The 135,287-nt window shown below is 36.3% G+C and overlaps 12 protein-coding genes and 3 long non-coding RNA genes across 15 annotated transcripts; 12 read left to right on the top strand and 3 right to left on the bottom strand.

Moving 5' to 3' along the window:
* Positions 1-8,170: 8,170 nt before the first annotated feature.
* On the top strand, positions 8,171-9,144 carry LOC119691415. The gene is made up of 3 exons (XR_005253916.2): positions 8,171-8,396; positions 8,726-8,797; positions 9,048-9,144. It is a non-coding gene; the product is annotated as an uncharacterized LOC119691415 (long non-coding RNA).
* An 8,504-nt stretch (positions 9,145-17,648) lies between these two features.
* Positions 17,649-18,640, top strand: LOC119691417. The gene is made up of 2 exons (XR_007267061.1): positions 17,649-18,061; positions 18,157-18,640. It is a non-coding gene; the product is annotated as an uncharacterized LOC119691417 (long non-coding RNA).
* A 5,650-nt stretch (positions 18,641-24,290) lies between these two features.
* On the bottom strand, positions 24,291-27,520 carry LOC105385794. The gene is made up of 5 exons (XM_038120646.2): positions 27,363-27,520; positions 26,880-27,108; positions 25,809-25,945; positions 25,327-25,449; positions 24,291-24,473 (listed from the first exon to the last, which is right to left on the bottom strand). The coding sequence occupies exons 1-5, from the start codon at positions 27,433-27,435 to the stop codon at positions 24,337-24,339; spliced, it is 699 nt and encodes a 232-aa protein (XP_037976574.2). The 5' UTR covers positions 27,436-27,520; the 3' UTR covers positions 24,291-24,336.
* A 705-nt stretch (positions 27,521-28,225) lies between these two features.
* On the top strand, positions 28,226-30,510 carry LOC105385795 (fibrohexamerin). The gene is made up of 5 exons (XM_038120638.2): positions 28,226-28,364; positions 28,881-29,109; positions 29,480-29,619; positions 29,823-29,945; positions 30,325-30,510. The coding sequence occupies exons 1-5, from the start codon at positions 28,295-28,297 to the stop codon at positions 30,462-30,464; spliced, it is 702 nt and encodes a 233-aa protein (XP_037976566.2). The 5' UTR covers positions 28,226-28,294; the 3' UTR covers positions 30,465-30,510.
* A 1,775-nt stretch (positions 30,511-32,285) lies between these two features.
* LOC119694260 lies at positions 32,286-33,712 on the top strand. Its single transcript, XM_048625588.1, has 4 exons — positions 32,286-32,485; positions 32,632-32,768; positions 33,074-33,196; positions 33,531-33,712. Exons 1-4 carry the CDS (start codon positions 32,310-32,312, stop codon positions 33,668-33,670), a joined length of 576 nt encoding a protein of 191 aa, XP_048481545.1. The 5' UTR covers positions 32,286-32,309; the 3' UTR covers positions 33,671-33,712.
* Positions 33,713-34,798: 1,086 nt separating this feature from the next.
* On the top strand, positions 34,799-36,154 carry LOC105385816. The gene is made up of 4 exons (XM_038120600.2): positions 34,799-35,078; positions 35,261-35,397; positions 35,573-35,698; positions 36,015-36,154. Exons 1-4 carry the CDS (start codon positions 35,029-35,031, stop codon positions 36,152-36,154), a joined length of 453 nt encoding a protein of 150 aa, XP_037976528.2. The 5' UTR covers positions 34,799-35,028.
* Positions 36,155-38,688: 2,534 nt separating this feature from the next.
* Positions 38,689-41,307, top strand: LOC105385796 (fibrohexamerin). The gene is made up of 5 exons (XM_038120590.2): positions 38,689-38,796; positions 39,808-40,036; positions 40,236-40,372; positions 40,612-40,734; positions 41,158-41,307. Exons 1-5 carry the CDS (start codon positions 38,697-38,699, stop codon positions 41,289-41,291), a joined length of 723 nt encoding a protein of 240 aa, XP_037976518.2. The 5' UTR covers positions 38,689-38,696; the 3' UTR covers positions 41,292-41,307.
* Positions 41,308-45,242: 3,935 nt separating this feature from the next.
* On the bottom strand, positions 45,243-121,510 carry LOC105385797 (carbonic anhydrase-related protein 10). The gene is made up of 14 exons (XM_048625590.1): positions 121,329-121,510; positions 97,957-97,981; positions 93,977-94,001; positions 66,660-66,756; positions 66,269-66,316; positions 56,935-57,071; positions 53,854-54,045; positions 52,550-52,645; positions 52,080-52,146; positions 51,524-51,678; positions 50,966-51,100; positions 47,234-47,279; positions 46,744-46,826; positions 45,243-45,470 (listed from the first exon to the last, which is right to left on the bottom strand). The coding sequence occupies exons 4-13, from the start codon at positions 66,709-66,711 to the stop codon at positions 46,744-46,746; spliced, it is 1,011 nt and encodes a 336-aa protein (XP_048481547.1). The 5' UTR covers positions 66,712-66,756; positions 93,977-94,001; positions 97,957-97,981; positions 121,329-121,510; the 3' UTR covers positions 45,243-45,470.
* Positions 70,817-71,119, top strand: LOC125489550. Its single transcript, XR_007267062.1, has 2 exons — positions 70,817-70,877; positions 71,045-71,119. It is a non-coding gene; the product is annotated as an uncharacterized LOC125489550 (long non-coding RNA).
* LOC105385817 (uncharacterized protein DDB_G0283357-like) lies at positions 87,341-90,466 on the top strand. The gene has a single exon (XM_011556260.3). It carries the CDS (start codon positions 87,341-87,343, stop codon positions 90,464-90,466), a length of 3,126 nt encoding a protein of 1,041 aa, XP_011554562.3.
* Positions 96,564-97,888, top strand: LOC105385819. Its single transcript, XM_048625589.1, has 3 exons — positions 96,564-96,761; positions 97,318-97,443; positions 97,741-97,888. The coding sequence occupies exons 1-3, from the start codon at positions 96,596-96,598 to the stop codon at positions 97,881-97,883; spliced, it is 435 nt and encodes a 144-aa protein (XP_048481546.1). The 5' UTR covers positions 96,564-96,595; the 3' UTR covers positions 97,884-97,888.
* LOC125489516 (fibrohexamerin-like) lies at positions 103,899-106,515 on the top strand. Its single transcript, XM_048625528.1, has 5 exons — positions 103,899-104,220; positions 104,478-104,694; positions 104,920-105,062; positions 105,280-105,405; positions 106,373-106,515. Exons 1-5 carry the CDS (start codon positions 104,085-104,087, stop codon positions 106,513-106,515), a joined length of 765 nt encoding a protein of 254 aa, XP_048481485.1. The 5' UTR covers positions 103,899-104,084.
* On the bottom strand, positions 109,567-112,535 carry LOC119694258 (fibrohexamerin). Its single transcript, XM_048625527.1, has 5 exons — positions 112,520-112,535; positions 111,023-111,272; positions 110,554-110,693; positions 110,105-110,236; positions 109,567-109,715 (listed from the first exon to the last, which is right to left on the bottom strand). The coding sequence occupies exons 1-5, from the start codon at positions 112,533-112,535 to the stop codon at positions 109,567-109,569; spliced, it is 687 nt and encodes a 228-aa protein (XP_048481484.1).
* LOC105385820 (fibrohexamerin-like) lies at positions 113,052-116,377 on the top strand. The gene is made up of 6 exons (XM_048625526.1): positions 113,052-113,092; positions 113,577-113,644; positions 114,020-114,236; positions 114,656-114,795; positions 115,515-115,640; positions 116,235-116,377. The coding sequence occupies exons 1-6, from the start codon at positions 113,052-113,054 to the stop codon at positions 116,375-116,377; spliced, it is 735 nt and encodes a 244-aa protein (XP_048481483.1).
* On the top strand, positions 116,632-117,734 carry LOC125489515. Its single transcript, XM_048625525.1, has 2 exons — positions 116,632-117,103; positions 117,517-117,734. The coding sequence occupies exons 1-2, from the start codon at positions 116,965-116,967 to the stop codon at positions 117,732-117,734; spliced, it is 357 nt and encodes a 118-aa protein (XP_048481482.1). The 5' UTR covers positions 116,632-116,964.
* Positions 121,511-135,287: the final 13,777 nt, after the last annotated feature.

The raw sequence follows: 135,287 nt of genomic DNA, 5'->3' as shown, positions 1-135,287 counted from the left end.
CACCCCCACCGAGAATAGCATAGAATAGAAGTGTCTTCAGTCAACGGTGAAGTATCAGAAACTGCCATTTTTTTTGTTATTAATTTATTATACATAAGAAGTTTTTCCTAAGGTTTTGTGCAACGTAGATTTATTAAGTACTTGGTAGGTATTTATGGTTGGATGGCTGGACATTTCAAAGTCACACGCACCCATGCCATATGAGAGGTTCATGTTCAGCAGCGTACGATTACGCAATCATAATGATGTCTCGTTTATAGTCACGTAAAAATTTCATCGATTAAAAAACATTTCATCACAGCATTACCCCATCCCTAGCGCAGGTACAAAGTTGCGCCGCGGGGTAACGAAGCTAATCTGTGCTCAAGTGTCGACAATTTGCGGGATAACAACTGAAAATAAGCGAGCTTTAAACGTCCGTTCAACACAATAGACAAACAGGTTGCCAGCTCTGTAATAACGATCTACTGTTGCGAACGGTTCTTTGGCTTAAACAATTTATGGACTACGCTTATTCTGTGTTTTGCACGTTTTGCATTTTACACCCGAAACGCCTGAGATATTATACTTAATATTGGTTTTGCAAGATATAAGTACAAGCATTAATGTTTTTACGGGGTGTTGCAAAAAGGGTATACTAAGCCTAATGTTATTTTTTTCGCTAATTTTGAAATTCTGATTTCAGTTTCGGGCTTAGATATACCATGCTGCACATGTAGGTTTCGGCTTAGTATACTCTTTTTGCAACACCCTGTATACAGGGTGTCCCGTAAATAGTGAACTTACGGAAAGGAAGTCATCTGATTTCCGTTGGTCCACTATTTACGGGACACCTTTCGCCTTGCATCTAGCCTTTTTAGATTTACTCAAGTGGGAAACTGTACTTATTTTATTAAAATAATTTTATTGTAATGTTTGACTCTAAGTTATGGTTATGTATGATCACCTGCAGATAAATTACCTACTTTAAACAAATCCATCGCTCCGGAAATCCACATTGTAACCCCAAAACTAGTACGTGTTTAATCAATTCAGTGTGAAAAAATAGCGGGATTCCGTATCTGTATAGTAGTAGTTTCAATTTCGGTTACCGTGGGCACACAGACCGGCCTATGTGCATCGCCCAGTGTAATGAGGACACGTTTATAAGCGATGCGGTAAAAGAAATTGGGTGTTTTAAGTGCAATAAAGCATGTCTTATAAGGGATAGTTGGGTGTTTTAAGTGCAATTAAGCATGTTCTATAAGCGACCCCACCCGCGATAAACGATTACTTACTATATCGTGATCCGAAATAAATACGGCGCTGTGATTGGTGGATGGAACGTGCATAGATTATCTACGTCGATAACGAACCCGTGTAGCGGCCGTTGTGGTGTGTTATGATTAGGTATGATGATTTGTCGTTCATTAGGTCTGACATTAATTAATGATTTTCTTTTTAGCAAGACGAAGTAAAAATCTGGGCTTTAAGCCCTTAGCCTTAGCCTAGCCCTGTTCGCGCTAGGCTAATAATTTGGTAAAATTGAGAGTAATTAGTGACTAAATCACTTGCCTGGCTAATTTATCGCAACGTGTCTTTAGCCACTACATTACTCTTCACCCGACTAAATTATTACCCTATACTGTGTACTAAGCTTCAGGATTTTTTTTCAATATATTATGTATCTCAAAACGCTTCCACTAAGGCCACAGCCGCACTGAAAGCCGGGGCGAGACCATTCACTCGGCGTAAATCACTGTAAATATAACGTTCACTTGTTACGGAACCCAACCACACGGAGATTTACTTGGGCCCGTGATTTAACACCTAATTAGTGGTTAGACCGTGTTCACGGTACCCTATTCCCACGAGTGTCGAGGTTTTAGCTTCATTGACGACCGAATGGCGTAGTGGTTAGTGACCCTGACTACTGAGCCGAAGGTCCCGGGTTCGATTCCCGGCTGGGGCAGATATTTGTTTAAACACAGATATTTGTACTCGGGTCTTGGGTGTTGATATTTATATTTAGTATCTATCTATGCATTTGTGTAGATATATCAGCTGTCCGACACCCATAACACAGGTTCTGCCTAGCTTGGGGTCGGATGGTCGTGTGTGAGATGTCCCCACATATTTATTATTTATTTATTTAATTATTATAGAGCTGCGTACGAACGTATAAGAGGTTTTTTTCATGATGTGCATGAAACAATAGGAATAAGGAATTTATGCAGAATTATAAGACGCGGCCTTATACTTTGAAACAAAACATCGTTAGGTAACCTTCTAAGTTCCCTAAGTACATTGTACTAATTTCAAAACAGCGATACGGCTCGCGAAGTGTCACCTGACCTGAGTATAAAATGAACAGCCAAAAGCATTTAATTTTTTTTTCTGTCTGAATCTTTAATTGGCATGTTTGTTACCACTTATTTTACTATGTCTAGATCTATAATTTCATGCTGTTGGTTTTCCATGCTTCATAAATAAATAAATAAATATATGTACATTCGCCAGCAATGAAAGAATTCCAGTAACTTAGCTCCAAATTATGTACCTACTTCTCAACCAAAAATTATATTAAGTAGGTTAAAATTTTAAACTTAGTAAATATTTTAAAAAAATCTTCATGGTCTTTATTTATTTATTTCACATGTTTTTTTATCTTCAAATGTTTGTTTGCTGTAAACTTAAAAATACTACAACCTAAAGGTAAAGCACATGCTTTAAACTTAAATAAAATAGTTCCCTAATAAGCATGCAGCGAGCCTCGCCGGCAAATAACTCGGAAGTCAAGTAAAATCGAAGTTCCCGAGTAAGTTTAAAAAGTCTAATTTTCCTTCATACGCGACTCGAGTGCGGCGGAGGTGGGCGAAGCCAGGTGAAGGAGCATAGCGTGGATGCGACTTCAATGGGAGATTTTCCTTGACAGTTTAATAGTTCCAAAATCGTCCAATAGGTGCTGGCATCCGGCCTGTCGTTTTTTATGATTCTTTTAAATTTTTTAATAATTCAAAGCTGTCTTAAAGTAGTTAACACCTAATAATATGCCTAATATAATAGCTAGTTATCGCATATCACATTGTAACGTTTCGCCCTACCTCCTGCCTACTTAACTCCTACCCAATGGATTTATTAGAAGATATTTGAAACTACAACTTACTATTAACACTGGATATCTACACTGGTTATCTACACTGGATTCTACACTGGATTCTTCCCACAATGAATCAATACTTTTATCAAAGATCTTCGAAAACCGCCAGAAGGAAGCTCAAGATTCAACTGAAAGTCTAGAAGGGAAAACAACCTAACAAATAAACTGGAGACTTAAAAGTGAAACAAATACTACTTTAGTTTGGCCATGAAACATCCAGGGAACCCCTACATTGTGTAGTGTAACCCATTAAACGAAAGCTAATGAATTTAATAAAACTATGAACGTGAATTGAATACAACCTTCCTAACTACCAGCCTAAAATTATTGTCCCATATATTTACTACAACTTTTATTTGTATGATAACTACATATTTACAGGTAAGTGCTATTAGTGAATTTGAATTTACATAAAGGTAAAAGTAATGTTTTTTTTTTTTGTTGGTTTAAAAGGCAAGCCCCTCCGTACGCTTTGTAGGCCTTGATCACTACAATCGATTGAATCAATATATAAGACTCAAAATAGATAAATAAGTAATAGCAAATATTCAACCGAAGCCTTCGTGGGACACAACCATGGACTTGGACATCCCTCCGCCAACGATCACTTCCCTTGCTCCTAACCTTACATATTTACATGTTTTATTTTTATTCCATGTAAATAAATCAACATGAATACATGTTGTCAAAGCTAAAGGGGACATATTTATAATCATAAACAAACTGAATATTAGAATAATCCAATGATTTATAGTATAGTAACTATGTAAGCATGAATTTCATAATAGATAAGTAGGTACTTGACAAATACATGACTCTAATTAATAGCCAAGTGGGAAGTGATTTATTCTTTTAAATTACTTAAATTGAAAGGTTAATTATTATGAAATAGTTAATATTCTTTGATCTTATTGGAATATGTTCTGAATAGTTGTAGTAAATATATAAGATAACAAAATATCCTAGTTTTATTTATTTACATAAGAATATAAAGCTTTATCAAGGAAACAAATACTTCCACAAGTTAGAATTTACACAACTTTCTGAAATGTGCAAATTGAGACTGAAATCTGATCATACTTCAAGCTATTTGTATCTACTGAGTGATTATAGAACCAGAAATGATTTGGTTTAAGTATCTAGAACCCTTATTTGTGGTATCTTGACACTTATTAGAGTAAATGTCTCCGTTAATCAATTCTACCCCCAATCTGATACAAAAGCTTATTGTACTCAAAATCAAATAAACTCTTCTGTAATATTAATATGGATTATTGTGATACAATAAACCAAAATAAGTTAGATAGACTATAGATTCTTTAAGTAGAAGTATTTGTTTACTTAATGAAAAATCAATAATTTAGACAAAGAACTATAGGACAAATTTGAGGTTATGTGAAATTATTTTATCTGATAAAATTATTAAGTACTTTTGAAGTGATATTTATTGTAAGATATTATTTAGTTTATTATTTATGATGAAGTAACTACTTTCCCCACCCTAACCATGAAGTTACCTGCCTATTTGTGTCTAACCAGAAGGCCCTATTCTAATCTAAAATGTGTTGAATCAAAACTAGGGAATCAATCCCACATTTACATTTAATTGTGTGGTGTGTAATGTGTAGGTTTCCTCCGGGTGATTGGAGTGCACCTTGCCTAGCTAGCTAAATACTGAATGAGCGGGGTAGGTGACCCCTAGTGTACCTAAGCCCTATACCTGTGTGTTGGAAATTGCAGCCGTGGGTTAACGGTATGGCACCCGGGCGACTTGCAATCTCCGAATGTGTGTTATAAGTATATAAATATATATGATAAAGATCAAGTAATAGTCCAGATTTTTAAATCAAAGATCTATTCTTGAGGAGTGTATCCCTTCACGTTCTAGCAAAAGAGGGACCCTGGTTACTCCATAGCCAGGCCTAACTAACACTACCCGGGGGCCCTAAAACAAGACTTGGTTGAACGACACCGTTAGGTATCCGTCTTGCCACCTTACCATGAAGGATTTAGACTCTAGAGTACACGTTCCCCCAAAAAGCTAAAGATCTAGTCGAAAGCCTTGGCAATCTAAAGATCTAATTAATAAAGTTTCCAAATTACGACAGTGCTAATCACTAAGGGATGTCCTTGCCATATACATTTACATATATGGACGAAAGCGCTTTCCCAAAGCAATACCACCATCGTACGTTGAAAACTAACAATAAACAAAATAAAAACTAAACCAACGCGAAAAACTCCCAACGTGTACCCGATCGCAAGAAAATTACTAATGGCCGCCGCCGCCTCTCGCATTCCCTTTTATACCTTCCTACTAGCCCTGTAAAACAAAATGGCGGAAGCCCGGAGCAGGGCCGGAGCAGCGCCGGAGCATGGCCGGAGCAGCGCCGGAGCAGGGCCGGAGCAGCGCCGGAGCATGGCCGGAGCAGCGCCGGAGCAGGGCCGGAGCAGCGCCGGAGCATGGCCGGAGCAGCGCCGGAGCAGGGCCGGCGCAGGGCCTACGCAGGGACGGTGCAGGGTCTACGCACGGTCGGCGCAGGATCGGTTCATGAAGTTAGCCGACTCCCTAAACAATTTCATAGACTACCTTTCACAGCAAAAATCTTTTTGAGAAATAAATGTCTTAAACCGTAAAATCCCTCAGGAAAACCCTTCCTAGCGCAACAAACCCTACGGGAGCCTCCTAACATAGTTTAAATTCATTATTTGCGGAATCATTAATGTTTCGGCATTGATGGAACATTACATTCAACCCCTTATATTTTTGTAGTATCGCAAGTATATTATAATTAAGATATGGAAAAAATATACACAATAATATACACTACCCATTTTCGCAAATATCAAATTCATTGAATTTAAACGATGAAAAGTTAGTAAAAGGAAATTCCGATTATCACCTCAATATGTCTGTGTGTATGTGTGTAAAATGACTCAGATGATTAGCCAACAAGATCCCCAGAAATTATCAAAAATCATCGACCATCCCATTTATTATTTATTATTTACATAACTATTGATCGAATACTTAGTAGATTATTCATGCTCCAATAAACCGGGAACAAGGGGATACCCTGTCGATCAGAAGGATCCAATGCTAAATGAGAAACCACAGAACCTTAAATTTATTTTTAAGAATTTTGTAGCATCTTTAACACGCCCTCTTAGAGCACGAACTCTCCCACGCCCTATGTTTTCGACGATGCATCATCAATAGAAATTAATAAAGTTCAAGTCTCATTCTAACAATCCCCAGGAACAATGTCCACCAATCTCCGAGCTTGATGTAGAGTGTAGAAATATCAAGTATCATTTTACCAAAACTAGAAAGAGAATTATTATTGTGAACCATTATTGCATTCATGTTTACAACTGATTCACAACTTTTCAATCCCCCTCCAATCCAGCAAAATAACAAAATTTTGTGTTAAAAAATATTTTTTTTTTCTTTAAGTAAGTACATGTTGAGTATAGAATATTATGAAGATACTGTACATACAACAGTATAATTTGACTATGCTGTCCTAACCTAACACCAAAATCTTCATAAATATTCTCTTTTGTATAGTGTTGTGTGATTAAGGTGAAATCGGAATCTTTCCTTCAGTGCAGGAGAACAGCCATGATATTTTACTAAAGCCACTTTCAATTAACTATATGTTTGTAGGTATTATTATTTTTCAATACATAGGTTCTTAGATATTCAATTCACCATAACTCTCACCCTCTTTCTCTGATTCACGCCACTCTAATAAACATCAAGGCCTTCTTCCTCCCCACTGATTAAATCAATAAAATATCATGTATCTAATTAATAATTTTCTTTTCTATCATTTACCTACCTAAATTGAAAAGAAAATACATCTAGTTTATTTACACTTCGATCAGAATGTGTTTTTGGTGTAAAGTGTATTTGTTTTCCGTCATGATCAACTTTTGGTTTGCAGGTATTTTTCTAAAGCAAATTGTTTCAAAGTAATTGTATTTTTTTTTTTTTTTTGTGTAAAGTGTAGTGTGTCGTGTGGAGTCTGTAAAAGGTACTTTGTAAAAACATCTATAGCCTGTATAGACGTCTCATGTGTTAATGCGTGCATAGCTAACTTAAATAATAAATCGACTAAAGCGTTTGTACCACGTTTGTGCCCGAGTAGAACCGCCTTTCTTCGCCAATTTACTACAAAAGCAAGACTAAGAGTGTATGGTGTGTAAATTACTTGAACCAATTTGCACACTACTAACTAACGGTCCGATATTATACCCATATTTCAGGCTCTGCCTAGTTTAGGGTCGGATGGCCGTGTGTGAGATGTCCCCACATATTATTAAGTTAGTAGTTTTAAAATGAAGTTAACTAATCCTTATAACAATCCTTGTTTATTCTTAACATCCCTCATTTCTTATTAAAATATTTATTGAATAACAATTCTTGTACCTGCACTAGTTGATCATTTGGAAAATAATTGTGAAATAAAGGTAACTTTTGGAATAAGTTTATTAATCAGCTAGGTAAGTAAACACTTAATCAAATTTACAAATAAAACAAATACCAAAGTTTCCCTTATAAATGTGTGTGTGTGTGTGTCTGAACGAAGTATCAATAAACCCTTCATTTCCCGGTCAAATTCGTAATGACTATAAATCGCATTCAATAATAAAATAAAACTTCATCCTTCATCTACAACTCATGTGGCGCCACCAACAACGTTAACAATGCACACTTATCAAACTATAAAACTAGTTACCTTCCTTCCTTCCACATCTTTTGCCCTTTCAGTTTTTCGAAACATTATAGTCATCACATAATCCCCGGGAAATGGCTATGTAAATACCCTACCGCTTTATTTTCTCTATAAAGGAAAAATCAAATCAATCATACAAAACTAAAAGTACTCGCATGAAACCGTCAAATCTACCTGAATATTCCATCAATACCAAAACATCAAAATACTGCCATCTAGTTTTCTAAAACCTAATAACACTAATTATTTATATCCTATTTTAGACTGTTGTATAGAAAGTACCTTATCTGTCTAACCCTTTAAATTTATTAAAAAAAAAACTAAACTGTCACTGTCAATGTCAAGTTGTCAACCTGACAGCTGACAGAAGAACCTTTCTTTTCCCGGCGCAACCGCAAAACCACAAAACAAAAGATCAACAACGACTTCTAGTTCCAGTTTTATTAGCAAGAAGAAATCTAAATTTTACCCGATTAAACTTACGAAACTCTTAAATAGTGAGTGAAACCTAATAGGTAAGTGTCATTATTTTATCGAAAACCCGTGTATGCATGCTGTTAATCTAATTTCTCGACCTCAAATTATAGATATTCAAAATAAACAACACCTGTATTATTAGTTATTCATATGTACAATAGTTCTGAATTACGGATCTTGTGTTCTAACCTAACTCAACTAAATAACTCCCATACAGTATTTATTAATAATGACTAGACTAATCCAATACCAACTTATTTTAACTTATTATCAACCCCTCGCCTTTTAAATAAGTTTCCCACTCATTTGCTCTTAAATTTCACCTAAAAAATGACAACCCATTAACCATGTTTAATTTTAATTTCAGACAGAACCCTACAACTGAACATTAATACTACACTACTTTGAAATTGAAGTTACATACTACATTTTGCAACAAGTAAGTAAATTTATATTAGGTATTATTTTCCCTTCACGTCTCAGTATGATTGATAGTTCCAGTAATAGATAACCACTATGTGGATTTGATTATGAAACTTACTTTATGTTTGTTATAAAACTTTCTCCTAAATTTATTACTACTCTATTTGCCTATGTGTATTCTGAACCATGTATTCTCTTCCAACTTTTATTTCTTTAAGAATGAAACATAGAACTTATTTTATAATTAAGTCTCTCTCTCTTTACAGTCGCTGTGGTGGTATACTATGATATAATTCAAGAAACATAGTACTGAAATTAAAATAAAACAAGAATGACACCTCTAATAAAACGGAATTAAATTACTTCCTTGATTTTTTTATTTATATGTACCTTTAATGTATAAGTTTTTAGACTCTGAAATGCTATACTTCCCTTTATACATTCTGAACTTATTTAGAATCAATACTAAAATTAAAATTCCTACTTTCTAATTATTTCAACTAAAATTTCACTCAATTTGATTTCGTTGTTGATACAACAGATGGCGCTAACTTGACTTTTTAGTTATAAATGGATACTAAATAAAGTAACCAAAATATGTTGTTATTATTATATTTACATACTAAACTTAAATAAATTAAATAAAGAAAAGTTACTTTTACATAAAAAAAAACAAAATTATACCTAAAAACAATGTTCCATTGCCTTTTAAAAAAAAAAAATATTTTGAGCGGGAATTTCCAAATTTTCCCCCCATTAATTTTATTACTGCCTACCGAATTAACTCGTAAAATTATCCATTTTCCAAGAAAATGTGCCTTCCTGAAGAAACGATTATAACTTTAATTACCATCATTCAGGCTATTCCTATAATATTAGAAAAACCCAATGACATATCTTCTTCATCATGGAAGCGACTGAAATCTCAAGCATGGAAGGAAATAGGACTACAATTACAAATCCCTCGTGAGTAGATAAATTTTAATAATATTCCTTTCTTTGTTTGAACAATTCCATAACACTTCATCAGTAAATACACATCTTTCATATATTAAACTAAGTCCTGATTGACCACAACTCACAGTTCTACATTTTCCTTATTTAGAACCTAAATAATACATACAATTTACAACCTAAATTATAAAATAACATCTACTACATGTATAGATGGTCTTCTTAACTGCATTAATATGAAATTAGTACTATACTTAAATATCCATTTATGTTTTTTTTTTTCAGACAAAACTGCTTATCGAACATGGCTACAACTAAAAACAGACTTCACCCGGTACTTAAAACAGAAGAAATTCTCAGCTTCCATAACTTACAAATATGCTAATAATTTAAAATTCCTTGAACCTTACATAGAACTTAACACAACCCTTCCTGAACAGCCACATTCCTTACCCCCTTCTCCTTCCATCCCTCCTATCACTTCTCCCACAGTCGTCCCAATAACCAACAACCCTACTCTTTCCCTCACTCCACAAGATTCCCCTCAAAATTTATCATTAATAATTGATTCCATAGCAAATTTTCCTGAATACCCCATCCCTGCTCCGGCTGAAACTGGTATACCTCAACCCACTCATGAACCACAGACAAATCTGCCCTCTGCTACTCTTCAAACTACTTCTGCTACTCTTCAAACTACTTCTACTACTCTTCAAACTACTTCACAATCTAGAATCTATGATACCTCTGTTTCCGCCTTCTTTACATACCTTCAAACAATATTTGACAGCTATCCTTTACCAGTACAAAATAAATTAAAATCTGATATTTTCAAACTTATCATTTCCACTGAATCAAACGTACTCACAAAACCCTAGTATCCTTCCCCTTTCATTTCTACTTCATTAGCAATAGTTGTAATAATTAAACAGATTTACTATACTTAATACAATTTTCTTTAATGATAGTCCTACCTACTTAACAATGTATAAAACTAACTAAATAAAACTAGTTTTTAATTAAGTATTAATAATAAATTTTAATATTTTTGTTTTCTCTTTAATGGTTTAATCATTTATTTCTCTTAAAATTATGAATTTCTTCGGATTTCCTTGCCTCTCCAACTACTTGAACTTCCGAAGGTAGGTAGATACAGTGTTATCCTTCTAACAAATAACGTATTTATCTCTCCCATTTTAAGTTCTTCCAATGTCTATGTCTAGTTAAATTTTATGATTTTAGCACCAGCGAAGCCACTTCAATTCTTCATTGTGAGGAGTGAGAATCAACATTCCCAAGCCCTCCCGAATTTGAAACTTGAATCTATTTATAAATTGATAATTTCCTTATGTAGGTACTCAATTTTTTCCATTTCCAGTATTTTGAAAATAATCTAACAATAAACAAGAATTTAACTGAAAGAGGTTAGATTAGAGTATAGTTGTAATTGTAAACAAAACAATACTTTTTTTTTTTCATGATATCAACCACAGATTAGAGAGCCTATGTAATATTATTCTGAATTTTATTCTGTGATTTCGTAAAAGTAACCACAGAACACCTCCATCTATGACTTGCCTGTCTCTACCTGTATAAGAAAGTTTTTTTTTTTTTTTTTTTTCAAGAAGGACCGCCAACACACCCCTCAATCCAGACTCATCGTTTGCTAATACTTTATTAAAGTCAATGTAACACCATAATAATTTCCTATGCATTAAATGTAATGTAATTGATAGTAATATATTTGTATAATATTCAACAAATAATGAATCTGAATTGGCCCTTCCTCTGCCAACCACTTTTTTTTATTTTTTTTTTTTTATTTCTTTCTTATCACAACTAGTTACAGTATATCTATAGTACAATAAACTGCAATGGAGAGAGGAAAAAAAAATTTTTTTTTTTTTTTTTCTTGAAAGACCGCCAACACACCCCTCAATCCAGATCCACCTCTTGCCAATATTTTGTCAAAGTCAATGTAACATAATATTATTTTCCTTTGTATTTAATGTAATAGGTAATAATATTGAACAAATAATGAATCTGGATTGGCCTTTCCTCTGCCAACCACTTTTTTTTTATTTATTTTTTTATTTCTCTCTCTTTACAAATAGCTACACTACATCAATCATCAAAAATGTACTGCTGTTATAATTAAAAGAAAACGTATCTATTTTATCCAAAGTACCTTCAACATAATTATTATACCTAATAGTTATCCAAAGTACCCTCAACATAATTATAATACCAAATAGAGAAAAAAATTTTTTTTATTTTTTTGAAAAGCCGCCGACGCACCCCTCAATCTACGCTCATATTTTGCTAATCCTTTGCTTAATTTAACATGAAGAAGACTTCTTATATAAATGTATTAATTATAAGCAAACAATGAACGTAGATTGGCTTTTCCTCTACCAACCAAATTTTTTTTTTTTTTATTTCTCTTTACAATATTTACAATAAATCAATACTCTACGCTTCTTTCTACAAAATTCTATACTTATGAGATACAATCTATTTAATTTAAACTATTTACAATATTGACTATTTCAAATTTTGTTAACTAATCAATATCATTTATACAATTCATCAATACAAAAACTATTTCCTCCCCAAAACAGCCTCAATCTATACGTTCATAATATTTGGACAAATGTATAGTATTAAACTTGCCCCTAACCTTCTTTGTTTTTGGTTCTACTAATATGTACACATTCCTAAATGGATTTGCTGCCACTACATATGGCCCTTCATATAATGCCTCAAACTTCTTTGTGACCTTGTTTGTTGCATCGGACTTATTCAAACGTTTTATTTTTACTAAATCTCCAATTTGATATTGTATTATCCTATACCTATTATTAAATTTATCTATTCTGGCTCGACTTGCTTTTTCAAGATTTTGTCTAACCCTTTCTCTTACATGATTCACATCTAAATTTTCTTCCGCTCTACCAATCATTTTATCGAAACTAATTTCCGTTTTATTTCCGTACATTATTTCACAGGGTGTGTAACCTGTACTTTCATGATATGTATTGTTATATAAATTTTCTAAATTCGGCAATACTGACACCCATCCACAATGATTATTCCTACAATAAGTTCGGAAAAGTCGTCCCAATTCTTTGTTCACCCTTTCAGTAGTGTTGGGTCGCGGATTCCTGACTGTCGTATATAACACTTTTACCCCATGTTTCGCCATATTGTCTTGCCATTGCTTGCTAGCAAACTGTGAGCCATTGTCTGATAACACTGCTTTGGGTTTTATTATGTCAAAGAACTTCTTTGTTTTACACCAAACTGATAAAGCTGTTGCCTTTCTTAATTCATAAAACTTTACAAATTTACTAAATGTATCTTGGACTACTAAAATATATTTCATGCCAAACTGTCCGGAAGGTAATGGTCCATACAAATCTACCATAATCAAATCTCCTATGTTCTTAGTAACTATAGACTGACACGGCCCTACATATTTGATTGTATTACTTTTAGTAATTTGACAATCATGGCAACTTCTTACAATTTCTTTTACCATTTTCGTAATTCCCTTCCAATAAAATCTATCTTTTATATATTTTATGATTTTAGTTATTCCTTGGTGTCCCATTTCCAAATGAACCTGCAAAATTACATCTTTCCTTAAATTTCCTGGCAGACAAATCAATTTTGAATTTTGTTTTGGAGGCACAAAATATAAAATCCCATTCTCTAATAAATAATGCCCATTTCCTGAATCAGATGTTTGTGTTTGTTTACTGGTCTCTAAAGTATTACGTATCTCTTCAATTTCCTTGTCTTTTCTTTGAAAATCTATTAAATCTTTAAATTTCTTAATCAGTTCTTTATTTACTTTTATTTCTGTATATAATATCTCAGGTATATTAACCTTTTCTTCCTGCAATAATTCAACATCGGGCAGATAACGTGATAAAATATCAGCCACAATGTTATTCTTTCCACTAACATGTTCTATCTCATATTGGAATTGTTCTAAATAATTTATCCAACGTGTTACTCTAGCATTGTATAATTTCCAGTTTTTAACAAATGTAAGAGCTTTGTGATCAGTCAAAATTTTAACCTGCGATCCCCTTAAGTAAGTTTCGAACTTTTCCAAACAACTGATCACCGAGTAAAACTCTTGCTCAGTAACTGTCCAATTTAACTGAGCTCCTTTCAACACTTTGCTATGAAAACCTAGTATTTTCATTTCCCCCTCATCATCTTTTTGATATAATACTCCCGCCATTCCTATTCCCGAACTATCCGTCTGCAAATAATATGGTTTAGTAAAATCCGGATGGTGAAGCTGTATAGTTTTTATAAACAAAGATTTGATCTTTTCAAATGCTTCCTGATGTTCATTTTCCCATTTCCAACCCTTTTCTTTCTTTAATAACTGACACAGAGGCTGAGTGTGTATACTATAATCGGGAATGAACCTCCTATAAAAGTTACACAAACCGAGAAAAGCTCGTATATGTTTTAGTTTCTTTGGTACCGGAAAATCTTGTATGGCCTTTATTTTCTCTGGATCAGTTTTAAGTCCATCAGTCGAAATAATGAAACCTAGCATTTTTACTTCTTTTGAAAAGAATTCACATTTCTTTAAATTGCAAGTCATTCCGGCCTTACTTAATTTTCCTAATACAGCATCAATATGTTCTAAATGATCGTCAAAAGATCCCGTAGTAATGATTGCTAAATCATCTAAATAATTAACGCAATACTCTCTAACTTCATGTCCTAGTATTTTATCCATTGCTCGACTAAAACTACCAACTGAAGTTTTCAACCCCTGTGGTAAAACATTATATACATAGGATTTACCATTAAAAGAAAACCCTGTATACTTTTTACTTTCCTCTGAAATCGGTATTTGAAAGTACGCATTATTTAAATCCACAACACTTATGAAATTAGCCCCATGAAAAGAATTAATTACATCCAGTTGCATTGGAGGTTTTTCAGTTTCCGCTATCATGAATTGGTTTATTTCTCTTGCATCTAACAACACCCTAACATCCCCATCTTTCTTCAAAGTAAATGTTAATGGACTACAATATGGAGTTGAAGTTCTACTCAAAATTCCCTGCTCTTCCATAACCTTCAATTTAGCTTCTACTTTCCCTCGATATGCATAAGGTACAGGATAAGTTTTCTTCACTACAGGTGTATGAGGATCCATGTTTATTACATGTTCATAACAATTAGCTCTACCTAACTGCGAGGAAAACAATCGTTTATATTTATCCAATAGATTAAGGAATTTACCCTTATCTTTTTCATCTAATTGGACTCCTATCTTCATTTCTTCTAATTTGATTCTGTCATTATCATCATTCACATCAATTCTATTAATGTTCAAAGTTTTCCTTTTATGAAATTTAATTGTGCATTTTTTCCCTGAACGCAAATAAGAAAAACTTTCTTTTGATAACTCCAAATCTATCCTAGCTTGATTTTGCTTCATCCAGTCAAAGCCTATTATGAAAGGACTTGTCAACCCAGTTATTACCAATACGACTACTTCCTCAATTATATCAGTGTCAAGCTTTAACGGTAGCATAGTAAGAAACCGCACCTCAGAACTTTTTTGTCCTACAGCTGTTTTTATTTGAATTGGTTTTATCGGCATAACGGGAAGATTAGAATCTCTCAATTTTAGTTCTTTCCACAGCTCTTCTGATATACAAGTTACATCACTTCCGGTATCTAAAAGAGCTACTATTTCTAACCCTAAAACTTCGACTAGAATCTCCGATTTATAATTTTCCCTTGCAATCAATTCCTTTTCTTCTTCAAAAACAGAATTTAATTTCGGCGCCTCTACCCCTTGATTATTTGATTGTTCAGTTTTTAATTTAAGAACATCTACTATCTTTTCAGGTATTTGCAACTCTTTCTCTAACTGTTCACTAAACCCTAACCCTTCCTGCTGTTCCCTAAGTAAATTTTTTCCTTCTAGTGGTTTTAATAGGCCATTATTACATTTTCCTAATCCCTGTCCTGGTTGCCATCCCATTTTAGACATAATTTTCAATACTAAGTCCCCTATAGTTGAGGCTGTTCTGGGGACAGAAGAAACAACCCCGTCTAGTTTAAAGCATTATCGTTTACAGTAATTTGCTCAACATTAGTTGATTGAATTTCTTGAATTTTATTTGTGGCTGATTGACTTCCCGCAACTGGCCGCTGCCATTTCTTCGCCAAATTTTGATAATCCCTTTTCTTATTTTCAAACGACGACTTGCTACTTTTTTCTGTCTTGTTTTTGTACGTATGAGGTTCTTGCTTCGCTATCTCATCCATATTCCTCAAAAATTCAGCTACTTCTATAATAGTGTCCTTTTTTACTGTAGCCCATACTTGTTGAATTTGTTTGGGAAAATGTCTGATAACGTCTGCTACTAGTTGGCTCTCTGGTATTTGATAATTTAACATTTGGGCTTTTCCGGTTATTCTAAGGAAGTATGTTAACATTGATGGTGTTACAGTTCTGTCCCAACTTCCGTGAACGATATTGCGTCTTAATTCATTTTGCTCTTTCTCTCCCCAATATGTCGCAAAGAAATCTATTTTAAAATCTTGTAAAGTATTCCATCGTTTGTGATAAACCCTTGCCCAGTCACGAGCATCGCCTTTCAGACATTCAAGTATAAGATCAATTTCCTTTTGTCCTTCTTTAATCATTTTACTTATATAGGTCTCTAATTCTTCTATGAAAGTAACTGGATGACAATCAGCTGCAGACTCGAATTTAGGTCGGTCAGTATTCACGTTTCTTATATTGTAAGTGATTTGTTGAATAGTTTCGGTCGAATCTTTTTCATTGGATTTTTTATTGTTTCCTACATTTTGGATTTCTGGAATAATTTCTTCTACTACATTTTCCTCTACTTGATTATTTTTATCATCACGCTTAGATTTGACTTCTTCGCTCAGATCGTTGACTTTCTTTGTTAATGCCCCAATTGAGTTGCGCAATGAATGTAAAATTGCCCCCGCATTGGATTTTTTTACTATTCTTCTCTTTTCTTTTGTTGTGTGACCTCTTTGATTTAACGATGTAGTTGGTTGTACTTCATCTACTTGTTCTGAATTTTCATTAATCATCCTAATCATTTGGGGTTGTTCATAAGGCCTATAACGCGTTGCCTTCTCATTGCGTTTAGCTATGCGACTTCTCTGAGTCAATGACGTAGTTGATTGTACTTCTGAATCTAAATCATTTCGCTCATCTACTTGTTCCGGGATTTCTGAATCCAATCTAACCGTTTCAGGTTGTTCATAAGGACTATAACGCACCGGCGATTTCCGTTTACGCAAAGGTCTCGGCATTTTGTTTAATCTTATTATTTACAATTATTATTGATTTTTTTTCACTGGTTTCACTTATATTTACACCTAAAACAAGAATAACATAATTTAATACTCAAATTCTATTTTATCTTTTAAGAACCAATATTAATTATTAGGTATTATTATTTTTAAACAATATTAATTTTATTATCATATTTAACAACCCCTATTCCCTAATAATTCTCTAATGGTCTACATAAAAGAAAAACCGTAAATAGTACCTATTATCAGTAAGAATATCCTACAGATAAAATAGACTATACTATATTTGTATCACCTAAGTACAACTGTTCCCTCCTTGACTCTAAGTATATCGTTAATTAAAGAATCAGTTTTATTAATAATTTCGTCATCCTAACTTTGTTAATATGACCTACCTATCTTAATAAATGCTTCCCTAATATTTCATTACAATACAAAACATAGCACTTTGCGCTCCCTATTACGTGTTAAATAATTCTTTCGTTTATGAGTTCGATCACTCCACGGCAACAAATTGTGATTATATATAAGATATAATCACTTTCCTACCCCTAGTATGTTTAAAATCTATACAATACGAGACGCAAGAGACTTATTATAACGTAAAAATATTGAAATTATTAAAATAGAATTTATAACTTGCAGTGATTTTGTCATCATTGTGTTTAATACTTTAGAGTGGTCAAAAATACATAGTTCAGAATAATAACGATCTGTAATTTATTTTCTGTTACCCAATAAATTTAAGTAATCTGTGACGGATAAAAGTTACTCTGTAAAAAAAAATAACCTTTTATCTTTTATTGTTTGTGGTGCAATGCTGCATTTAAAAGTTTTCCCAACAAACAATTCAAACTTTCTTTTAGCCCTAACATTAAAAAGAAATGGCTATATGTGAAAACCGCCATATTGAGTAAATATTTACTTACTAATAGCAAAGGCAAACAACAAAACTTAATGTTTTTTCGAGACAAACGTAAGTTACCTATCTTACTATGCAAAAGTGAGTTAATATTGTGATTTATTTGTAAATAAGTACTATTTTAATCAAATTGACTTGTTAAATTCCAGATAAAAGAACAGAAATCTACCTGCCTGATATCTAACATGAAGAGATGAAGCAAATTCCCTAACAACATCTAATATCCTGGTCTTTTCGGTACCAAATTGTAACGTTTCGCCCTACCTCCTGCCTACTTAACTCCTACCCAATGGATTTATTAGAAGATATTTGAAACTACAACTTACTATTAACACTGGATATCTACACTGGTTATCTACACTGGATTCTACACTGGATTCTTCCCACAATGAATCAATACTTTTATCAAAGATCTTCGAAAACCGCCAGAAGGAAGCTCAAGATTCAACTGAAAGTCTAGAAGGGAAAACAACCTAACAAATAAACTGGAGACTTAAAAGTGAAACAAATACTACTTTAGTTTGGCCATGAAACATCCAGGGAACCCCTACATTGTGTAGTGTAACCCATTAAACGAAAGCTAATGAATTTAATAAAACTATGAACGTGAATTGAATACAACCTTCCTAACTACCAGCCTAAAATTATTGTCCCATATATTTACTACAACTTTTATTTGTATGATAACTACATATTTACAGGTAAGTGCTATTAGTGAATTTGAATTTACATAAAGGTAAAAGTAATGTTTTTTTTTTTTGTTGGTTTAAAAGGCAAGCCCCTCCGTACGCTTTGTAGGCCTTGATCACTACAATCGATTGAATCAATATATAAGACTCAAAATAGATAAATAAGTAATAGCAAATATTCAACCGAAGCCTTCGTGGGACACAACCATGGACTTGGACATCCCTCCGCCAACGATCACTTCCCTTGCTCCTAACCTTACATATTTACATGTTTTATTTTTATTCCATGTAAATAAATCAACATGAATACATGTTGTCAAAGCTAAAGGGGACATATTTATAATCATAAACAAACTGAATATTAGAATAATCCAATGATTTATAGTATAGTAACTATGTAAGCATGAATTTCATAATAGATAAGTAGGTACTTGACAAATACATGACTCTAATTAATAGCCAAGTGGGAAGTGATTTATTCTTTTAAATTACTTAAATTGAAAGGTTAATTATTATGAAATAGTTAATATTCTTTGATCTTATTGGAATATGTTCTGAATAGTTGTAGTAAATATATAAGATAACAAAATATCCTAGTTTTATTTATTTACATAAGAATATAAAGCTTTATCAAGGAAACAAATACTTCCACAAGTTAGAATTTACACAACTTTCTGAAATGTGCAAATTGAGACTGAAATCTGATCATACTTCAAGCTATTTGTATCTACTGAGTGATTATAGAACCAGAAATGATTTGGTTTAAGTATCTAGAACCCTTATTTGTGGTATCTTGACACTTATTAGAGTAAATGTCTCCGTTAATCAATTCTACCCCCAATCTGATACAAAAGCTTATTGTACTCAAAATCAAATAAACTCTTCTGTAATATTAATATGGATTATTGTGATACAATAAACCAAAATAAGTTAGATAGACTATAGATTCTTTAAGTAGAAGTATTTGTTTACTTAATGAAAAATCAATAATTTAGACAAAGAACTATAGGACAAATTTGAGGTTATGTGAAATTATTTTATCTGATAAAATTATTAAGTACTTTTGAAGTGATATTTATTGTAAGATATTATTTAGTTTATTATTTATGATGAAGTAACTACTTTCCCCACCCTAACCATGAAGTTACCTGCCTATTTGTGTCTAACCAGAAGGCCCTATTCTAATCTAAAATGTGTTGAATCAAAACTAGGGAATCAATCCCACATTTACATTTAATTGTGTGGTGTGTAATGTGTAGGTTTCCTCCGGGTGATTGGAGTGCACCTTGCCTAGCTAGCTAAATACTGAATGAGCGGGGTAGGTGACCCCTAGTGTACCTAAGCCCTATACCTGTGTGTTGGAAATTGCAGCCGTGGGTTAACGGTATGGCACCCGGGCGACTTGCAATCTCCGAATGTGTGTTATAAGTATATAAATATATATGATAAAGATCAAGTAATAGTCCAGATTTTTAAATCAAAGATCTATTCTTGAGGAGTGTATCCCTTCACGTTCTAGCAAAAGAGGGACCCTGGTTACTCCATAGCCAGGCCTAACTAACACTACCCGGGGGCCCTAAAACAAGACTTGGTTGAACGACACCGTTAGGTATCCGTCTTGCCACCTTACCATGAAGGATTTAGACTCTAGAGTACACGTTCCCCCAAAAAGCTAAAGATCTAGTCGAAAGCCTTGGCAATCTAAAGATCTAATTAATAAAGTTTCCAAATTACGACAGTGCTAATCACTAAGGGATGTCCTTGCCATATACATTTACATATATGGACGAAAGCGCTTTCCCAAAGCAATACCACCATCGTACGTTGAAAACTAACAATAAACAAAATAAAAACTAAACCAACGCGAAAAACTCCCAACGTGTACCCGATCGCAAGAAAATTACTAATGGCCGCCGCCGCCTCTCGCATTCCCTTTTATACCTTCCTACTAGCCCTGTAAAACAAAATGGCGGAAGCCCGGAGCAGGGCCGGAGCAGCGCCGGAGCATGGCCGGAGCAGCGCCGGAGCAGGGCCGGAGCAGCGCCGGAGCATGGCCGGAGCAGCGCCGGAGCAGGGCCGGAGCAGCGCCGGAGCATGGCCGGAGCAGCGCCGGAGCAGGGCCGGCGCAGGGCCTACGCAGGGACGGTGCAGGGTCTACGCACGGTCGGCGCAGGATCGGTTCATGAAGTTAGCCGACTCCCTAAACAATTTCATAGACTACCTTTCACAGCAAAAATCTTTTTGAGAAATAAATGTCTTAAACCGTAAAATCCCTCAGGAAAACCCTTCCTAGCGCAACAAACCCTACGGGAGCCTCCTAACATAGTTTAAATTCATTATTTGCGGAATCATTAATGTTTCGGCATTGATGGAACATTACAACATCCATTGGGTTTTTGTATTGGCTGAGAGGACTGGAATGCATGACGGTAAAAAAAAATAAAGTGCTGTTGAGTATGAAGTTTTACTAGTGCCATCTATAATCGGTTTTTGTCTAAGGTTGTTGTCTATGGTTGAAATTCTCCCATTTAAGTAACCGCACATTTATAAGCGTAACCTAAAAAGGGGGCGCCTCTTTTTCTTTCAACCAGTAGAACGCAGGATTATAAATTCAGGATTATAAACATATTTGTGCCTAGACAGGGTCTGGATGTGGCTTCTTGGGACAACCCTATTTTCAGCAGTGTTGTTGATGATTAGGTATTTTCAGCATTGACTGAGCTTTCCTTGTCTTATTTTTTCCGTGGGAATTCCAGGATTAAAAGTAACCTATGTGTTCATTCAAATTGTCAGCTTTCTTGAGCTTAATTTATGAGTTCACAGGTTTTATTGTTTGAACGTTGGCCTTAATATGTTAATACCTATTTAAACATTTCCATATTATCCTATCGTCTCACTCTAGGTAGTTCTACATCACGGGATGTGAAAGTCTAGTAAGACTGGTAAGATTTTATCCCAATCATAACTTTTGCCTGCTAGAATGTAGAAAAAATATACCTAACGAACAAAGTTTTCATAGAATGTACTTATGTATTCATATGAAAAGGTGTTAAGTAATACGAATTTACGTGAAATATAATAGTCTTTACAAGATTAAAACATCTTACTCTTTTATTTGTGGTATTTAAATTTTCACATGAAACAAAATGATCTTAGCCATTTTACCTCTTTGCCAGGCACGTAACTAAATCAAAGTTTTTTCGTAAGGTAAATTTACTTTAGAGGTTATGAAATAATAATAAAAAAACCTCACCAATCATAAAGAAGAGTGGTACAATGTGGTAACTATTAAAATCAAAAATAGTTTAGTAAAAATAGTCTGGTGGAGATTGCTATAAGCAATAAGGCCGGCTTTTTGTACTGTTCTTATTTTTAAGTTTTATTTTGTATTGTTTCTGTTTTTTTTTTTGTGCAAATAAAAAGGATTGTATTGTATTGTAATACAGTCCAAAACAAAGTCCACTTGCCTCCCAATTTTCATTATAAAACCTTTTTCTTTTTCGCAGATCTCTAAATCATATTAATTACTGTTAAAAGTAATTAACGCTTTCACGACATTCGTTAAAAACTAAAGTCTCGCGTGCCCGACGGAACGTGTTCAGCGAAACGGAACCATTGTATTTACTTTTCATAGTAATATGAGGATGTTAGGATATATTTGATTGTTATGCACATTAAATTTTATGTAATTAATTAAACACAATGTAATTTGTTTCTGAATAAATATACAATACAACATAAATACTCATAAGTCATTATCGAGGTACAGAGGGTCATAAATTCCGTTTGCAATGCCATCACCAAAAAAAAATACCTAGGTATTAAGCTTTAAGGCAACAATTATAATTCTTTGACATTTATGTCAAAATCGACGTAGAAATATTCATTGGTTGTCATTTGGTTGAACTTAATTTAAGTACTTATATTTAGATAGAAGATATTGATATTTAGTATCTATCTATCTATGTATTTGTGTAGATATATCAGCTGTCCGACACCCATAACACAGGTTCTGCCTAGCTTGGGGTCGGATGGCCGTGTGTGAGATGTCCCCACATATTTATTATATTATTATTACTTACTCGTTTGCTGAAAAAAATAGTTGATTATTTTTTAAAATACTCTTGCATGACGCGGTCCCGCGAGCGGCAACATCTTGTACTAATTGGTGCGCGATGCGAAGATGTTCCTACGATTTATGGATCGCCTCGGCACCTCCTGCCTACTGCAGCGGGCTGAAACACACCTTACATTTATTTTTATATACTTTAGTAGGTAGGTAATTAGTATTTTCATAATTATTATGAAAAATACTCAAGTAAGAAAGGTAAGTATTTAGAAAAACATAATATATGACATTTTAATGTCTGTGGTTATCTTTGAATAAGAGATTTTCATTGGCTTAAAACGATTTCAGAAGAACTGCCCTAGTCGATAGATATTCGCTAAAAACGGTTTTAAGTAAGTTTGTATGTACGGAAAGACAACCTATATCTATTGTCTAATGCATTTTTAAGAATTGCCTAGGTATGTCAAATAACTGTTTTTTTGAAAAAAGAGTTGTCACAAATTGTCAACATTACATTGCGTAAAACAGTTTTTTTGTCTCCTGTACAATTAAGGAAAATTGAAACTATTATGTTTGTAATGTTTGCTATAATACGTATACATACTCGTATGTTATTGTATCGCTCGATTTGGTCGAAAATTTGGAAACAAACAAAAAAAACTGCAGAAAATTTATAACGAAATTTCAGATTAGTATTACCAGTTCACCGAACAACAATTTGCTATATTTATTATGAAGGTATCAGCTCTTCATTATAATCTAGCAATATAACGGCAATCAGACGGAATATGCAGAAATGGCGGTAGCTGCTGAAAGCGTATTATGGTTAAGTTGCAACCGCACTCGTCCAATGAGCGCTCACTAATCTATTGCATATTGTTTCGATAGTGTCGGAATCGGGCTAATTTTAGCCAGTAGGTAACGGTATTTCAATCACCGTTTGAAATTTAAATCGCGATTCGAATCGATCGTTGATTGGCTCTGGAGGGGAAAGCGGGACGTTATCCTTTATTTCCAGGGCTGGTTTTAATTTAACATTTACGCGATTTTGAGATATTTATTACTAAGTATACGACTTTTTCATAACTCGTGTTAAAAGCGTTTTTCCAAAACTGCTAGGTACCTAAATCTGTTGGTCGTGTTAAGTTCCAGCAGAGGGCCCAGGACCTCGTCATCACCATCATTATCATCATGCGCTTCACGGTTTCGGTATCGCCGTTGATAACTCGTTTAATGAGCGATCCACCAATAGCAGATCCATATTTATGGCGATTCGCGAAATAGTGACTTTTATCTGCGTCGATAACTGACCCGTGCAGGGGCAGCAGGTATTTATTATTAAGTTTTTTTGTGATAAAGCGTGACCTTTGCATAACCCCTTAGGGCGCCAGTCGTGCGTTTTTTATTTATATGGATTTAGACAGCCGCGCTGTCTCCGCACGACAATTTGCGGCTAATTTAGAGGCGCCCTTAGTTTCTTCCATCAATATTTTTAATTAAGGGCGTAATAAAACGGCACATCGACTATTAGTTAAAAAATCCTTTTATTTATTAAAAAATAGTAATCACGTCTAGTTCTTCTTCAAGTTGCACAGGTTGTTGTCGATGTAGTAGCGCTGCAGCTGCTCGTTGCGGGCGAGGAACGTCTCCTGGATCACCACGTCGATGTTGGCCGTGAACTCCTCCAGCAGGGGTCCCAGGACCTCATCTGGAATTATTGATTAATTAAGTCTTCCACACATAAAATGTCATTTCGATCGCACGATGACTTGCCAAGTTCAAATTTCAATAGGACACTCTGAAGATTTCGTGTTTATGTGTGAGAAGTGGCAAAGATCCCCTATATAGTGTTGCAGTCTGAGTAAACCGTAACTGATAAGGCATCGTCGGTCTAGGGGACGTGGATCCTGGCGTGTGCTAGTTAATTTACCACGTGCACTTATAGGAAAACATTAAACCTAAACCTTTGTACTCATTCCAAAATTACTTAGACTTGGCATACTAAATTAAATTACGAAATTACGAAAAATGGGTTTCTTGCGAGAGTAGCGAGTCATCTCTGGCTATCCCATCTAATACCCCATTTACACTCGCGCCTCGGCCCTCGCCTTCTCGGTAGTCATAAGCATAATTATTACGCTCGCGAGCAATGAAAAAGTTAAAGTGACAATAGCACCATACACCCGAGTCCGCGTTGTTCTATGGCATCTGATTCTACTATACTGCTCAACTGAAAAGGCTGCTATTTTGAAGTAAATTTTAACTGCGCATCAGGATCATTACCAACGTTACTTATTTTGTCAAAATTATAAATTTAATCTTTAAAAAATGGTTCTTTGGTGTTGGTATTTTGAAAGAGGAACTTTTTCATTGCCCGTGAGTGTATTACCTATGTCTAAGGGAGTCTTGCACAACAAAGTTAAATAAAATTAAATCTAGATGACCTCTTGCTCTGACATTATACTTTCAGAGCAAGAGACAAACTATTTAATTTTATTTAACTTTGTTGTGCAAGACGCCCTTAGTGCGTGTTTAAACCATGACAGTAAAGTCATCCGTACCTTCAACGTTGAAGCACTCTCCGTCGAGGGTGTACTCGATGGTGTCGAGCGAGTGCACGTGGATGGCGGAGTCCCACTGCGGGTTGTTGATGCCCTTCACGATGGACGTGATGTTCACTACGTCTGTAAGATAATCGATTATGTGACAAAAGTACTGGTAAAGGCTGCGTTACCTGTAGGCAAACTGCTTATTTGTTTTTAGACCTACGATGCTGATGAGATGTACGGCGTTTGTTTCCGAACACCGCCTTACAGCTTTACTAGTTGTTTTTATACCTTATCTAGGTAACTAACCGTCATCATAAAGCAATACGTCCTTACTGCGGTGGCATGGGTCTCCTTCCAATGGTGGAAGGGATTTTAGATATAGTTTACCACGCGGGCCTAGTGCGGGTCGGTGGAGAGTGCGGGTTGGTGGAAACTAACCGTAAATGATATACTTAATTCATGAATGAGAGATTTGTTAGTGTACAAGCACTTACTGAATCGCTCGTCGGAGACGCCGTCGAACTCTCTGGGCTCCTTGCCGGGCTGGTGGTACGCGAACTCGTAGCGGTTGGTCATCACCAGGCCCGTGTACTTGATGGTCAGGACTATCATGTCCTTCTCGGGGTTGATACTGAAACAATGATCGTTGGATGAGTTGGAGATAATGTTAGTAATGCAGATTCTTGAAATCCATTTCATTTTATAACTTAAATCTCTAATAGGTGACATTTGTACTGTACCCGTATCACGAAAATTCGAGCTAACGAATAGAATCGAATGCGAGAGCGACTATTGTCAACTTGACAGCACTTTCGAACACTTTTTACCTTTCGAATGAGTTTCGAAAAGAATGACCACAGAGTACATAATATTATTCTGACAATGACCTATGGAATGATAGCTGTCAAACTTTCGCAAATCTATACACCGCAATGACAAAGGAATAAAGAGAGGACATGCCATATCAACGAAAAAAATGCGCTTACCTAAACTTTGGTGTCAATTAAAATGGCGGCGGTTTTCTTTAAAAATGTAAACAAACAAATTGTTTGACAGCTGAAGTACCTTGTGTTTGGATGTCAATCAACATGGCGACCGGTCGCCAGGTAAGCGCATTTTTTTCGTTGATATGGCATGTCCTCTCTTTATTCCTTTGTCATTGATACACCGCCATTTTGTTGTTGACAGGTTGACAGCCCTTTCGAATAGACTATCGAATAGAATGTGCTGCGTTTTTTCCGGATCGCTCTACTGATGAGATCTCGGATCAGCATCTTATCTATTACTCCACCACGACTCTAATTACCTATATGCTTATTTTCACAAAAGTACTTTAAGCTTATGTCGACATGAAATCTATGTCTGTCTCTTTCTGTCGGTATACTGTCAAGCAAGGCAGCAATACATTTAAGATCGACATTAGCATAAAGTCCCTTTCTGCAACTCAGCGTTACGGTTAGTCAGTTCAGTTCAGCAACAGGGACAAAAAAGTTACTTAAGGACTCAGGGCAGCTCCTTCCGTACACCCCATTAAAAACATTACAGTAGAGAGTAAAAAAACTCACGTGAACTCAACAATCTCCCCACGGCTCATGCCGCCGACAGAGTTGGAGTACTGCATGGCGGTGAGGTTGAACTGGGCGGTGGACAGCTCGACTGGCTCCATGATGAAGGAGTCGCTGGGACCGGGGGCGAAGGCCTGGCACGGGGAGCGCACCTGCACGTAGTTCCTGATGCAGGGCAGGTTTAGGGTGGGGCAGGGGCGGTACGCCGCCTGGTCGGTTGGCCCGCATACTGAAATGTTTGTTGTTGGGTTGGATCATGGATGCCCAGGGGTTGTCAATTCTACCAACTTGGTAGACTGAGGAAAAGTTTGAGTTATAAGTAAAAGTTCAAATCTCATGTAAAAATTAGATCTTTTCAAATTTGCACCAATGGTATTGAATGAGTTAGATGCAGAAAGACATATCGATAACGGACTTTAACTGGATGATGTAAAGATAAAGATAGAGGAAGAGAAAGAGAGAGATAATATGACAGCATCTCACCTTCGTCGAGATCAGCGGCGAAGCTCGCAGCCACCAAGCTGAGTACAACAGCTGAAACAAAGTTAGCCCTCATCTTGACCAATGTAATGCACTAATAGTCAGAGAAAAAGCAAATATCAGTATTTATACAGGGAATCTTATAATTATCGTTATCAATAACCTTACATTTTTTATCTTCGGTAAAAGTATTGTCTTTTAATCTTTTGTTGAAATAATTAAAAAAAGTCATAAATCATGTTGCTTGATGTTGGTGGTTTAAGTGGTGGATGGACTTTGATATTTTCAACTTTATTGCATTGACTTAAGGCATCACGTATATCTGCAAGTTCATTGCTATTTTAAAAGTACCATTCGAAAGTGACAATCATTTATTTTTAAATCCCAGACTAGGGTACCTTTGTGAAATAAAGATTTCAAATAATCACCATATCATATAGCAGCATCAGATATTATACTGATGAATCTCATGATTGTAAGGGATTCATTAAATATATGACAGTGTTAAATATCTGTTGAACGTAGGTCAACTCATTAAATAAATCATGAGATTGAAGAGCTAAATATTATAAGGCTCTAGCTATTATACTTACTTTACACTACAAATTTATAAAATTTATGCTTTAATTAAACACTCTAGGGAGTATTTAACACCATGGAAAGAATCGAATTTGGCATTACATTAATGTCCTTATATTTTAAATTACGATTATAGGTACTTAGCCTCCACGCGAAAATTGATCTGCAGGTAGCAACAGATAAAATTATAATTATAGATTAAAATGCACTCCGATTATGTCATTTATAATTATCAAAATTATATAACATTTTATCCAAGTCTGTTAGATAACGGGGATGTATAACATGCACCTATAAATTAGTTTAAATTTGTTAATAAGGTTTATTATCAAGGACTAGCTGTAGGAGTTAGCACCATGAAGTCGCATTTTTTTGTCACTTTCGCCCTATTGGCCCTCGCGGCCGTCACACGTGCTGACGACAATGGTGAGACTAAACAAATTATTTACTTCCTTTTTATAGGAGCAGCGTAGATAATGCATTATTGCAGTCTATCTCACGTCTGGTAAGTAAAGCCAAATGTTACAATTTGCAGGTAACAAATATATTATCGTGGCCGCTATCAGTTCTGTTGACCGTCAGTTGCATCAAAAATAATGCTAAACGCCTGTTCTAAGACTGAATATGAAGCAACGACTTACTACGTCATATTTGTTACTAAATTTGGGTTACTGACAAACTGGCCCATTTCTTTCATGGCAGAACGCTGCAAAGTTGGCCACCCCTCTGTTCTACTCGTATATGGGGGTGTTTTTCTAAATGTGCAGGTTTCATCACCAAAAAAGCAGGACTTGCACCCGCGTCTTTATGTCAGTAGTGGACGCATTATCTATTTATTTCACCTGTATGTATGGCGCTAACCCCTTCAAACCTCCAATAACTTTACCATTTGCTACCCTCATCCCAACATATGTGTTCAATACCAAATCTTCTGTATTCCAGTCTGTGACGCTGACGACTCCGGCGTCGAGAGGCCCTGCCTGGACCTCGACATCGACTGCATCAGGGAATACTTCTTGGAGCATGCCGACTGCAAGGCTGTGGACAAGGCTCGTGACACCGCCATCTACGACCTCGACTACGTCTCTGTGAACATGCCCCTGTTCAACGTCTCCTACGAAGCCTACGAGAACACCGTCATCTACGTCGACGCTGATATTGTTGAGTTCACGTATGTAGTTTTGTGGACTTTTTAAACGTTTTGTTGCTCGTGTATTATTAGTTTTTTATCAGTATATTAGATTAGTTGTAAGCGATGGTAAGTGGCGTCTTAGGAAGACTAGATTTTACCAAATAATTGGATTCCAATGACAATCCGTCTGATCTTCATTTACATAATAATAATGTTCCCCACCTACCTTCTCAGGTGGAAATTCTGATAACTGGGGTTACTACCACCTAACATAAGCAATTAACTTGTTAAATCTGACGTAACTTGGATCCGTTCGAACGATGTTTGCCAGGCAAGCGATGCTGCTTATGGATTTTTAAAGGTGTTACGATAACTGAACCTATCTAACATGAAAATCCTGAAATTCCAGCGTGAACGACAACAAGAAGCTGGCCGTGCTCACTGTGGAGTTCGAGAGCGTCACCATGAACTCCAACAACGCGACGTGGCGCTACTTCCAGACCGGCAAGGAGCCCCGCGACATCCTCACCGAGACCCTCGTCGTGTTCCGTAAGTACCTAACCTAACTTATAAGACTAAAATTACATTATAAAATTAATATTATTTGCCTGCACACATTAAGGGTTCCGTTTTTACCTTTTGAGGTTCAAGTGTAAATAAAATTAAAAATGACCCATCACGATAGTTATAAATATCAATTATGTATCTATTACAAAGTCTTTAAGATATTTATGAATTGTATAACTTCACAGCCTCTGTCTCCATGAACATCTACATCTCGACTGAGACCTGGGACCTCGCCGGCAAGCGTCCCTTCACCTACGTCAACGCTGACCCCCTGCTGGAGATTGAAGGAGAGTGTCTGGATTACGAAGGTATTTATTTCCAATAGTATTTTTAAACCATTAACAACTGCAAGGTGTTCCGGAAAAATACCTGGAAGACTTTTCCTTCGTTCAGGATTTTCGGATACATTTTTGTGTCAACATAATTTAGGCTGATGTCTGTTTCTGATTCCTATTTGGTATGTCTTTTATTCTAAATCAGCATGCCAAGTATAAGATATTCGATAAATTCGCTTAACAATACATCGGCTCAAAGTATTGCGACGCTTTGAAACACGGAGAGAATTATCTAGCAGTAAACGCTATTGTAATGCTGTTGAAGATACTTAGTTATAACGGATGACTCTGGGTTTACTATTTCCTACACTTAATACATAACTCCTGATGAATAAACTTACCTCTTCCCCAGACGAGGTCTTGACGCCGTTTTTCAAGGAATTCTTTGAGAACCTCGACGACGCGGCCGTGGAGGCGTGGCGCTACCTCGGCACCCCCGTCGGCCTCCAGTACGTGCAGGAGAACATCTGCGACTTCGGAGTCGAATACTGAGTGATAATGATGATAAAGAATAAACATACGTTTGTAAGATAAAAAAGCTTGTTTATCTGTTTCATTATCATCTTCGTTATCCAAAATTTGTTCAATGTTGGACATAATTCTTTCTTTATTATTTTGTCCAAGGTGATATTCGTTTTTGTTACTCTTAGGCCCTGTTTCACAATGACTGGTTAGTGGCTACCTGTGAGATAAAATACATGCTGTCATTGTCAATAAATTAATAACAGAGAGTGACAGCATGTATTCTATCTATAGAAAAATACCCCCTCAATTCATCCAAGTAGTAATTAAATTACCACAGACACTCCTATTTGTCCATAAAAATAGTTTTCGCTATTAGATTTCGCTCCTCACGCTGAAATATGCCGGTTTGAATCCCGACATGTTATTCTTCAAGGATTTCTTCTCTAACCTCGACGCCGCGGCCGTGGAGGCGTGGCGCTACCTCGGCACCCCCGTCGGCCTCCAGTACGTGCAGGAGAACATCTGCGACTTCGGAGTCGAATACTGAGTTACATTAATGACGAAATTAAATATAGCTTTATGATATAGTTATTGTTTTTTTACTCTGATGTAGTGTTAGTAGAAGAACTAGACAACCCCTACATTACTCTGATGAACAGCGAGCTTGGGTATGAATCTGAATGTCGGAATAGCTTTTCACTGTAATGTAATTGACTGAACTGATTTTGATTTAAATAAAGAGTGTTTTTAGCTTTAGGTACCTACCTAAAGCTATAAATCGATTCAGTTCATCCAATTCGTAGCTAAATTACCACATACACTCTTATTTGTGCATAAAAATAGTTTCTGCTATTTGATTTCGCTCCTGGCGCTGAAATATGCGGGTTCGAATCCCGACATGTTGTTCTTCAAGGAATTCTTCTCTAACTCGACGCCGCGGCCGTGGAGGCGTGGCGCTACCTCGGCACCCCCGTCGGCCTCCAGTACGTGCAGGAGAACATCTGCGACTTCGGAGTCGAATACTGAGTTATGATGATGATAAAAAATAAAGTTTAGTACGTTTGTAAGATAAAAATACGTTTTTATTTGTTTCATTATCATCGTCGTTAGTTGAAACTTGTTCACTGCTGGACATATAGGTCTTTCTTTATTATCTCAATAATTATAAGAAATTCTTTTTATTTACTCATAATGAAGTAAGTCATTACATGATCCCGCTCAAGCTTCAAAACTCCAGACGGTCAGATTTTATTTTTTTACAGAATAGTATAAATAAATTTCAGTATATTTAGTAATCTACTCTTCTATCATTAAATCCTATAGCAATACCATTTCTATGCAGTTACTATTGTTGATAAATAATATCCTAAAGTTTGCAAATTTATAATCTTATCCGAATGATGTTAGATCATTATTTCATCGTTATGTAATTATAGATAATCGATATTAAATGTAATCCAACATGTTAGTATGCAGATACAAGATAGTCCACTGGAACTGATAGGGATATCATTTCTTATAAATATTACTTCATTTAATAAAGTATTTGCGTTTACATAGTGTAGTCGTAGGTCAGGCAGAATGAAGCATCAAATAATATTTCACATTTTGTTATTATTAAGTTTTTCTGTAGCTGATGAAAGTAAGTTATATCAATAATTATTTGTGTTATTTATGCTGTTTAACTGTACTGAGCATCTAAAACTTGGAAACAAAAATGAAGTCATTCTCAGAAGTACTTAATATTTTACGGCCAGTTTTAAATGCTCTTTCCAATTCGATACTGCAAATCAGCTCCTAAATAAAATAATTTACATTGCAGCCTGCGAACCCCAAAACCCAGCAGCTATTGTCCACCCATGCCCCGCCCTCATGGAGTCTTGTGTCCAGGAATACTTTCAGCAACGAGTTCAATGCACTCCAGCCTTTCTGGAGTCTGGAGCTGTCAAATTTGATACCATAACCATGAAAATACCTTCAACTAAAATGATCATCGATCAACTGAATACTACCATTGATGAAGTGGATGGCAAAATTGTTGCTTTTACGTAAGTTTATTACGTCTGTTTTTAACCAGTGATATTATGGTTATATCAATTTTAACTAGTGCAGCAAATGTGTATTATGATTGTTATTTTGTGGTAACGCACCTTTCAACCAAGTTGGATACGACCTAATGTGCCTATATTTTCAGTGTAAATGAAGAGAAGAAGCTGGCTGTTTTGGCGGTTGAGTTCACAAATCTGACGATGAATTCTAACCTGCTCTTCAATTTCTATGGAACTGGCAAAGAACCGATCACATTCACCGGAGCATTGGATGAGTTCTTTCGTAAGTTACTTGTCTACTTCTTCTACTACTGTGTGGCTTTTACCTTCAAGTACTGCCAAATACCCAACAGTGGGCGATAGAAGGCTGCCATATAACTTTTTATTATCATGGTTTTTATATATTTTGCCTAGTTTCTTACTTACTATCGGTGGAATTGACTATGTGCCTTAACTTGCTGCCTATGCCTACTCAATTCCCGTATGAATTGAACATATTTTTTTCTTTTAATCGTGCTAGCTTAGATATTAGTTTTTTATCTAGTCTCTTTCTATTAATCATTAAGTATACTTAACTTTCCTTTCCAGCCTCCATTGTGATGACATCGTTCTTCTCGACTGAAACATACGACCTACACACAGCCAGGCACTTCGCCTACCTTCCCGCTGTGCCTACCGTCGCACTCACAGGAGGTTGCTTGGATACTGATGGTAGGTATTTCTATTATATTCTCTATGGGGGTGTAAGTGCACCTGGATCTCTCAAGTGGAACCTTTCCCTAAAGTCTACGCTTCCTTCCTGCATTTCCCATCACGCTGGTCCACTGCGGGTTGGTGATTTCACACATTAATTATTTCATAAATTCCAAAGTAGTCATTGTGATCTTACATCATGTCTGGATTCGAACCCGAATTTTTAGCGTGAGAAGCGGGTGCTTTCCCTACTGAGCCACCACCGGTCTTCTCTAACGGTATGTATTGGATCTTAATCCTAGGCACAAACTACTATAGAGCATGGACTGACAAAAGCCTTATTTATTTTCAGATGAGGTTCTCTCGGAGGCTCTGGCGGACTTCAATGAGAACTTCAACACGGTGCTGCTGGAGGGCTGGCGGTCCGTGGGGGTGCCCCTAGCCAACTACTACATTCAGAATCACATATGTGATTATGGAATTAAATACTAAGTGGGGTTGTTTTGCTGTAAAATAAACAGCATTGTGGAAAAATAAGGTTTTTTAATTGAACGCAATTCGGTTTGGCAAGCCACAAACTTCTAAATATTCTTCTAGAAAGGCTCTTGGCTCTTGGAAGGACTGTACAAGTGTCCACCTTTTGGCATCGTACGCAACGGACGCATCGCATTCAGTATTATTTGAATGGAAGTTCACAGAAATGCGTCCACTTCATCGGCATCTCCGACGCCGAACCTGCATACATTTATAAAAATCCGTTTGGTGCGATACTTATGGTGCCGCACCGTTCAAGCAGGTACCTATTTTGTCACTGCAACGTCAGTATCTTCATTTAAATCTATTTTAAAATGACACTGGTAGTGATCCTATCAAAACGGGACAGTACTTAAATTTTACAACCGCTCTCAAAAGTACAACTTAAGTAGCATTATCGGAATCTGAACCGGCTGAGTAGGTTTTGTCTAAGAACTTATTTCATGCTGGGTTCCTTAGTAAGTTTGTTAATTATTTTACAGTCAGTAAGAGATCTAGCAAAAATATTTGTCAGAAGTAGTTAATTACCTCTATTCCAACTAAAATTTCTTGATTTCTTGCTTAGTGCGTATTTAGTAGTTACTTATTTATTAAGCGTTCAATCAAAGAACTTTTATACATATTTAACTTTACCCAAAGAACTCTGTTAATCGTTATCAGTCATAGAAGATGTATAAATAGAACTGCATTCTCTGTTAACGTTAAAGTAATGTGGATTAGTTACTTAGTCATAATAAAATTATCTATTAGAACTTCTAGCTCAAACAGATCAAAATGAAGCTTTTGCTGAGTTTGGTCGCTTTTATATTTTTATTTTCTAACAGTTATGTGAAAGCTGGTGCAGGAAAATCAAGCGAAGCAACATCAGGTGAAGACGGTAAGAACCTAACATATTATTTACGCTGAGTCCATTATGTTTTCCACCTTTCAACAGTAACGTATCCATTTGGAGCGAGCTATCAATAGAATACAGCATACAGCCAACACCTAGATCACTACAAGAATCTCAGAAAGTTCCCCTTATAATTGTAGTCCTCAAGAATTTTGCATTGCAATTACAACAACACAAATAAGGCTAACTTACTATACACTATACCTCTTTTACAACACCATGTACCTACGTAACATTTGTTTCAGGATGTCCAATAAGCACAGAATGCCCGACCAAACCCTGCCCAAGAAATGAGGTCAGATGTGTGAAAAAGTACTTCAAGGGTCGAGCGAACTGCCTGTCATACGTTTGTCGACTGAACAGCAACAAATTGGTGCTGGAAAACTTCAAAAATTATGTGCCGGTCGTGAATACTACATTCATCATGAATGCTACTGTAACTGGCTTGAATTCCGGAGAAATTGTTGATTATATGTAAGTTTTTGTCAGAATAGAGCTTTGAGTTTTCAACTTTTCAAACAGGGTTAGAAGATTTGTGACTATATCATACTATTCATTGGTTAGCAAAACAAAATACGTTATTTGTTTAAAATGCGTGTTTTTAGTATGTGTCACACGATATTGTTCAAGATTAATTTTATGTGTTTCTTTTACAGTGTTGATACAACAAATAATATAGCTGTACTATCAATTGAGTACTCAAACATTAACTTTACGGGAATCGCTGACTTCACTTACTACCAAAGTTGTAGAGAACCGAAGACAGTAAGAGCAACTACTGCCGAATTGTATCGTAAGTATATTATTATATTTTTAAATAAAGCATTCATTTAGTAACTAGCTATTCCCGCGACCTTTGCTTCGCCTTAAAAACTTTCGTCCCCTATTTTACCCCTTTAGGGGTGGAGCTTCTGAATATTACCTAATTCTATCATTTACTTACCTAAATATTAATTTCATTTTTTCAGCAAGCTTCATAATAACCACCTACTTCTATGACTTAGAAAACCTGTCATTTGAAAATAGTTACAGTGTTGCCAACATCACTGAATTACCCACGATCGTTCTGGGACCTTGTGTAACTAACAGTAAAGGTACTTTATAATTTCATTATACATTTAGCATTTAGGCATATATCAAATAAAATACACTCTATAATATACTTAGTCTTTATGAACCAAAAGCAAAAACGACAAAGTATAAAACTTAGAAATAAAAACACTACAAAAAGGCGGGCTTTTTAGTTAGAGCATTGTCTACTAGGCAACCTTTGTATGGAAGAGTGATTATAATATGACCTAACCGGATAATGATCTTCTGAATTTGAACCCACAGCCTCTGGAATGAGAGGACGAAGTCTTATCCGCTACGCCACAACAGCTCTCATAGTATTTTTTTTGTATATTTCAGATCCAGCTATACAAACATTTTACAGTGGTTTCCTTGAGAACACGGCTGCTGGAGTATCAGAAGCGTTTCAAACTCGGTCTCCGACCATCCAAAAGTATTTCATATCCAAAAACATCTGTAACTATATTAAAAAGGACTGATAATGATGTTGATTCTGAAGGCAGAAATTCTAATTTTAACGCTGTCAAACTAAAAAAATTGCTAGCATAAAATGACATTTACGGAAACAATCATAGAGTCGAATTTTAAACAAAGAAATTAAGGTTTTGACGTCTCTAAATTTAAAATTTCCGCCTTCAGAATCGATATCAATATCTTATTATATTAAAAAGGACTGTTAACACAATCTGTGTGAAATTCGATATGATTTGTATGTTCACTTCTTGCAATTAAATATAACTTACTTAATTATCATGTTTGCTGTTTTTTAATGCAACAATTATAGATTCATGGTTAGCTCAGTAGTGATTTTAACCACTCTCAACGGTCATGGCTATTCAAATTGTTTCACTGGTTTTCGCCGTTAACTCAAGTTCTAAACAAAGTAGAATCCATATTATACAGGGTGTTGCAAAATTGGTATACTAAGCCGAAACCTACATGTGCAGCATGGTATATCTAAGCCCGAAATTTCCATAGTAAAAAGTCACGTGACCAACAAAGTTTCTATGGAAAATTAATTTTTTTTTTCGCGAATTTTCTAATTCTGATTTCAGTTTCAGGCTTAGATATACCATGCTGCACATGCAGGTTTCGGCTTAGTATACCCTTTTTGCAACACCCTGTATAGGTACTATGGTCGATGTAGGGTTAAACTAAGTATTTCAAACAAGACTGAATTACGTAACCCAACCCCTCTGTTATTAAAACTAAAGACTACAGGCTCATAATTCTCATACACAAGTTGTAATGCAGTTCGCTGAAGTGTGGGGCCAACAACCTACGAAAACCTGAAAAATTTATCAGTAACGGAAGATATATTTTTACTGTTTACGACTCTGCATTTAATTAGGCTCTGAATCCAAGTAATGTTATCCAACTGGCTAAGTGTATGTTGTAAATAATGAATTATGTGATGTGTGATAAAATATAAACATTCAATCTTGGTTCCTTTTACTCCCTTTCAATAAGGGTTTTGAATGATCGATTGAAATGTATTATTATTTAACTCAACCCTGATAACTAGCATTAACAAAAAAATTACTACTTACTGTATAACAAGTTTCCTATGTTTCCAAAAAATTTATTTGTATTACATATACGAATATAATAATATTATACTTACTTTATCAAACGTTAAACATAAAATCCACCCTAGCTTCGTCAAAAATAAAATACAAAAATAAATAAATAAAACAAACAAACAAACAAAACACAACTTACTTAGCTAAATAAACCACCCCAGGACGCACCCGACCCAAAAGTCCCCATAACGCTAGCTGCGTTGCCGCGCTGCACGGCAAGGGAGATCCTCTGTGCCAGGTACGCCCCAGAGCGGTAGTCAAAACCGCGGCTCCTCAAGCGTCGCCCAATCTCCCTGACGAACTGCCTCCCCTGTTCCCCCCAAACCCCAGTGGTCTCAATGGCAAGAGGCACAAAAATATAGCCACCCGCAATCAACTGGCCGTATTTGACGCACTTCTGTCGTGCAGCCGCCTCGGCAGCCGCACCCACCGTGACAGCAGTGTGCCCCACGTGGGACGGGGCAAATGTGCAGACGCATGTGGCGTCCCAGAGCAGGCACCGACCTTTCTCCCACGGTATCAAGGTGAGACCGTCCGGACGCCTCCCATCACTGCGACTCAACCCCGGCGGCTCAAGAACCGCCGGAATGTCAGCAGAAATGAGAGCCCTCCGAACGATATCATTTATTGCGTGATGCCGTGAGATTCTGCCTGCACTTCGGACACAATGAAGCCCATGGCGCCCCTGCACGTCAACGTTTGCACCACAAACACAGCGATGCGGCTGACATACGTCACAGCCCAGACGAAGTGCCACCGCCACACGCAAGGAATTGTCATCTAACAAAGTCCCTAAGTGCGGCGATGGCAAAGCGTGAAGCCACAGCCCGGACTCAGGGCGGGATACAGCCAGCAGACGCGCACGCTCAGCCCCCGAGCTATGCCCTAGGAGGCCATCGAGGGATACTCGGCAGATCTCCTCATCCCAAGCGCGCTGTCGCTCGGGAAAGTCGGGATCATCACAGCCAGGACAACGAGCACGCCAGAGACTCAAGGCCTCTTCAGCGAACGGAATGCTAAAGTCATCACCATTGACTTGTAAGATACGAGTGACTAACTCCAACACCCCGCTCGCCGAGGCCATAAAAGCCGGCAGCTCGATGTCCTGAAGGCGACGAATGCCCAAACCCCCATGCCTGATGGGTAGTGCCGCCTGAGACCACTGGAGGTCTGACATCCCCACGTTGAGAACACTCTCAAGCAACTCTCTGAGCATGTTGTCATACCTCAAGGACTCCTCTCCGCACAGCCAGACCGGCGCAGTACGAAGAGTATATGTCAGCCTTGGGATGGACAAACAGCTTACTTTTGTTTTTTGATTTAAGTGAAAAAGATAGTTTTTCTTCGACGACTAACTAACTCTTTTCATTGTTATCAACAGTATAAAATACGACTTTATTTGGATAAAAAACCATTTGAAGTGACGAAAGGTAACTCAATGGTAATAAAACCTTCCGGGCCTGAACCGGTTAAAATGAAACTATACAGTTTAGTTTCTTTAGTAATTTTACTTACGGGTTCAAATGCAGTCGAGAATGGTAAGTTTTTAACTTATAAATATCTACCGCTATTTTTATTTTCCTGGAGCCATAGGCTAATCAAATCTCCATAATTATTTAGATTGCATACTTAGGGCCTGTTTCACAATATCTGAATAATGCCTAATGCTTCCACTGTCTAAAACATAATAATTTTATGTCATGTACCTACTGAATATGGATCAAGTTATCTGAAATAAATGAATTTAATTAATTAATTAATTATAGAGACTGACAGCATGCATTTTATCCCACCAGTAGCCATTATCCAGACATTCTGAAACAGGCCCTTAGACTGATAAAATAACATCAAATCACAAACTACCTACGGGATTACCGTACAAGCTACCATAATAACGCGACAGAACATGTTTCATTTTAGCTCCCGATATATGGACACAGCTCATTCCACAAATTGAATATATCCACGGTTTACTGAAAAACCCATTCAATATTACAGCAGTGACTTCATTAGTGGGGACTAACAAAAACACTTTAAAACCCCCAGTTGTAAACACAAATACATCTTTAGCAACTAATACTGGGGATTCTCCTACTAGTACGTAAAATGTTGAATGAGGAACGATAAAAGATACCATCATTACCTATATGATTATAATGCTTACCTCTATATTCTAGTAGACAGCCATGATACCTACAAAAAGGTCTAGTTTCAACATAAGTACTCTGTTAGATCATTAAAACCACTTTTATATAATAACAAGGGATTCGTTGGTGCCTTTTGACACATTTGTTAAGAATTTAAGATGGACATGGCGTATAATTTTATTTTAGATGACACTTACATACAATGTAACAGGGGTGTTAATGATCTAACAAACTATGGTGAAACAAGGCCTAAGTGCCTCGAGTACTAATTGATTACCAAAAAATTTAGGTTCAAAGAGTAAGCTCGGACTGAGTGACTGTTTGGATACTATTTCTTATGTGTAAATATGTAATGCGTTCTTGTGTAAATCACGCTTTATTTTTAATCAAACTTAATTTCAGAATGCCCCATTACCCAGGAGAATCCGACAAGACCATGCCCGAAAAACACTATTAAATGTGTGAAGAAATATTTCCACACTAGAGCCGACTGCCTCTCATATATCTGTCCTGTGAATAGTAACACAATTCAGTTGGAGAACTTTAAGAACTACGAACCTTCTGTCAATGCGACGATCGTTCAGAATGCAACCTTGACTGGCGTAGGCTCAGGGACAATTTATGATTTCATGTAAGTTAAGACTGCTGGGTTATTCTGTAAACTTGGGTTTATATTTATGTTTTAGTTTCTAGATGTATTACGATCAGTCGTATCGTATCTATTGAGTGTTTGTCTTATAAAGTCTAGTGTTGATAAATAAATTTAGCCGTATAATACCTATATTCGTGATATATAAGTTCCATACTTAAATTTATTTTTTTCTTTCCAGAATTGATAAAACCATAAACATAGCGGTTCTATCCATAGAATACACGAACATAAAGGTAATAGGGACCTCAGATTTCATTCATTACAAGACTGCTAGAGAGCCCAAGACAGTGAGAATAGATACAACTGAAAATTATCGTAAGTTCATACTCATAATAATACACTCACGACCACTAATACTATGAAAATGACATAATGTAAGTACGTACCTAACTACTTAGTAGAATCTCAGATTAACTTGTACAGTAGTACCTTTCTGAATAAAACCAAAGAAGGTCGCTAAAAATGCACTTATTGAATTATCAATTAAAAATAATTTCTTGCACACATAAGCAATACAGGTATGCCGATATTAACCCTATATTATAATCTTGCAGGAAAAGTGATAATAACAACCTACTTCTATGACACTGAAGACCTGAACTTGGAAGACAGTTACAGTGTGGCGAACCTCACGCTTCCGGAGTTCACGCTGGGACCTTGTCTCACTCAGAGCACAGGTACTTAATGTTTATTTTTCTTCACGTATTCTTAGATTACTTACTTACTTACCTCTACTTACTTACTCCGCTGGCTCAGCGATCCGAAGTGGATCTTGGCCTCAGACACAAGAAGTCGCCATTGGTCCCTCTTTTTAGATTGATACAATAATAATATTTACATATTATCACCCAAGTTCCAAATACGAATATCTGATCGAACACAGAACCATCGGCATAGTAGTCCGGGTCACTGACCACTACACCATTCGGTCGTCAAAATAACACACACACACACACACACGCACAAAAAAAAAACACGCACTCACGCCTTGTATTAATGTACTCCCTTGCGGGGTAGGCACGCACAAAATTTCTTCTTTTCATATGAGTGTGAAGTGTGTTAAGTACCTAATTAACTATTATTATTTTATTATGTTTCAGACCCGGAAACTGTGGAATTTTTCGGGGCTTTTCTTGCCAACATTAATGCGGTAGCACAAGAGGCGTACCAGACTCGCGCCCCTCTCATACAGAAGTATTTCATCTCAAAACATATATGTAATTATGTAAAATAGTAAAAAGTAAGTAGTGTGTGTGTGTGTTTTTTTTTAGTAAAAAATATACTTACTGTAATATATAGGTACGAGTATATATCTATTATTAGGTAGACAGTGGTCTTTTTAATTGTTTGTTAACAAGTAAAAAAGCTTTTCATTTTTCAAAACGAAGGCGGATCCCTACTATTAATTGGTCAGAGTAGGCAAGAACCGAAGAGATTTAAAACACAGATAAGACTACCATAGAAGCCAAGCACATCAAAAAACCTAAGCAACCCAAACCCCAATATATCCACATCGCTGTTTAAGCGACGTTCACATAAACCCTCTAAAACTCTAAAACACGCTGCATAACTCAATATTTTCGCCGTCTAACTGGCTAAAAGGCGCATAATGTCATCACAGGACTATTTACTGGTAAGTTAATTGTTTGAGAGCAATCATTGAGGCGGCGGCTACATTACGCTGTCAATGAGCACTAAACGAATTTGCTCCCCGTCTTCTGTACGTTATAGTGATATGATAGAGACTGCCGCCATATTGGCAGCCATTTTGGTTTTTACCAAAGTTGAATTTTAGGTTAGGTAAGTAATGGTTTTTATGGCGACGAGGCTTTTTCACTTGTACTTTTAAGGAATTAGTGACACAAATAAAAAAAAAACTGATTGGTGTTTTGTATTGTATCGCGTGAAAACTAGTATTGTAAGAAAGGTAAGGCTTTTTTTAAAATCACGTACGCGGGATGGCCGCCATTTTCCCGAGTCTCGCGTGCATATCCTTAATTCGTATTCTGTAATACGTGTGACCGCGTGAGGGCAATCTCGCACACTGTTAAAACGGCCTTAGACATTCAGTTTTTTTTAACTAGGTAACTACTTGGGCATCTTTGGAAATACAATGATAATCATAATTATCTATGATTGTTACGAAAGTTAGTACTTAGAGCTGTTAACAGTGATCTCCATTAAAATAGTTTCAGCAAGTCATGATTCTGCTGTTCGCTTAGCCTTAACAAACATGAAAAAATTCAAATAGAAAGTATTGGTAGCATATCAGCTTTTCAGGTTAAGTAAGGTTCTTTTTACTTTTAGCAAAAATTATTAACTTTTGTCTGCTTCGAACCAAAATGCATGATTATAAAATAAATAGCACTATGAATGTATCAAACAAATAAAACACATCTCCCACCTCCACTGTCCCAAGTTACAAGCTAGGACAAGCGGCGTGGTTCCGAACCGGAAACCGGGTTGCAGACAACATGGCCGCTTGGACACTTCCGGTGTCGCTTCCCAACATACGGCCTGTGTCGGTTCCTGTGCCGCCGCATAGCAATTTATGGAGATAAGTCTAATAAGGTTTTTTTATGGAATAGCGCCGCTGCTTTGATGTCATTCGGAAATGTGAAATGGAATGGAGTTCGCAGTTAGTACACTGTTGTACTAGGGTGTACTGCAGAATTCACGCATCGCAAAAAAAAGTTATTGACACAACCTGATATACATATTAGAAAATATTATGCACACATTTGAGATAAATTCATAGTACCATCAGTCAGTAAGTATCCAAATTTTTTGCGTAGAGGGAGTGGGTTTTCAAGAAGAAGGGGCTTTAAAAACGCCCGTGACGTCACCTTGACGTACCTGCTACGTCGGTGGTAACGTAAGGGTCAATTTATACTGTTGCAGAGTCGAAGCGCAGCGAAGCGTCAAATTCTTCACAACTAAAGCAAAGCCGCACGAATGGTTGGTTGCGTTGGTCACGCGTAGACGCGCGAATCACGAAGAATGTGCGCGACTTTTTAAAATCTCAGTAGCAATGTGTGCGTTATGCTGTGGAGTTAATGTTGTATTTGTAATGTTCAGTATTGAATAGACGCTTCGATGCGCTTCGACTCTGTACTAGTATAAATTGACCCTAAGTAAAAACACGTCAGCGGTTAAGGGTTAAAGATCCTATAAGTAAGTAGTATTCGGGATCCTATATTGGCCTATTTTCTCTTCTCTAATTTTAGCTGTTATACTTAATGGAAGTTCAAGTTCAAGTTGAAGTTGGGGAGCTTATTAATCGTTCGGTGGCCCAAAAATTATAATAAGGAAGGTTTTCTAAATTACTCGATAGAAGTGATAAGGCAGACAAATATTTCTACATAGTAGGTATTTTATTTCTTAAATTAATTATACATTTAACATATACATGTTATGTCTACTTATTCATTGACTGATAAACAAAGCTTTTACTACATTAGGTATAGCAACTATCCCTTTATGTATAAATTCTAAAAATCTCAGAGATAACTATTAGTTTTACTTATGGTTAATTTTACACATACAATCTAGTCATAAGCCGTTTATCAGTTTATATTTACTGTATGTATTTATTATTATTTAAGTAATGAAATCTAGTACACATAACTATTAATAGCTTATACCAGTTTTTATAATAATATTTTGCTGTAATAGCGGTATTGAAGGGCGGCATCGACTAAAATAAGTACAATCAGCTGCATAAGTAGCTGTTCACTTTTGTACCTTGTCAAATTCACAAACTGCCTATTCAAACATTGACAGTTTGTTATGTAGTCGGTATGACAACTATCACAAGGTACAAAAGTGTGTAGCTGCTTATGCAGCTGACCGTACTTTAACAAAACCTATTACGAATCTGTACCTTTTGTTTGATAAAGAAATTGAAATTATATTATCTATAACAAATCAATACAATTTACTTTAATTATATGGCAGCAGCTACTATAAAAATCATACAAATATATGACATATTCTATGTCGCTATTTCATATTATTAGGTCTACATACCTACATAATTATAACTAAAAAAAGATTTTCAGAATTACATTAATCACTTATGGACTATAAAAATCATGTTGGTCTGAGTATTTCATTTATGGGTAATATATAATTTTGTGGCATCAACATGCCTATAGGATAATTTCATAATATTTTGTAATAACTAATATAGGTAATAACTGGTTTATAGTGTCAAAAAACATAATTTATTTTTAAAGCACATAATATGTTTTTGCTATGTACACGATTATTTACAGCTATTGATATACATATTTATAAAATACAGTTTGTGGTTATATTATATTATAGTACATGGCTAGTTCTTGAAAGCTATACAAAGATTTAACTCATAAAAAAAAACTATTTTTTGTATTAGAATTTTTGCAATCGAATATAACATTTGAGCATCAAACATAACATTGAAATTTTATAAGTCCCTATTTTTTGTTTAAATATGAGGTACGACATGCTTATTTTATTGCTAATAGTTATTTTTTGGTTGTCGCTTACAAAGTATTGTCTAAAAATTGACATTATCTACCGAAAAAAATCAATCGAAAGTTAAAGTATACAAAATCTCGAGTCTCACAAGTAAATGTGGAATTTGAAGGAAACCTCTAGCTTTCCTGAAATATCTTCGAAATAACAAGGACTCTCTTGCAACAGAAAAAAAAGTGTTAATAATACATTTTTTTAATCATTATTTTTTGTTTCTGTCTTCATTCAGTTAGGGCTGCCAGTTAATGAACATTTTTTAAATGTAGTTAAAAGCTATGTTATTCAGCATAACACTTCGACGAAAGCGAAAGATTAAATGGCGTCGGATGAAATCAAAAGGTGAAAGTTAATCAGTGAATAATTCCATGGTTTTTCCATATCGTAGAGCTAGCAAAAAAAATGTTTACTTTGCGTTTCGTCTAGGGCGGAATTTATACTGTATTCTACAGCTACCCAACACCATCGACACATTTCCATAAGCAGCGTCGCTAGCCTGTCAAACATCAGTCACAAACATAAGTTACAGTGCCACAAACTTAGCTGTTCCGGTGAGAGTTCACATAAATGTCTAATATTTCTTCATTCTATATGATTTTATGTTTGCTCGTATTGTTAATTCGCTCTTGCGGTGTTAATAAACCCATCTTATCTTTAACATTATACAATTCATTAGTAAATAATGAGATACGGATCAATTTAGTTCGCTCTCACCGGAACAGATAAGTTTGTCGCACTATACATCATATTTGACAAGCGAGCGACGACGCTGCTAAGCATTTTAATTGTTAATGTTCGGTGGTGGTAACCCCACAGATGAGGCTTTAAGCTGGTGATAACATTTCTAGATCTTCGATGCTCCGGTATCGCATGCTGTGTTCCCTCGGCCATTGAGTCGCTGGAAACAACACTAGTTTTACTTACAACAATATTGTAAAGGTACAGTCAGCAATAGAGACAAATGTACATACCTAGTGCAATCAGTATGATCCTAAAAGTTACAGGGGAGAGATAAATATGTAGTACAGTTTTAGTAGTAGTACTGTTTCGAATCAGTGATTGATCATTAATTATGAAAGTGTAAACAAGATGGTGCAGCTGTATACTTATCTTTTTTGCTGACTGTATTTTTTAGTGTGTGATACTTACCGCAAATGGATATTTTAATTGAGTTTAAGTGTAAGTAATATATGTATGCACTCGTTGGATTTTTCAGTCAAGCTTTCATCAATACGATATACACTTACGACTCTTGAACAATGAAAATGTTCCAGTGACATAGCAATGCCGCCGTCTCGTCTGCAATATTGAAGTCTTTCTTCTTCAGGTGCCATCTACTATCGTAGGTCGGCGGCTATCATTATGGCCACTTGGGCCCGGGAAGTCGCAGCTCGGAATAGCTCTATGGTGGACATATTGAACAAATTCGGCGCGGTTCTGTAGCCAGTGGGTTCTTCTACGGCCAGGTCTTCTTTTGCCGTGTATTTTCCCTTGCAATATGAGTTGCAGGAGGGCATATTTGTCATTGCGCATTATATGGCCTAAGTATTGCAGCTTCCTTTTCTTAATTATGTTTAAGAGTTCTAGCCTTTTGTGCATCCTTTGCAGTACCGTTTCATTTTTTACTCTATCCGTCCATGATATTTTCAGCATTCTTCTGTATATCCAATATTGAAGTACGTAGGTACAATAGGTACATTTAACACCGCATCAGAATACTACCAACTAAAAACGTAATTTTTATTTTATTCAAATGTTTGATACCATTATTGTGGCTGTTCAGTGTCGGCATTTTGTGAGTGAAACTTTTTCATTGCACGTGAGTGTATTACTGCCACACCATAAAGATAAATGTTGGATCTATGAATAACAGAAATGCAAGTAGCTTATTCTACTTTTTATTAAACATGCATCTACATCTATAGACGACATACAGGCTGATGCAAAAGTATGTAGTATAGTAAGCCCAAGTAGTAAACTAAACAACATTATTGTACACGACTTTTGAAAATAAAGTGACCATTCTAATGCATTTTTAACACAAAAATTGTTTACCCTTTATGACAAGTGTAGTATGATTGGATGCATATCTGCATTACTACAGCATTGCAAGCACCAAAACCTGTCCAAAAGCATTATAACAAAAACATGTAAAGCTAAACTATAACTACCTATTTCTTGTGGCATTTCTTTACAACATTCTCTTTGCGGCATGCAACACTCTTTCTGGACCGTGCCTTGCGCGAGTACCGTGCTGAAAACCAGTCAAAATTCACAAATTGTGTTGAAAAAAATACGAGGACACCGGTTCTAAAATGCCGATCAAAGTTAATACATTGGCTATTGGCTAAATAGGTGGGTTTCTAAATCTGAATTTTTAGTCCGCGTTCTAAAGATAAAATGAATATGAGGCGCGTTTTTTTAACTATATACCTAGGTATGTGACAAATAAACCGGTTAAATATAGATGAGCTGCATTAAATAAAAAAATATCAAATTACATAATTTTTAAATAAACAAGATTTAAAATTGTTCAGCATTTTAGAAACAACGAGTAAAAGATTTTCTACAAAAGTTCCATTCCATTCGATGCATATTAATTTAGAAAATAAAAGTGTAGATAAATCAATCAGGGTTGTAACAAACTATTATACAACATACCTGTGTAATGCATGTTTCGGTACATATCTGGACAGTTGCTTGTGCCCTGGAAAATAATAATGATATCATTAAATCAAAAAAATTAAAAAACCGACTTCAAAAAACCACTAAAATGTAAGAAATAATTTAAGGTTTACATAAATTCTACTCGTATGAGACAGTACAAATATACCTAAGCAGGAACTGTTCTTTTTTGATGTTGGTGCGGTGACAAAGTAATCTGAAGAAATATGGCACCAACTTCAAAAAAGAACAGTTCCTGCTTAGGTATATTTGTACTGTCTCATACGAGTAGAATTTGTGTAAACCTTAAATTATTTCTTACATTTTAGTGGTTTTTTGAAGTCGGTTTTTTAATTTTTTTAATTATTATTTTATTTAATAGTTTTTAGTTTATTTGTAATTATTTTCAATCAAAATTAAGGTGCAAATGATACCAAAATGTCCTACTAATCAATACGAATCATTCAAGCCTAAACACGAAGTAGTTGCTATATACCGTTGAGGAGTTCCCCTGACTGCCTTCCGTTTCCATCATCAGATCAGCTCAAGGTCACCATCATATTTTTTTGTTATAAGAACTATATTTACGGTTCGGTTAATATGTGCCCAAAATTGAAATTCATACCCTGTTTTTACCCCTTTACCCACCCTTGGGGGTGAGATAAAATTCTGAAAAAAAAATGGGACCACCTGGAAGCTCAATCCAATACAACAAAAAAAGAATTTTCAAAATCGGTTCATAAACGGCGGAGTAATCGGTGAACATACATAAAAAAAAATATAAAAAAAAAAAAAAAGATCCCGACGAATTGAGAACCTCCTCCTTTTTTTGAAGTCGGTTAAAAAGGGAAAGGATGAGGTGGGTGTATGTGATTTCGGTTTGTTATACCTCTATTAGTTGAAATGTAGAGCATACTGTGAGTATCTTTTCTACTTTCAGATCAAAAGCATGATCTGAGCATTTTCAAATTTTATAAAGATTTACCTACATATATGCCTATATTATTGGTATTATGGTCCGAACCGGTAATCAAACTGTATCCGTGTTGCACGAATTTTATTAAAACAAATGAAATTTCATTTTTATTGTTATGTATTTATTCAACTACTTGACATCAAATAATCCTTACTATATATCCTAACTAATATTATAAATGCGAAAGTAACTGTGTCTGTCTGTCTGTCTGTCTGTCTGTTACTCTTTCACGTCAAAACTACTGAACGGATTTGAATGAAATTTGGTATACATACGGTCTAGACCCTGGGAAAGAACATAGGGTACTTTTTATCCCGGAATTCCCACGGGAAAACTTTTTAAGGCGAAGCGAAGCGCGCGGGATCAGCTAGTACTTTATATTTTAATTTACTGGCACCATCCCTACACATTATTGTTACAAAATTATCGATAGACAAAGGGAGACTAGAAAATACTAGAATTAATAACAATATCAAAGCAAAGGAAAGCCACTGCGGTTATAGTCGTCACGACTGGCACAGAATTAATAGAATTCTCGGATTCTCAGTTTGCAGTCCACCCCGGCTTTGACTCTGTACCGCTGGGATCTAAAATAGATTTAGTAACTTAATTTATTAATGGACCCTTTAGGACTACTAAATGAGTTGATAAATTGCTGAGAGGTTTTTGTAACCAATTTTATAGGTTTCATTGTAAGAAAGCTGTGAACTATTGTCCCCTTATTATGAAACAAAGACTAAAGATAGTTCTCCCTTAAACCTGGACTTGTATGACATCTGTGAACTATAACCGGTTATAACGCAGAACTATCTTTAGTCTTCGTATTATAATAAGAGGGTTGCAGTTGTGGCGGCTGATGCCTCGATTTCGTCTGATTCGAAAGGCCGTGTTCAATTCCTGGCATGTACCGATGACTTTTACAGCTCTATTCTAGATGTGTAGGTAGGTACCTAAAGTGAATTGTAATAATTAAATAATGGGGATGTTATTATCTGAGTATAAAAGTACAATTAATAGTCAGTGACCACCTGCGAGCTACCTCTGACTACCCCTTGGGAATTACAGTCGTCAGCATAATTTTATTGTAGTGTGATTGTAAGAAAACTTTTTTTCTCCAAAAGGCGATAAGGATACAAAGTAAGCTAAACATAATACTTTTTAAAATGTCTTTTCAAAACTATGCAGACTTCACGGCGACGCGAGAGGCAGACAGAACAACTTTTAAAGATGCTTTAAGTTTCGTCAAGATAAGATGGTGGATTTTTTGGCGCGCGCTTTTGAATAAATGATACTTAATGTATCTTTTTAGGTACGTACTCGTATATGGCGGTATTGTTTTGTTCAAATAAACATAGGAAAGGCGGTGTGTCATGGTGCTCCTTTATGGACTACTGCATGATAAAGTAGCGGGCTTCGCCTTAAAAGGTATTCCCGTGGGAGTTCCAGAATTTTCACGGGGCGGAAATACCTAGTCTGTGTGTTAATGCAGGGTATTAGCTAACTATACCGTTAATTTTTTTCATAAATTCGTCCAGCGGTTTATATGTGAAAGACTCAACGAACATCCATCCTTACTTACAAACATTAACGTTTAGTAGTGCGTCCTCTTATGTTGGTTTGTTTCACTTAGTACCTACGTAGCAGAGTACAATTACGAGTATTACTTATAATACAGATAATAATTATGCATGTTGGTACACATCAGCCTTATATCTCAACTTAGCTCGCAAAAACAAAAAGGGATAAACAGCGCTGACTGATCTTTTGCTCTCTGAAGTCGCCTTACGTCATTAGGGACCTATTATTCTCATGACCCCTCGCCTTGGCTTCTAAAGCGTTTACCGCGGTTTGAGTGTCGAGTTAAGATTTTTCAAGAAAGCGCAAGATAGGTCTATGTTTGTCATTAAGAGATTCACTAAAAAATAAATTTGAACTTTAAATAGTAAACCATTTTTAATCACTTCATGCGATAAATGTAGTTTGGCATTCCTGAAAGTTGCTGGTTTGTTCCTCGGAACGACTCAGCGACAACAGCGAGCATCCAGTGCAGTCAGTACGGTAGTGTTACGGGGAAACCAGCGAGAAACGAGCCGCCCCATTGCTTGCTTTGAATGCTCCACCCGGCTGTCGCATGCTCGTGATTGGTCCGGACAATGTCTCAATTTTTTTCCCAAATCATGCATCAAGCATTTATGAAGTAATTTTAAACGTGTCGTCTGATGGAACTTCAATTGTCTGCCACCAGTATGCCTTTAATCCTATTATTTCCAGCTCATCAGTCCATGAGGAGATACTACCTGATGATTGGTGGAACAAACCTGCGACAGCTTGTTGAAGTTGTTGGTTGGTTAACGGTGCATCGCATCTAGTGGCGTGCTTTGCCTACGTCCAGCAATGGACTGCTATATAGGCTATAATGACAATAATACTACCTGATGATTAACGGAACAAACCTGCGAGACCTTGTTGAATTTGATGCTCCTATCCATCCTATTTCCAGCTCATCAGTCCATGAGGAGATACTATCTGATGATTGGTTGAACAAATCTGCTAATGGCCACACTATATCTCATGATTGGTGGAACATTAGTCTATGGTGGAACAAACCTGCGAGATCTTGTTGAAGTTGATGTTGGTGCGCACGGTGCGGTAGAAGCAGAGGCAGCCATGATCATGCTACCTGATGATTGGTGGAACAAACCTCTGCTATAGGCTGATGATGACAATACTACCTCATGATTGGTGGAACAAACCTGCGAGATCTTGTTGAAGTTGATGTTGGTGCGCACGGTGCGGTAGTGCAGCGGCTGCACGGGGCGCGCGTTGTTCCCGAGCGGAGCCTTCGGCGTCAGCTGCGAGCCCTGCATGAGTCTCCGGAGCGCGTACATCTGGAGGTAAGGAAGTAAATATGAATAATCTTCTTATTATGAGGGTGGTGATCGGTGGTTGTTCATTTGGGTAGGCACCCGCTTCTCACGCCAGAGATGTGGGTGAGAAGTGGGCGCTGATATGTAACCAATGAGTTCTCTTATTATGTGGGTGGTAGAGCGGTGATAGCTCAATCGGGTAAGCAACAGCTTATCACGCCAGAGATATGGGTGAGAAGCGGGCGCTTACATACCAATGAGTTCTTTAGAATGTATAAATCATCTAGTACAATAACAAAGTTAGCTCTATCTGGCAAACAAAAGAAGTTGCGGCTAAGAACCATATAGCGTCGCAATGTTATGCACGAGGCTTTGGACAAAACCATGGCAAAGGACAATCTACTGGCAGGACCTGATGATGATGATAATCATACTTATACCAACCTCCTGTTTAGAGATATAGATGGGTTTGTTGAAGATAACCCAGACGGCGGTCTCCCAGCAGCCGGGGTGCGTGGTGGAGCCCTCGTACGTGAGGTACTGCTGCGTGCTCGGCAGCAGAGAGCTGAGCGGCAGATGCTTGATGGGGAATGACGACCCTGGGTGGAAGGTAACAGAGATATTTTAGAATAAGAAAGAAAAATTGGGGACGAGGTTATAAGAGCGTTTGGAAGATACTTTGGAAGATGTATTATGCTGCGGAAGTGGATGATGTTCGTTCACGTATATATTCATAGCATCGATGTTTCGGAATGGGGTGTCACCAAATTAGGATGAGGCACCATTGATGCGTTGCGTCGCGTCGTATGTGTCAAGGAACGCTCATAAACGACGATGCAACACAGAAATGAAGCATCGGTCTTAGTGAAATCTAAATATTTGGTTCACCATTGATGGGTAAAAAACAATGATGTTTTCTATTGTAGCCTTTTGAAGTTACAATACAAGGTGAACCTTGTCAGAAATATTTACGCTTGAAATCCATGATTAAGTTGACTACCTCTGTAAATGACTTTATTGAATGCACTTGTGATAAGCCTCAGCTCTTTGTTGGTTGGTTCACCAATCTGCAAAGAAAAACATATTTTTAGCAATCATAATAGAGTTCAATGGTCCACACTTCTATTCTATTCTATTCTATTCTCATAACTCTCTCTGGTAACAGTACCTGCACCTGGCTCTCTCGAATGGAACCTTTGTGCATATCCCCAAGGTCTAAACTGCCTTCCTAAGCTTGGACTTACCACTCCAACTAACCGTCTACGCTTTGTTCATTTCCAACTAGCAAAAAGGTATGATCATTGTCAAATAATATAGTTTTTTTTTCCTGTTTGCCGGTTAACATTCGGAGTGTCGAAATTTATAGAGTGCTGTTAATTCTACCTCAACAAGAGAGTTGAGGTGCTACGTGTCTAATATAAAATGTTTATGTGCTGTGTTTACTCCGAAAGTTGTCCGAAGATAACTTACTTGGACCATTAAAGATATTCCGACGACGCCCTGTGACTTGTGCTGAGCTTCCGACATGTTGTGGTACAGCTCCTTGTTGAAGCCATACAGCTGGATCTGATGACAAGGCAATAAATTATCATGAAATTAATATTTAATAGATGATATTGTAATGTGATGCGCGACCTCTTCAATTTGGTCGGTTGCACACGGTAAAAATATTGTGAATACAGTGAGTCAAAAAAAATTGTGTTGGTGCATAAAATAAGATTTTTAATTCCATTATTACGTATGGTTTGCGGATCTACCATGGGCCACTGGAAGTCGTATCACAAATCAGTCTTATTCTTACTCCATCTTGTTCGTAACTTCGTATACTTATTGTTAATCTAAGCGTGCCGGTGACAAAAACTACAGCTGATCTACCGAGGTGAGAGGATCAGTCCAGTTACATCTTACAAAATACCCGATATACTTTTCGTGCTCGAGGGTGCAAAATTAAAACAATTACTTAGTATCCGCATCAAAACGTTGTGAAAATCGAAGATCAATACAATTAGCCCAATTAACGATAGTATTGTTTACGTATTTAATTTGTTAAAGTGGTTTTTGTGGAGCCATTGTCGTACTAATTAATTAAAAGTTGGCTGCGCTGTGTATCAATACTTAGTGGGTACTGAGAGGGGCGACGGTTTGTTTATAGAGCGGTTTATTTTGACAAAAATAAAGGCCACTAAGGTGTGGATTCACTAACTGCTGGGCATAGTATAGTCTACACTACAAGTCTTTCCCATGTCATCCTCATTACAATAATATGCTGAGTTAAAGATTGGAATATTCGGCTTTACGCCTAGTATTGCCTATAAATAACCCCTAAAGCATAATTTTGGCGGTTCTTTGCCACCATATTTAGTCAATGGAATGGCAAAATAGTTAAACCAATTATTTAAAATCTCAGATTAAGGTATTGCATTATGGAATATGCTACGACCTATGACATACATACGTACGTAGTTTTCTACGATCGTAAGCCACTTTAAACGGCACCTATATGGTATGGTACCGGAAACTTTAGACCTGTCACGGGAATCACCCTCGCTGAAACGAGGTTTAGTGTCTGTAAGTAACCAGAAAACGTGTGCTGATTGACCTGGTGCTCAGCGCCCCTGTTGCCTTATCACCGCGCTATGACGCTAAGATGTCTTGTACTAGTAAATCACCGTTAAACAGAGCGCCAGCATTGCGTGCTCCTAGCGTTACCAGCGCTCTGACGCGCGCTAGTAACGCGTCCTGTTTGATAAAGCCAGTCTTTCCAAGAAACTTACTTCACCAGGAAACGTATGTTTATCGATCTGGTGCTCAGCTCCCCTGTTGTCTTCCAGCCCGTAGTGGAAGTAGATCTCCTCGAACTGGTAGCGGTACGAGAGCGGGCCCCCGCTGATGTTCACTTGGTGCTTCGAGTCCTTCTCCACTCGGAACACGAGGGACTGGCCCGTGTTGTGGAGGACCCCGCTGACCTGGAGAAATTTAGAAATATTAATTCACATCTATGTGAACCCAACCCGTAGTGGTCCAAGCTTAGGAAGGCAGTTTAGACCTTGGGGTATATTGCATATGCACAAAGGTTCCATTCGAGAGAGGCAGGTGCAGATTAAGACTAGAATAGAATAGGTATATTTGGTTCGGAATAGATACCAGGACTTCATGGCTCATCCAGCTGCTAAAAATACACCCATTCAAGTTTAAAAGTCAAGGCATCGTCAAATAAATGCTCGCTATTAGGCCGTTTAGGCATGTCCACAATAATTATTGTAGAAAAAAACATAAACATTAAGCTCAGGTATCATGAAAACGTTATTTGTCACCCAAAAATGATAAACGACCGCCTTTGCGTGACGAAAGCGACAAAACACCGAATACTCGAAACACCGAAATCAATCACGCCGACAAAATTATAATAACTTTCGCAGTAGGAGTGATCCTATCAATCAATGGCACACCTTGATTAGGTAGCGTTATCTGTAGTTTGATATTTATGGTTGAAAGCGCGGGGAAAACGCGTTGTTCAGAGTTGACTTATGGGAGATAGTCACGCGATGCCAAATGCTTGCACTTGGAAGGTTAGTGATACTTGAATAACGAACTTTAAAGTCAAACATGAAAGATAAGTCTGTATTATTCGTTTTGCATGGTAGAAGATCCAAATTAAATAAGTATCTGAAACTTACGGATTAATACCTATTTAATGGTGAAAACTGAACCGTGATATTACGTTTATAAGTATATCCAGAGTTGTCTATTTATTTATTTATTTATTTATTTATTTATTTATTAGCACAACAGAAGAAATCTTAAATATATTACACATTTTGACACGAAACCTAAAAGGTTTATTTGTGTCCGTCTGGCGTTTAACATAATGTAGGTAGGTTATAACAATTTATAATTAGAAAGAGACGGGAACCAACCCATGCGCTTTGAAGCGTCCTTAGTGAGAGCGAGAAAGATGTATGTCGCTTCACTACTGTTGAACGCCCCGCGCGCATGTAGTTGCTACCAGCCTTACAAAAAATATTGTTGGGTTATTCTACTGCTAACGTTGATAAGGTAATGTAAAGAAGTTTTTTAATTTTTTCTTTAAATTTTTTGTTTCAAATTGTGTTCGTATGTCGTATGGCAGTTCATTTAATTTCTTTGGAATGAGGTAAGAAGCTGTTCTTTTCCCATTGCTATTATTAAAGTTAGGTATGTGGTATTTATCTTGGGTTGTTTTCCGTGTAGTTATTTTATGAGATATTCTAGCCATAGGTAAACTATGATAATACTCGTAACATGAATCAAATAATAAGGATGGTATAAGAGGAATAACCACTGAAAATAATACATTTCATGTAATCATCAATTTATTGGGTACCTTTGACAAAATTTTAAGCAGTATTTTTAATTATGTCGGATCGTAGCCGAGGTTATCCAGCCGTGGTTTCGCGCAGATCTCTAAGCTTTTATTTCATTGAACTTACACTGACACTACGTTACACCTGAAAATGCAAATTAGTCTCTAGAATCTCCTGTAATACGGTCCGATGTCGTGTGCGGTGTGTCCAACTAAAACCTGGATTATTCAGGGCCAGCATGTGGCAAAAACAAGGCCTGATAAGCTATCGGACTCGCACGAATTAGCATAGCATTATGGAACATGTAATTTAGGTAAAATCTACCTATTTCAGTACACTGGCGTGCATTTGAAGGGTGCCTAACATACATGACAAGTACTAACTAGATATAGTTAAAATTTTGAAATTACATCTAAGGTATAATAAAGCAGTAACACATATAGTAACACTGTTTTTGTAAAATTATGTTTCTTTGAATACGTAATAAAATAAAAAACTACATTCAATTCAATGTTTTTTACCGTAAAAAGTACTTAAGTACTATAGAGATACTCAGAAGAAACCTTTAGACAGTCTGTGAAACGAGAAGGAGCAACAGAAAGCTCATGGAATTAGGAAGTACTGAAAGCAACATTCAATTAAATTGTGCATTAATGGAGCCTCTCCGAGAACCTCCAGTGTTTCACGAACAAGCTAAGAATCAAATGTAAAATCCAAGAAAACCCCTCACATAAAATATTAACTTTTAATAAACTAACCAACGTTAATAACCCCGAAATTCGCATTACTTATAAAAAACTAAAATCAGTTCATCTGTTTGGGAGCTAACGCTACCACAGACCAATACACAGGCACGTTAAAACTATAACACCCCTATTTTTTCGTTGGGAGTTTTACTCTATAGAAACCTCTGCCCAGTCGTGAATGTGTTAGTCTAAAATGGCTGTAATGTTAACACTCACTGTAAGAAATGCAGATAATGAATGTATATATTTGCAAGAAAAACAGATAAGTGGATGCCAAGAACATTTCCAAGCAAAGTCGGAAGCCAAAGTGTGTCATAAAAAAAACATAATGGCGGCATACTATCGCGTAATGTTTAGCATGTTTTAACATGGATTTAGGTACATGCCGCCGTTTATTTTGCATTTACATACGTTACACAGTGTTACAATATTGGTTATAGTGTGGATACATTATTACTACACTCACGAGTACTGAAAAAGTGTCCAGTGGCAATAGATTAGAAGTTCTGATGCTCTGTTAAATGTACTCCAATATTGCGGCCGGCGTTATTAAGCTAGCCTTTTTAGTTTAGGGGCCACTTGCACCAACATATTAAATCTAGATTTAGTGTCAAGTTTTATATGGACTGACGTTTCTTATATCGACATTTGACACTAAATCTAGATTTGATTTGTTGGTGCAAGGGGCCCTAGGAATAATTTGGTTTATAGTCACTGAAACCTTTTCATTGCTCGTCACTGTATATTAAGTAATTGAATCACCCACCTTATGTTTATCAAACTGTATATCTCTGAGCCAAGGGTCGAACAGCAGTTTGTCAGGTTCCACATTGATGGGGCTCTGCCGCCGCCCCTTGTTGCACATGCTCCATTGCGGGTTGATCAGGCCCCAGAACCCCGGACCTACGGGTTAGAGAAGCAGTGTATAACGTGTTGTTCGCTTTGTATAATATTAAAATGAAAATATTGGTATTGTAAGTTATGTATTTTTAGTTCAGAGGTCTGATTAGCGAAAAAGTAAATATTGTTAGATGTATCTAGGGCGTGGGTGGTGGAAGTCAAGGTATGAACTTCATTGCCTAGGTAACATTTTATTTGGAAATTCAGCTCTAAGTTAATGTATGATTATAATCATAACTAGCTACTTATAACATTGTTTCAAAATATATTTTAATACATCGGTACAATACACAAAACATCGATTGCTAGAAATTCATCGAATACTAATCCACCTTCTAATGATTTTATACCTCACATTCGGTATTTTGAAAAGGAGTAAGTAACCTAACTTTGTTGTTCACGTGACTTTCACATTTTGAAATTCTGATTTCAGTATCGGGCTTAGATATACCATGCTGCACACACATGTAGCTTTCGGCTTAGTATACCCTTTTTGCAACATCCTGTAGACATTAGTGTCAAGACAAACCCTTCAGGTTTAATGGCACGTAAACTTCCATAAAATAACTATGTTACACAAAGTTTGGTATAAATAAAATAAATAAAACATAACAATAAACTTCCTAATCTCAGTCAAAAACCTGCATAAACTGAAATATTCACTTTAGTTCACCCCGAAGCAGAGGGTCAATCGTTAAACAATTTATTCCACCTTCATCGGTACATAAAAGCCTTATCTATGACCCATAGGTCGAAAATGTATTCGAAAGCACTGAACGTTAGCAAGGGACTTTAACCCTTAATGCATTTGAATAAGGGCGGTGAAGTGAATTAGCTAAAGGGCGTAAGTGTAGATAAGATAATATAACGGGTGAGTAAGTTTGCTTCGGTCCGCAATGAATATTACAATTACTTCATAGAAATGTGAACTTTGTATTTCTTATACGTATACGTATCAATAGCCTAAAATCGGTCTTAAACTAGAACTATTATAATATATGTTTCGTCTATGTTTTATAATAAGGGGATCTTATATCGAAAATTAGACACAACACTCTCAATTAGAAGTGCTTGCTGTACCCACTGTTTCTCAGTATATTATATTGTGTTGAACGAACTCATCATTCTTTGACACTTACTTACTCAATGTAATACTAGACAGCTGCTATATGGCCATTTATCGTTTTCAAAAGCATCATTAAAAATATAGGTATCATCATAAGCCAACAAACTATCCAGTCCACTGCTAGATATAATAAAATAAGTCCCTCTAAAGAAGCACATAGTAAAATATGTCCGAGGTATTTCTACAGTGGAATCGCTTCGAAGTTCTCGTTAAAACGTTAGCTCGTTAAGATAGTATCTGCATACGTTATTATACGTTGTGACTTGTCATTGCGCTATCTGTGCAGTAATTAGTGGATATATACGTTATTATATTATATACGTTACGTTAGATATATACGTTATGTTGACATCGCATGGCTTTGACGTAGACAGGGTAGTTATTATTTTATTCAATTATTCAAACTCACCTGTAAACTTACATACACGTACATTAAGGGGATTACGAAACCTAAAATGCTAAAGTCGGTTTGATATACTTGATTAGATTGGAAAAACGGTAGCTTCTATCACTTTGAGAAAAATATATATTGTAGCAGAGGGTATACTCAACATGTTAGTTGCTTAGAAATTGGTGCAGGATTATAATAAGTATGTTAAAAAAAATTGCAAACAGACCATGTCTTTTGCCATTTTTCGACTTATTATGAAAAAACCCTCGAAATCAGAGGGCCCATTTTCATGGAATCTTATATGTATGTGTAGGTAATTAAATTCTTAACAAAGTTACCTTAAAGAGTTGGATTTAATGGACCAGAAGTCAACTTTTTTTTGCAAAAAACTAATAAATTCCGGTTTAAAAATGATGACGCCGTGACAGATTTCAGATTTCTTCAGTCGTCGCCCTGGTGGCGGCCTGTTAGGAGCGATACCCACGCCATTTTATTTTTAATCAAATATTTCACAAAAACTGATTAAATCAACAAATGATGACTGCAAATATTATAATACATATGCATTTGCTATGAAAAGTTAATTTTCTAAACATTTTAGATGGAGAAAAGCCGAAAATTCTTAGAAAACATTTCGCCTTTTCGATTTGTTTACATTTTTTACTATAGAGTTACAGATGCATAGATAAAGGTAAACATTATACATAATAACACTTATTAGATTCTCCGAATAAGAACTATACGGTCAATACAGTATGCCAAAGCGCGAGCCTGTTTATATTCTGAGGGGTAATAATTTAACTTTATTTTATTTTAACGGTTGTGTATTAGGGTGACCCGTTTGAACTTTTTTTCGAATTTGGAAAAGTTAGGGGTCTGAAAAGTTGCGTATGCAAACATTGTTTTCGTATAAAATAATAATAAAAATATTGAATACTACTTTTAGCCCTCTACCGAAGGTCAAAGTTTCAGTTTTTTGTTAATATTGCCCTAGGTTCCATTTGATTGAGTACTCATTTTATCGGTCGAAAAGTGTCAAAGTAACACACGAATCATTGACAGTAGGTATTATTGTTAGTCATTACTTGAAATTTTTGGAGTAATTGATACGTAGCTAGACTTAAAAAAATCATTCTCTAAGTGACAAACTTCAGTACTATTGCAGCGCTCGGCTCAAAAGTTATTTGATTGAAAATAAAAACAATGAGTTCGAATTATGTTACTAGGTGCATTGCAGTGTATTGTTTCATTATTGGAGCACCATCAGAACTCAAAAATAGTGTGTTAACAACGTATTTACAATTGCTAAGATACATAGAGCATGTAAGATATACCTTACTAAGTGCAGGCGCTGCAAAGCAGCCGGCGATTTCCGATTGTGAGCAAAGACGTGAAGAAGATGTCTGAATCTGCTTCCATACCGACAGTGAGTACCTTCGAGTTATTCAGTTACTAATAAAATTGAGTACAATGAGTACCTAAGCTGAAACGATGGCCAGGAAAAAATAAAATACAATTTTACATGTTATAGTGCAAACATTCCAAAACAGGATTACATCTGGTTTGTTCGACGTCGCCAATTGCAAGTGTAAATTGTTAACTTCATGCTGCTGATCACAAACTAATAAAGTACCCCGTAAAGGGCAAGATTTCTTGAATGATCAGCAAACGGACCGAAAAATTACCATTAGTACGGTCGACTTAGTTGAAACGAGAAAACTTCAAAAAAGAGCAACCGAATAGTTAACGCCAACAAACACTGCAGACTGAAATATCAATTGCAGTGCAACCGGAACCCCCAACGAGAAGCCAGCTGATTAAAACGATACCACCACCAGTATCCGAGGACACTCCTATGAGGAATGAGCCTTCAACATCTGGACTTTCGATATGTAAGAATAACATAATTCCGATTCCGGTTCTGCAACAATTTATATGATTGACATGGCATCTCTGACCGATCAGCAGCCGCTGTCGCCACGGCCGTCCTCCAGGACTTTGGGCTCGTCACGAGTGAAGCGGAGCAAGAGAAACAGTCCGGCATGACATGCAAAAAAAAAAAATTGTCATGCAGAGAAATTCATTTTTAGCGATGTTTATCAAAGATAGACGCCCTATCAGAGAACTAGGTCTAAGAAGAATCATTGAGGCTCGCAAGGTCAAAAGTAACTCTGTTCGAGTTTTCAAGTTACCAAAACTGAACTTTCAAGCTGCTGACTACATTGACATAATTTTGGATAATGTAGTTATCTTACGAAGGTTTGAAGGGAATGGTCGAAAAGGAAAGGTTCAATGATATCGCTATTCCAGCATTCCCCTGTCACACCCAGGCTGTGGAAAGATGTGTGAAGTTAGTGACTGAGTTGCTGGTCGGCTGGCCGGTGTCAGTTGCTGGACCAAAGGCCGCAGATGGATTGATTCGGACCAAATTAATGTCTCGAAGTAAAATGCCTACTTTTAATTTTAAGGGTTGTTACAAGGCTTGGATATTTTTATTTAGAGTTTATTTAATATAGTTTTTTATATATTTTTTGCTTTATTTGTCTTTAATACCCCTAATATTAGATAAATAATAACGAATAAGGTACTAAATAAAATAAATATAAAATATTTAAGACGTACGATAATTCGAAAAATATTCAAAATTCCAGACCTGGTAGAGGGCTATAAGTACCTATAAATCCAAAAACTAAAAATGCAGTTTTAAACTACGCACTAATACGCAACTTTTGAGACCCCTATGTTTTTGATATCTTGAAAAAAAAATACCTCCATACATCAACGGGGCACCCTATTGTGTATGCTAGGTTAGCTACACAATATACAGGGTGTTGAAAATTAAGTTCTCAATTTGTATTATTTGAAACCAAAAACCGTAATTTTTTATAATATATATTTTAAGATGTGGTAGTCTGTACACTAAAGGGTGTTCAAAAGTATAAGTACTTTTAAAAATTGAAGAACTAAAATGTACATATTTTTTTTAAATCTATGAAGGTATTTAACAAGCTTTGCAAAAAAAGCGGTTAAGTGCGACTTTATCTACATATATACACACATACATACACTCTCACGCCTTGTACTAATGTACTCCCTTGCGGGGTAGGCAGAGGTGCATTGCTGCACCCACTTTTCGCCAGTGTTGTTTAAATCCCAATGTAATAGGGGGCGGGCCTATTGCCATTTTACGGGCACATCCAAGACCCGAGAACAAATATCTGTGTTTAAACAAATATCTGCCCCAGCCGGGAATCGAATCCGGGAACTTCGGCTCAGTAGTCAGGGTCAATAACTACTACGCCATACGGTCGTCTAGTATTAAAAAAAACTCATAAAAAATATGTATTTAACACAGCTTTTGAACTCCTGAAGGAAATAGAGGGGTGTTATAAGTTTAAAGGAAGGGCTGAACCAGTTTTTTTTTATTAGGGTTATAGGTAATGTACCTATATTTTTTATTATTTTTTCAAATATGTTAATGTCATACCATTATTGAATTGCCATAAAATTACATATAGTTATAGTTATAGAAATGGGCAGGGAAACCAGTGCCCATTCGCCACTGCAACCTAAAAGATCTATTGTGACTCCCCTTGCCAGATCAAATCTCACTCTACAGGTCCAGGTAAACCTGATATTACCTATATAGGATGTTGCAAAAAGATTATACTATGCCAACAGGCGGTGACTCAGGGAGTTATTCTGAACAACTTTTGTTCTACTAGTTTTGGAAATTCTCGAAAAATAAATTCGGTCTTTATAGTAAAAAGTCACGTAATCGAATAAGTTTCTTTGTAAAAGGTTTTATTTTGTGAATTTTCAAAATTGTTTAAGAAAAGTGGATCAGAATGACCCCTAAATCCACTTTTGGCTTAGCTTTATACCCATTTTGCAACACCTTGTATATCGTCAGCGTCACCTCAAATCGTAATCATCGTAACTCCTCGTGACCAACTTTAAGAGGAGACACATATTTATACTGTTTTATTTGTAGTTCTAGTTAACATACTACCTACCTAAAGTTTTTTTTTAACTAGCCTAAAAAGGATTTGTTTAGACAGTCTATCTTCCTGTTCAACCGCAGCCTGAGTGCCAGTGAGTTTCTCAATGACTGAAAGGAGGCCACATTAGTGCTCCTAAATAAATAAAGCAGGCCTGTAGATTATCTTTCCGTTGACCGACACATCTAACTGCTGTAAGAGCCTGACAAGCTCTTCGAACGAGTCATACCTCTGTAGTACGTGGTGGTACGGTCTCGACCTTTCGGACAGTCAGTTTGGCATCCGAAATGCGTGATCGATAGTGGGTACAATACTTTGCGTTCGTTCACTGTCGGAGCAGGATGAGAACTAGCTCTTAGCTTAAAAATAGTAACCGCGTTCCTAGAGGGCTGACATCCCAAGGATTCATTACGAAAAGCTGGAGCTGTGCTCGCCATGCAGTGCATGGGCTACTTAGGAATCTGGGAGGCTGTTGCAAAGGAGTCCGTTGCCTCTATACGGTACGGGTGCCGTGCGATTTATGGCCCTTCCAGGAGCACCTGTTTTGTCAAGTCGAAGAGAATGGCTCGTATTCGACGCAACCTGCAGTACTGGTGGGATTGGTTGGAGGTCTGGACAGCACGTAGCTGCAGCAGCCGTCATGCCGTCAAAAAAAAGTTGAAATTCATGTTAATAATTAGATTTTAATTTTACAATATTGCAAAAAAAAAATATTAACATTGTTGAGTATGTTATTTTATTTTAGTAAAGTAGTAATAAAAACAAAGGCTTATTGCATAGTTTTCGTTCACGCTCGCCTACATCGCACGTTGTATATGAGAATAAAGGGAATTACTAAATTTTCTTGTTTAAAAATCACGGTTTCTGGTTTGGAGGAAAACAAATTGTAAAATGCGGAATACAGTTTTTTTTTCGAATAAAGAGTAAAACAAAACATGTAAATTAAAAAAAACGTTTCTATTGACACTAGGGCATACAATACCGCAATACCGGGAACCCGGAAAAAAAATAAGTATTTTTCAATACCAGTATTGAAAGTTAATACCGGTATTGAAGTAATACCGGAATCGGACTTTTTAGGCTATAAATAAAGCGATTAAGGTATAGTTAGCCTTGTGTTCTTATATACTATGAAAGCGCACTTTTTTCCAATAGTTTAATGTAGTTTTTGGCCGTTGGAAATCTACTGTTGCCCGTTGCGTAAACCGACACCAAATTTTTTTTTTCAAATCTATCATTTTAACTCTAATACTCAATTGTCGTAGAAATCTATATCTATAATTACAGAATTTGATTGCCTTTTCTTGTTTAATTTTGGCCTATAGTCCTTTAAACACAATATTTGCCATTTATAACAACAAGAAAGTCTAATACCGGTATTAGTACCGGAATCCCGAAGTAGTAATACCGAAACTCAATACCGGTATTGAAAATTATTCCGGTATTGCATGCCCTAATTGACACCAACTGACACTAATTGACTTTTCGCCGAGAAAAGTGGAGTTACAATGTTTGCGATCTAAAGCGATTATAGAATAATTAGAACTATCTATTTTTTTTCAGTTCACCTGGTGTTGACTGAAATTGTAATTAGGTACTGACTCCTTGACTTGAAAATAACTTTTTTTATAATCGTTATTACAAAACCGCATTTTTTTTAATACAGCAATATTTGTAGGTACTTACAGTGAGCAAAAGAGCGCAACAAGGTTTTATTTTTTTTTGGTTTTAAGAAACAAAAATATTATTTCTATCATATCCAAAATACACATACTTAAGTACATATTATACCTCACCCAGACCACCCCATATCACCACCTTTGCCAGCTACGTAACCTTTTGGGACACCCTGTATATGCAGAGTTCTGCAAACTACTGTTCTGCTTTTAAAACACCAAAATAAAACAGGTCGTCTAACTAAAAGGTCACGTGACCAAAAAAAAATATATGGAGAAGCGTTTTTTTTTCACGAATATAAAAAAATACGTAGGATAAAAGTTATTCAGAGTAACGCCCTTTCGGCTAACTATACTTTTTTTAATACAACACCCTGTAGTCCCTCTTATATTAAAATCTGCCCCCAAGTGAGGCTATACTTAATTCGCGAAAAAAAAAAACGCGAATTTTTACATTCTGATTTCATTTCCAGGGTTTTAGACATAACATCAATAACATGCTGCACACGTAGGTTTCGGCTTAGTTTAGTATACCCTTTTTGCAACAACCTGTATAAATATCGGCACGGGCACGACTTTTTATAATTAATGATTAAATATTAAAAATACTTTCAAATAAAAATAAATATTTTCGTATCACTTACAAAACAATATTACTTACTTAGTATATGTTTAACAAAGTGGCATGTCTTCACTTTAATGTTTTCGAGTTCTATGTTAAAATTTCATGTCATTGTCCGGAGAACGCCCCGCATACCTCAACTAGTGTTGCCCAAATGCAAGAACAAGACGAGACTTAGCCAGTCTTGGTCTTGGTCTTGCGCCAATACACCTGGTCTTGGTCTTGGTCTTGGTCTTGCGCCAATACACCTGGTCTTGGTCTTGGTCTTGGTCTTGCGCTCCCAGTCTTGGTCTTGGTCTTGGTCTTGCAGCAAGAGTCTTGCAAGTCTTGCAATTACCTATTAGTCTATTACTATTTATTAAAGTTTACTTTTTGATTTTAATAGATATTTTTTTATTCGCTATGTTTATGGTATTAGTCGTAATGCGCATAGGTCCAGTTTTTCATTTTCTTTGATACAGTTTTTTGCATCTCATAGAATTCCTAAGCGTACTTACCTATACACCGAACTGTTACACCTAACTACTCAGTGAAATAGCGCTCTGCAAGACGCAAGAGTCTTGCAGGCTATGTCTTGTTCTTGCTCAAGTCTTGCACGGTCAGTCTTGGTCTTGGTCTTGCTAAAAATACGCGGTCTTGTTCTTGGTCTTGGTCTTGCAAAAACGCAAGAACAAGACCAAGACTGCAAGACCAAGACTGAATTTGGGCAACACTAACCTCAACCCCCCTCACTAGATTTGACAGATTCTGATTTTCTTCTAGCTTTAGTGACAGCCTTAAGCTTTATATAATTAAGATATCTAAACTCACGATTTTTTTAATTTTTTATTCATAAACGAAAAAGAGTCATGTTAACTATTAATAAGTTTGAGTTTGTAAAAAGGACGATAGTTTTTTTAAACTTTCTATTAACACTACAATTAACAAAAAATACTTTCAGTTTAAAGGCTTGCAAGCATCATCGTGATACCTACTCGAAGTTAGACTATTTGTAAAACAGGAAGTCAAGTCGAGAATAACCATTTGTATATTTCAAGGGTATGTTGAAATTTAATCTCTCAAAAAGTTTTTATTGGATGACCAATTTATTCATTCAATAGTCACCCGAACCCTCGAGTTCATTTCAGTTTTCATCCACGAGTAGGTAAAAGTTATGAAATACTTTACAGCTAATATTACAGGGTGGCAAAAAGTTCGGTAGTCATTGTTTAGTATATGGAAATAACACTTCCCAGAATGAAATCAATCCTGTTATATAGGTAGATTTGTTTGTATCTATGAATATACTATGTTTTAGAATACAACACAATGAAATCTAATCTACTTCGTTTATAACATAAGTACACTTTTATGAAAATAGAGCAAAAAAAAAAACTTTTTTTACCTGAAATACCATCGTACGTCCACCATTCTTCCCAGCTACCTGCGATGTCTGAAAAAGAAGAAAAATATTTAGCATTCTAATAATCAGCTAGGTTGCCGACAACCTGAAAAATAGGACAAAGGACGCCTACAGCCAATAGAGGGCTATAGAGGGCTAATGATTATGATGACGATGTTTATTATAATTTCCTCTACATAGTTAGCAACAATGGCTAAAGAATATGGCTTCTATAGAATGGTTCTTGAGTGTTAATATGTATCTATCTATGTATCTGTGTAGATAGGTATATCAGAGCCAGAACGGGCTCTGCCTAGTTTGGGCTCGTATAACCGTGTGTGAGAAGTCCCTAAATGTTATTAGGCTTATATTGAAACTAAAAACAATGGCTTACCCTTCACAGATACGCATATAAGTGTGAGTATGAGCAGAGCCCATCGCCGCATCGTGTGTGTTGTCTCACTCTAACCTCCACATCGGGGAGGGAGATTCTGAAACAAAACATACAATACATAAATTATTGATACATAGTTACGTAATTATAATTATTTACATAAGAAATGGTAACTTAGCTTGTCACCGCAGAGTACTGGTATAGTCTTTGATAAACAATATAGGTAAGTATACAGGGTGTTGCAAAAAGGGTATACTAAGCCGAAACCTACATGTGCACATTTTCCATAGAAACTTTGTTGGTCACGTGACTTTTTTACTATGGAAAATGTTATTTTTTTTCGAGAATTTCCAAATTCTGATTTCAGTTTCGGGCTTAGATATACCATGCTGCACATGTAGGTTTCGGCTTAGTATACCAATTTTGCAACACCCTGTATAGCATTCAAACACAATACAAACAAATATGTCTAACCAGGGAATGACCACTGTACTACGAAAGAAGTTTTTGAATCAATAACAAAGTATTATCTCCATACAAAACCAGTTAATTTGGAACTTCTAACAACAGAAAAGTATTGCGAAAACGCATTTGCAAAGCCATAAATCTAAACTTTTAGCCGTTAGAGCATGTAAAAATAGGCGTTATTTCTTGAAGGTTACGTTTTATTATTGTTTTAAATGTAAGAAAAGTCGTTAAAAGCTGCCGCGGGGAAACCGGAAGTCGGCCAGCGGTTGGCAGACAAAGCTCGTTCGTAACCGGATGTCGAAAGAAGGTACAGTTGCAAAAAAAGCTCTAGCATACAGTACCTATATAACTATAGTAATGCATCTGTATATTAGTTTTTCCATAATAATAAATACTACTATGCAACAAAAAATATTCGTCACTGAAAAAAAAATTACATGAATTGGAGGTACTTAAGTATTTATTTGTTGCAAAAAGATAAAGATAATTCTAAATTATAAGTTTTTATCGGCTGGTCCCTAAGAAGGGTAATGGATTTTTACAATGTAGGTACTAGCCTACTTCTTTCAACAGTTAGTAGCAAACGTTTTAACCTATAGCTGTTTAAAATAAACTTTTAAGAACTTCAACGATGGTGTAATTAACCCTTTGTTACTCCATTTGAATAAAGAAACACTATCACTCTATCTTCTCTATGGCGGAACCGGAAGTAGGTGTATCTGTTGAAACTGGCTGCTTTTCCAGTTAACGACTGAGTGTGGTCGGTTAAATACGAAAACAATAGTTAAACCACCTCAGGTAACCCCTGAAAACAGCTATGCAAATAGTTCAGGCGTTCTTCGCATATTCGTGAAAGAATCTCTGCCCCAACTTGTTGAATTTACGGTTAGAACAACCACTAAACTAAAAGTTTCCTTTATATTATAATGCTATTGGTAAATACAGATTTTAAAATATACCTAATTCTAAACTAGAGTCTAGTGTTTGTCGCCTAGACGCCAAAAATAGTCTAATCTAGTGTGACTTGAGGGTCTTGGGTTTGTCGTCGTTGTATATTTATAGGATTATCCATTACATTGTGATCAACCTGTGCACTATAACTTTGTGAAATTAGCTTAAATATTTTTATAAACTTTTAGAACAAAACTTGTTTACAATGACTTATACAGTAACCTTTTACGTTCACTATACCACTTCAGTAACACCCTGTAGATGCAGTTTCTTTCTTTATATCTGTCTCTCCCCCCTGCTACAGTGTGTCGGCAGACAGGGTGTCGCGACGTCCTGGCGCCGAAAGTACGTCGAACTTACCCGAGATATACCGGCGATGGATGCCTGGGTGATGCCATGTTGTTTGTTTAAACTTCCCCGGATTTTAGTGCTATGTGTTTGTTTTGTGGGGACTTTTAAATATAATCTATGAATGGGGAATTTCAAAATTATGTTTTTTGTAATAGGATTATAATGCGTACCAATATGGGTCAGGACTAGAAACCCCTTAGGTAAGTGGTCAACTGTAAGATGTTTTCAAGCTGCCCGATGGCCTCTGAATAGGCTTCACGACTGCTGCCTAAACAGCAACCGGGACCCACGGCTTAACGTGCCATCCAAAGCATAGAATAAGAAAACAATTACTTGAAATCAAGTGCCATGTGTTACTATGAATCCGTAAGCTAATATACGTTTTCAAAGCCCTACGCTTAGTTGCCGATAACAACCTTCTCCTTCAAACCTATACAGCTCTCTGCCAGTGTGTAATAAGCTACGGAATAAATGCCTGGGGTGGAGCATGTAAAACTCACCTCATACAAATTGAACGCGCTCAACGTGCGATACTTAAAGTTCTTCTTTTCCTGCCTTTTCAACATTCCACTACTACTTTGTATGAAAAAGCTAATGTACTAAGTGTTCGAAAACTTTTTGTGTATCAATGTCTGCGAAGATATCACAGATTAGACGTCCCATTCTTGCCCCCCAATAGACGAAGAGTTGATAGATGTCCAGTACCCGGGGCAAAAAGTGCTTTTGCCAAGCGACACTACTCTTACCTAGCCCCCACTATTTACAATATATTTAACTCTATATACAAGGTGAAGACAGCTAGTAACAATGCAATAAAAAACATACTAATCGAGTGGCTGCGGACGTTTGACTATGAGGGTCTCGAGAATCTAATAAGCAAGAAGTTGTAGTGTCGTGCTTGTTTAACTTCTTTGCATACTTATATTGTATACGTGGACTAGGCCTAAACCCTTCCTTCATTGGAAGGAGACCCGTGCCCCAGTAGTGGGGACGTAATGGGTCGTGCGTGATTGTATACATATTTAAGTAATTTCTTGTACTCACTTAGAAAAGCTCAGAACTGTTAGTTTGTTTTGTTATGTATAATTTTATAGAGAGTGCTGTTGTTCTTACCTATAATTAAAGTAAAGATAATTACATATACCTACATTACATACAATCGCAAATTATTGTTATACCTACCACAAAATATTGTCAAAATGAGTTTACATTACTTTTTATTTAATTTTGCATGTATGCATGTTATTATTATTATTAAATTCTTTATTGCACATAAATTTATTTGTACATAGGCGAACTTAATGCTAAAAGCATTCTCTTCCAGTTAACCTTGGGCGTTGTGGAGAAAATGATAGGTAGTGCGAAAGACAATGAGAAAAGTTTAATTCTGTTTAATATCTATTGTTTAACACTAGAATATATACTTACTTATACATAATATCATAAAATAAACGTAAAAAAAATATACTTATAAATACATAATATATATATACCTACATACATAAATAAAATATATAGTTACTATAACAAAAAAATAATAATATCATCGTCACACTTACAAACTACAACAAAACAGATAAAGTATATAAATTAGATCTGCTGCTGATTGTTCTGTTTCTGGAGGTAGTGCAGACGAACCTTAGACTTAAAGGTTTCTATGGACTGCGATTGCCTTATATGCAATGGTAACTCGTTCCACAGGCGAACCGCTGACACGGTGAAAGAATCCGAATACCCTGCCGCATTATGCTCTGGGGTACGAAAGAGCAAATTTCGACTTGACCGTTGAGGACGATCAGTAAAGTCAAAGAATGAGAAGCGATCGGTTAAGTAAGAGGGGGCACAAGGATTATAGACTATACCATATACTAGGGAAACAATATGAGCATTCCTTCGATGACGGATGTTGAGCCACTTGAGTTTATTACGAAAATCGGTGACATGGTCATACTTACGCAGGCCAAAAATATAGCGAATGCATAAGTTGAGCAGACGGTCGAGTTTATCAAGTAGCTCTTCGGTGATATCAGGGTAGCACACATCTGCGTAGTCAATGATAGGGAGCAACAAGGAGTTGACTAGCGTAACTTTGGTCGAGTATGGCAGGAAATTCTGCAACCGTTTTAGTCCATGCATCGAGGCATAGATCTTGCGACTAATTTCTGAGACATGCAATTCCCATGACAGGTTATTCTGGATATGAAGACCAAGGTTTTTAACACTGTCACAGTAAGGCAAAGTAACCCCATCGAAGATTACTGGTGGTAGTGGGCCGTTTCGCAGTCTAGCCAAGTGATACCTGCTGCCAACAAACATAACCTGGGTTTAATTATAATTAAACTAACAATATACTTTGTTAAATTGTTTAGTTAACATATAATTTAATTATTCATAGAGCGTCAAAACTTCTGTACAATTTCTGGGAAGGCACTGACTCCTGACATACAGGTGCTCCTAGTTTAGGAGTCAGGGCGTCACCATTTAAGTTAAGTTTTTATTGCACAATAAAATTATGTTTATGTTTATGTTTATGTTTACTATACTACGAATCTAGCTCCAAAGTAACTGCTTCTAAATTCACTCAGACTGGGAAGGCACTGACTCCTGACATACAGGTGCTCCTAGTTTAGGAGTCAGGGCGTCACCATTTAAGTTAAGTTTTTATTGCACAATAAAATTATGTTTATGTTTATGTTTATGTTTACTATACTACGAATCTAGCTCCAAAGTAACTGCTTCTAAATTCACTCAGACGCCCCAATACAAACTAGCTACCCTATCAGTGTCTGCTATCAAAACACAAACCCCATAATACCCCGTTCTCAGCTAAAGAACACGATGGTATCTCTTGAAACATCCTGCAAAGGATAAACTGTATAAAAAAGGAAATTAAGGTGCTTATCTTGTGCGCTTACATCGCCATCTTGCGGCTGATAACCGTTAACGCTGCTAAATTATAAGCTTTCGTATACTTGGTGTTGCCTGCTGAGGTATTTTTCCCGAATTAACAGTTAATATTAGCTTTTTATTTCTTATAAACTACCCTTATTGATAGATGCATCGCATCTATCATACCGTCTGAAATTATAACAAAAAATGGAATTCTATAATTATGATGAAAACTACATAAGGGATCAAATATTATCTATCACTTGTTCACAAATAGATATATATAAGTTTTTTTTATATAGCATTTGATATAAAAACCATACACTGGCCACACTGCTGCACTAGAAAAAGGGTAAACCGATTTTCTACACGGCTGAACTTTTGTACAGCTTACGGTTATTATAATAGAGGTTTTTTGTAAGTGAAATACCACTCCTTATCGTGTCTTAAAGTGCTGAAAATTGTATTGAGTGAGAATTTTATGACGTGGTGCTTAGATAATCCCGTTACTCTATTAAACAGAAGACTTTATGGTGCAGTAGAATTTTATTGTCTTCATCTTCTTAGCATTAGTTAGTTTAATAATAATTATAAACATCACATAGCTCTTAATTCTTATGCCGTAAGGGTATAATTTTAGTGCATGTGCAAAGATTCAGTTTTCGTAGTGAGCTGAAACTGTAATTAACTAGAGTCCTAACTAAAGCTTTCAACTAAAGACAAATAGAGGCTAATAATGCTAATCGTGGTTAAACATGCAACCAGAGGTACCTGTGGTACTCAGTAGAGAGGTCCGCTTCATAATAGAGAAATATTGTAGTAAACTTTGCAACCTACGCCATAACATTATGTTTTTGTCTGATTGATAGTATCCCATACATACCCATTTAGTTTTTAGGGCTGATTTTTCAATTCACTAGTCAGAATCTGACTAGTGCTGTAGTCCCGGCTTTGAATCCCAGAACCTGATACATTATAACATTATAATGTTCCTGTACTGTCTGATTTAAGAGTGCAGGGTTTTTCCATAATGATAGCATAAATCATTTAAGTATTGAACTTATAAGAACCAAAAACTCTTTATTATCAGAAAAGTGCTCTTGATACACCTCGCAACTAATTTAAAAAGTATCGTTACGATAATGGACAGGATCGCGAACTTCGAACATTGTGCGAAAACTTCGACCCATTCAACATAATTATTGGTTGAATTCGACCCTGTACATGGGAAGACCAGGCGCCTTATTCAGTTTAACCCAGCATTTACAAAACGATATTCCTACTCGAATTTCAAAAAATCAGTAACCGTTTAGAATAGAACATAACTTTATTTTGCTAATGATGATGCGGTTTGACCGATTTCGGTCACGGTGACCGCTTGCTGGATCAGGGGGGCCACAACATATATGACGTAAAACGAAGTATCGGAGCCTCACGACTCTATCTTGTTGAATTAAACGTGCGATTGCACGACAGCTCTCGTTCGTTCGTGTTTCGTCAGTATAGAGTGACCCTCCAGACTTGTCACTCGGACGCTCGCAAGTGGCTTATCTTTTTCTCAAAAATCACAGAATGTTGTGTCGTTTCTTGCAGAGAAGAGAAAAAACATCCCCTCGCTTGAATATCGAGCGTATTCAAATGTTTCGATACGATTCAACCTCCTAATCTATTCAGAGCAATCTGAATCTGAATCGTAGAGTGGTCTCGAATAAGGCACCTGAGCTGGAGTCGTTAAACAACCTTCGGTGATTATTTGAGCGTTACTGGAGCTTCATTTAGACTCGATAGTGTTAGGGAATGAGTTTGAAATCGTATTTCAATATCGTAAGTGTTTATGTGATCGGGATCAGCAATGCCTGTCTATGTCTGTTAAGGTCTGCTTTTGTATGAGTGCGTAGGTATAAGCGCTCTCATAAAACAGGCATGTTACACCAAAAATTTAGATTCTAGATTTGTACCATTCTTTCATAGGATCAGCAGTGATGTTCTGTTGCTGTACTAATCTAACTAATCCTTCAACTACCGACACTCTTCAAGCCGTCTTTTCAAGTTCTTACGATGAACCCTTTTAACATAACAATAGTCCAGAATGCAGAAGACACATTAACTAACATTGATTCAGACGTAAACTTACAAGAGGGTCACTCCATATGAGGAAAAACTAAGTTTCAGAGTCTCTATCTCTTGTATTAAACTTGCCGATTGCGCAGGCTCTCGTTCGTTTGTTTTTCGTCAGTATACAGGGTGTTGCAAAAAGCGTATACTAAGCCGAAACCTACGTGGGCAGCATGTTATATCTAAGCCGGAAAATGAAATCAGAATATCAAAAATAGTATGTATGTATATAAGTATCTATTATATTTGTATGTATCTAAAAGTATTTATTATTAAAACATAAAAATATCACTAGTATTTAAATGCAATACACCACAATGTGTACACCTTCCTCTTCTACTCAATAAGTCTCTCATTCACCCAAAGGTTGCCTGGAAGAGATCGCTTTTAGCGATAAATCCGTCTATTGTGCTTACTCCTTTTGTTATTTAATGTATGTTGTGTGTTTTGTTCAATAAAGTTATATTGTATTGTATTGTATCACCCTGTAGAGTGACCCCCCAGTTCCGCGCCCTCTCCCCGCATGGCGCCGGGCAGTCTGGTGCCAGATACCCGCTGCAGGGGAGACTGACAACACAGTTTCATTCATTGCGTTTATAATACAGGGTGTTCAGTAAAATAATATAAATAGTTCATGAGAAATAAATAATATGGTTTATAATAATTAATAATTAAGTATACTAGGGGAAGCTGCATTTTCATCTTTAAAAGTTTTCCAATGGGATGGAGTGAAAAGTAGCCTAGATTTTCATGTTCCTTCATAACAATAACCAAACTAACAGTAACACACTAAGGGCCTGTTTCATAATGTCTGGATAATGGCTACATGTGAGATAAAACGCATGATGTCACTCTCTGTAATTATTTATTTATTTAATACTTTATTGCACAAATATAACATAAATTATGTTAGAGACAGTGACAGCATGTCTTTTAACTGGTCTTTTCAAGTGTTAGCACTTAGAAACAATGTGAAGGATTTTATTAGCACATAAGTCTGCATATAGATGGGATTCCAATCACTCCTTCCTTACTTCAATAGCAGCTGCTTTCGCTCACCATTGTTAGGGTAACCCTCTAAATAAACAGATATGCTCTGTTATACCGTGATTCACGAAAAATTACCAAATTGCAGGCAAAAAATTGACAGTGCTGCCACTGTCAATTTTTTCTCGTCTCGTGAGCAAAAACATTTAATGATTTCGTCTAGGTTGGTATCAGCTGAAAGAAACAAACTGATAGCTGATAAAAAGTGACAGAACCTTTGTTAAATGGTGGTAGCCCAAGTAACATTTCATTCGAGCTTAGGTTGTAAGAAATGCCTTTAGGTTTTATAAGGGTTGTGAAAAGGTTAATGCTTTGCTATCTGGTCATATTGAGTACTTGAGAATGATTACTAAGTCCTAAAACTAATTGTTTATTAATACAACCTTGTAGCTGCTGATAAGAGTTTATATTAACGTTATTTTAACATGTATTTCAGGAGCATATAGTTCTAGGATCTTATAGTTGTCGTAGACTCCTGATTTACTTCTAGAAAAGCTAGCATTAATGCTAAAGTGAGAGCTTAAGGTTAAATTTTTAACCTTGATACAACCATAAAGTTATGGAATATTTAAATCACTTATAAGTATTTTTTAAAACCTATCTTAAACCTTTAGGTTGATAAGAGTTGTTTAGGCAAACAAATTAGGACTACTTGGTGAAAACCAAAAGCATTAAGCACTGGCTATGAGCTAAAGGCATGATTTAAGTCCTACAAGAATATTTTAAAGCTTTAGAGGCATCCTCAAAATATGTTTAATGCTTTTTAGTAATTTCCTAACGGCCGCCATATTTTTTCACTGAAATAAAAAAAAAAACTTACCAAAAAGATACATTTTAATTAATAAGGGAAAATTCAGTAGCGTTTCCTATACTATTCCAAATATATGTTTCTGTATATAGACAGTACTTTTATTTCTAATATAAATTTACACCAAACATAAAATTTTATCTATTTTTTTAAATTAAAATATCTTCAAATTTATCATTTACAAAAGGCCCGTCACTTATACAGAACTATTATCCGAAAGTATCACAATAAAGTGCTAGTCGCACAAGGTTTTCATATTTCCTGACTTCAGCCTAACTACTTACTATATTTTGTATTAATACAACACTTACAAGTTAGCCATTTTGAGTCTTGGAAAGTGTCAGGTAATGGCGCCATTTATTATAATTATTATAAAATCTTACACAGAAACATTTTAAGACCCGAGAGTCCTGGGAAGGCATTACAAATATCCATCAAATGTGTTTCAAGTTATAGTAGAGTTACATCCAGGACTAATTTAGAACTTAAAAGCTGTCTTCCAAGGTTATGTTAACGTTAAATTAAGGTTGTGAAGGTTTTATTTAGGTTCTGTGTAAGTTGTTCAAAAGGTTCTGGGTTTGAGCAATAGGTTTTGCTGTAGCTCTCAGAAAGGTTCTAAAACGTGGGCCCTTTTTGCACTCAGGAGGTTAATATAAGGTTAATATAAGGTTATCGAGCCTTCTAAGTCTCACGAGTTGATTTCCATACAAAGGTTCTAGAACCTTTTCAAAACCTTTTTAAAACCAAAAATGTTACTTGGGAGACTAATGCACAGGGTGTTGCAAAAAGGGTATGCTAAGCCGAAATAGGGTGACTCAGGGGGTCATCCTGAACAACTTTTGTTCTACGAGTTTTGGAAATTCACGATAAAAATATTTCCTTTTTGCAACACCCTGTATAATTAACACTGAGTTGCCGAAAGGATCTTTAAGTTAATGTCGGCATTAAATGTATTGTTGCCTTGCTTTGACAGTATACGGACAGAAAGAGACAGACATAGATTTAATGTCCACATTAGCTTAAAGTCCCTTTCTGCAACTCGGCATAATTATGACTATCGGCAAATCATCAAAAATTTAAGTCGAATAAACAACATTTCAATGTCAGGGTTTTCGCGGGACGGGGTTTTTTTTTTGCTGGTAGATAGTACACATCCACAGGATAGTAGATATACACAGGAACGTTGGTCAAATTGCGTGGATCGGACTGTACCCAGTAGCATACGAATGAACGTACGTATTAACAATCTTCCGAGCAATCCAATACCATTTCTTGAGTCGCAAGAGGGAGTATCGGAGTCTCGAAACGAAATACAAATAACGGTAGCGGTACACCGGGGCAGGATATTGAGGGTTTTAATTTAAAACTAGATTTGCACGCGAGCTTCGCTTTTCAATAATGAGAAAACATTTTAGAGAAATATACTGGATGACAAAATTACTTAAAGAGAAAAAAATATAAATAGGTAGGTAAGTACTTTCGTCATCCAGTGTATTTCTACATACCTTTCATAGTAAGTATTTTTCTTTTCAGATGGTGAATTTTGAAAACTCCTTTTACTGCCAGTTTCTATAACTCTATCTATAAACTGGTAGTTACTTTCATACGATTTTGACAGATAGTTTTACTTTAGATTATGTCAAAATCGTATGAAAGTAACTACCAGTTATGGATAGATAGAGATATATATATATACATAGAAACTGGCAGTTAGTAATTTCAGGATAACCTGTTCTATACTAACCGTCACATTTATAGAGATCATTTTATTATTAAGATTTAAGTATTGATTTAATTTACTCATGTAGTGTTGGTAACATACAAACATTATCATTAAAATCATACAAAAAAAAAACCTTATGGGCCTTACCACAAAAACTTAAGACATTATTTAACAAATGTTTTGCGCTGTCAAACGCCTACAAAATCTGTCAAATTTCGTTTTAAACACTTATTAAATAGTGTTTAAAGTTTTTTGTGGTAGCACAGTTTTTGTTTTTTTTTGGTTATCGTATTATTTATTTTTCTTTCTTCTTTTTTCATTTTTTTTAAACCAGTCGTATACCCACGGAGCAGTGTACCCCAACCACGCTCGAATACGTGGGTTAATCTCAGTGAGTGGGCGGCGCATTGTCGTCACTTGTTTATCGTGCGGGCGACTCGACTAATGGTATTAGGACTGTGAAACTCGCGGTCGAGGATTTGCTCTGTGTGGACAGTGCATTTTTTTAGGTACTTACCTAAAGTCTGTTTTAAAAAAAAAAAAAAAAAAAATTAAATCGTTTATTCATTTTCAAACAAGACATATACATTTATGCATAACACCCCAAACAATACAATTATTTCTCGGGGTAGTACACTCTAATTAGATAGATTTAATCACAGATACTTAGGTTGGTACTTCTATTCTATTCTATTCTGGTAGGGGGTGACGTTGCTGTACGTGGCTCTCCCGAGTGGAACCTTTGTACACTTATCCCCTTGATTTCAGCTCAGCCAGCCTAGCTCCCAAGTAAACTGGTAGGTAGGTACTTACCTAAAGACAAAGACAAAGACAAAGACAAAGACAAAGACAAATACATTTATTTGCGTCAAATGTGGTTCATACATATGATGTTACATTTTATAATCAGTTCAGCACATTTCACCTTACAGGCATGCAAATATTTAGGCCAATAAAAATGGATTAATGAAATTTAGCAAAATACAATAAATTGAAACTAATAAAATTCTAGACCCAATAAAATTACAATAAATTAAATTATCTGTATACTGATAATGATTATTACTTATATTGATGATTAAAAAATAAAATAATTCAAATTACAAATTTAGTGCATTGCAAAATTTCCTATTGTATTAAGTAATCATTTAAATTCAAAATATTCTTTGGTACTATAAATTATTGGTATTTGGTATTATAATTTGGTACGGATACTAAATTGACAGATTCTGAACGGTTCAGCAACAGTAGATTGTCACGCGATTAAGTGACGTATCGTTCTATTGGCGAGACAATCGACTGTTGATGAACCGTACAGTCTGTCAATTTAGTATCTGAGATTAAAAAACATACTTTAGGTAAGTACCTAAAAAAGAGATTAAATATCAGACTTTAGTATGCAAATATGGAGTTTGAGGTTGTAGCTCGAAATCAGATTAGCTCATTTTTGAAAGCGGTTCAAAACTAATGTAAGTTCGTAGAAATAGCTTCCAGAAAACTGGTTTCTCTTTTGAATTATATCGTTTTTTAAAGGAATTTGAATGAAAATTAAAATAAACAAGGTAAAGTCAACACTTTGAAATTGACCCAAAAATATAATCATTATTTTCACTGAATACACAAAGGTTATTTCCGTCTAAGCCGTTTAATTTCCTTACCTTTTTCACAATACGGTTACGAAACCCATATTCGTAATGACAAAATGACATTGTTTAATCGACCCTTCTTTTTAACACGACATCATTTCCCGTACACATTATCGTAACACGAGGTCGAAAGCATTCGTATTAACATAATATAAATTTGTATAATAACTTATAATTCTTAATAATAAAATAATATGAGACTTCACATCTGATCTGAATTTTCTTCAGATCTGAATAACTATAATTGAAATCGAAAAATGCCTAATCTATAAATTACAGATCATAGCAAATAATCATAACACCTAACTAAAGTACACACCGAGTATAGGCCAGTTAACTAAAGCTGGCACGATCACAGTACTCTCACATATGCATTTTCTCTATACAGTATGTTTAACAATGCGGCGTGTCGATCACACGTGAATGTCACTAACGGATGATTACCAAAAATATCATGCTGCATTTATCAACAGTAGCAAAAGTACAACGTCACATGCGCTGATTCACAAACACCACACATAAGCGCATCGTGTCAAAATATGGAGCGGGTCAACTTTACATAACTGACCTATACTTATTAACATACATTGCCAGCAGCTCAGACCGACAATGCCACACAGTAGCTCTAAGGTTATCTGTGAACGTTTGAATTATGAATAGTTCTGTGCAGTTTTCCGTTGCTCTGTGTTGCGACCGTTTGTGAAAGCGGCCTTGTGGCTCTGTCCGGTTTGATCTTCAGCTGTTTTGTAGGCCAACGATGGATGTTATTATAGTAACGTTTATTTATCTACGTGTTTAATCACTGGTTGCGTTAAAATCTGTATTAGGGTAGAACCTAAGTATGGTATTATTTACGGAGACTAATTTATCGTTTAAACGCGATAACTTTAACTTTGGAGTAAAAAAGAGAGACAAAGTTATTGAAGTACCTAATTTAAGACTTGCATAATAAATGAATAACTTTAAAAGTGTCTGAAAACTTTGTTTTAAACAAAACAGACACGGTAATTTAATCTATTCATGAACAAGTCAAATCACACGATCTTACAGACTCGGTGAGTCCCAACTTGTAGATTATTCACGCGACCAACATTAGACGAACAACTGTTGTGAAGTTTCATAGCTAAACTTTCACAAGTGTTGGTGCATAAAATAACCCCGGCCCCCTATTCGTTACAGCTCAGCGTTTTCAAAGCGATACTGAATTCGTGAAGTGAACAGAGGGCCTATCACTATCATATTTTCGATAATACACAAGCATTTATACATGGAAAAAGGACAGCGCCAACGTAGTCACTTTCGGAACTGGAAATTTGCCCAGATTGCCTGGAAATCCCATTTTAACAGTGACAGTTGACGATACTCATCACAGTTTACGAGCGCACTTGCATTTGAAAGGCAATGTACTTATTGCGTCTGTTTTGCGTTCTCAAATTTCATATTGGCAGTTATGAAATATAGCAGAGTTTGGGCGCAGGTATAATGTCACAGACTTTTTTTGAGGTCGCTTTATAATCGCTAAGTGGCCAAGAATAAGAGCACCAGTTAACTACTGTGCAGTGACTGTACTGTGATAATGGCTTAAATCACCGCTTTAGGCGCTCCGCTCACTGCACGAGAGTCGAGGCGGCGTCGCAGCGGCGGCGACAAAGAGCCTTCTCTATATTTTCTATATGCGAGCCCAGGTCGACGCTTACTGAAGAAGTCGAGGCGGAGTCGCGGCGCGGGCGAGGTGCACGCGAGGCGAGAAATTGATATTGTAAATGAGAGATAATTATCTGCGTCTTAAAGCCTATGCGACGCCACCGCAACGCCGCCGCCTCGACTCTAGCAGTGTAAAATTTAGTCGGTATCCCAGATAAAAAATAGATTTTAATGGTATTTGTAACTGTGCTTTTGATGTATAATAGAAACGAAAAGAATCCATACTTTTGCAGGTGACTGTACTGGCTCTGTATTTATTTACACAGTATATTTTCAAGATGATCGCACTAATGTATAAGATTTAACTGAAATATGTATTGTAATATTCTAATTAACGTAATAACTAATAACTCTGTTTTTATTCTGTTTATTTCCTAATGAACGTCCGTGACTAATACATATCCGATACGTGTTAAAAGTATTTACTTACCTATATTTTTTGCGACTAAATAACTAATTAAACAGGGTAGAGTTTTGTAAGTTACTTTCCGTTGCCAGGCACCTGACATACTTAGAAACTGAGCATACTCAATGTATATTTTTATCCTTAGTTAGTATCAGGATTTTGCCATGTTGTCTGGCTTTGTACCCTAATATAAGTTGCTATATTTCGAAGGTAGTAGTAGGTAAACGACCGAATGGCGTAGTGGTTAGTGACCCTGACTACTGAGCGGAAGGTCCATGGTTCGATTCCCGGCTGGGGCAGATATTTGTCACACACACAACACAAATATTTGCTCTCGGGTCTTGGATGTGCCCGTAAAATGGCAATAGGCCCGCCCCCTATTACATTGGGACTAACATAACACTGGCGAAAAGTGGCTGCAGCAATGCACCTCTGCCTACCCCTACTACCTACATAAGTACAATGTGTGAGTATTATTTTTTTATGTTTCGAAGGTCACTGATAAAATCGGTCCCTGTATGAGAACGAATGATAAATCGATAGATAATTATTGGTTTTGTTTAAACGATCGTAAAGACGAGGCGTGAGCGTGAACCAAGCTTCATTGAACACGGGCTATTTAGACATGCGATGATTTCAATTAACGTTCATAAATAGGTAGGTAGGTATAGGTATTAATTTTTGTTCATGATCATACATCATCTCATCACCTTATAAACGTTTACTGCTAAATAAATTATACATGTAGGTCTCTCTTTATCTTTAAGGTTTTTGATATATACTTCTCTTAAGAATTGTGGAGTGTAGTGAATGAGGATATGGCAGAGGATCGAGTAAAATGGCGTGACATGACACATAAAGCCGACCCTTAATAAGGAAATTACTAGGACGAAGAAGAAGACTTCTCTTAAGAATTATTTTTAATCTGTCCTATAATAAGTTTCTTAGTCCTTTCTTGCCACCGTATAGCGCAGTGGTTAATAGCTCTTACTCCTGAGCCGAAGGTCCCGAGGTCAAAATCCAGCCGGACAACAATTTATTTAAAAACCAAAAAAACTAGATTAGCCAATGTCCTGAACTACCTACATTACTTTTTTGTGTGTGAGATGTAATGAGATACACACAATATAATTCGTTTGTTAATATTTGACTAGAAAACTAAATAGTTTGACTGTACACCTGGCGTCATATTCTCTACAGCGCTTCTAGAACAATCTAATTCTCTGCAAGGAGCCGAGTATTGAATAATATAAGGGCGGATCGCGCAGGCAACTAAATATTGCACGCTTTAATTATACGAGATTAGAGCTATCTCGGTGAGAAGGTGCCATTACACGGGTCCGTCTTCAAAAATTTAGACTTCTTGGATCCAATCTGGGAGTCCATTTTCATGCACACACATACACATGTATGTATACACGCGTTGTGTGCCTTGGGGTAGGCAAAGGTGCATTGCTACATACACATTGTCCAATTTTGTGTTAAGGCCGCAATGCAGATATTCTGTTAATCAAGGAAATTAAACCATATTATTGTGTATTCATACAAAATGACTCTTTTTTAATAAATACAGTGTTGAATGAACAGCCTTTTTCTACCAAATCGGATGTTCTAGCCATGAATACCGAATTGCAGACGAACAAAATTATAACCTACAATAGGGTGTGTTTTCACAATTTTGTTTGTCACAATTACTAGAAAGACACCTAATATTATAGAAAACAGTAGATATAATTTCCTGTTCCATCCTGTAACTCTTTTTTATTGTGACAGAATATCATCATGAACCCGTAATCATCTACAGTTCGACATAGGCCTCACCCAAGACACACCTCACCACAACATAAAACAACAACACATCCATAAAATAGAATATGTATATTATATTTTTTATTTATTTCCTTTTAAATAAAAAAATATATAAAGCGAATGAAACAAAAGCCTACTCTTTGTTTTATCTGAAACAGAAAATCTGCACGTTCGTACGTTACTTCCATTAATAATTGGGCAGTTCTTCTTTTTAACCTACATAACTTAGTCTCCATCAGTTGTGAAGAAAAAATCATGAGTTTTTCAAATATTTATTTATTTATTTATATTTCAGCGTGCATTGTACTAAAAACACAACGGCTGTGCACGTTTACAAAAATATAAATTTATATTTTTGTATTTAAAATTACGTTACAGAGTGGTAAATCCGCGTGACAGAGGTGTATTTCATACGAATCTTGGCTGTCTCCCGCCACTTCATCCTGCGCATATTTGATAATGTTACAAAAAATATATATGACGACATAAAATATAAAAATTTATTTAAACTCCAGAAGATATTACCTATTTAGTAAAACAAAATATATATTTTTAAATGATTTCAGAAATATTTTAAAAAAATGTTAAAAATTTGTCTCTTACTACCTAATGTTTTAGTAGTTACATTCTGTCACGTAGGTTGCCATTTAAAATATTTGTTTGAGCCACTCGTCCTTATTGCCATCAATCAGAGTTTAAGGTCTTCTTTTCCCCTTGGTAAGATTTCCCCTTTGAGATCCAGACACCGCGTATCGGCCACCCGCAAAGTGTGACAGGAGGGGCGTGTGTTTATTCGGCGACAGCTTCGTCACGTAGGTAATTGTTAAAATAAAATACAATTAAATTATTATTTTGTTATTTACTCATTGGTAATAACAATTACTTTGCAATCAACATGTGAATATTACACTTTATGTTACTGTTTAAATGCTAATCGACTTTTCAACACATTTTACCCCTCTGTCACACGACAAATCTGTCACATTCTTACGAAACACTCCAACCTGAGGAAATTCATCAAAGAAAAATTGAAGAGAAACTGTACGTTTTGGTTAAAGTAAGAAGCGAAAGGAACATCCAATACACTTGCGCTGCATTAATAAATAGTTTTGTTTGTGAAAAAGGTGATTTCGTGCTATTGTTCTCAAGAACAGACGATGAATGTGGTAGACTGTTTAATATGGTGGAGAATGATTTATCGGATGTTTGATGATAACATTAAAGTCCTTCCAGCTTCTTAGGCAATTAAAAAAGGAAAGAGTATTTTTTTCAAGTTCTAAGAGCCACTGCTGTATTTTCGAAATATGGCTGGTTAAAACTTTAACAAATTACGTAATTTTCCATTATGTTACTTAAATTTTAGGTTGCCGAAAATATTATTTGTGCAGATAAACACTATTTTATGTAGTTGGAACAAATTTGTCCTTTAAGTTCCTGAAATACGGATATTTCACTCTCCAGAGGTTCTCAAGTGTGATTTCATTAGTTATACTAATAATAAAGATATCTCCAGTAATTTTTTTGACTAACTTGAAACCTTACTGATTTATAAGTAAGTTACTAAATTATTATTTTTAAATAAAACTGTTTTATTCCAAAACACTGCCGCATATTTAATAGAATAACAACTATGTCACATCGTTTACCACTCTGTAACGATTGGTGTCTCCTGGTAGTCAACTTATTTTTGGTCGTTTATATGTTCTGTTATAAATAGTGCAACTTTGGAAAAATCATATTAAATTTAGTCATTGATGTTAACGTCTATGCTGTTAATTTTTGACTGTAATTAGTAGCGAAAAAATATTTATAGCAAAAACAAGCTTCATTTTAGCTGAAATTGTGACAGAGTGGTAATAACTACTTAATAAATATTTTGTTATTACTAAAAATCCATTCCTTCATATGTTTTCTAAAATGGTATTTTGTTTATTAACGTATCAAAAAAGTTTCATTTTAATCGACGAAGACTATTTCGTTAAAATAAAATAAAAGTTTCTGTGACGAAGGTGTAATTTTCTTTGCCTTATCCACGTATTATGTTCTGAAAATCTTGAAAAAATACTTAAACTTCGCGGCCAACCACCTTTTTGGCTAGAATAGAAATGTAGCTATCATAAAAATTATTAGAGTTCACCAAAAAGCTAAAGTTGTTTTTTTCAAATTCGGGATAATTTTTTATCCATTATGTAGGTTAAAAAGAAGAACTGCCCAATTGTAAAGTTGAACAATTTATCCTAATTATCTTAAACTGGGCGAAGCAGAATGAGATAGCATGACTGGTCTTTTTCCCGGTTAATTAAACAGGGTAATACTAACTGTGACGCAACATTTTGTAGTTAATAAAACGGGTATATTTAGCCAAAGCATATCGTACCCTTTTCAAATTGCTTATTAACTGGGTAGAGTTAGTTTTCTGAAAGTTTAGTGTAATGTAAAAGCTAATACGTTCTTTAAATACAATGAACAATACAGTACACTTAATTGGCACCAAGAACGAAAATGATAAAACAAAAACTTATAAATAAAAGAGTAGGTACAAAGAGGCAGCCTTATTGCTCATAGCAATCGCTACCAGACAACCTTTGTAATTAAGAGGTACCAACTTCAACCAATGTAACTCATATAAATACAGTGTGGATTTTCATCGATGAACGACCTGAAAGCATATCAATAGCTATAGCTATAAAACCAAAGAACCTAAAACTGTAACCTAAAACTATCAATGCATCCAAATTGCTATGGGGTGGTATTTCAAAAAAGACTTTTATAAAGTTATCTAAGCCCCATGATATATTCTGAAGTCTGGGGGTGTTTAATCCATAAGCTATAACTTTTTGAAAGAACACTCTTTTATAAAGCAAGCGCCACCCTTTCCCGTGACTCAGACAAAAAGTTCCAGCTTCGTGACTTGGTCTCAGAGGAAGAAGATAAAATACTACTTTAGATATGGCTTTTCAATGTATAAAAAAAAAACAAAAAGATTCGCTAAAAAAACATAACTGAACTGAACATAGTGTTACTGATGTAACAACTAAGTACCTAATCGAAATTAAAATTTGATCTAGAAATATTGCTCATTCAATTTCTCCACAGCAACTTAGTGTGTCATCTGACCTTTTTGTACTTATGGAGAGTAGATTTTATTAACGAATTTTATCTTTTTGTTCCTCCTCAAGTATTTTGGCTAACTATTATCTTTTTTAACACTGTTTATACATAGTTACTAGAACAGATACATAAATATATACTTTTACCGACTAGAAACTGACTTTTTTCGTACACAATCGAGGGTGATGATCTGCCAATCAACAGCATTTACGTTTTAAGATAAACTTATAACAACCAACTGTAATGTGTTTCGTTAAGTTTTATATGCTCATGCAATAGTTATGCAAAAAAATATATGTGTAAATGCAAATTGTAAGCGAAACAAAGAATTAATGATCTTTTAATATTGATTTTAACCTTATTGATGTAGGTCATGAGCAGTCACGAGTGTTTTTATGAATTATTATAGAAAACATTCAAACAAATGAATCGTTTATGGACTGTTAATTTCCTTAATATATTTTTTCAGGTAATGCTGTCGATACCTGCTTCCTATCAATCAAAAACAGTTGTAACAATCAAAATGTAGTAGGTAGGTTAACATTAGCACTTTCAATATGTATACTACTTCTGGTAATAAGTACCTACTTATTACCAGAAGAATATACCTATATTATTATGATTATGATAAAAATATTTATACATCCATGTCCCAAGGCATTATAAAGTTTTTTCATGAAATCGAGTGTTCTGCGTAGCGGTTTAATAAAACGAATCATCAATTTCACCTTCCAAACAATGTGCCAAACTCTCGCCAACTTTTATACACGCTTCCACAAAAATAAGTGTGAAGAATAAGTGTGAAATACACTCGGGAGCAATGAAAAAGTTCCACGTACAAAATGCCAAAACGTAAAAACCCATTTAAAAAAAAATCATCATCATCATCGTCACGACTCTTTACGTCCCTACTGCTGGGGCACGGGTCTCCTTCCAATAAAATAAGGTTTTTAGGCCTAGTCCACCACCCTGGCCTAGTGCGGGTTGGTGGACCCCAACACAAGCAACTTTGTGCTGAGAGAGTTGTCGGGTAAGTGGGCAACCCGACTGTCAGATGTTTTCAAGCCGCCCGAAGGCCTCTGACTAGGCTTAACGACTGCTAAAAAAATAACACTATATTTACGTTTTAGTTGGTTCTTTATGTATATACTGAGATTACTGAGCCGCTGTTAAATGTACTTTATAATTGCAGACGGCTTCATTTTCCGATTATGAGTTATTTGGTGCTATTTCACAGGACCGTTATGTATGTTCGAGGGATTTATGTACACTCGTAGGTATTGAAATTTGCAATGGAATTCATGGATACAATAAATTAAAATAGTCTCAAAAGTTCGAGGGATTATTTGATCTAAGATAGCCATAGCCAATCATACTTTTTGGATTAATGTGATGACCCAATATCACATTCATAAAGTACATAGCATTTTATCTAGGTCACAATGTTTAATGTATGTATTAAGATTTAGCGCACAAAATTATGATAATTGTTCCTTATCGAAGATCACGCACACTTATATTTGAATTTTACATACTATATACATACTTGATCACGACACATCTTCACGTGAATGAAACAAATCTATAAATAGCGTTAACTCAAGCATTTAACTTTATTAGCGGGTAAACATTATGGTTTACTAAACCACTAACATGGCCAAATTAATTTACCTCCTTGTATTAGTAATATCTATTAACGTAAACGCTCAACAAAGCCAAGGTATTGGAACGTTGAACAACAACGGCAATCAAAATGACAACAGTGATGGAAATGCCAATGTGAACAACAATGTTATAACAAGTGTTAACGCAGCAGTGAACAACATACGAAATTCTGGAGGTCTTGGCGGTCAAGGAGGAAATTCTGGCGGTCTAGTCGGCGGTGGTGGTGGCAGCCGCAGTGGAGGCGGCAGAGGAGGCAGCCAGGGGTCTGGAGGCTCTGGTGCCGGACAAGCTATAGGCTTACAAAACGACAACGCTAACGAAAACGAAAACAGCGATGGAAATATAAATCTCAACAATAACCTCTTGGGTGGTCAAAATACTGACGTGAGTAATGTTCGAAACTCCGGAAGGGGAGGCAGTCGTGGAGGCTCTAGCGGTGGATCTGGAGGCTCTGGCTCAAATGGTGGATCTGGAAGTTCAGGTTCCGGTGGTCGAGGACAAAGCATAGACACTGACAACCAGAACGCGAATCAAAACGAAAACAGTGATAAGAATATAAACGTAAATAACAATGTGATCGATGGCGCTAACTTAGGTATCTTAAACAGCCGTAACTCGGGTGGTAGAGGAGGCAGCCGTGGAGGATCAGGAGGTTCTTCAGGAGGCTCTAGTGGATCGGGTTCAGGAGGCAGCGGTTCCAATGGTGGACAAAGCATTGGTGTCGATAATAATAATCAAAATAACAATGATAACAGTGACGGAAACCTCAATATCAACAACAACGTCCTCGGAAATGGTAACTTAGATCTGAGTCAAATTCGCAACTCAGGAGGTAACCGAGGCAACGGTAGAGGTGGATCGGGGGGATCAGGTGGTAGCTCCGGATCTGGTAGCTCTGGCAGCGGTGGTTCAGGCAACGGAGGACAGAGTATCAACACTGACAACCAAAATGGCAATCAAAATGAAAATAGCGATGGAAATATCAACGTCAACAACAACGTACTTGGTGGCGGAAACCTTGACTTGAGTAACATCCGGAACTCTGGCCGAGGAAACAACCGAGGAGGCTCAGGTAACAGAGGCTCTGGCAATGGCGGTTCTGGTAACGGAGGGTCTGGTAATGGCGGTTCTGGTAACGGGGGTCAGAGTATCAACACTGACAACCAAAACAGCAACCAAAATGACAACAGTGATGGCAATATTAACCTGAACAACAATGTGCTTGGAGGTCAAAACATAGATCTGAGTAACATCCGTAACTCGGGCCGTGGAAATAACGGAGGAAGATCAGGCAATGGTGGTTCTAGAAATGGAGGTTCTGGCAACGGCGGCTCTGGTAATGGTGGAAACGGAGGACAGAGCATCTTAACTGATAACCAGAACCAAAACCAAAATGACAATAGTGACGGAAATATCAACGTCAATAACAACGTCCTTGCAGGTCAAAACATTGACCTGAGCAACATCCGTAACTCTGGGCGTGGAGGAAACAGAGGAGGTTCAGGCTCAAACAACCGTGGTAATGGACAAGGTAGTGGAAAAGGGCAGTCTATCAACACAATTAACGATAACAGTAACAACAATGATAACAGCGATGGCAACATTAATGTGAACAACAATGCCATAAGCAATATGAATACAGACATCAATAATCAGCGTAACGTAGGTCCTAATGGTTGCAATGGTCCCAACTGTTTTGGCCCATGGAATGGTCCTTGGAACGGCCCTTGGAATGGTCCTTGGAATCCTAACTGGTATGGACCTTCCAACTATGGATGGAACGGCAACAACTGGAATGGCTGGAATGGTAATGGTTGGAACGGCAATTGGAATGGCAATGGTTGGAATGGTAATTGGAATGGTAACTGGAATGGTAACTGGAATGGTAACTGGAATGGAAATGGCTGGAATGGTAATTGGAATGGCAATGGATGGAACGGAAATGGCTGGAATGGAAATGGTTGGAATGGCAATGGTTTCAACAATGGTAACGGCTTTAACAACGGCAACAATGGAAACAACGGCAATTTCGGAGGCCAACAAATTAATACCATCAATGATAACCAAAACAATAATGAAAACAGTGACGGAAACATTAACGTTAATAACAACGTCATTGCTGGTTTGAATGCGGCTGTAAACAATATCCGTAACTCCGGCGGCAATGGTGGTCAAGGTGGTTCCAACGGTGGTCGTGGTGGTAACTCAAGAAACAACGGTGGTCGCGGTGGTAACTCTGGAGGCAACGGTGGACAACTTATCAACACCAACAATAACAACCAAAACAACAACGACAATAGTGACGGAAATGTCAACGTAAATAACAACGCCATTGCTAGTGTAAATGCGCTACTTAATAACGTTAGAAACTCAAACGGCCGTGGGGGTAACAACGGAGGTCGTGGCGGTCTCATCGGAGGTGGTGGAAACAATGGAGGTTCAGGTGGAAACGGAGGTGGTGGTCTCCTTGGTGGCCAAGTGATTGATACTCAGAACAACAACCAAAACAACAATGAGAACAGTGATGGAAACATCAACGTTAACAACAATGTTATTGACAGCCAAAACATTGGCGTAAACAACATTCGTAACTCAGGGCGAAACAATGGAAACAACCGCGGAAACGGAAGATCTGGTGGTAACCGAGGCAATGGAGGAAACGGAGGTCAAATCATCAACACAGATAACAACAACTTCAACAACAATGACAACAGCGATGGAAACATTAACGTTAATAACAATGCCATTTATAACCAAAACTTAGGTGTCAACAATGTGCGTAACAGTAATGGCGGTAGAAACAATGGACGTGGAAACAACAACAACGGAAATGGTATGAATGGAAATGGATGGAATGGAAATGGATGGAACGGAAACGGATGGAATGGAAACGGATGGAATGGAAACAGATGGTACGGAAACGGGTGGTACGGAAACGGATGGTACGGTAACTGGGGCGGCAAGAACTGGGACACTGGATACGGCTATGACAGCTACAAAAATAATTATGGCAAAGGCTACGGAGACGGCTACTCTACTTATTACATAGATTATGACAATTATGGCAGCAAAGGAATCTACGATTACATTTATTCTAAGTCCAAGTACATTTAAAGATCAGATACGCTGTTTTTTTCTATCAAATCTATTAAATTGTTTCCTAGTCAGCAATACATACGTTGATTTTGTATTATTACGTAAAATGGATCTCATATCATTTGACCTACACAATACCATCGTACTATTTTTCATTTAACTGATATTTATTTATGTGCCTTTTGACTGCATTATTCATTTTTAAGTGTATGTATGTACCTAATTAACTTTTATTATAATTACAAGCCATTGTATTAATTTACGTTAGTTCATATCATAAACATTGATCAGCCATTTATTATTGAAAAATAAAGATTTCAAATGCATTCTTTTAAATCGTGACTTTTATTGTTTCGTTTTACACCGACAACCAAAGTTTATAAAAAAATCTAAATTATTATATCATTTCATATTTTAGTTGCCGTACCTATAAAAACTAACATATATGATTTTGGGATTGAGTTAAATTAGTTAGGGCGGATTCGACCAACGTCGAGTAACTTTTTACTCACGAGTAAAGTACCAGTTACTCGCGAGTAAGCAGATTTTGCATTCTACCAAACCTGAAACCAAGATAAGTAGCTTATCCCAAGAATAAAATGTTATACCTGCCGCCAAAATTGACCGTGTAACGAGGTTATCCGAGAGTAATTTTGTAATGGCGGCAGCACATCAGCTGATTAGAAAACCGTCATAATGACATATAAACACATCTGTCAAAACATAAACAAAAGTACGTTAAAAGGCAAAGTCTCAGAATAACAACAGCGAATAAAATATTAAAACATAAACAATTTCATACTTTTATAATCCATTCAAACTAAGTTGGTAAAGTTGGCATGTCATTTCTATTGCATGCTTTGAAACGCAGCTATTTTTATTTTAGTTGCATTACAGTTTCGTTCCTCGTTCATTCAATTTAATCATGGTATAACTTGGTAGAATGCAAATGTACTTATCCTAGATATTTACTCGCGTATAAATTTTATTCCGGTATAGTTATTCTCGTGTAACGTGATGTTTGGACGAATTCACCCTTAATAACAATAAATTATTATAATAATAGCTGAAGAGTAAAATTATGTGTCGTAATTTTGAGTTAATAATTGAAATACAAATCACATTGTCACCATACCATTAAAAGCTCAGAAAATACCTATCAAACTTCCAAGTCACACATTCCTGCCAAACTTGAGGGTTCATCCAAGTTCACTACGCATTCCGTAGGCCAGAGGTTCCCAATGTTTACACCTGTGGCCCAGATACAAGGTTCTGAAAAACGTGATATCACCGACTAATTTGCTATGAAAATGAAAACTAATTTAAATACCTAGGTGCTGTTATTATTATGTGCCGAATACTTAACACTAACATACATAATAATATGAAGATTTCTTACTCAGGTAAACGTACCTAAACAGGAGCTCAAGTTTTACTAAACGAATAATTTGACAAATAACCATAGCATTGTATTCCATGATAACGTTTTGCGTAACTTGACGTTCTCAGATGTGAAGCTGAGAGTGAGTGTCACAAAGTCTAGATTATAGTTACCTGTACGATCAAAATAATTTTGTTACTCTCTAAAACGTAATAGCACTTGAACCTAGAGTGACAGCGTTATTTTTATCCCTTGGATAACCTCTACATAATATATGTATATTGTGAAAATATAATATAGGTAATTGTAGCATTATTTAATAATTTATTAACATTTGCTACGCGGGGTTCCGAGGTTTAGAGTTTGGGAACCTCTGTCCTAGGCTAATACCATAAATTAACACCTCAGAATCAACTTAAGATGCCACGAACTGTAACAATTTGGAAACTTCCAAGCTTGTGGAAACCCGGGCTCGTTCCTGTGCGATCCCCTATTAATTATAGCATAGAGATAAAGTTGAAGGGGCCGGTTTCCCTTTGGTTTCCAAGCAATGTTCGGTTTGGAACACTGGGGCAGTTATATTATTTTAAAGCTTGGTATTTGGTGTTGCATGATTTTAATCTACAAAAAATATATTTGACATATTTAAAAAGTGTTGTTACGCCTCTTAGCAACATTTAACATGATTGTGTATAAGTTTTGTAGTAGATTAGGTCTTTTATTGTACCTATTTTGTGTTAAAATTGTCAAAAATACTTTTATCATCGAACTTGGTGCTTTAGAGATAGAAATGTAGTAAGCCTTTAGTTTTTAGCCTTATGACATATCAACTTCAATTAAAAAAGGAACAGCGATGGTAGTCAATGTGTAGCATGCCGGCAACAGGGCAGTACCCGTATCATGAAAATTCGAGCTAACGAATAGAATCGAATGCGAGTGCGACTATTGTCAACTTGACAGCACTTTCGAACACTTTTTACCTTTCGAATGAGTTTCGAAAAGAATGACCACAGAGTAGGTACATAATATTATTCTGACAATGACCTATGGAATGATAGCTGTCAAACTTTCGCAAATCTGTACACCGCAATACACCGCCATTTTGTTGTTGACAGGTTGACAGCACTTTCGAATAGACTATCGAATAGAATGTGCTGCGTTTTTTCCGGATAGCTCTACAGGTGTGCTGAAGTTTTAAAATATGTAAATCCGAGCCGGCTACCACGAAATATAATCTGTCTTAAAAAAGATATCGCCCTGAATGCTTATAAAGATGTTTTGTAAAGCGCCTACAAAAATACTGAGGAATTAATTCATTTGGATTCTAGGCATTATGTTATAATTATTGTATTAATATGTATGTATTAGGGTTGCTTATTTCCATTCCATAGTCAAGAGACAGGATGTGATTTTCTTTATAATCATTTGTAATCATATTGACACAAATAATAGTCTTGAATTAGAAAATATTTTTAGCGCCTCATTAAAATGATGCATCAAGTTACATGTTTGTGGATAGATAAATTGTTTAGACTAAACAATTTATCCACAAACATGTATATGAAATAGGTACCTACTCCCATTTTAACCAAATGCTCTACTCTCTACTTGTAAAACTTTTTTACAACTAAAACGAAAACAAATACAGTCGGGTATAATTTTTTAAGTATTTAAGATAAAATTTGAAAAAGTGGTTCATTTTTAGGGGCATCATTTTTACATGATGTATATAGAAAACTAGCTGTGCCCGTGAGCTTTGCTTCGCCTTAAAAAGTTTTCCCGTGGGAATTCCGGGATAAAAAGTAGTCTATGTTCTTTCTCAGGGTCTAGACCATATGTATACCAAATTTCATTCAAATCCGTTCTGTAGTTTTGGCGTGAAAGAGTAACAGACAGACAGATAGACAGAAAGACAGACAGACACAGTTACTTTCACATTTATAATATTATATATATAGTTAGGATAACTTTTCAACCAGTTCGTCCTACTGGGAATGATGTCACTTATTCATATCATATACTAAATGTGACCTAATATCATGTACCTATAATAAATATGATGAAAGATACTGATTTTGAGAGCTATGTTGGTTTGCACTTACTTATGTTTTTTGAACAAATATTGAGATAATTCTCCTCTTCCTTACCTTTTCTAAAGAGCTGGATACACTTCTGAAACAAATGAAAGTTATTGTTAAATATTTTATATTATAAAAGGAACATTCTTTTAAACAGAAGTTATTTTAGTTTTTTGTGAAAATATAAATTATTATATTTAGTAATAAGTAGGTATATATAAGTTTTCGTCAAATTTTATTGTTACAACTACTCACAACTCATTAAAAAGAATAAAGCTCGGACTATCAATTATTTATATCTTGAATAAAGGTTTGCGTGTGAGTGTGGTTATAGTAAGTACCATTATTAAAAGAGATTTATACTCGTGTTTAACCGAGCCAGATATCCAATTTAACTATTAATTATTATACCTAGTTAAAAGTAATTCTATTTACTGAATAAAATAAAATTAATTATTTCAATATTATCTCTTAGCATGCCATAATTGATGAATTAAACATATAATATAAACCCAAAACGTCTTGGCTAACAAGTTCAATGTTTCACTAACAGCGAGCAAAATGTTTGAGCTTAGCTCTTTATTCTTTTGTTTTTTACTAACGGTGAGCAATGGACAAGATATAGCTCAGGAAATACAACGAGTTCAAAATATCATGAACAACCCTAATAGTAACAGCAATCCAAATTCTAACAACGGGAATACGGGAAATACAAATATGCCGAGCGATGCGGCTTCAATTTTTGCAATGGACCGAAGTCAAGATACTGATAAAAATTATTACCAAAAGCAAGGTTATGGTGACCGCGAGTACGAATATAAGAGTGGAAACGGAAATGGATACAACAATTATGGCTTCCAAAACTACAACCAGAACTTTGACGGATGTGAGTTTATATTTATTTATATAAAACTAGCTGTTTCCGCGAGCTTCGCCTCGCCTTAAAAAGTTTTCCCGTGGGAATTCCGGGATAAAAAGTAGCATATGTTCTTTCTCAGGGTCTAAACCATATGTATACCTCATTTCATTCAAATCCGTTCAGTAGTTTTGGAGTGAAAGAGTAACAGACAGACAGACAGACATACACAGTTACTTTCGCATTTATAATATTAGTTAGGATATGTAAAAAAACTAAGGTAGCCTTAGGCATCTGGCCACTGCTAGAGTTGAGGCGGTGTCATGGTGCCGAATCAGTCACAGAGGTAAATGTCACATGTTCTCGCCTCGCCTGCACCTCGCCCGCGCCGCGACTCCACCTCGACTCCCTCAGTAAGCGTTGCGCACGCATATAGAAAACATAGGTAAGGCGCGCCTCTTTATCTCCGCCTTTCATGCAGTTAGCGTAGTGCCTTAGATATAATTTGCATTTAGTGTAAACCGAGGCATATGTTTAACATACAAATGCAGGTATAAGAACTATCAGAAGGGCTAGTACGGCGCGCATTTAAGACGTGACAAGAGTTTTGCATCACGCTCACTCACATCGCGCAGCCTCAAGAGCGAGCGCGACGGAGAACTCTTGTCACGTCTTAATAGCGCCCTGTGCTACATGGCCAGAACTGATAATAATCCAAGCACAAATATGCCCTTATTAGTTAACGCTATATCTTCCAGACAACCTTCAAAACCGCAATTTAAACCCACAACATAACCATTTCCAGGTAACAACCAATCAATCATCCGTCCTTGCTACGATCTGTCTTGCGTCAGAAAATACTTCGCAGATCATTCTAAATGCAAGCCGGTGTATGGCCAGGTCCCTGAGCCGTACTACCGGCCTCAAAAAAATTACTTTCTCTCCTTCTTCAATCTGACCGTCTCCTCGACTGACATTTACTATCGTGGACTAAAAGGAGGAGTTATTCAAGACTTTTAGTAAGTATCAACGGGTTCGTTATCAACGTAGATAAATAGCCCTTTATCGCGATTCACCATAAATACCGCGCTGCGATTGGTGGAACGGGGAATGAATGAGTTTATGATAACGAATCCATGTAGCGGGCACTGCTCGATATTCCACTATCGATTGCTTATAGATATCCTATTGATGAAGTAATCAGATAGTATCGGTAGTCTTTTGATAGGATAGATCGTTTAAGTATGTAAACAGCAATACTATCTATAGCATCGTGGCTGGCGATAGCATCGTGGCTGGCGATTAACAAAAATATTAATACTATTGATACTGCTAGTGCTATATCTACAGTAATATTGGACAATTTAATGCTATCAATAATATCGATACTGACCTATAAGCATTAGCAGCAATTGTGCTATGGATACCATTGATGATTGGGTAATGCAGATTCAGCATTATTTTCTTCTTGTCATGTCAGAAATATTGTATCCAATATTTCATTTCACGGGAAAAGTAATCTGATACAAACAAAAACTACCCTTCTTCTTCTTCTTAAAGGTTCTATCAGATGTCTTTCCCCGTGAAACAAGGTATAGTTTAGCCACAAAAGGGCACACCAACTAAGCCTGAGTATGGGAAACCATCAGCAGTTGCCGTAGCCGCATCTGCATGGGTGACAGCATCACCATCATCATTGTAACTTACTATGTACGGTCAGCTGCATAAGTCGTTATACACTTTTGCACCTTGTCAAACTGACGAACCATCAATATTTCAATGGATGAATAGGCGGTTTCAGATTGACAAGGTACAAAAGTGTATAGCTACTTATGCAGCTGACTGTATGTCCTTACAGCTTGGACCGGCAGACGGACAGGGCAGTACTGACGTTGCTGTTCAGGAACTACCGTCTGAACACCACAGTGGACTACTACCGCTACCACAGGGTCGGCAAGGAGCCAGCTATCACCAAGACCGTTGGAGGCACTTATTTCCGTAAGCACCTCTTTGATTCTCCACACAAACGTTGTTTAATTGTTGAAATAATATACTAGTCAAACTGGAAAACTTTCCCGAATAAATTGTACATTTCCCATATAAAGTTATATACGATACCTTCTGTAGAAATAGGCTCTGCTCGAATTGGAAAATGAACGAATTGGGAAAGTGGACGCGGTAGGACAAATAAGTGAACGAAATGGGAGACAAGGTGCCCGTGAAGGGATTTTGGAAATTTGATCAATTTGACGTTGTTGAATTTGATTTTGCGAGACTCAGTGCCAATTTCTCCATTCTCGGTTAGAGCATAACCAGGCAGTAGTGGTTAACTTTTGACACATCTGTCATGAATTTTATATGGAGATGACGTTTAATTTATAAATCAAACCCTGTCGGTTAGATAACCGACAATGGAGAAATTGGCACTCAGTTTCGCAGTATTGACGATTTGTGAGTTCACAACGTCAAAAAGTGTACCTAAGTATAGAGCTACTTATCATGAAGCTGATTGTAATCACGGCACAAACTGAAGGATAATATCTAAACCTCGCAGCGTCTCTGACGACCACCACCATATTCCGAGGCATCGATAGTCTGGACCTGCAGACGGCAGACACCACGGGCTACGTGGACGGGCTGCCGGTAGAAGTCATCACCCCCAGCGCCGGGGTCCATCCAGGTATTCTTTAATATCTGTTTATCTTAAGTAAGTATTGGGTGGTAGGTTCTAATTTTTTTTTAGTATGAATGGGGCGTGAAACATGGCAGTTTTGGTAAAAGCGCTTTTAAATAGAAGATTTGTTTTTTATTCAGTTGAGTCCACTTTAATCCCTTTACCTGTTTTTATAGGTACTTACTTAGAACTAGTCTCCTAAAATATCAATCACGACATTTTTAATGAAAATGAAATCTTTCTATCTTTAGTATCGCTCTTATAGATTTTTTTGTGTTAATTAAACATTTCTATATTTTCCAGATCCCGTCGTCCAGAGAACATTCGCAGTTTTCCTCGCAGGTTTGCTGATAGCGGTTGAAGAGACTTTGCTCACCGAGTCTCCTTGGGCCGCCGCTACTTTCATAGAACACACTATTTGTGACTTTGGTATCAGACCTTTATAAACTCTAGAAGCAAATAATTAAACAATTGATTCAGAATTACAACGTAATTTGATTATTTCTTAGTAGTCCTTTCCTTTTCTAAAGAACAGGATACACTTCTGAAACAAATGAAAGTTAATCTTTAATATTCGAATTAAAAGTTAAAACTCGTATTTTAGAATTTAAAAGAGGAAGTAGCGATACGGAAACTACTACAACTATCCACTTGTATTCATATTTGGCAAGTTTTGCGTCCTCAATAATACTACTGCTGCAGGCAAAAGCTCGGGCTATCATCATCAATTATTTATAACATAAACCGATATAGAATAACAGTTTGCGTGTATGTATGTTTGCTCAAGGTATATAATAATCAATCAAATTGTCTGAAATAAAAAATACATAATTGTTCGAATATGATCTCTTGGCATGCGATAGTAATTAATTAACATCGAATAACTCAAATCTATAATATAAATCCAAAACACCTTGCTAAGCAAGTTTAGTGCTTCACTATCAGCGAACAAAATGTTTGAGCTTAGCTCGTTGTTCTTGTGTTTTCTACTAACGGTGAGCAATGGACAAGACATCACTCAGCAGATACAACAAGTTCAAAATATCATGAACAATTCCAATGGTACCAACAATAATAACTTAAATAACAATGCTAATCAAAACGCCAACAACGGATTAAATATGATGATGAACATGGGAACTACAAGCATGCCCAACGACGCGGCTTCAATTTGGGAAATGGATCGTAGACAAGAGAATGATGAATATTATTACAAAAAGAAAGGTTACGGGGATCGTGAGTACGAATATAAAGACAAAGATCATGATCACAAAAAAAGCGATGAGCACAAACACCATGATCACTACGGTTACAATGGAAATGGGTACAACTACAATGGATACAACAATTATGGCTTCAACAACTACAACCAGGGAAATGGCAACTTTGACCGGAGTAAGTAACTACAGAATAAATACAAAACGTATTGTTTAGGTATCCTGCGGTTAGTCTCTACTAATTGAAGACCCATAAAATTCAGGATCTTGTTTTAGTACCTCAATTGTAACTAAAATACTAAATATAATACATGTGTTAATCTTAACCTCCTGAAACCCAGAGACCTAAAATTTCACAACTTTCAACGGCTACAAACTTAACTTTGTCTGAACTCTGTCGTGGGTCTCCACTCCACATTATGTCATCGTATGCGGTCTCTGGGTCTCTAGAGGTTAAATTGTATTTCTTCCAACCATCATAACCTATATTTTTATTTCAGATAACAACCAAACGATCATTCGTCCCTGCTACGACATTTCTTGCGTCAGGAAATACTTCGCAGATCATTCTAAATGCAAGCCGGTGTATGGGCATGTGCCCGAGCCGTACTACCGGCCACAAGCCAATTACCTTCTCTCCTTCTTCAATCTGACCGTCACCTCGACTGGCATTCACTATCGTGGACTACAAGGAGTTATTCAGGACTTTTAGTAAGTAATTGAATTATTGGTTTAAGTAAAGTGGTAGATAGTACAGATGTACTCCCCAAAGGTGCAGTTAATGAAGTAAGACCCCTTTTGGAACAGGCTATCCGTATCTAAACAGACAGACATACAATAAAGTAATCCTATAAGGGTTCCTTTTTCCCCTAAAACACTTTCCCAAAAACCCATTTTAACATAACAGTTTTGCCTGTATGTCAGGGTAACACTGCTTATATTATATAGAACATAACCTTACATTTTCTTCCAGCTTAGACCGGCAGACTGACAGGGCAGTCTTGACGTTGCTGTTCAGGAACTACCGTTTGAACTCCACCGTTGACTACTACCGCTACCACAGGGCTGGCAAGGAGCCAGCGATCACCAAGTCCTTTGGAGCCACTTATTTCCGTACGTAACTACCCATACCTATAAACTCCTTTGTCATGGTTGTCTGTATGATCAACGCAATAGCAAAAACAGCTGGGTCTGGATACTCAAAATTTGGGACATAGGTTCCTTGTGAAGTTTTAGATTATACAAAATTTGGTGGATCACTTGACCTACTTAATAAGGTGATACGAGTAATTATTTTAACGAATAGTCGAAAAAAATTGTATCACTAGTCGTAGATTTTCAGAAGATACTATGACAATTTTCATCTCACAATCAACACTACTTATAAGACAGAGCAAATAAACTAAACTATGCTCTCCAATTCTTCCAGCCTCTCTGACGACGACCACCATATTCCGAGGTATCCACAAGCTGGACTTGCAGACCAGCGACACCACCGGCTACGTGGACGGAGTTCCGGTCGCAGTCGTCGACCCCAGCGCTGGCAATCATCCAGGTATTTTATATTCCGAACCTCAAAAATAATAAACAACGTCTACCCAGTCGCATAATAACACTCGGGGCTCGGGGTAACATTACCTATGACCCAGACTCAGCCGTTAGGGAGCTACGCTACCACAGACAATACCTATTTACGTACGAAATACATAGCTTCATTATAGTATAATCAGTAAGTACCAATAACTATTATGTACTAATGCATGTGGTGTCTACTTTTAATTAGCCTGTGTAATTAGTTTTAATCTGTAGACGTAAGTTATAAACAAGGCATGTTATGTTACACTCGCTGTAAGAAGACCTAAATAAATAAAAAAAAAAAAAAAAAAAAGACAAATACACACATGCTTAGATGCATATCACATACATACACGTTAAACTTATAATAATGAATAAAGAAGGGCTTTTTCATCTAGGGTTAAAGCGGAACCCTTATAAGATAACTTCGTTGCCCGTCTGTGCTTCCGTCTGTCTGCCGAGGCAGTTTATCTCGGAAATTCATGATGCCTATGCGAAAAATCAATTAACAAATAAAGATTTAACGCGTTTTTGTTTTAAAAAAACGCTTACTTTCACGCGTTCTTGTGAATATATTCGATAGAGTATTTCCTGTTTTGACCTTATAAAGAAGCAGTATTCAGAAGCTACACAAAGAGAATAAGAAGCTATCGCATCACACCCAGTGACGTGCTTTAGGGAGGCCAACGTGCAGCAGTGGACTGCTATACGCTGATGATAACACAAAGAGTAAAACCAAAAATTCAAGTTAAGATGAAATTAATACTATTTCTATATTTTCCAGATCCCGTCGTTCAAAGAACTTTTGCAGCTTTCCTCGCAGGTTTGCTGATAGCGGTTCAAGAGGCTTTGCTCACCGAGTCCCCGTGGGCCGCCGCTACCTTCATAGAACACACAATTTGCGACTTCGGACTCAGAGTTTTGTAAACTGAAGGCATGAATAAAAACTGTTGATAATTATAACGTCGTTTGATTACTTTTTTTTTGTTGCCATTATTATCAATGGCTAATAGGTGCTATACTACTGATGATGATGATGATGTCCTCTTCGTCGTATCCGACAGCGACTCTTGCTACACTCTGTTATGTGCTCTTATGTGGCTGGCATACTACTAATATAGGACTCTCTGTCTATCTATCATGGCGATCTGATTTTCAGTAAGTATTTAGCCTCTAAGATGGGTAATTATGCGTGAAATAAATAAAAGGCGACTAGCTATTGAGCCACAAATTACTATTTGGCCACCCACGCTCACGCCAGAAATCCAATAGACGACCTGGGTCGAATATAGGACTCTCATAACATTCTATCATAATTAGCCTTTATAATCATGTTTCACAACTTCATTAGGTACTAGGTACCAATTTTTAGGTATTATTTTTTATGAATTTAATACAGTTGTTATTTTATTTTATTTTTATTTTTATTTTATCGTATTCGGAAAACTTACAGCTATCTTAAACTAGTTTACATTTATATGATGCATCTAAGAGCCATTTAATAGTTTTCGCATATGGTAGTAAATTATTACAAAAAGACAAACAGTTATGGTAAGTCAAATTTACACATTTCGTAAAACTACGCAATTAGCAATTACAAGAATTAAATTACGCTAACAGTGAGAACAAGAACTTATATTGTTATTTTAATAAAGAATACTAAAGCTAATCGTTTGTCTGGGAACCAAAGTACTCCGATGCCAAATTTCTTTTTAACGATAATAAACTACAGTTAAAAAAGTCAATCTCATTTGCCATAGCATTGAACTGTCTACTCACCCGTACAAAGAAACTATTTTGCCTATAGTTAGTGTTAGCTTTAGGTACGTGTAGTTGAAAACCAGTTCGACTTGATCTTGTAGGTACCTTCATCTTAACACACTCAAGCAACTCAGGAGAATCGATACTACCATTGATGATCTTATGTAGGTAAGACAGGTCAGCTATCCGCCGCCGTAGTTGTAAAGGTAGCAAATGATGTCTTTTACAGCGAAGGTCATAACTTATGTCATAAATACCCGTTTTAAACTGTATGTATCTATCCAGCGTAAAAAATTTACGCTGGATAGATTCAATTCGATTTATGTAATAGTCATAACGTGGGTTCCATACTTCAGAAGCATATTCTAGGATACTTCGTACAAGAGAACAATACAATATCTTAATTGGTTTAATATTTTTGAATTTAGCACACGATCGTATTATAAATCCTAGGCTTCTTGATGCTTTTTTAATGATATTATCTATATGCCTATCATAAAGAAGTTTGGAATCCTGAACTAGGATTCCAAAGGAACAAGGACTAACTTATACTGATAATAATAATGAAATAAAATTATCTCTACTTGTGTGTTGTGGTCCACCAACCCGCACTAGGCCAGGGTGGTGGACGAGACTAAAACCCTTCCTTCATTGGAAGGAGAACTTGCCCTAGTAGTGTGGACGTGATGGGTCGTGATGATGATAATGAATTCTACTTATAAATTCCTAATTTTTTTTTTTTTTTTTTTTATTCAGAAATATATATTTATTTAATAAGATTATGAATATATAACTAATACAATTTTACACAAATTGTATTAGTATAACACAATTCCTAATTATATTGAAATATATTTTAAAGCTGTGGAAATGTACCCCAATATAGCAGACGGCGTCATTAATGTAGCCTTTTTGGTTGCAATTGTCACAGGAACTTTTTCATCGCTCGTAAGTGTATTTTGTAACGAATACAATTTATAAGGTAATAATAATATATAATATAATAAATAAATATGTGGGGACATCTCACACACGGCCACCCGACCCCAAGCTAGGCAGAACCTGTGTTATGGGTGTCGGACAGCTGATATATCTACACAAATACATAGATAGATAGATACTAAATATAAATATCAACACCCAAGACCCGAGCACAAATATCTGTCTTTAAACAAATATCTGCCCCAGCCGGGAATCGAACCCGGGACCTTCGGCTCAGTAGTCAGGGTCACTAACCACTACGCCATTCGGTCGTCAGGGGTGCTTAAGAATCGAGGCTTTTATAAATGTTGTGTAAATTATGCCTGTCGATACGATCTTGACTATCGAAAGTATTACAACAATAGGTCGAGATATATCAATGATAAACTACACCTATGGGAACAATAAACATGTATTATGGAACAAAACACCATTGATAGTTACATAAAAGCCTATGAAAGAAATAATGAATACATTTTAAATCACAATATGGGTAATTATTACTGGTATAAAAATGGTTTAATGACAACAAAAACATTGCCAGAAAATATAATGATTTCATTTATTATGTGAAAAGAACTATTCGAGGAAAAAATATATTGGACTATCGGTAAAACCTGAAATTGTGTAAAAGATAGACATAGCTTGTGGAATTCAAAATTAATCATCATACAATAGACACAACACGGCTATAAATAAACCAATGTACCTATAAATACAGGACGTCCAAGAAAATGTAACATGCACCAAAAAATATGAATAGTGTTTATTAAATAGCTGTAATTAAAGTACCTACATTTGTTAATTTAATTGGGCGCACCCTTTTCTTAACCTTACTCCGTTAACCTTAATCTTAATAAATAATCACAATGATTTAATTAGGCATTAGTTAATGCTATCAATCACTGACTCTAGGCTAACAGGTCAAATAGGTGCTAAAGTTAATAAGCATGCAATAATTATTACCTACTTGAGAATGTTTTAATCTATGTATAGAATAGATATTGATTAATATCTCGTGATTACAGATCATAATGTTTGATAATCTGCGCTGATCATAGTGAATTAAATTTATTACGAATATTAACAAATTCATTGGATGTTCAATTGTTCATGGGCAAAATGGAGAAAGTAATTTCATATTTTTCCTTTGTATTTTTTGTCATTGTGTCGGTGGATATGAAGGAACAACACCAGTATATTATTATACCTGGTTTTGATTTAAAAGACACAGAACGTGAGTTTGCAGGTGAGATTGTAATGACCAGGAGGGCTAGCACGGGGTGGACAAAACAAAAGGACGTGACAAAAGTTCTCTGTCGCTCTCGTTCTTGTGGCTGTGATGTGAGCGAGCGCGATGCAAAAAAATTGTCACGTCTTCATTATGCCCGTGCTAGCCTTACACATAAGAGGACGTAGTGAGAACCTCTTCCTTTTTTGAAACGGGTGAACGGTTTGTCTATGGTTTGCTTACTATATTTTAGTAATTCTGTCTTGCATTCACAGAGCAAGACGCAGACATCTACCGTCCTTGTCCGTCGTACGATCTGCTCTGCATACGTCGGTACTTGTCGGAACACTCAAAATGCAAAATTGCCAATGGACCAGTCCCGGACCCATTTTTCCGCATCCAGAGTGATAACTTTTATCCCACTTTTAATATGTCTGCCACTCAATCTGAAGTTCTTTACGGGGGTCTCAATGGAGTCGTAAAGGAGTTTTAGTAAGTAAATTAGAAACTGTACTTACCTATACATTACTGCTCAATTTGTAAATACTATACAGGATGTTGCAAATATGGTGTACTAAGCCGAAAAAAGGTGACTCAGAAGGTCATCCTGCACAATTTTTCTTCTACGCTCCCCATAGTGTAGTGTATAATGGCTAAAAGAATGTGTAGTCACTATACAAACTAAATTAAATTATTATCATCAATTTTTGCTTTCAGCGTAAACAGAAAGTCTGCGTTAACGATACTAGCTGTTGACTTCCAAAACGTGACCCTCAATGTGAGAGAGGTCATCGTCCGATACCACCGGAGGGGTCAGCAGGCCATCGTCACTAACTCTACACTTGACCGAGAGAGATACGGTAATTGTTTTTGTATCACTCTGAAAGTAAATAAGAATTGCCTGAATATTACTCTTTTTGTCCCTAGGAAAAGAAATTCTTGCTAACATTGTTTATTTTATAGCTTACGCTATTAGCGCCTTCGCTACGCTTAGGCACCCGACTCCGCTTTGGGGCCTAAAAGGAGGAGGAGTTAAAGTTACTTTACATATTAATTTTCATTTTTTTTTGTTTTCAGCTTCCTTCAGAACTACTACAGTTTTTAATGGATTCGCCGAATTGGAGTTGGAAAATAGTGAAACAACCGCTTATGTGGACAGTCCACCTGCAGTTATAGTCGGACCTGAGCTAGGAGTACATCCAGGTAGAGTTATTTTAACAACAAACAGAATTTAATTATTCACAAATCTCGTCCACGCTTTGGACATCTTCGCATATACACCGCATTGGTGGTGAGTGTATTCAATTGTTCAATTGTTTCTAATAGAATCGAATGTTTCTACTAAGTATAAATATTGATTATAATTGCTTTCTTACTTCACCTTAGACTTAGCATATTCTTAATCCTATTCCAACATTGCATCAGAATTTTGTCTAACAATATATTTTGGAGATTTAATAACTAGATTACGGGGTAGTTACATGTTACAATAGTTGAATACTTGTGACGACAAGGAATAATCACTATCACTTCGTCTAAGGGCGGATTCGGCCAACGTCGAGTAACTGTTTACTCACGAGTAAAGTACCAGTTACTCGCGAGTAAGCAGATTTTGCATTCTACCAAACCTGAAACCAAGATAACTAGCTTATCCCAAGAATAAAATGTTATACCGCCAAAATTGACCGTGTAACGAGCTTATCCGAGAGTAATTTTGTAATGGCGGCAGCACATCAGCTGATTAGAAAACCGTCATAATGACATATAAACACATCTGTCAAAACATAAACAAAAGTACGTTAAAAGGCAAAGTCTCAGAATAACAACAGCGAATAAAATATTAAAACATAAACAATTTCATACTTTTATAATCCATTCAAACTAAGTTGGCATGTCATTTCTATTGCATGCTTTGAAACGCAGCTATTTTTATTTTAGTTGCATTACAGTTTCGTTCCTCGTTCATTCAATTTAATCATGGTATAACTTGGTAGAATGCAAATGTACTTATCCTAGATATTTACTCGCGTATAATTTTAATTCCGGTATAGTTATTCTCGTGTAACGTGATGTTTGGATGAATCCACCCTAAGCAGAACAATAACTATTTTTCTAACCGTTAAAATATCCGATTATACTTAATCTGCTGTTTTTTTTTTGTTTGTTTTAGATCCAACGATAGCTTTGAGGTTTGCAGCATTCATAGCAAATCTTCCGGTTATAACTCAAGAGAATTTCCTGACTTCAGCTCCGTTCTACGCTAGCACTTACATTCAGTACGTGCTGTGTGATTTTGGTTTAATGATTAAATAACATTTTAATTAAAGATTCGTTTTTATTCTGCAGTTCAGCAAGTCAATCCGTGGGGTTACCACGACCGAACATAAGAAATTAACAATTTGAAATCTGACTTAACTTGTGTGGCTCTGACAGATGTTTGACAGGCGAGTGACGCTCTTTATGGATTGTTAATTGCCAATGTGTCAGTGGTGGTACGGTAGCCGAAAGGCCTTTATAGCTACATAGTTCAACAAGTAGATAAGTAGGTAGGTACACACGGCAACGTCAAATGGTTGGCAGGGCACACTAACGTAGTGTATGTGTGCACACTAACGTTGTCTATGTGTGCATAAACGCAGAAATCGGTTTACACACCAGTAACAAACCACACACACACACAACAGCACAAACGAGTTTGCGCGTAGGCAAACGCCCGTATACCAGCTGTGACATAAAAATATCAACCGGTAGTGTTAGTGAAATAGTTATAAAATTGATGTGAAGCAAAATTTCACTACCTGTGTCTATACACTTCGTAGCTCATTGGTAGAATGTTAGACTAATGAAACATAGGTCGTGAGTTCGAGTCCACGGATGGTTATTTTTATTTAACTTAATTCAAATTTTGCGTTCATTTAAACGCTGTTGAGTATAAAATTAATATATTTGAAACTGACAAATGACTACAAGCTGCATAGCTGTCGACTATTTCTCTTCGCCAAAAATATATGATTCGTTCTTCATTTGAGAATTAAAACCATTCTACCCTCATACAATATGAATAAACGAAAGAAGAATGGCGAAATCTGACCCGCTTTGCATAAGTTAGCAGCCACTCACCAAACCTATTTTAAGTTATTGATAAAAATGTCTATTATCAGGGAAAAATATTTGAAAAAATCTAAACCATGGGGTTCTTGAGATATTAGGGTTCAAAAGTAAATTAATTAAATTTTTTTTTTTCGTTAAATAAGATTTTGCTGAATGGTACATGCACAAATAAGTTTTATAATCTAAATCATGGGATTCCCAATTCATAGCGCATCACAAAATGTATTACATGATTTTATTTATGCAAATAATATCATAATTATTTTTGCACATTTCACACTCAGAAACCTATTTTTATAAAGAGACCAATTTCAAAAATTATTTCATTTTATTCAAGTTCCCGTTATCCCGAAGTAACATAAACTACTTTTTAGCCAGGAATTCCCACGGAAACACTTTTAAAATCAATTTTTAGCTCGAAGGTAACATCTAGTACAGTAGAAAGACTTGATCTTTCAGCACCTATATCTTCGTTCTCCCATGTCTCATAATAATAAAATTAATACCAGTATATGCTGTAGTCACGGACTACACATCAGTGTATGTTTCATCAATGGCCGCTCTGGGTCATGGCGCCATAGAGAAATGGCCATTCTCCTTTGTTTTTAGTTTTAGTGACAATTCACCTCTGCGTCTGCAAAGTGATTCACTTTGTGATTTGTCAATTTAATTAATTACTCTTCGCAGTCACTATGGAAAGTCACTTAACCATGTTCAAAAAGGCGGAGATAATCGTATTTATATGAACAAAACATTACAATTAGTGAAATCGCAAGACGTTTAACGGTAAGTTACAAAGAATTGCAAATATTTTATTTGACTGTTAGAATATTTGTATTTGTATAAGCTAAGTATTTGTTTTTTTTGTTTGCAGAGGAGAACTGTTCAATTATGGGTTCACCGATACGCAGATTCGGGACATGTAGACAGTAGTCGTCTATACGGATGCATCACCACGCCATCGAGAAATCGTAGCTGCACATAGCGCTGATCAGTTCTGCAGCACCCGTTCTACGGCCACAACACATAATCTATCCCTACAAACCGTACGGGTTCAGTTGCGTGCTGCTGGGTTGCGGTGTCGGAGGCCGACGAAGAAAATTGCTCTAACCGATCAGCATCGTCGAAACAGAGTGCGTTTTGCGACTGACTATTTTAAACTTTGATTGGTGCAACAATGTGGTGATATTTAGTGATGAAAAGTCCTTTAAGTCAGACAAGGATGGACGTAAGATATTATGGCAAAAAAGTGGTGAAAATTATAGTTATTGGGGTTAGCTCAGTAATTTTTATTTTTCCATTTGTATAAGATTTTAGTTATTTTGTTAAATACTTATTATTATTTACAATTATGGGTAAGCCAATGTGTTAATGATGTTATTGTTACTGAGGTTGGAATAAGTTACCTTATTTCTAGCTAATTAACATGTTGATTCATATAACTAATAACTTACCTATTTACTGTAGTAAAACAGCTAGTCCATCCTTTTCTGATGTTTATTATGATTTAAAACTGCTAATTGAAAATTTTCCTTATTAATATAAACTACAACTATGTTTTAAAACGAAAAACAACAAAAACGTAACATCCTTAATGTTTATGTTACGGCAAGAATAAATTTGGTAATTTTAACACTTAATAACTTGTTTCATTTACTTTCTGTGTTGCTTTTATTCGTATATACTACAATACTATTATTAACCATCTTAAAAAATAAATTAAATCTATAAAAAAAAACAAAAAAGGAATATTGTAAGTTCAGTGGGATTTGAACCACCATTCCGATTAATGTAAGTCTTGTATCATACCAACTGAGCCATTCAATCTATTATACAATGCCTTGCAAAATTTTGCTTCATATCATAAAAACAATGAATCATTGTCACTGGCACAACTACATGCTTACAATATCCGTGTGTGGCTTGCCCAGAACTAAATAATTACGTCGACGTCGCCGACACACACATACACTACCTACGTTAGTGTGCCCTGCCAACCATTTAACGTTGCCGTGTGTACTTGAGTGTACAGGGTCCTCAATAGTAAACTTAATTTTTTGTTAGTTTGTCTTCTTCCTGAACTTTAGTTCTAAGTTTCTTAGGAATTAGTTTCATAAATTTTTTTCTTCCTTGTCTTCATCGAAATCATGCAACAGAATAAGGTAAAAAATTATACAAAGTAGGTTTTACCTGAGTATTTATTAGGTCTTTAAATTACTACTAAACATTTACACATTTATAGCATCATACAATTCAATTAAGCCGAAGTCCAAAATCGCAGATATCATATTGAATATAAGTAGCACCGTAGAAGACTCCAGCTGTTAGAAAAGCCTCTTGAGCAACCACATTGATGTTAGCCAGAAAGAAGGCAAACCTAGCTGGTATTGTAGGATCTGAAAACAAAGTTTTTTTTAAATTAAGTATACAGAGTGTTGCAAATAGGGTATACTAAGCCGAAATGGGGTGACTCACGGGGTCATTCTGAACAACTTTTGTTCTACGAGTTTTGGAAATTCGCGAAAACATTTTTTTAACATCCTGTATTAGCTGGAGCTGGACTATCGTTTGTAACCGGGGTGAGAGTGTCAAATTAGCGACAATCGCTGTCTCAACAGTTTGATCACCTTGGGAGGCGAATTCCTTGCTTCCTCCATTTATAGTAAATTTAATACAATATAATGTAAGAAATGTGTAATACAATCAAAATAATTATGACTGTCATTGTATGTGAATTTTGAACCTAATTTATTTTACGACTGCTCCTTTATTCAAATATCTCTTATTAGGCATTTACCAGAAGATTCACCAGCACTAGGGTCTACACCGACCACGGGTTGTACGTTCAGGAATGTCGTGGTCTCACTGTTCGCCAGGTCTAAGTGGTCTACTCCACGGAACACTGTTGTCGTTGTAAACGATGCTGAAAAAATAATAGTATAAGAAAATGAGTTAGATCTTCACAGTAAAAGCATTATACCTTTGGTAGGCTCTTAGGTACCTATGAGTAAGAATAAAGTGCAGCAGTCCAAATATGGCCATTTTCAGCAATAAAATGCAGCATTATTTAGATCCATACTTTTTGCAAGCTTTCGTTTTCCAACTACGCTAGTCTACTGCAGGTTGTTAGGTTTACATATCTATGTACATAATGTACAGGTTTCCCGTAGGGAATGTGATTAGCCACACTCAACTGATCTGGTACTACCACTAATAAAATTCCACCCGGTTTGTACTTACGAAACAATTCATTGGTGCTGGAATTAGTAATAATAGGTTCCTGACCCCTTCTGTGGTACTGAAACACAGCGGTATCCGACCTCAAAGTCACGTTACTGAATTCTACAGCCAAAATTGTTAGATGGTCTTTTCTGTTAACGCTGAAAGAAACATTATAATATTTTTTGTTATTTTGAAAACGTCTAAAATGTTTTTGTAAGTTTTTGGTTGGACTGTTTTATGTATTAAAGTGAAAATTTATCATCATCAGACACCACAAGTTTACTGCTGGACATACTGTGGCTTTCAAACAAGAGACAATAATTTTGAGCAGAACAAGTGTGACACGCACTGTGTTGTTCATGAGCAAGACATTGAATTTAGAACTTACTCAAATGTGTCTCAAAAACTGGAGGATCACTGTCCTCGGCCTTCCTTATCCAGTCACTAACGGCTACCGTTCTAAGTTTCAGTACTATGAAATACTTACTAAAACTCTCTTACAACTCCATTCAGCCCACCAATGCTTAATCCATTCATTGTCAAGGTGATGTTGACAGTCGGCAAGAACAAGTTGGACTGGGCTCGGTACAGGGGGTCAGGGACCGGGCCTTGAGCGATCTTGCAGTTGGAGTGCTTGGAGAGATACCGACGGATGCAGAGGAGGTCGTAGTAGGGGCACGGCCGGTAGATGTCTCTGTTTTGCTCTGTAATGATTACGTACAGTGCGACAAACTTATCTGTTCCGGTGACACTTAACTAAATGGGTCTATATCTCATTATTTACTAATAAAGTTTTAGTTTATATTGATATAGATTAGATGGGTTTATTAAAACCGCAAGGGTAAATTACCATTACGGGAAAACTTCTTAAAGAATGAAGAAATATTAGACATTTACTATTGTGAGCTCTCACCGGAACAGATAAGTTTGTGGCACTGTATGTGACGTAATCTTAAATCTATCGTAGCTGTCAACTGTACAATAGTTTTTCGTCTGTTCATGGAATGGACAACATTTCATTTTCTTTACCCTATACTTTTATTAGCTATTTGGAAAGGTTATAAAAAATTAGAGGACCCGTATTTTTTTATTTTGAATATACATTCATTTTTGCATGTTATTTTTTACTTTAAAGTTAATTATTTTAAAAACGGAAGTGACATCACATATAAGGCTCAATTTTTATTTTTGTCTATTGCCTTAGTCTCGAAAAAAAACATAAATGACACTGACAAGTGACATTTAAACTTTGTTTACATGCCAACCAACAAATGGGTCATTTTCAAATGACATTGATATTTCTGATGATACAAAGTAGGTACTTATCATGTAAAAAAATAAACAGAAGCATTTTTTCAGCTGTGTAGGCGGTGGCATGCTCTGGGACATATTAAATAGAGGTCATCTCTTAATAAGTACTAACCATTTTATATGATAAATTAAAAAAAATTGTCAGAAAGTGTCAGAACAGAATTTATGAAAATGACCCAAATAAACAACAACGACTCGATAAAACGTCAACGCCAATCAAAAATGAAAGTGACAGTTACTTTGTTTTTAAATCTATAGGCTTTGATCATCAAAATGCATCACACCTGATGCATGACGTCATCAGCACTTTTTTACTATTTTATGATTTTCTCGAAAATGATACATCCAAAAAATACAAAAACATTTTTTTTGTGGCCTTGAGAGCTAAATCTCGAAATGGTTTTCGATTTATAGCAGCTTAAGTTTTTTGAAATGTTGTCCATTACAAGTAAAGTTTAAAAGTTTATTTTTCATATCGTATCAGTGACAAACAGAGCTACACTAGGGTTTGCCACCGTTTTAAAAGGATTGGCCAGTCAAATTAGCGTCAGTCAGTGACTACCCAAGGTATACAGGGAGCAGGTGATACGTCACTGCAGGAGGCTCCTTTGGTGCACCCCTTTTATACAAACATATTAAATTATTACACAAATAGGTGAATATGCAAATTTACGAACCTCTAAATTCATTTTCGACTTCAGCTATAGACAACCCCGGTATCACTTTGATATTCTTTTCATTTCCTTTGCAAGAATAGAAGAATAACGTTAAGAAAAATAACTTAATTTGCAGCATATTTTTAAGGTTAAGTATAACTTAGTTTTGCGATCTTCAAATACATTTTGCCTTATATGTATTAAAACCAAGATATTTTAAGTAATTATGGGCATTTTAAACATCGATTAGTAGACAGTTTAATTTATAGCTATGCTAATATGGTAATTTACGATCAATTACGCGTAACAAACTCACGAATATTCAAATGTTACATGGGACGGAATTATTTTTCAAAGTTTCTATTAGTCGTAGAATAAAATTTGTTCAGAGTGATGATTTAATATCGTGTTACGATCGGTAGAAAAAAAGCAATCGACTACGCAGTCACAGTGTTTTTATAAAAACGTACCTTAATAGAAATGCACAAATGGTCTCTAGAATATTTATCACCTCCTGTCTTGCACATACTCGTATGTACATTTGTCACTATGCTGTATCATGATCTGTGTAGTATAAAAGTTGACAAAATGTAAGAGGGCTTTAAAGGTAACTTGGACCAAACATTTAATCGAAATCAAATCTATTGCTCCCTTGCTTTGACAGAGTAGTCTCAGAGCAATACAGCAACATATCTACATTTCAACCAGACACCAAAAAGTGATAGAAATAACTGCAGGTTCCCTCTAAAATCGTATTAGGTACTTGTTAATTAACTTTAATTGTTTATATTAATAAATAACATTTGAACTATAATTATATATTTTTATTATAAATAATTCGTCTTTAATTTCACAAATCGTATATTCATTGAGCGATAAACAAAGTTAACGATCTTTAATTTTGACGTTAAACGAGATTTATATATTTTATTTTCTATATATTATATAACTTTAATCTTGTTAGATGATATACCTATTTCAATAACTATCAGATTACAGTCGTATTCCTACAAAAAAAATGCAATTTTCAAAAATCTGCCTTATAACTTTTCTGTTATATTTTTGCAAAAACAGTGAGGGGAAGATTATTAACAATGTGATCCCGGGATATTCAGTAGCGGGTGTCGAAAATGCTGTAGCAGGTTTGTATTTTAACTAACACCAATAAATATTAATGTTATAAGTTTGACAGTGTGACCACAATTTTAAAAAAAAAACCGAAGTACCGATTTGTAAGTTTCTTAAAATTTAGATTGTTAAAATGTTGTGTTCAAATTACGGAATTTTATATTAGGTAACATCATCTTAGTTACCAAAAATGTACCTACGCCAGTTTTTTCAAGTTTTTGGAACCCTATGATGCTTTTTTATTTATGAAATGAAATCAAATGAAATGAAATATCGTAAATACTAAGTTAATTTGACGTAGAATAATTTTACAATTACTTGTCAATCGATACTCTATTCCTCTCCTTAAAATAAAATTAATATATTCTCACTCCCATTCCTACACACAGAGCAAGACCGAGACAACTACCGTCCGTGCCCCTACTACGACCTCCTCTGCATCCGTCGGTATCTCTCCAAGCACTCCAACTGCAAGATCGCGCTAGGCCCGGTCCCTGACCCCGTCTACCGGGACCAAAGCAACTTGTACTTTCCCACCTTCAAGATGAGTGTGACCATGAATGGGTTGACGATTGGCGGGTTGAATGGGGTTATTAGGGAGTTTTAGTAAGTGTTTTTTTATGTACTTATACCTCTACAGCGGCCACTACGGCGTTATAGAACCCGTGAAGCGGCAGCAGGTTGAAATTTTATAAGTGACGTATCACGGGCCCATTGCAAGGTCAATGTCACATACTAAACAACGTTCTGAGCCAACATTCTGAGCCAATTTTACCATTTGACCAAGTGTGGATCGCAAAAAAGACTGATAACACTCCAATCTTTACGAGTATATCCGTTCGATAAGCTTGAAAGTATGTAAGTAATATTGGGATTGAATACACCTGAAATCCCACATAGAAATAATTTCCTTTTTTTAACCGACTTCAAAAAAGGAGGAGGTTCTCAATTCGTCGGGATCTTTTTTTTTATATAACCTCGAAGGCTAAGCACAGCTTTTTAATACATGTTGCCTTTCCCCCCAGTGCCAACCGCAAGGACGACCTGACCATCTTGGCGGTGGAGTTCACCAACGTAACCGTGGTCTCCAACACCGCCGTGTTCCAGTACCAGAGACCAGGGAGGGAGCCTGTCGTCACCAACTCCAGCACTAATGAGTTTTATCGTGAGTTGTTTAGTAACAAAATACCTTTACTTTAAACTTTAGAGCTGTTCAAGTGCACACGACGTATTTTTATCAGGTCGTCACTGCAAACGAGAAAATCGTGACTATACTAACGTCGAGCCACGCATTTGTATATAGGTACCTACTCTCATGTCCCTCGCTGTTTTCACACGGCGGTGATAATATTATCCGTCCAATACAAATTTGCGTCGATTTACACTGCTCGATCGGTTTATAAAAACCTATACTAGGCCCTCTGTATCTTTTAATATTTGTGTTATTGTCACTTTAGTATTAAATTTGTTTCTTAGTCGAGTATCAGTGTATAAGAAACGTCTCGACAAATTTAATAACACCCCACTTCTATCACTGAGATCTTATTTTGAAATAATTCGGTTACTAAGCCCCTGTTCCACAATGTCTGGTTAGTCGCTACCTGTCGGATAAAATACATGCTGTCACTGTCTAAAAAATAATAACAGAAAGTGACAGCATGTATTTTATCCGTCAGGTAGCCACTAACCAGACATTGTGGAACAGACCCTAAGAATATTTGTGACATTATTCATTAGTACAATGATTGTCTTTAGGTTGAACTACGGTTTGTCAATGTTGTCAATAAACAAAATGCGAACAGTTCTTTTCATTGTTTTTGTAGGTATGTGACACACCATCTAGTTCGTATATTGTTAATCAAAGATTATATTAATATTTTCCAGCATCGTTCATAACAACGACAGTGTTTCGCGGCGTGCAGCACATCGACCTGGCCAACAGCGAGACCACCGCGTTCCTCAACACGCAGCCCGCCATCAGGATTGACCCGAGTGCGGGAGTCGCTTCTGGTAAACTTACATTTATTTACATATAAAGTTTTTAACAGACATTATAGGTAACTTATTTTAGATTTAAGTATATAAAAGAAAAAAACTTCACAAGTAGAAACCATAGTGAACATCCAAAATATAGAAAGACACATACGAGTACACAACACAATCGAGCAAGACTTGTCTTATAGAAAGGTATAGTAACCTGAAAAGAGCATGATTTTTATGGTGCATAAAAATTTGCTCCCAATGGTAAAAAGACACGTGACCAACAAAGTTTCTTCGATGCAATATTTATATTTTGGCTGATTTTGAAGAGTAGCTGAACAGGAGTTGCTTAAAATGTTTGGGCTTACAATACCTTTTTGCACCATACTGTAAATTAGTATTATTTCAATGCACTTGTTCTAGCTCTAGCTCTGTGTTGCATTGATTTAAATCGACCTTAAGAAGAAGATGTGTATTTCGACATCATCACAACCCATAACGTCCCCACTCCTGGGGCTCGGGTCTCCATCCAATAAAGGAAGGGTTTTGGGAAGGGTCACGCTTGCGGTTAATTAGTTGGTGGACAATTAACGATGTTTATTTACAATAATTCACTGTTTTCAGATCCCGCAATAGCAGCCAGGTATGCCGTGTTCCTAGCCAGCATCGGTGTAGTGGCGGCTGAAACTTTCATGACCACGAGCGTATACTACGCAGCCACTTATATTCAATACGATGTGTGCGACTTCGGACTAAGAGTGAATTAAATTCTTGCTCCTATTGTTGGTTTAATAATGCTTCATTAAATATCATTCAAGAGAGATATAAAAAAACTTTTATTTACTCCATAAAGGTCTCAGTACATACAATAATATCAACTCGGAAAGTAGTAGTAGTTCAGTATTCTTTCATATGTATAAAATATAAGACAAGCTCTTTATCACACGTTTAGCTTATTGCGACTATTTTAGTGTAATACAATGATAAGATTAAGTAAGTTTAGGTCAAAATCACAATTATCTAATCACAATATTACTCAAATCAATCATCAAATTCACGTAATACACACAACCAGGTCAACAATAAATCGTTTGACCGAGTTATATATATTACAACTAATACATCGATTTTTTCTAAAGCAATCAAACTATTCATCATATTTTTCTAATTAGAAGTTATCACGCGGTTTAAAACATTACACCTTTGCTCACGCGATGTTATTAGAGCAAGCAGACATGATATTAAATAACTATACTTATTTAATGTTATAGCAATTCATCTTCTGGTGGAATCGTGAACGGCGAGTGAAGCGGTCCACTGATTTCAAAGTTATTTACTATAGTTATTCGCTACAATGAAGATCTTATTAGTTTTCCTACTTGTGAGCGTATGTGTTGCGAACCGTATCGACGAAGAGGAGAAAGATGAGAAGCACGACAAGAAACAAATAATACCCGGGTATAATATTCCTGAAATAAACCAAGAGTTCCGAGGTATGAATGACACTTAACTTTGATAATAACTTAATTAAAGAATATAATAGTTTTCTTTTTAATATTTTCTAGGGGTTATTTAACATGGGTTTAAACATTTAGGTAATGAAACCCTATAACTGGCAAATAATTTAGCTATTTTTAGAAGTTCTATCCCCTTTGGACAGAGTTGTTTTATGGCAGATTTTTCTTCATCATAATCATCATTACAAAATCATCTTACTAATAAATAATTAAAACTACAGTATAGTTAAACCTTTCGCACATCTTATTATTACTTAACAAAATAACCGGTGCATTTTAAAACCTAACTTTATTATAGTTTACTAGTTGGCCATTTTATTTTGAAAAGCCGACAGGATCCCTTTTACCCCCTAAACTAAATCAATCGCTTCATTCAAACAAATTTCCAGAGCAAGACCGCGACATCTACCGGCCCTGCAACTTCTTCGATCTGCTCTGCATCAGGCGCTACCTGTCCCGCCACTCAACGTGCAAGATCGCCATCGGATCCGTCCCTGACCCTCTGTACCGCGCGCAGTCCACTACTTACTACCCGACGTTCAATGTGTCTGTGGTACAGAATGAACTGTTCATCGGGAATGCGAACGGGTTTATTAGGGAGTTTTAGTAAGTAGCTGTTGCTTTTTATCTTATTTCTAAACGCAGACGAATAAGAGGGTTTTACGTATCTGTGTATCTGTCTGAGGTAGTGTAGCTTTTAATCGGCTGAACAGATTTTCAATGTGATTATTTTGGGTCATAGGTAATGTTACCGCAAGTGTTTGTAGGCATATTTTATTAAAATTGGCTTAGCTGTTCAAAAGTTATGCACTCCACGTGCAAGATCGCCATCGGATCAGTCCCCGACCCTCTGTACCGCGCGCAGTCCACCACTTACTACCCGACGTTCAATGTGTCTGTGGTACAGAATGAACTGTTCATCGGGAATGCCAACGGGTTTATTAGGGAGTTTTAGTGAGTAGCTGTTGCTTTTTAACTTATTTATAACCCGTGACGAAAAAGAGGGGAGTTATATGTTTACCGTGTCTGTGTGTCAGTGTATCTGTCTGTCGTAGCGTAGCTCCGAAACGGCTGAATCGTTGTTAGATTTGTTTTATTTGGGTCATAAGTAAAGTTGCCGCGAGTGTTCTTAGCCATATTTTATCAAAATCGGCTTAGCTGTTGCGACTTTTAGTGTTGAATGTCGGGGCTATTTAACGTTAGTTAGTTTACTATTAGCAGCCACGGTGAGTGGTGCAAACCCTTATCTATAGCTATCAATAGTGTCACTGGCACGCTAATAGTAGCCAACAATCGGCTTTTTGTACCCTACTATTTGCTGGAACTAGTCCCCTCTAATCCCGTCTCCCTTAATTATCCTTTCGTTTACACACAAGATAACTAAATTTAGTTTTTGATGATTTCTTTTATAATTTCCAGCATCAACAGGAAGGATAAGCTGACAGTCCTGCAAGTGGAGTTCCGTAATGTCACGCTGCGGGCCAGCTCCGTGTCGTTCCGGTTCAACCGACGAGGCCAGGAGCCCGCCGTCACCAACACTACCACGGACAATGAGGTCCACTGTAAGTATTTAGACAGACTTGAGGATCTGATAACACAGTTAGGTGGGCCGAGTCTGCCAGGCTACCACGGACAATGAGGTCCACTATAAGTAGGCAGGGGGAATAACTGCATCTGATGGCGCAGTGGTTAGGTGTCCCGAGGGTGCCAGGTTTGATTCGCGCCTGCTATTTGACTATTAGATTGCCGTTACATACCTACATAACTTCGGAAACACTGTTTTTTTCTATACTCTATACCTATAGGTAATCCAAATACCTACATATGTACTTAAATAATCTATTTACGATAATTTGTTTCACTATTTAAAAATAATGTTTAGTGTATGGTATGATGATCGTCATCAAAAGATTTGATGCTGCAGACAAAAAAAAAACATAAAAAATTATGTCTTTTATTAGGCTGTTTAAGGTCACAGACACACTTATATATGCGTAAAATAAACGGATCGCCTTACTTTTATTCTGTCAACCAAGGCGATCCGTTTACGTTACGCTTATTATGTGCTGTGACCATTAGACGAACTTTCCGGGGAATTTTCATTCATACATTTAAACCCCGGTTTTTTCCTCCACAGTCTCCTTCTCCACGACCACGGTGTTCCGTGGCGAGGATCACCTGCGGCTGGCGGACAGCGAGACGGTGGCGTTCGTCAACACGCTCCCAGCGCTGATGGTGGGCCCTGACGCGGGGGTTCATCCAGGTACTTACAACCAAAATACTTATAAATATAATAAATATGTGGGGCACATCACACACCGCCACCTGACCCCAAACTAGGCAGAGGCTGTGATATGGGTTTAGGACAGCTGATATATCTTCATAGATGCATACATAAATACTTAATAATAGATAAATGTCAACCAGACATAAGAAACACACAAGTGTTTCATACCAATGTTTCCGCTGGGCAGGATTCGAACCCGCGGCCCCAAGCTTCGGAAGCATTTTCACTACCGCCTAAGCTACGGTGCCGTCTCCGTTAGAGTGTTCTACTACATGAGTAGATTATGTTTAATGTATTTCTGTCTAGTTATCTTCAAAATATCAATAACTACATAATTTAATGGACTTTCTTCTTTCGTACACCTTTACCTCAAAATATTCCAAGTCCAACTGGATATTTTTATTCACATTAACCATGTATTTTTTTATCTATTTGTCAGATCCAACTATTCAGGCCAGATATGCAGAGTTCATGGCAAACCCTGCAGTAGTGGTACAGGAAGGATTCCTGACTGCCGCGCCCTTCTTCGCTGGCACCTACATACAATATGTACTCTGCGATTTCGGACTCCTTCTGAAGTGAGATAAGCAAGATTGTGAATTAAAATTGTTGACTATTGATTGTGTTTTTTTTTATTATTTTGTTTACGTGGATTGTTTAAACATTTTGATAACATGCGGTAGGAGTTATTTAGGTATATCTAAACAAGGCTTGACCTCCTCTTGTATTTTATTATCTCTCGCATATAGTACGCATTTCTTCTTACTTGTGTTTCTTCACAGTATTATTTTCACACGATCGCTTAAACATTAAATGTTCTACACACAAATTATTTTGAAGTTATGGCGTTTCTGTTTAACATTTGAACGCATATTTCAACGTTTAGCAATGGATAGGTAAATTAATTATACGAGTATCTCTTTCAGATAACTAAGAGCCATTTTGTTAGTAGACATATATGTATAAAATACAGTGGGTTAGTAAGTATATTTAAAATATATACACTAACTACTACAACTATTTATTTATAATAACTAACTATTATTATAAATAAATAGTTTTTTATTTAAACTGCTAAGTAATTTAGTGAAGAGTTCATGATAACTTAGAAAGGTAACCTGACCACAATGTCAATATTGAAGCAGTTAGCCGAATTTTAAATTTTCCTTCCACTGGTAGCGTAAATGCCGATTTCATACCATTTACGTATTTTACAACTCAGTTTGCCAAAGATAAATAAAAAATTCTGAAGGCATCTAAGGTGCAGGGGCACAATTATGTCAGTAGTATCCATTATTATTCATTTAAGCAGTTCTTAATTGATTTTAATTAATCATGTGCGAACACGCCCAGTTAACATACCTGTATTTTTTCTTATTTCTTGCACGCAAACGATAACGATCGATCCAAAGAACACAAGCGATACGAGTATACCTAATTGAATTATATCAGTAGTTTATACGATTTTTTTATTTTGTCAATAGGATGATCCGTATTGACAAAATAACGGGTATAGCAAGTTTTTTGAACCAATTTTTCAGCTTATCAATTTAATTCGAAGAAGGGTTGATTGAAGGCGATTTTTGCCTGACTCATATTTAAATGTAAGTAACTCGATGTTTTTTTGCGACCGGTGTTTTGTATCCTGAACTATCCCGATTTTCTAATAAAAAACAAGTACGGTGGCCTGCGCCTAAAAGTATACAGGCGGAGTTTTTATAATAGCGATCTCAAGCTCACATGCTGCTCAAGCACATCCACATAAACACCACTGCTACACACATCACACACAACACGTCTCCGGATTTATAACAGATGTAGCTGGTCCCTTCATCATCTGGGATCGCTATTTTTAAAACTCCGCCTGTATACTTTTAGGCGCAGGCCACCGTACACGTAGGTACACAAACTTACCCGAAAAATACTCCTCCCTGCAACGGAAAACGCCACTGAAACTTCAAATCACTTTAAATTACCGCGCGAAACCACTGACTCGAAACCGACACTGAAAACTGTAATACGAAATAATTCAGAAAGTTTTCCGCTTTTCGCCACCAGAGCGCGCCACCCCTCCCTCACGTCTACTCACGCGAAAGCTCGCGTGCAAACTGAGAGTATAGTGAATCATTTTCTCGGAGGCTGTCTCCACTTTCATGAAATGAACTGAAAGCTATCCGCCAATCACAGAACAGCGTATCTCCGTTTCGTACGCAGGCGAAAATGGACGTGAAACCATGGGTGGCTAGGGTGATTTTATGTTAGTGAGAATTTTTGTTTTTAAAGTACTTTGGTGTTTGTTTGGGAGGGTCGCAGAGGCGGGAATGAGTGCGGCGAAAAAAAAATAAGCCAACCACGTCTCGGTGAGTTAGGGCTCTGAGGGCGGGTTTTGAACGAATTTCTCTAATTAAAACACCAACTTTGCGTAGTTTTGGTCTCTAATGAATAGAGTAGCCAAAGTCTACGCTTGGAACTAGTGATAAAATAGATAGCAACTTTATTTGTTGATCTGAAACTTTTTTTTCCTTTAAAATTATTATTTGTGCAAGTTTATAGACATATTGAATAATCATTGTACTGGTTATATATGATATTGTATAATGATGAGAATAGATCTTGCAAATAAACTATAGCTCTAATCAAATTCTAAATCTGAGATTTTAAAGATACTATACATCCTGTGTCTTTTTCAGAATGTGTTGGCAAAAGTTAACCGTGTAATAAAAATGTATTGTCTCTCTGAATTTATATTTTAGACTGTTTTTCTATGTTTATCGCACAGATAACTTAGATCAAGAATCACAAACATGGTGAAATAGGCAAGTTTAATTTCTCAATGCCAGACTAGTTTACTTAATAACAAATGTTTTATTTTTAACAGCTTGGACTCTATAAGTTATGAGGCGTATACATTTTATTTTTTTATTTGAATTCTTTTAAACCACAGGTACGTTTTTAGTCTATTTTTAAATATGTTTAATTTAAAACAACTAAGTACTAGGTTTACTTCATCTGTAATAACCAAATAAATTTTCAAAACTTCCTATTTCAACCCTCTTCACAAATATAATGATCGTAAAACGATATATATCTTTAAAAAAAGCCTCGCAAAGGATCCTCAAGTAAAACCTTTTACTTCGATTGCTATCAAATTTATCTAAAATCAATCTTATTCCAGCAAAATCTGATTTCTTTAGACGTAACAATGACAATGTTCCTTTCTCTTTCTGTCAAGGGCGGAGTCTCCAAAATCTACGCATGCGTACTCATGCCCTTCTTAAGAATAAGATTCGAGATTTTGTTCTCAAGGATAATACATGTTTTATATACTAATCTATATAAGACTGTATATAATGTCGGATGTTTAATATATAACCTCTTCAAGTCTACTTTAGTTTTCTTTGAGGGAAGCTGTAGTATTCTGTATTCTGTGGTTATACATACTGCTAGTCCTACACTCTACCTGTCATGTGTGTTCATATCATGTTCATTTTATATAGAAATGGGTAAAAGCTAGGTATTATAGATAATCTTAACTATAATGGTAATTATCTAACTTTTTTCTATCCAACTTATATAAAATTACGATAGTAATCGGTCTAGATATAATGATATTCTAATATGAAGACGAAGATATATGGCATGGTCGCCCAAAGTTAAAGCGTGCAATAATAGTCAAATACTAAGATAATATAAAGCAACCATATTTTAATAAGAACTAAATGGGTGTCATTTAAACGATCGCCAATTAAATCCGTTTTGAATTTGCTAAATAATAGGTTTGAAGGCAAAATAGTAGATTTGCCAGCAAATTTTTGCCCCCAAACAATTTTAAATCAATTCAACAATTAATCACTTAAAATTGCCGGGATTTATGATCAAGTGGCAAGTTAACATTTATGTATATATTTTAATAGGTATGTCCACATAACTCGATGTTATGTTTAATATTTAAATGAAACAAAAAATTAAGTTTAAATCATCAATATTCTTAATTAAAAACAACATAAACAACCTTCTTCTAATTATAACTTAAACCTTAATCTTCTTCTAATCAAAAGCAATCTTATTGTAATTAAAACTTAAACTTCCTCTTTTCATCATCATCATCATCAGCCAATAATCATCCACTGGTGGAGATAGATCCGCTCCCAAGGAGTGCCACAACATTCGGTCCTCTGCCTTCCTCATCCAACCACTATCGGCTATCCGCCTAAGATCGTCAGTCCAGCGGGCAGGAGGGCGTCCCACGCTCCGTTTGCCTGTTCGTGGTCTCGACTCGAGAACTCGTCTACCCCAACGGTTATCGGTTCTTCGGCAGATATGACCAGCCCACTGCCTCTTCAGCTTGCATATTTTGACAGCTAAGTATGTCGGTAACCTTGGTCCTCTGACGGATAATCTCATTTCTGATACGATCCATCAGAGAAACTCCAAGCATAGCTCTCTCCATAGCACCGTCTCCGCTAATTTGTAAACTCATGTATTAAATTGCTAACGAATTATAATGTTTTAATAACTGGACCAATCATAATGTAACTACTGCAATGCTGATAAAATATGAATTAAAAAGAAATCGCAACATGCGACCTAGAGTCAATATATTTGCTGGCAAATGTACTATTCTGCGGGCGCAGTTATTATTTGAGGAGCAAAAATAATATTCTGCATACAAAGTTTTTATTTATGTAATGAACTCAAATTTTTTGGCAATCCATCTATTATTTTAGATTTTTGTATTGATATTATTTGCTGATTCATACCAGAGGACACTTTTTATTTATTTGAGGACATAAATATATTGTTGCGGTTGATCTATTAATTTGCTGATACAAGTTGATGACAAAAATAAACTTTGCTGGCAAGAAATATAGTTCCCGAACTAAATGGATTGTCAGAACAAAAAAAAACATCTCGACGAATAACACCCCACTTCTAACGAAACGAAACTAATTTGCGACTTTATACATTCGTGCTATGAATTCGCGCTCTAGATTGAGAATACTTCGGTAGGTCTGTATTATATTTGTCCGAATGTTTTTAACCAAAATTCGTATGGCCTCTCCGTATTTCAAGTTTAGAGAAGGTTTACTAAGGTTAGCGACATAGGTGTCAAAACGTAACAGCTGAAGTGGCAGTGTGCTGGTCATATCAGCCGAAGAATTGATAACCATTTGAGTGGACGAGTTCTCGAATGGAGACCACGAAAGCCGAGGACTACATGTTCTGGTGCTCCTTAAGAGACGTCTATGACAAGCAGGGGATGACAATAGGATGATGATGGTGATAAAGCTTTACTTGAAACACACGAGTTTTGACTCTCTGTGCCAGTCAAAAAGAAATTCGTAAGTATATCACAAGGTCATTAGTAAACCGTGTTTAAATTGACAAACAATTCTATGAATTCGGGGGTAATCATGATGTTTGTATTTGCGATAAAACAGATGAAATGCGAGTACAATCAGATTTTCGCCAGATTTCGATTTATTCATCAACATGTCTAATCAAAACAGGTTGAAAAAAATTAATAATGTACAATTTTATATAACTTAATTTAAGTATCTCTAAACAATTAAGTAGCCTTCTCGAGTACCGTATTATTTGTCGTTTACTACCTACAGCGCAACCTTGCGACTGACGCTAATATGACTGGTTTCTTTTGCCACGGTGACAAAGCCTAGTTTAGAGCTCTTGTGTTTGACATCGAATCGAATTTGGTAGAATAGAATAGAATAGAATAAATCTTTATTAAAAGAAAAACAACTTATGCTATTACATATACATCCCACAAAACCAAATGTTAATATGGTTTGACTGTGGGTAAGGAGTCGCACTAAATAACAAATAGGGTGGGTAGACAATAGACCTTGGGAATTTACCAGAATAGAGTGTAGCACCGTGAAAGTTTTTGAATATAGCGGAAGCCAATATTCTGTAATAGGTTGACATAACAATACGTTTTAGAAGATGCTGATTTGAACAGCTGTTGTTTATTAATCGATTTCATAGTTGCTCCCACAGTATGCCGGGTACAGTCACATGGCAATATGCAACGCCACTGATAAAATTCCACCTTACCTAATACAAGCCAATATTCTGTAATAGGTTGACATAACAATACGTTGTAGAAGATGCTGATTTGAACAGCTGTTGTTTATTAATCGATTTCATAGTTGCTCCCACAGTATGTCGGGTACAGTCACATGGCAATATGCAACGCCACTGATAAAATTCTACCTTACCTAATACCTAAACCCTAAAAAAATTATGCAATTTTAGATGCAATATTATTCAGCTCACAAAACTACCACCGAAACAGGACGCTAACGGCATTTTTAAAATCGTATTTACTCTAACAAGCGCAGTGACACATCCGTTCATCGCGGATGTTGGTCACGGAGTGCGGCGAGACTTGTTCAGTTCTCCGCGCGGCCGCTAGGTGGCGCTGTCAATTTGTCTGCGAAGAGACAATTTGGCGCCCGACATGGGCTTGTTGGCGCCCACCGTGGGGCTGCCTAGCGGGTCATGACCGTGCACTTTTCCTTAAGTTATTGTATTTTAAGACATGACTCGACTGTAACTGAACTTTTGTCGCTTAATAACTTGCAGCTATATTGAATTGCGTAATTTTGTTAACGGAGTTATCGTTGCGTCACCGATTCACCATGCTTTAAAGTATTGAGTATATTATTTCAAGGGTGGATTTCAACAAGTCCTAAAAAATCTTCATTTCCGTGGACTTTTTTATCTTAAGGTTTTTTATATTAGAAAAACGCTTTTATTAAAGTTTTTGTTAATGATAGTGTTCTTACTAAATGGGTAGCAGATAAGTTTAAAACTTAACGAGATACGGGTGATTAAAAATTTCGTGCCACGGCGATGAAACATGCGTTCACGGCAATGAAACAAGCGTCCACGGCAATGAAACAAAGGCCCACGGCAATGAATCAAACTTCCACGGCAATGAAAGAACTGTATACAATGTAAATGAAAGAATCAATCCACTGCAATTTTTTAAAAAGACTGTGAGGGAAACGCAAACTTAGACTGGTATGTATGGCAGAAATATTTGGATAGATATTGGAACGAAAGAAAGAACGACAGTATGTATAAAAAAATAAGAATATAGTATGGAATTCTCTAAGTAGCATTGTGGGGTCCGTAATGCGACGTATAAAACAAAATGTTTCATTTCACACTAATAACGTTCACAAACCTTGATCATAAACCTTTCCTATAACATCTATATTTTCATAAGGTATAATATCCAATTTGTATACTGTTCATTTTATGTAAAATTCATAAAATATACTATAATATGACATAATCTGTGCAGAATTACACAACACCGGCTAAACACCTAGCACCAAAATATAAAGATAGGTGCGGTTAGGTGCACATGTTGGTCAGCTAAGCGTCCCCCTACATAGCGCCAATAATAATAACGCAGTTAAAACTCCTTGCACCAAAACCTAAACATAGAGCGTCTCCCCATGTAGCCCCGCTTCGCTTTTGATGAACATGTGCACTTAACCGCTCCTCCTCGCTTTTCTCGTCATCGCACCTATCTTTAGGTTGTGGTGCTAGAGGTTTTGATGGAGTTGTGTAATTTAACACAGATTATGTGATATGATAGAATATTTTATCAACTTTATGCTAAATCATAGTATATTTTAATTGGTATAATAATATGAAATGTACATGTTATCATCATCAGCCTATAATCATCCAATGCTGGACATAGGCCTCTCCCAAGGAGCGCCACAACACTCGGTCCTCGGTCTTCCGAATCCAGCCACTACCGGCTACCTGCCTAAGCTTGCATATTTTGACAGCTATGTTGGTAACCTTAGTCCTCTGACGTATAACCTCTTTTCTGATAGGTACCATCCATTAGAGAAACCCCAAGCATAGCTCTCTCCATAGCACGCTGAGTGACTTTAAATCGGTGGACCAGTCCCACCATCATTGTCCACGTCTCTGCACCATATTTCATAACTGGCAGGGCGCAATGGTTGAAGACTGTTGGATGCGCCTTTCAGCTTCCTTGTCGAAGTTGCTTCTGCCATAGAATAACAAATACCTACAAGTGCTAGTCTCGTTATTCTATGCTTCTGCCTAGCCGAATAGTCTGCCTCCGGTAGTCATATTATTGCACAACTTCGATAGTTGTCTCACGAACGATCACCGGCTCCGGTTTTATGTGAACATTCTACATGACTTTTGTCTTGCCCAAGTTCATACGGAGGCCTACACGTTGCAAAGAGCATTAAGGCCACTTAGCATCCAGCTGAGTTCCTGCAGAGATGTATGTTCTATTATATTCTATTGTACTATCTGTGGGAGGTGTAAGTACCTGCACCTGGCTCTCTCGAATGGGACCTTTGTGCGATGTGAATATTCTATTCCAAGGTCTAAGCTGCCTTTCTAAGCTTGGACCATTTCCCACCACGCTGGTCGACAGGGGGTTGGTGGGTTCACATATTATCTAGATGTGCTAAATCAATAGGTAGATATGCAGGATTCATCACGATGTTTTCCTTCACCGTAAGAGCGATGGTATACATTGTATTTAAATTCAAAGGAACACATTGGTACATGTCAGCGCCGGAATTCGCACCCGCATCACTGGCGTGGGAAGCGGGCGCTTACACGACTGAGCTACCACCGATCTTATTTATACATAACGTTCATTATAATTTATGTTGTGATTGTTATTATTAATGTAATATTATATATTTCGTTTTTATACATCGCGATACGCACCCGTTTTAACGCACTGCAAAAAGAGGTAATTTGACTAGTCCTGTAGGTAATATGTCAGTGATCGGTATTACCTGTATTACAGGTAAAAGATGGTAAAGATATGTTACTTTGCCTAATCATCCATACCACGGCGATGAAAACATAAGTCACGGAAATGAATAACCTGGCCACGGAAATGAATAACCTAACCACGGCAATGAATACAAATTATTTTACAAGACATGGCAATGAAATTTTTTTCATTGCCGTGGCTTTTTTTTCATTGCCATAGCAAATATTGGCCACGGAAGCCACGGAAATGAAAGCATGGCGATGAAAACCAAGGCATTAAATATAAATAACTAAAAATGTATTAACTATTCGAAGAAATAAACACTTTATAAGGTAAATATTTTCAAAATGCTTTCTTTTGAATGCTTACTCTAGAAGACAAACTTAATTTTAGAGAAGTTATATCTATCCACGGCAATGAAAGAAAAAATGTCCAGCCCCCAAAATTTTTACTGATTTTCACTATAGCGCAAAAACGCGGGCACCGATGTACCTCCTTCCACGTCGAGCAGTTAGGCGACACTTGTAAGAAACGATTAGCGCACTGAGGGGGCACCCAAGCTCATAGGTAAAACAATATCCTTGATCATGTTTAGGACACGGCGATGAACAGAAGTTCTGGGACACATGAGTTTTCACTTACCGTTCGTTATATTCTTTATATATTTCAATAAATGTATTCCGTGACAATACTTTAACTATTAGTGTATCAAATGAAACTAAGTTTAACTATCAATACTCAATATTTTTTCATCAATGAAGAATAATACAAAACGTGGTGACGTGGGGACAGACACGGCAATGAAAGATTTGGAGGTTTAATCTTTTTTTTTTAAATATCCATTAATCCTTTTAATACAATATTTAGTGCTACACATAGATAACTATTTCACTTAACCGGAAAAAAATATTAGAAAATTATAACTTGGTTTTTTAGTACCGATTTCATTGATGCCACGCAATTTTTGGCTGCGGGAAATTCACCCTCAAAATTATCAACCAACCGTAGTGTAGAAAGCATCCATTCTAACCACAACCGCAGGCATGTTTCACTGAAACCAACGTTTGAAACTTCAAGAGCATTCCCGACTCGAACCGCAATCAAGAACCGATTAAGTAAAACGTTAGAGGGAATATTTTCCGCTTTGAGCAAAACGACCGCTTTCGTATCGTTGCTTAGTATCGCAACCGCTACTTCTACGTCTCGAAAAGCGACCCACCCTTTATACTCTCCCACTATAGGTACGTTAACTACAGCGAGATAAAGTCGTGGTTAGCGAAGCAAGCTCGGATAAATTTGTGCGTCGCAAAGTAAGAGTAGGCCCCCCAAAGACGCGCGTATCCCCGTGGGTGCTCCGGGTTCGCGATTAGAGTTTCTATTATCCCGTTCGGAAGCCGTTTGATGTATTCATTGCGGCCGCGGCAGATAAAAGTCACGGGTTAATGATCCCGCGGGATCTTTGTCGGTTGAGTGAAATTCAAGTACTGTTGTGTGATTTTGTGGACTGTCTAGGGTGAGTAAAAACTGGTTTAAGTAAGATAAGTGAATGTCAGTAATGGACCTGAAATGGTATATGTACAATCTTACATCACTTAGAAATATCATCACATACAGGTAATATTTTGTTAATTGTTAATTTCTTTCACTGAAAAAATAATTATAATTAACCAAATTGTACCTTTTTGATACAGTTGAATACCTACGTGGATTTACCCTTAGCTAAATAACATCATCATATTTGATTAATGTAGATTGTAAAATATTTACCCTAATAACTTTAATAAACTTTACAACGACACAAAAACTTTTCAACAGCGACCATCAACAATATCACAATACGATGACAAACAAAAGTTGAACGCACGACATAAAAACAGAACACCAATTTATTAAACTCGCCGTATTACTTTTGAGACGGCTAAATGAATTGAAGTGCAGTTTCTGTTAAGGTGAAAGCAATGTTTGCCCTAGGGAACCCGGCAACTTCAGGAACGGCGACGTTGGGAACTTTGAAAAATTCCCGACTAGTTTGTTTGACTGTAACTTAATAACTGTGTGCAGACGAGACGGCGAGAAGTCGAGAATTAAGTTGCGAAAACATCTCCGTAGTAACTGCTGCCTGTAGTTGAGATTTGTACGTAAACTTTTAAGTTTTCAGGTTATATGCAAGTCAGTTTGCGTGAGGAACGCCGAGGACAATTATTGGCGGTACGGAAGTAATAATAATAATAGAATAAAAATAAAATACAGTTACCTACGTGCTAAAACTTTGATGATGAAAATTTATAATTTTGTGAAATCTTTTTTATTCAAAAAAGTTTTTCATAATGAGCTAAGATTTTACCTGAATACCTATGATCGTATACATATATGTACTTACCTACGTAAGTACTTAAATAATAACTTTTCATTTTACTGTAAAATACTGCAAGATTTTTAATGCCACCTAGTTTGGGTCAAAGGTCAAAGAGATTGAACAAAAACAAACCGCGCAAAATCTGACTTAAGATCCAAACGGAATATAAAAACTTGAAAACACTCCATTAATTCTGACATCATTAGGCGAAACAACAGCAAATCTTCAGCTGAAATAACACCCTTGATTCCCTCCTCTTAAAGAATATAATCGTTCAGCTATGGATTTGTTTAAACATACGAATATTCTAAGCCAAAATATATCTTATAAATATTTTATTTTGCTCCTGAAAATAACTAGTTTTCAGTATATTTAGCTCAACCAAACTAATTACAATGGTTTGCATAAATAATAAGTATTATTCGGGTCATAAGGTCCATTGTTGCTAAATCTTTTTTGATTAGTAAGACGTTTTTCTTCTGCATCATTTGTATCCACAAGCCGCGAGTCTGCATTAGCATTTGTTAGCAAAATCTGCTTAGCAATGTCTTAGTAAACAAACCGGAAAGACATTTTAAATTCTTAACTGCTCGGGGCTTTTCATCTAAGTTGTGATAAAGTTTTATAAATTAACTGCTCACTAAGTAGATCTTTAACTTAAACACTGGTACACTTGTATCATCAAAACTTTAATTAAACTACAGTTCAGCAAAAACAAGATGCAAGATAACTAAGTAGAAAATTTGTGAAAAAATTGACGTACCTAAATGTTCAAGTATAGTGCCACAAACTTATCTGTTCCGGTGAGAGCTCACGTAAATGTCTAATATTTCTTGATTCTATAAGATTTTCAGTTAGCCTGTAGGCATTCACCCTTTCGGTTTTAATAAATCCATCTAATCTATATCAATATAATATAATTCATATGTAAGTAATGAGATATGGATCAATTTAGTTCGCTCTCACCGGAACAGATAAGTTTGTAGCACTGTACTTGTAAATGGTCCATAAAAAATATTGATAACTAAGTAACTTCACAGTTTCCATGGATATTCATATGAAGGAGGTTAACCAAAAAGTTTCAACGGACCGACACCATCGCTGAGCGAGAGAAAATTCCAAATTCAAACCAGTTCGTGTTTAGACTGCGAAGCGGGCGGACGTGGCGACAGAACAGACATTTATTCCGTTACGACTTTCCGGTAAATGCTAAATAAAATTGCTGAGATACAAATAGATGCTTACTGCTAAACTCAATATATTTTAAATTGATTCAGATTTTCCGGGACGTGAGAGGTAAATTTTTACGGCAATTTTACATAAAGCAATGAAAATCCTTCAAGAAATCCTCTGACTTGTGCGTATGTCACATTGATAATGCTTACCAGTATCTTAGAACTTCAACCAACACTAAAAGACCTCCCCTACCCACACATTACTCGCTCCGCAAAGAGAATTTACATAGAGGAAAACGGTCAAGGAAAAATGGTTATGTTTTGAATAATGACGTCAAAAAGGGCGCTATTTTTCTGTGTATAACGTTGCAAACGATTCGCTCATTACTGCTCTTGAAATATTTATAATTTGTTGTTCACCATTATTTATTTACTTATTCATAAGCTAGACGTTTTTTACCTCTTTAAATATAAAACAGAAGAACTTAACTGCATAAGATTAATACATATTATTATAATTGATTGTGGTACTATACTACAGCACAGTTTGTTCACACCAATAAGTTCCGAATAATCCCAATTTCCTTTGTTCATGCTTTATTAAATTTCTATTGAAGCTCTCTATGTTTCATACCCCTGGGTTTTAGTGACATCGGTGGAATTTCTAATTTAATTATTCGCATCCAACTTGTCATAAACGATTGGCGGAACATTCTCCTAGATAATCTAGGCTAGATCTAGATTGCTAAGCGGCGTTAGTCTTGCACCCAGCATTTGATAAGTTTCAAAAAGATCGCTTAGGTATAAGAAGAAACATTTCATACAGAATTCATACTGAACAACTTTTATTCTGCGAATTTTAGAAATTTGTGCAAAAAATTTGTTTTGCAATGAAGTCACGTGAGCTTTTTTCATGAATTTCAAAAGTCGTACATAAAAGTTATTAAGAATCACCGCCTGAGTAATCCCTTTCAAGGCAGATCACTAAGAAATTATCAAAATTGCCAGATAAATGTTGTCTTCGGCCGGAAGTTGTCGCGAATTCATTAAACTATTTATATGAGTAAACGCGAATATCTGAACTGTTAATAATTAATAACCGTGATTAGTACAAACATACTAATCACGGTGACGAACTGAATATGGGATATATCATAAACAAATTAGTTACTTAGTATCACGCACACGTGATGACCGATCAGTCTAATAACCTGATCGTCTGAATGTCAAGGATAATCCTGATGTTCTTAGGGGTTTCACCCCAGTGGCCTCCAACCTCCCCTATAGCCACCCCGTGCCTCGCTAGCAGGGTTGTTCCCTGGGACTGATCACATGGGATTGTTTCCCTAGCTTCTTACACTGATCACATGGGATTGATTCCCTAGCTTCTTACACTGATCACATGGGATTGTTTCCCCTGGCGCACTGAATATCTAATCTATCTATTATCACACGGTACGGGTACGGTATGTACCTCGTACCTCCTTTAAACCTTACATTATTAGCTCCTTAGTTTCCTTACTCATTATAAACACAATTGGTACATCAAGAAATCAAGTGTAGGTATAACTTATCAATCATAAACGAGATATAAAAGGTAAGTAGAAAGGTCACTTAGCTGCGCACTTGCAGTAACTGGCTGTTGTCTGAACCGGGCCATCACGCCCGCCTCGGCTCCCCGAGCCTGGGCGCCTCGGCTCCGCTCCGCGGGGTCCTCTCGCACCCACGACACTGATAACTCCCTCACTCTCCGTCTGCTCACCGCGGCTGCTCACAAAAAGTGAAAAACGCTCCCGCGCTGCTCGTTTACGTGGATAAATTAGTCTACCCTCAACTCGCCGATATTAATATTAAGGCTCGTCTACACTCAGAATAATTATCTTGATTATTCTGTGAGTCGAAATCGGTACAACTCCCGATAATTCGGGACACTCCCGCCGAGAGAAAAGTTTCTATGAGTGAGACGCTTTTACCTATTCTAATATAGGTCATAAGTATATGTATAGATCAGCCACCGACAAATTAGACCCTTCTCAAAATTTTCGTGTTTTGATTTTACGTCTATATTAATGCCTGTTTCATTAATAAGCAATAAAGCATACATCGGTAGCAATCTCTAGTTTTGGCTCCTTTGCTACAAGTTCCTCAATTGCACTTCTCCTTTCGTACCATAACAACATTCCAGTAATTCAAGCAATTTTCTATTGCAAGTTCTATTTGATACTTCTACTATGTGGCTTCTATTACAAATAATAGTTCATCCTAATTTTCTATTATCTTTTATTCTTACTACACCTCTTCTTTTCTTACTACACCTCTTCTTGCATTTACATTTATTACTGATATCTGTCACATAATACACACGACTGTACTGCAATTTTCTGCTTTTAGTTATTTGTCCTGTTGACACTTGAGCACCCTAAATCTTAATACTCAATCAAACGATAATTTTAAATGAAAATGAAAATGAAAATGAAAAATATCTTTATTGTTAGAAAGTATACACACATTGTGTCCTGGCTCCCAAACTAGGATACCCTGTACTATGGGTAGCCAGGTTTTTTACTCGGAAAGTACCAAACATTTATGTAGTTACATGTGATAGATAAGTAAGCGCAGACAATAGTTACAATTATACAGGGTGTTGCAAAATTGGTATACTAAGCCGAAACCTACATGTGCAGCATGTTATATCTAAGCCCGAAACTGAAATCAGAATTTGGAAATTCGCGAAAAAAAAATATTTTTTTCCATAGTAAAAAGTCACGTGACGAACAAAGTTTCTATGGAAAATGAAATTTTTTTTTCGCGAATTTTCAAATTCTGATTTCAGTTTCGGGCTTAGATATAACATGCTGCACATGTCGGTTTCGGCTTAGTATACCCTTTTTGCAACACCCTGTATACTGTAGGTATTCATTCTCATTCGGCACAAAAGGTAAACAATCGCTGTGCGTCTTCTTAATCAAAAAACTACAAATAAACTACAGCCAAAACAGATGGTTTAATTACAAAATCATAAAAAAATAATCTTGCAAGTAGGTATTTCATTTCTCACGATGTTTTACTTTATACTTAACTTAGTTTTTAGGTTAGTTCAAAGAAAAAGAAACTAACATACTTAAAGTGTAACTAAATAAGTAACATAATATAAGCTTAAAGTGTAACTAAATAAGTAACGTAAAAGCGTACATACGGTATAACCATTTCGTACAAAATACTTAGGTACACATAAATTAGGTACAAATAAAAACCAAATTGAATTAGATTAAGAACATTGAAAATATTAATAGGGAGAAATTTAAGTTTAAGAAATATTGTGTGTGCTGAGGGTAGGTATAGTGTTTCGACTTAATGTTGTAAATGTATATATGCGTTATCTATAAGTATTAGGGTCGATTATTGGATGATGTCTACTTCACGAACTTGACTTACCACAATATTAGGTAAGCCAAGTTCGTGAAGTATATTTGTTAAACGGTCCGTATGGTGATTGTAACTGTGTGCGTGATCTTCTTTGTTGAGTA

The sequence above is a fragment of the Plutella xylostella genome, chromosome 14 (genome assembly GCF_932276165.1).
Source record: "Plutella xylostella chromosome 14, ilPluXylo3.1, whole genome shotgun sequence".
NCBI lineage: Eukaryota > Metazoa > Arthropoda > Insecta > Lepidoptera > Plutellidae > Plutella > Plutella xylostella.
Note: the sequence above shows the minus strand (reverse complement) of the source record. Positions and strands in the feature narration are given on the sequence as shown.

Coding starts and splice junctions, on each gene's coding strand:
- LOC105385794 (XM_038120646.2), bottom strand. CDS start 27,435: ATGAGGGCTAACTTTGTTTCAGCTGTTGTACTCAGCTTGGTGGCTGCG. Junction 27,109..27,362: donor CGCCGCTGATCTCGACGAAG/GTGAGATGCTGT, acceptor CAAACATTTCAG/TATGCGGGCCAACCGACCAG. Junction 25,450..25,808: donor CGTCTCCGACGAGCGATTCA/GTAAGTGCTTGT, acceptor ATTATCTTACAG/ACGTAGTGAACATCACGTCC.
- LOC105385795 (XM_038120638.2), top strand. CDS start 28,295: ATGAAGTCGCATTTTTTTGTCACTTTCGCCCTATTGGCCCTCGCGGCC. Junction 28,365..28,880: donor CACACGTGCTGACGACAATG/GTGAGACTAAAC, acceptor TCTGTATTCCAG/TCTGTGACGCTGACGACTCC. Junction 29,946..30,324: donor AGAGTGTCTGGATTACGAAG/GTATTTATTTCC, acceptor CCTCTTCCCCAG/ACGAGGTCTTGACGCCGTTT.
- LOC119694260 (XM_048625588.1), top strand. CDS start 32,310: ATGGAGTCTTGTGTCCAGGAATACTTTCAGCAACGAGTTCAATGCACT. Junction 32,769..33,073: donor AGCATTGGATGAGTTCTTTC/GTAAGTTACTTG, acceptor TTTCCTTTCCAG/CCTCCATTGTGATGACATCG. Junction 33,197..33,530: donor AGGTTGCTTGGATACTGATG/GTAGGTATTTCT, acceptor ATTTATTTTCAG/ATGAGGTTCTCTCGGAGGCT.
- LOC105385816 (XM_038120600.2), top strand. CDS start 35,029: ATGAATGCTACTGTAACTGGCTTGAATTCCGGAGAAATTGTTGATTAT. Junction 35,079..35,260: donor GGAGAAATTGTTGATTATAT/GTAAGTTTTTGT, acceptor TTTCTTTTACAG/TGTTGATACAACAAATAATA. Junction 35,699..36,014: donor TTGTGTAACTAACAGTAAAG/GTACTTTATAAT, acceptor TGTATATTTCAG/ATCCAGCTATACAAACATTT.
- LOC105385796 (XM_038120590.2), top strand. CDS start 38,697: ATGGTAATAAAACCTTCCGGGCCTGAACCGGTTAAAATGAAACTATAC. Junction 38,797..39,807: donor TTCAAATGCAGTCGAGAATG/GTAAGTTTTTAA, acceptor ACTTAATTTCAG/AATGCCCCATTACCCAGGAG. Junction 40,037..40,235: donor GGGACAATTTATGATTTCAT/GTAAGTTAAGAC, acceptor TTTTCTTTCCAG/AATTGATAAAACCATAAACA.
- LOC105385797 (XM_048625590.1), bottom strand. CDS start 66,711: ATGCGGCGATGGGCTCTGCTCATACTCACACTTATATGCGTATCTGTG. Junction 51,101..51,523: donor TCTATATCTCTAAACAGGAG/GTTGGTATAAGT, acceptor CCTTACCTCCAG/ATGTACGCGCTCCGGAGACT. Junction 46,827..47,233: donor CCGAAACATGCATTACACAG/GTATGTTGTATA, acceptor ACTGGTTTTCAG/CACGGTACTCGCGCAAGGCA.
- LOC105385817 (XM_011556260.3), top strand. CDS start 87,341: ATGGCCAAATTAATTTACCTCCTTGTATTAGTAATATCTATTAACGTA.
- LOC105385819 (XM_048625589.1), top strand. CDS start 96,596: ATGCAGCTGACTGTATGTCCTTACAGCTTGGACCGGCAGACGGACAGG. Junction 96,762..97,317: donor CGTTGGAGGCACTTATTTCC/GTAAGCACCTCT, acceptor TAAACCTCGCAG/CGTCTCTGACGACCACCACC. Junction 97,444..97,740: donor CAGCGCCGGGGTCCATCCAG/GTATTCTTTAAT, acceptor TATATTTTCCAG/ATCCCGTCGTCCAGAGAACA.
- LOC125489516 (XM_048625528.1), top strand. CDS start 104,085: ATGGGCAAAATGGAGAAAGTAATTTCATATTTTTCCTTTGTATTTTTT. Junction 105,063..105,279: donor ACTTGACCGAGAGAGATACG/GTAATTGTTTTT, acceptor TTTTGTTTTCAG/CTTCCTTCAGAACTACTACA. Junction 105,406..106,372: donor TGAGCTAGGAGTACATCCAG/GTAGAGTTATTT, acceptor TGTTTGTTTTAG/ATCCAACGATAGCTTTGAGG.
- LOC119694258 (XM_048625527.1), bottom strand. Junction 110,694..111,022: donor GGAGTTGTAAGAGAGTTTTA/GTAAGTATTTCA, acceptor TGTTTCTTTCAG/CGTTAACAGAAAAGACCATC. Junction 110,237..110,553: donor CAGCACCAATGAATTGTTTC/GTAAGTACAAAC, acceptor TTATTTTTTCAG/CATCGTTTACAACGACAACA.
- LOC105385820 (XM_048625526.1), top strand. CDS start 113,052: ATGCTGTATCATGATCTGTGTAGTATAAAAGTTGACAAAAT. Junction 114,237..114,655: donor GGGGTTATTAGGGAGTTTTA/GTAAGTGTTTTT, acceptor CTTTCCCCCCAG/TGCCAACCGCAAGGACGACC. Junction 114,796..115,514: donor CAGCACTAATGAGTTTTATC/GTGAGTTGTTTA, acceptor AATATTTTCCAG/CATCGTTCATAACAACGACA.
- LOC125489515 (XM_048625525.1), top strand. CDS start 116,965: ATGAAGATCTTATTAGTTTTCCTACTTGTGAGCGTATGTGTTGCGAAC. Junction 117,104..117,516: donor AATAAACCAAGAGTTCCGAG/GTATGAATGACA, acceptor ACAAATTTCCAG/AGCAAGACCGCGACATCTAC.